Here is a 118,618-nt window from a genome sequence, read left to right as displayed (position 1 = left end):
TAGTGATAGACACCCACCTAAAAAGACTGGATGCTGTCATGAAGTCAGAGTACAGAGCAAACATGCATATAACTGGATGAAAGAATGCTGTGGAGTGAATGACTTCCCATCTGACAGCGATCTTGCTGAACTTTAGTCACTAACCATAAAATCTGGAAACCCTGCCTTGGGCATCAAGAGAACTTGTACTGGCCCTGTTCTGCACACCAATGTGCCCCTAGAAGTAATACTTGTCCATGATAGGGCATAACATGGAACATGTACATTTTTTTCATATTGAATTTCTGAGAACCTCTCCCTGTGTGTGCCTCCATTAGTGTTGAGCGAACTGAACCAGTAGAACTCTATTTTGGGTAGAACTTTGCTAAAAATTCGGTTTGGGTAGCCCAAACCGAATTTTTAGCAAAGTTCTACCCAAAATAGAGTTCTACTGGTTCAGTTCGCTCAACACTAGTCCAGAACACTGGTGTATAACACTGTCCAGGAGCCATAAAAGACCTCTAAGAGTGTTATATATGTTTTTTTGGCTATTAGACAGCACTGTACACCAGGATTAGGGGTTTTGGTGAACTTCCGCTTTGATCAGAACTACACTTTTTTGCAAAAGTCTAGTGAGCCAGCAGAAGTTTCCTCATCACTAGCCTCCATACATAAGATCAGATGCACAGCAAGGCATAGGAGACGATAGGAGAGACTATGAGTGTATATTACCGCATCCCTCTCAGAATCCACACTATCTAACAATAGGCTGAAATGACTGAAAACATGAGTTTCATTATTTCAGGTACTAAGCAAAATCTCCCAGGATAAAAACCGCAAAGTATCCTTATGAAGGTAAAATGAGAGATAAAGTACAAGTACATTGCATATATGCCCTCTCTTATTTACAGTACATTATAGTATATTTGCATCTCAGAAATACATTTACCTTCTATTTGTATGTTCTGCCTGTATTTGCGTGGGTTCCCTCCAGGCACTCCAAAAATATACAGATAAATTGTGAGCTCCAATGGGGACAGAGCCCAATATCTAGTGATATAAAGTGCTGCGTGTGCTATAGAAATAAAGGTGATTCTTCTTCGTATCATTATTATTACTGTTCTAGTGGCGGCTAAATCCTTATAATCCCCCAGGAAATGGATTTATGACAACTTCATAAAGAACATCAGTTGGATGCTAGAAGATAGCTGCTGTGAATTGTAGCTCCATAGCATAGGTTGTGTATTATGGTAAATGTAGCTGATATACAGTATATTCAGAAGGCTCTATTCCGGGTTGTGCCTGGGAATCTTGGGCATAACTTGCATCAGACAGCGCACTGATACCTGTCCATGTGCTGTACAGTTTGTGTGACCAGTGCACATTGCATGTCCTGTTCTTGTCGGTGATACAGGCGAAAATTGGATATCCAGCGTGTTTTTTTTCCACACAGGCCTCATAGGGCCTACAGATGAGCATATGTGCAAATACGCTCGCCTCAGCACAACGTAATTGCGTAGTGAATGGAACTTGTTTGCAGACGTGCGTGCGCAAAACAGTACAGTTCTATGTATGTCCTGATTGAAAAAGTTGATTAACCTAAAGTGGTCCAAATGAGCACTTGAAAGCCGCACTGTATGATCACTACTTCTCTGAACTGATGGGATTAGTTTTTGACGCAAAACCGCCTCACGTCCGTGGGATCATCGCACATTCCCGAGCGAGATATCGGGCCAAGTTTCACAGCCTGATATTGCGCCCGCCAATGTGAAATTAGCCTTAGGCCTCTTTCACACAAGCGTCATTTTTAAGCTAAGCTAGGCGCGTCAAAAAATCGCGACCATCAGAGCAGTAAATCGCAAAAATGAAGAATAGCCATGACCAAGCCACTGCTATTATTCACGATTTTTCCGTCCATTTACACTGCAGGGAAATAATGCCACAGCCCTGAAATCCCTCGGTTGGCAGAACTACTATTTAAATACTTTAAATTCCTCACTAGAGGTAGTGGTCATTGTTTAGTAGCACTAGCCGCTGCTAAACTCCCTCCCCCTTCCTTTTTTTGATGGCTCCCATGGGAGTCTATGGAGCTCCCAGCATTTAGCGGTCCAAAAATAGGACAAGATCAATCTTTTAGAGCAGCAAGAAAATTCGAGCATTGAAAACCACACTTATGTTCTATCTTTTGCCGTCTGATTTTTTGGCGCATCAAAAAAGAAAAAAACGTCTGAAAAAAATCCATAGGAAACCATTGGTTCTAATGGTCGCGATTTTTTGATGCGCCTACTTAGTGTCAAAATAATGCTTGTGTGAAGACCTTAAAGTCTATATCTTAGCGCCACTAATCTGTATTCAGTCATATGAAATAGTCATAACAAGGCTGTCGTTACATTGACGTATTTACGCACGCAAAATTTCCATACGCAATAAGCAGAGAATAGAAGCTACTGTATTCATTGGGTTCATTCACATGTCCATATTTTTCCTGCACATTTTGGTCACACACAAAAAAAGCTGCATGCTCTATTTTCCAGCACATTTCTACACCAAAACTGCCCATAGAAGTCAATGGGGATGCGCGCACAATATGCTAGGAGATGCATGAAACACTGCATAACTGCGCAGGAAAAAGAACACTTCTGGAATTCATTAGACTAATTAGCCATTTCATTCGCTGTCTATTTTTTGGATGTACCCAAAAGTACATGCCTTGCATGTGGAAAAAGTACAGTAAAATACGTTGATGTGTGCAGAAAAAAGCATAGTGAATCCTGCGAAAATGCTGAGCTCATGTGTGCGCAAATATGCTTATGTGACGCTAGCCTAACTGGACAGTTGTATCTTTGTGGACCATCACATAAACCCATCCGTGCACGCATGTGTGTGCCCACACATATATAAATATATACATTGCTATACACAAACATAAACTGCATACATAAATACATGCACATCTACACACTTGGATACATTATATACAGTACACACACTCAGGGCTCCTGTCCACGGGCGAATTTTCACTGCATTCCCCTCGGCGATAATCCGGCCACGGGGAACGCAGTGAACACTTTCCACAGCGTTGCTGTGGAAAGCACAGCCCCCCTATCCACGGGCAGAGAATCATAGCGATTCTCCGGTCGCAGCCGGCAAATCGCAGCATGCTGCGAATTGCTGCGATACTCCACGATGAGCCTATCTGTCAGTACTCTCACATACACTACATAAAAGCCAGATCCAGCGCTATCTCTTAGTATTGTTGTCCTATATTGAAATAACATTAGCATATTTGAACAGGAAAGCATGGATGTGTTACACCATGGTATGGTGCATGGGCTCCTGGGAGTGGATTTCAACTTTGTGGCCCCTGTAAGCCATAGAAAGTAGAACCCAATTGCAAAGTTGACGAGTAGCATGTGGGAAGCAGAAATCCATTTTCTGCATATCTCTAAGACCGCTTTCACACGGCCGAGAAAATCGCTCAAGTTTGTGTGTTGCGAGTCACATAAATCTCCCGCAAATATAAACTCCATTCCTTTGAATGAGGTCATATACATGAGTGATTTTTTTTCCTGCATCGCATCGTGGTGTGGGAAAAAAAACCACAGCATGTCCTATCTTTGGGCGTTCACTCGGAACGCATCGCCAATTGTTTTCAATGGGGCTGGAAAAAACATTGCACGATGTGAAAGTTGCACGCAAGTGTGATGTGATGTTTCCCATTGTGACACAAAACTACCTTGCATCCGTGGGGACATCGCATATTATCGAGAGTGATATCAGGCCGAGCTTGACGGCCAAATATTGGGCTTGCCCATGAGAAATTAGACTTTGTCCTGTGGGACTGCTGCTATGACTGAAGTAAGGAAAGCGTACTGTAAGAGTTTACTCAGATATGCGCGCGATAGCGCGACCTTCACAATGCAAAAGGTTGCACTTTTGGGACTCTTTCTGCACTTACGCTCATCTGAAGGAACCCTAAGTGGACTCCTTCTGCTTCAATAAGGTCAGATCATCCAGGAAGTCATCCACCTGCAGGCGATTCATGTACGGACCTGCACTGAGAGTCCACTGAATGACGGCTCCGTGCATATAACGTAGCAGGAGGAGGCCACTTTGAGTACACTTTCCTGACTTCAATCATAGCAGCTTTCTTACTGAACGTAGATAGATGTGAAAAGTGGATTTTTTGCTTCTCATAGCCTTTAACTTTGTAATTGGGTTTTACTCTCTGTCTCTTACAGGGGCCACAAGACAAAATTGAAATCCATGTTCCATTGCTCCAACGAAGCCATCCACCAAACCATCATGTAGCGTATACATGCTTTACTATTCAAGTACACCAGTATTGAGATATAGCTTGGTTCAATCTTCTTGACTACACCCTATATATGTATGTTAATACATAAATACATGCATACACACCACATACAAACATAATTACATACAAAAAAACCCCATTCACTGTAAATACACAAACAGATCACATACACATCCTAAGCCTGGGTTCACACAGTACAGATTTGCCGCGGATTGCCGTTGCATTTCCGCACTGCGGCAAATCCGCTGCGTTTGCAGTGCAATGCAGCACAAATGACATTTGCCAAAAAGCTGTTCTCACAGGACGGATTTTTTCCGCACAACCGCAGTGCGGAAATGCAACTGCGGCGCGGTTTTCAAAGATGCAGCATGTTCATTCTACGGTCTTTTCCGCAGCGCTTTTTTGTCCATAGACCTCTATGGACGCAGCCAAATCCGCGGCAAAAAGTAAAAAAGCGCTGCAGAAAAAAACGCTTGCGGATTTTTCTGCATGAAAATCTGCAAGCCCAAATTAACCTTTGAAGCGGTTTTGCCGCAGAAGCAGTTCTTCTGCGGCAAAACCGCAACGGAAAAAATGCAACAAAACCGCGGCAAATCTGCCCTGTGTGAACCCAGCCTAAAACAATCTTATAGACGAGCTGATTCTCATTTGAACGAGCAACTGATGTCACCTCCAACTCATTCGCACTGCAAATGCGAATAAGAATCATTCAGTCCCTGTATAAGCGAATACAGAGATTGAACGATTGCCGTTTAAACCAAACGATAAGCGAGATGATAACTTTTATATCTGCAAAGAATGAAAAGCATACAATTTGTTTTTCATTGTTGTCCAGTGTTTAGACCTAATGATTTTGTTCACTTTCACTCGTTTGAACCATATAGATAAGTCTAAAAGCACCCTTCCACATACATAACACACCCTATACGCTCTCTACATGTACAGACCAACAGATGCCCACACAACACACCCTTCTGTCACTAAAATAAACACTGGAACACAAACATTCATACAAAGAAAATATACTTTGTTACTCCCTTCTATATGTGCTTGTTTCCAGAGTAATGGATGCACTGCACAACTTGTCACTTTAGTCCCAAACTTGCCATATATGGCGGCAGGCCACATTTTCAAGTACTAATATAGGAGAAACTACAGGTACAGATATATTTATGCAGCTTTAGTCTTTTGCAGCTGAGTGATATAAACATAGTGAAGATGCATCATCCAGCACATGTGTGATTTAAGGCAGGGTCAGGCACTGAGTATAATGACATAAGAGAAGTTCGTGTCTCCAGTGCATTGTAATCACATTGTTTTATTGTTCTCTATAAAGCCAAAGATCCCTGACTACTCGCAAGTGTCCTCCTCCCACAGCCCAGTGCGTTCTACCTTACAGGGAGACTTAGTATTACCATGGGACAGCAGAAGAGCCATTAGCATCTTGAACCTTGCACCACATCCATTAGCTGCAGTCACTGCTAAAAAGGGAGATGGGAGCAAAGCATTTAACAGCCACAATCATCATCCTCAGCATCATCATCCTATAAAATATAATTCCTTGAAAGCAAGAACACACATTGCACTTTATGCACACAGCTCAATCCATAGTGTGTACAGCATCTTCTGAGGACTTGCTGATGCCTGGGACTTATTACAAGTGCATCTGTTTGCAAATAATGAAATATAATTAATAATGTAAAGTGTAAAATCGACCGTGGAATATGTTTCATAAGAGTTTTCAAGATATTGATCTGTAGAAAAAATTATCCCGAACTAAAGTCTTATCAGTGCTAGTCTTCATCAGAAGCAGAGGTGCTGTTAGGGAGAGCATGGAGGTTACCTTCTATAGTGCTGGATCCCTGTGGTAAGGAGGAGCAGGAGATCTGAGTATGTTGGATGAGACCTGCTGATGGTGAGAGAGGGGACATGGAGAAGAGAAGGTCTTGCTGAAGAGGGGGACTCTGAGCTCTGCGAGGAGCTAAGCTTGGATGAGGTGCCATAGACGTCTGCTCACTTGATCACTTGCATTTGCAAAGTTTAAAAGTCCAGCCAGTGCACCACCAGCTGTGAGCTCCACCTGAACCCCAGGCATTTTAGGCTTCTGATTGGATGACAGACAGCTTGCGACCACCTCTCCACAAAGGGCAATATTTACTTCCTTCCTCAGCAATGATACAAGTCCAGAAGACAAGCTCAGGTGAAGCTCCAAGTGCTTAGTGAAGTCACCACTCACCAACCTAAGGACTATAACTGCTCCATAAAGGACTTTAACTGAAATGAATTCATATTTGGATTATACTGGGGATGTTATAGCTTTCTCACCCAAATTCTGCCGCAGTGACCAGAGAAATGCTCCTTTACAATCCTACCCTGGACCTGGCCCTGACAATCAGCACATGGGGAATTTACCACTTGGTGTCCACGCGACATCTACTCATCATCAGCCTCCACCCCAAGCTCCTGCACTTTATGCCCCATGCAGTCTGGATGTTTCCTATGAGACGGCTGTATCTGCAGATTATAACTACCTACCTGTCAGTTCTGAATATGACTATTCTTATGGATCTACACATCCGATGGAGGATACAGGAGGTCACATCCAATACACCAGCTCTGTCTTTTCAGGAAATGGACCTTTCCTTCTCAATGGGCAGCTGTCCTACAAAACCATTGCAGAAGACAATCAGTTGGTTCCACGTAAGGAGCAACTAGACAGATATTCGGGAAATTTTCAGAACTTCTCACCTTCTTCTGGATCTTATCCCAAACCAAACTCTCCAATATCTGAGACCCAGACTGCACTAAACACTTTTGACTGGATGAAAGTGAAACGAAATGCTCCAAAGAAAAGTAAGTCTATCTATCTATCTATCTATCTATCTATCTATCTATCTATCTATCTATCTATCTATCTATCTATCTATCTATCTATCTATCTATCGAGTAATTAGATTACAATATGTTACATTTCTGTTTACAGTAGTGAAATACTTATGTAATACAAGATAGCTAAATATTTATTTCCTTATTTCTGCAAAACTGAAGCAAATTGTAACCATTTGTATCATCGGATTTGCAGCAATTCCTTCAGAGTGTGGAGTCGCCATCTCTTCCAGCACAATGAGGACAAATTTTACAACCAAACAACTAACAGAACTGGAAAAAGAATTCCATTTTAACAAGTATCTAACTAGAGCCAGACGTATAGAAATTGCAACCTCTCTTCAACTGAATGACACTCAAGTCAAGATCTGGTTCCAGAACCGGAGGATGAAACAGAAGAAAAGGGAAAGGGAAGGGGCTCTGCCAAGTTCTCCATCTTCAGGACCTTCTAGTGTCTGTGTAGATCTTAAGCAGAAGTCCATACATAAGACAGAACCCCATTCGCCTTCCTGTGGGGTCTCACCTTAGAGGACCGTTCTACAACTCAAGGTTGAAATCAAGTGGAAACTTTGCACTATGCAGTGACTTTTGAAATATGAATTGCATTTAACACATCATGTACATATAATAATGGTGTTTCTTTTCTTCTATAATATGCCTAGTGCAGTATGCACTATATGCAAATCATATCGCATGCGACAGAATAGATTATTACTGATGTACTTTGTTTGTTTATACTGGCCTTAATTCTTACGTAGTTTACCACTGGGGGTCATGCCATGTATGTACCCCTGCATTAGCCCAATGTACTGGCATATCTGCAGCTTTTGACCAAAGACCGAATATTCACATAACTTCCTATTTGCACTATTACATGTGAAATGGCTTTTCCCTGTGCCTGAATGATTATATGCAATTGTCAAGAAACCAAAGAGGGAACTTAGAGAACTTCAGGTATTATTTGGCCCTAGAGCCGAAATTACAATATTGCATTTGTTGTATATATTTATATATTTTAATACAAAATAAAAGTTGTGATACTTATAAATAAACAGAATGCAATTTCGTGTCATTAAGGACTTGTGTAAAACCATGATGAGTTTATAGGACGTTTTTAAGGGTACAACATAGTGAACTGTACTCCTTTATCTACAAGTGTAGTTTGGAGATAAATAGGTCACCGGGAGTGGAGCCTGGGAACATGAACATTGTCTACTTTGTAATCCAAATGAAAACCAAGTATATGTGTAAAAGGTTGGTAGTTCTTCATGCATATAAAAAGACTGATACACTTCAAACGGGGATCTCACTGGGAGAATTACAGATTCTCACTTTCAAAGTGAGAATGACAAAAGCCTGATCAAATCAAAGACACACGTGTCAACAAGTTCAGGGGGTCACTAGAGGTGTCAGTGTGCAAGTATATATATATATATATATATATATATATATATATATATATATATATATACACACTTGCACACACACACACACACACATATATATATACATATAGATACTTCATGCTTTCTGATATCAATCTATCTATCTATCTATCTCATGTCTATCTATCTATCTATCTATCTATCTATCTATCTATCTATCTATCTATCTATCTATCTATCTATCTATCTATCTATCTATCTATCTATCTATCCACCCATCATCTACCATCTCTAAGCCAAAACTGGGAGAGGAATATACAGAGAGAAAGTATAATGGAAAGATTTGCATTTCTTCCCTCTTTTGGACACACTCCTGGTTTTGGCTTACAAAGTACTGTTGAAAAATAATAACAAGTGAATAAGCCAGGTGCACACTTGCATTAAAAAAAAGTCCATGTTCTGTCCACAAAACCTTGACTTTTTTCATACATGTGCAGCTCCATGTGGCCTCCGTATTCGGTCCGTGTGCCAAGTATTGTTTTCTGCATGCTATGCGTTTTTCATGTCTGCAAACCCAACCCTGAAACAAGTGCAATTTTTATTTTTCTGCATATAAAAAAAGACAGACAGCACTCACAATGAACACAGATAGCATCTGTGTGCCATCCATTTTTTCCCTCTCCACACTGGTTTGTATGGGCGAGTCTCATCCGGAAAATGGATTAAAATAGTGCTTGTGATGAGTTTCTTTCCCGCAGTCCGTGTCATGTTTTTTTAACGCACTACACACAGATGATATAAGACTAGTGTGCTGGAAGCCTTGGGCTGGTTTCAGTTGAGAGTATAAAAATACATCCATAATACGGATCCGTATTCGGGCGACTTCCCACAGATGTATTTGCGCACGGAATTCGCAGAGAACACAACCCATTGATTTTGCAACAAACCCACAGCATGCTCTATTTTAGTGCGCATTTGTGCACCAAAGGCCCCAATGCGCACATAAATGCTCATTCACACAAGCGCTGTTTGTGCGCATTAGAGGCGCGCACAGAAAACGCTTCTATAAAAAACAATGGTTTCCTATAGAATAGAGATGAGCGAACGTACTCGGATAAGCACTACTCGTCCAAGTAATGTGCCTTATCTGAGTACCGCTGTACTCGTGCTGAAAGATTCGGGACGCGCTGCGGAGCGGGGAGCTGCAGGGGAGAGCGGGGAGGAACGGAGGGGAGATCTTTCTCTCCTTCTCTCCCACCCGCTCTGCCCCGCTCCCCGCTGCGACTCACCTGTCAGCAGCGGAGCGCCCCGAATCTTTCAGCACGAGTACCCGGGTGGAGGCCTGTCCCGTACGTATAGGAACAGACTTGGTGTGCGCAAAAACATACAGCACTGCAGGCACACGCACAAATCAACCTTGTTCACTGTGCAAATACGTTGCACTGAAGCGAGCATATTTGCGCATATGCCTGTCTGAAGCTCCCCTTAAAATGTGGAATATACAATGCGTTGTGTAGTGTGTGTGATTTATGGTGTGTATGTGCAGTATTTTTCCTGCACTCTGCGTGTCATAGAGAGGGAGATAAGGGATCATTTCCAAATTCCTTTAATCTGCTACCCAATACTCCATAACCCGACAATTGCTCATAGCTGCATATTTTTCAGTGTATGAAGTATGGCAAGCATTGCATTGGGGAACATATCACCTCATTGGGGCTTTATTTGTTTAATATTCATATCGATACAAATGGATCTCTAGTTTGATGACTTTATTTCTCACCATCTGCCTTCAGCAATCTCATGTAAATGACCGGTTGACTACAAGAGATTTTCTGACTGGTGGGTGACATCAAAGCAAGTCACCTCAGTCATGACCCCTTGTTCCCCAGGTGGCCTTTGATATTGCAATGTCTCTGTCTTTGATAAGCATCAAAATCCACTCCCTCCAAAATAAGACACATTTAGGAAACAAGACTTGTCTTTGGTATATTGGGACACAAAGTGCAACAATGTATACAGGTTTTGTGAAACTTTCGAGTGACCCATGCTAGAGAAAAGAGGCTGTCTACTTGTGAATGTCATCTCAGGTGTCCTTTGTGGAGATCAAATGTGTCAAGAGACAAAAGTGTATTTGGCAAAGGAAGTTTCAGTGTACACGCTGCCATTTAAATGTTTATTTCTGTAGAAAACTGAGTCCACCCTATCTTTGACACTTTGTGACAACAGGATGGCATCTTCCCACCCACAGACCTTGCAGGACTCCAGGGTCACACAAAGTTCCCTGAAGGCAACTGGAGGCAATACCTGGGATAGAAGTGTGAAGAGCTGGAACCTTCCCAGGATAGGATCAGTATATATGTATGTGACTAATCAAATCCAAACCAGTTCATATTTATGATATATAGGGAGTATCTATTGATGTAAAGTTATCTATCGATATATCCTATATCCTTTACATTATATATAGAAAAATATCTATATATCCCATCCCTGTTATACTATATACGGGGAAATCATCTATCATCTAACTATCCGATATTTATTATCCTACATTTATTATATAGTATTATATTCTATAAATATATTATGCACGTTTCTTTCTCCCCTCCTCCATCTGTCTATCACACATTACACTATTTGTTAAGCTGGGTTCACATACATGTGCTGTGTTTAGCCACTTGTTGTATCCCTGTACTGTACCTAAGGGCTGCTTCAGACGAGCATATGCGCAAATACGCTTGTATAAGCGCAACGCATTTGCGCAGTAAACTAGGTTGATTTGCGTGCATATTGGTACATTGTATCATACTTTTTTGGTCACACAGGGCTTGCTCACATGCGCACACGATACCCCCTACTCTGGTTTAAAAGGCTAATGAGGTCCAGATGTGTTCTATTTTTCCTGAAAGTCCCACAGACCTTTTGCTGCGCAAATACACATTTACATGCGCACGTAAAAGAAACGTTAATGAGAACGTACACATTAACATCAATGTGTTCTATTCTCTGCGTATTGCGTGCGTATATTTTATACTCGTAAATAAGTCAGTCTGAAGAAGCCCTCAGTGATGATATATTTGCGCACTTTGTGCGCTGCTCTGGTATCCACAGGCTAAAATAGCCAGAAAAAACAACAGTCTACAACTTCTGATTCAGTTGTGATAAGAGACGTGCCCGATGACAGAAATAATCCCTAAATAATGGGATCAGTTTTCGTCTGTCATTTCACAACCACACGGGCGCTCAAATGAAATATTCACATTTATAAAGAAGATTAAATCAGTACACTAAGGGCCCTTTTACACAGAACGATTAGAGTTTAGAATCATTCAGATTCCCGCGGGATTTTGATCCATAAACGTTTTGTGTAAGTGCATGCAGCAACTGAATAAGTTGCTCAGTCTTTCAGTTTCTGCATGCAGAGAACTAAACAACACGCCGTTCAGTGTAAACAGCAGTCATTCACTTCGAACGACTGATTGCTTACCGTGAATGGAGGCGGGCAATACTCGCTCCCATGTATATGAGGCATTAAACATGTTGTCTTAATGATAGGTTATCAATAGTTAATTTGCAAGATGGCCAGTCAGCTGTTCTGCCAGCAGCTGTTAGGCAGCATATATATAAAGAAAAGTGTATAGAAAAGCTCACCTGTCCTGTGAACCTGCACTTTCACCGCATTGCAGTAGCACCCTTTCAGTCCAATCCACCTGCCCAGTCCTGGCGGTTCTTAGCATAAGCAATTCGTAGAAGAAACAAGTTTGATTGACTTTAAAAAGAGCGTGTCCTGCTTTATTTAATAAGTGCCACAAAAATCAGGATACAGAGAACGCGTTTCGAACTCAGACTGAGTTCTTGTTCACCTCTCTGTATCCTGATTTTTGTGGCACTTACTAAATAAAGCAGGACACGCTTTTTTTAAAGTCAATCAAGCTTGCTTCTTTTATGGATTGGTTAGGCAGCATGCACACAGGTGGGTCGTATTCCGCATGCGGAATCCAGCCGTGGCAGCAGCGGCATCCGCGCGTACCTGGTTTCTTTTTGCTTCATCTGTACTGTGGATAGTCCACATAGCGAGCCATCAGAGATGTGCAGTACAGATTAAAAAAAAAAAGAACTTGCGTCTTTGCCTAGCGATGCAGTGCGTCGGAGTCGACTGCGCCTGTTAGGTGATGCATTATTATTTTTTGTAACGCAGCCAGCTTATTTTCGGGTAGGGCTTATATTTCAAGCTACCCTTAAAATACCGGCAAAAGAGCACTACAAAGTTGTGTGACTTTGTAGCAACACAAAATTATGACCTCCCTGCGAGAAAACGCTGCAATATCGCTGCGATTGTCTTGTGGCGATATCCCTGTTGCCCGTGTGAAAGAGGCCTCATTTGGATCCACTTCTGCGTTTGACTCAAGAAACTAACATAAAACCTACCTGTGTGGTTTCAGCCTTACATACGTATTTGTCTACTAGAGACTGAAGGAAGCAGAAGAAATTTAGTTTTACTGTACCTGAAATAGGCCGTTTCGACAAGAAAAGCTGCTAACAGCATGTTAAAAGAGTTCTGTAAGCAAGAATGTTACACAAATCCCCCAAACAAATAGCCAATTTACATTGTCTGAAGTTCTGAAATCAATGTGAAAACATCAGTTTGCTGAAGTTACTGTGGCTGTAGCAGGTATTTACCAATATATAACTTGGAAAACATGGTTCAGAACCTAGGGTCCTATACTGGAATCTAACTTCTACTTTGAAGTTCTTTGGCTCTTCCTCTGATATCCATTCTCTCCTCCATCCACGGCTTAAGGTAGGTTCAAATATGCATTTAGAGCCACCCAAGATGGGAACAAAAGATGCCAGAAGCTGGATGGGTTGTACCTGTCATACCCACTGGTTTTCCATAGGCTGAACTGGAATTATGGACACCAGACCTGTCAACTAGATCAAAGAGTGCTGCAGGGAATGCTTTCTGAGTCAGTGCAGCCACGATGGAGGGAAACTATGCCGAATCGCTGAATATATGTGAATGGACACATAGATGTTGCAGATTTTTTAGTGCAAACTCCAAAGTGAAAATCCATAAACAAAAGTACAATACAAGGCAGTGATTGGCATTTTAGAAAGCTTAGAAATTTAGAGACAATTAATGCATGCCCAATTGCGGTTTCTGTTTGTGGATGAAAAATCCCCACATGCCGCATTTTTGCACAGATTCCGCACGAACGGCTTCTATTGATGTCAATAGAAGCCATCCGATCCATGGCCCTTCCGCAGTTCACGCCGCCCTTCTTCGTATTGAATTACTGTGATTGGTTTATCGAGCACTGCAGTCATTGGCTGAGCCATGGAGCTTGAGAACCAAACAGAGCCAGTGCTTCCCAGAGGCCAGGTTTTTGAACCTTTGACCAGGAAGCTCTGGCTGAAAACTACAAGCAAGTATGTTGGAGCTGTGGAGAAGAAGTGCGGTGAAGTAGAATACACCTGTTAGGTAATGTATTTTTTTAAAGGCAGATAGCGCTTACTTTAGGGCTCAAACAGTAGGAATTCCTACTGTAAATGTTGCATTGCTCCGCACGAAAAACGCGGTTTCATGCAAAGCGATGCAACACAAAGGAAGGCTCAATAGGAAAACATGGGTTACAAAACATTGCAAATCGTGGCTGTATAGAGCATGCCGTGATATTGTAATCTCACAATGTAGTAGCCTACAAAACATTGCTAATGTGAATGAACCTATTGGAAAGCACGGGCTTCACATACACGCGATTTGTAGCACTGTCGCATCGTGAGAAAATCGCGCGATTTTGTTGCCTGTGTGAAATCGGCCTGAAAGAAAGGTACTGTCACATCGTAATAGTTTGTGCTCCTGGTTCTTGTTGTACTATGTACTTCCAGTAGTACTTCGCTGCAGGTGTGTTGATTTGGCTGACTGATTGGGTGGATTGCTCTAGTCAGCCAATCACCTGCATTGTGCACATAACCTCGGCATGTTCTATCTTTGGGCGGTCCCTCGGAACACAATCTCCCATTATTTTCAAAAACATCTCGCATCCATGGGGAAATCGCATGTTCCCGAGCATTTTATCGAGTCGTGTTTCACGGCCCCCTATCGAGCTTGTCCGTGTAAAATTAACCTTAAGCTACACGTACAGGAGTGAGAAACTCGTGCAAGTTTTTTGTGTTGCGATATGCGCAAAACTCGCATGAATATATAGTCCATTCTTTTGAATGGAGTCATACACGTGAGCAATGTTTTCTTTCACAGCGGTGCCCATTGTTTTCAATGGAACCTTAAAGATATCACATGGCATTTGCATACCATGCGATGTGCATGTGAGTGCAATGGTTTCCATTGAAGTCAATGGGAAACACTTGTGATGCTCTATCGCGTGTGAAGATTGGAATTTAATAGAAGTGATGCAAGCATCCTTGGGTAAAATGAATGCTGACAAGCACATTATTGGGCCATGTTTCTCAGCCCAATACTATGCTCTCCCATGTGAATGTACCCTTACTTCTTCATCTCCTTGCAGAACCTTGGTATTTGCATGCATGGTGTTCTGTTTGATATCCTTTCCATCTGTAAGTGTGCCGACACCTGGTATGAACTATGTTCTGTTTTGCGTACCCCTTCCATCCTTAGATGTGAGGATGCCCGATTTCCCCTTCCGTCTGTAGGTGTGTAGATGCCTTGTATGAACTATGTCCTGTCTATGGTTTGCTGTGTCTGAAATTGCTTTGACTCTGTCTGGGGTTCCCTGCCTCTTTCCCTGTTCCAGCCTAGGGTGTGTCAGGTTTACTCAGGTTTACTGTGTGGGGCCGTCCTTATTGGGACGATAGCCCCGCTTTTAGGCAGGGTTCCCTGTCTCCTGTGGTGTAGAGTCAGACTTTCCCTTTCACTTAGCTTTTTTTCACATTTGGTCTGTTTGGTGAGCTCTGTGTCAAGTCTTTAGTGTATATTCTTACCTTTAGCTTCTCTGTTTCTTGTCTTGAGTGTATATTCTTACCTTTACCTTTAAATAAATTATAATCGTGTAGGTCGCTGTTCACACCTCCTGTACATATGTAACAGGTAGAAAAGGAAAACCGATATGTCCGTTTTAAAAACAATCTACCACAAAAAACTGCATGTGTGATTCTATTTTAAGGCCATTTTCAGACTAGTATATTTTAAAAGGGTTTTTCAAATTGTCTTTCAATATGGCCGCCTGTACTAAAATAATAAACTGAGCAGTACTTACCTTTCCACTGCTACCAGGATCCAGCGGTGCAGCCCTGGCATTCATTTTGACAGCTGACATCACTGCAAGTCAGGTGACCACTGCAGCCAATCAGAGGCTGAAGTGTCATGTTCCTGAACTTATGGGATCATGGCGCTCAGCATGTGAGTACTGATGCGGGAAGAATAAGCATGGCGCTGCAGCCTCTGATTGTCAGCTGTGACCACCTGACCTCTTGGGTTGTGAATTGTCACAAACTACAGGACCACAACAGGGCTGCAGCACTGGATCCCAGTGGTGTTAGAGAGGTAAGTACTGCTCTGTTATCTTACCCCTTTAACTTTGTATTTGTTCCGTATTTTGTGTATTTATTCACATGGCTGTCTTTTTCACAGGCATTTTTTTAACATAGCATGACCAGTTTTTTTCCGGTTTTGCCTCCGTATTAATACTTTTTATTGGAAAAATGCAGATCAGTATTTGTCCAGTAGAATTAAAGCAGTGATAGTAAATATGGAGGTAAATACTTATGGCTTACGGTTGCAATGTCATCTGTAACATGTCCATAATCTGCATCCATATTTAAGGACGTGTATAATATTCTCATCTGAAACTGGCCTTAAGGTTGTTATGTGCTACATTCACTACCTTGAGGAGCTACGGGGCTCTTTAAACACCCGCTCTCCCCCCCTACCCAGGCCAGTGCTTCCAATCTGCCTCACCCAATATCTTAGAGTTGTGATTCTGGAAATCACTATTTATAAGGGTAGTGTATACACTAACTCACCTCCGGGACCTGCACATGTCATGAAAACAAGGCTCATCTCCTTTGTTGATCCAATCCAGCTGTGGAGGCGGCCATTCGTTTATGGCACTCTCTTTTGAAGGCTTGACTGTTTCCGCATCGCCTATAAAATTGGCTGTGATAGGGGGTTCAGGCGAGGTCTGGGTCCCAATGGTGTCGAATGTTGTAGAGGTATGCAGAATTCTTAATTACATAAATGATGGCAATGTATTCTAGTCTTGTGACAAAAAAAGCAGGTGGACGGTATAGTAACGCCACCAACATGTTTGATTTTTAGTATGCTCAAAAAGAGATTTAGGGCTTTTTTTAAGCACAATAAATTTTATTTAATCTAAAAAGTTCCTCTTTTGACTTAATATTTAAAAATTTTCTTTCTCATCCTGGGGATTATCAATAAACGTTACACAGTGCAGCAATGTTCTTGATTGGAGAGAGGTTTTTTAATTGGATGACTGATTACTGCTGTACCACCAAATGGTGATCACATTTCCTCATTTGATCATTATCTACTTCCACCTATGGAGCAGAGCCAACTTTCTATTCTATAGGCATGATCAAGGCATGGAACACGTTGGGAAAACCTCCGTGGGTTAATGTGTGATGTGTGTCACAATTGTTTTGCTGAGTTTTTTCCTTTTTAGACAATTTTTTTGTGCAGATTAGAAACTGTATCAATATTACCTCAAGAGAAGGATAGCTTGATCAGGTTCTGTGTAGCTTGATGAGATATAAGTATTATTTTTCATAAGAGTTCAATAGTTCAGATCTTCTCTAGCCATAATCTCTGTGTGTGACTTACCTGCAGTGATCACTTTCAATCAATGGCAATTGCCACCATAATATGTTTTTATGCAGTTTTTTAGAGTCTTTCAGAGACTACAGCTCGTTTTCCTGGCATCAGCGCTCACTTCCTGGGTGCCATGATGTCATTAGTTCAGGAACGTAGCGTTGCAGCCTCTGATTGACTGCAGTGGTCACCTGACTTCCGGTGATGTCAGCTGTCACACCAAACGCTGGGACCACAGTGCCTGATCTTGGTGGTGGCAATGGAGGGGTAAGTAATGCTCAGTTTATTTTACTATAGTCAGCCCTGTAGAAGGGATGTTGTCTGGTAACAAGACAATCCTTGTAAACCATAATTTGGAGTAGATAAACAATACTTCCTCTTGTTTTATGATCCACTGCTGACATTGGTATCAAAAATGAAATATCTGAAAGCATCCTTAAATATGTAAGTAGTCAAGCAAGCTTTACTCTTAGGATCACCAAGTCATTTTATAGGGAACTTGTGAGGTCATATAAGCACCATAAAATAAGTTTATGGGCTCAAAGTACAGGGACGTTGAGTTTGGGTGTGTGCTTATTGTAATTACCTGCCTCCTCTGCTCCTTCTTTGTCGGTCTAGGAAACCATCACTCGGTCCATGCATCAGACTCCACTCTTCATTCAGTGTATAAATACACACCATTCTCTATGTGTGTATGCGCATTGAATGAACAGATGAGTCTGGTACACAGACCGAGCAGTGGCTTCCTGGGTAAATAGTAAAAGAACAGGGTGATAATTCTGATCACTGCGAGCCTCCTGATCTCTAGAATTGGGGTTCAAAGTCCCCTAATCATCCTCATGGCATTTAGCGGTCTTGTCATTCTTATAGACTGTGAATGGAGTGGCAGCACAATCTCAATCACCATTTCAGGTTCCAGTTAGGGGGTATCATTTATACATTTATGTCCTATCCAATGAGTAAAACCCATCAAAGAGGACATCTGAGGAAAACATTTTTTTTTCCCAAAAAGTGCTTACCAATATAAAAGAAGCAGTACTCCCCTCCCCTGTGCTTCTGTCACTCCCTTTCCTGTCCCCAGTCCCTCACTGGTCTTCACATCCAGTTGTAGAGTGATGACGTTCCGACAATGGGACACATTTTCACTGCTAGCTAATCCCTGGCTGAAGTGAGCTGGTGATTGGTTGCAATCGTCACATATCCCTGGTGTCATTGCTGGCTTCCTGTACTCTCTCAGAAGTAGAGACTAGTGGTAGACCATGCACTAGCGGAATGGGAGTGGTGGGGAGCAGGGGAGGTGAGTATGGCTTCTTTTATTTTGATACAGCATGGTGAGCACCAGCACCTTTTAAAAGAAATTGTGCCCGTATAACCCCTTTAGTACAAATAACACAAATTATGGAGCTATAAAATGTGTTTTGGGGGCTGCAGAGTCCAGAGAATAGTAACAATAATGGTCAAAAATTTTGGTAGTTTGCTATATATACAAACCCCATGATATGTTTAATTTCTAGGTCTAGTTAATAAATTATAAATTTTAGAAATGCATTTTTCCAATGTTTGTGGCCATCACAACTGCTGCACAGTAAGTATAAAACAAGAATTTCTTTGAGAGAATGTATCTAGGCCAAGTGAATAACCGCAAGACCTAGCCAGGGGGAATGATGGAGAAAATGTTAAGTGAGATGTTGCAAAGTAAACTTCATGTGATGAATGGGAAGTGTATGCACTAATATAATGTAATACGTGTAAGTGTGGGTGGAACAACACAGGATTGATGTAATGATCGCCTTGGGAGGCATAAGATAACAAAGCTAGCTGTCAGTGCAGTAGGAGTAGGTGAAAAGTGAAATTGCCTGGACAACAGTGGAGTTCAAACAGCTTATCACAATGTAATGGAAACCAGGCAAAGAAAGGACTATATGAACTTCCATCTGCAAACTTTTTTTTTTTTACTAGAGTAGATGGAAATAGATATAGCAAAGTTGTACTGGGTTAGCCAATTGCAATGGCAACAAATTTGGGATAAGACTAGGCTGACCAGAAATGGGGTAAAGTTTTTAGAGTATTTTTTTAAAGTCAAATCCATGGCTGGATCATAAAGGGGAGAAAACATTGTGGTAATGGGTTTCTACTTAGATCACAATTTCTGGGGCAATTTTATTATGGCACTTTGTTTTTTTCATTTCATACCATGTGTAAACAAGGCCCTAATCTGATACCCTATCAATCATAATGAGACTGGAGAATACAAAGGGGGGCAACTAGCAGATACCTCTGCCCATACCCAGTGAATAACATCGGTGGCAACAATTACTTCCTTTAAACATGACTAATACTGATCAAATTCAGATTGGCAGGGGCCCACCTTCCGGAAGATGTGCTGATCTGTTGCTTGAGTATATAGCATCCTTCTAGTGAGAACTGTAGCCTCTTCATTGTGTACCAGGCACAGTGACAAACTTTTTACAGCAGCAGTGCCTGGTATTGCAGCGCAAGCCCATTCACTTGAATGGGACTAAGCTGTACATAACTCGTGCGAACGTGATGTCACGGGCCAAGGCAGGGACCACAGCACTCATCTGAGCACCGCATATTCTTTCCCGCTGATTGGCAGTGGTGCCAAGAGACCTCCCTCACCAATCTGATATTGATAATCTATCCTAAGGATAGGTCATCAATATTTACATCTCAGAAAATCCCTTTAAGCATGAGTTGTGACATCACTGTGCACATCATCCGTTAACTATGACTATGTTTATTAGCCCTGTACTGCAAACTTGGGCATAATTACTTTATAGGGATAACACTGTGTACATGATGTGTTGTGCTACCATTGTACGGATTATTCTCGTAATGTAACATCATGTATAGGTTATCCATGTGTTGTCATTGTGTTTATTAGGCTTGTTCTATGACATCACAGATCTATAGCAAGTTAAGGAAAGAGAAGAAAATTAACATGGGAAGTGCAGAAGTCAGTTATGAGTTACTGGCTGATTGCAGAATGGTGTCCAGTAGATCACAATGCCAGGCCACCATTTATCTAATATACCAGTATGGCTGTAGGATATAGCCTCAGCACTGTGAAGCATTGCACAGGCATAACAGAAAGTAGTAGATGCAATATATCTGTACCATACTGTCTAAGTACAGTCTGCCAGGGGCGTAACTATACAGGGTGCAGGGGATGCGGTTGCACCCGGGCCCAGGAGCTTTAGGGGGCCCATAAGGCCTCTCTTCTCCATATAGGTAGCCAAGTTCTTTGAATAAAGCATTATAGTTGGGGGCCCTGTTACAGGTTTTGCATTGGGGCCCAGAAGCTTCAAGTTATGCCTTTGTGCAGCATGGTTTAGGTATGGGTACGGGTACAGATACAGATAGAGGGGGGGGCCCAGCTCACGTTTTGCATCAGGGCCCCTGAGCCTTTAGTTACGCCCCTGCAGTCTGCAGGTTTTTGTAAAGAAGGCCCCAGTTCAATTTATGTTCAGGGCTCTATATTCTAATACCGTCTCTGCTGTTGTTGCATCCTTTACTTAACCTTCATATAGGTTTCGCTTAATTAAAAAAAACAAAACTGAAAATACAAATCTTAGTTTGCCTCGATGTGATCTTCAAAAGTTATACAAGTTCCAGCTCCTAAAATGTCCCTAGATTTGCAGAAAATGAAATAATTAACCATTGTTGTTTATAGCACAAGTTCGCTTCTCTCTACACATCCTACAGAACAGTCTCTGGAGAACGGAGTAATGCGTCTTATGACGAGAGTTATTAATAATTGAATGGACGGTGGGTATACGGATACACTTAAATGTGTTCATTCAACATTCAGGTATTAGTAATGCTGAATATAATGTATGGGTTTCACATTCAAAAACTGTCTTGCTGCAGGATTTGACCTTAATGTCTTCTCGTTGTTGTTAGTGCATGGATACTATGTATTGTCAAAAATAATCAGTTTATCACCAATTTCTTATAGTGGATGTGACAGCTTATAGATTCAAGAGGAGGGTGCAATCCCACCCTTATACACACTGCAGTTTAGCAATAACCATCCTGAGGGGCTGGAGGAGACGGAGGACTACTCTCCTCCTTAATACATGGGACTCATAAACTATGTGTCTGGTATATTCTTTCAGTGCCCATCAGTAGCCAATTGGCACAATTTTGTTTCCTAGTAGTTTGGATCTGTAGCGGTAATCTGCTTCTCTGCTATTGAGATGACAGATCCCCTTTAGTCCTCTTACATATGGATGATTTTAAGGTGGCACGCAATATTTTTGGGTGCAACTCACATCGGACAGCACACAGACATCCAGTCAATGTGCTGTCTCATGTATAGGACCTCGCATGTGTACATGTGCTATGTTCGTCCAAGAATCAGACAAGAATAGTAAATGATGTGGTTTTCTGTACTCTGACTTTCCATCTGAGTTTTTAAAAAAAGCCCACGTTCATACAGTCATTCAAATGAATGGGGGCTTTTTCTGTTCGATTTTCGGTCCGAAAATTGGACAGAAATAGTGTGTCCATGCAATTAGACTTTTAAAAACGTCTTGTTTCTACAGTTCCAAGTTGTTTTAGAGACTAAACCTGAATCTTGTATTATCTACATTTTATATGAAAATGTGAAGACCAATCCCAAGGACCCCACAATCAGCAGAACAAAGGGGCCGTGGTGTTCTCAGGAGCACAGCGCCCTCTATGTTTTTTTAATCAGACACATCAATGTCCATACAAATGTAGCCATGGTTGATTCTGCATCTTAGCTCATTCAAGAGAATAGGACTGACCTATAGAACTAGGCACACTTGTATGGACTATACTAATGGTAGGCCATCAATTGAAGGGCTTAGAAACCCCCTTCAAAGATTAGATTACAGAATTTCATTTATAGCGATACAGTAATGACATATATGGTGAAAGGCAAAATCACATTCACCTTTAATTTTTTCACTAGCACCATATGGACTACCATTTATTGGCAGCTCATATTCCCTTGCTGTGCTATGCTGTTTCTGTAACTTTCTTTGACTTCTATGGGAGTTATGAAAACAAAGTAGTGATGCCAACTCGGCCGTTCCTGTTAGTCCCAACCACCCGTCTGCCACATTCTGCCATGACGGTGGTAGTGGGGGCAGAGTTAGAGATAGGCACAGCACCTAGAGGTGAGATCCGCATCTATTAAACTTTCATAACAAATCCTGTGGATATGCCATGAAAGTCTCAGATTGGAATACCCTTTTAATTTAGCAAATTATTTTTAGAATTGAAAGCAGATGATAGACCGAGTGTCATTTCAAATCTAATTATCATAAAACAAAGATTATAAATGATGGATTACATAAGGTGAAAAGCCTTGACATTCGATACCTGTACATCAAAAACTATAGATACAAAAGATCAAGCTTCAGACCATAAATCACTCCCCATTGTCATGCTCTAGATAAAATCTCATGGTCCACCTGAATGTCGATCTTAGTGGAATAAAGTTATGACTGCAGAGCTGAAAATACACATGTTGGTAGTTGTTCAAACCTTGGAAAGAGACATTTATGGATTTCTTTCATGTTATATCCATGCAGGCCATGGAAACAACGACCTATCTGAACACAACCTAAATAATGGCTGGAGGGAACAAAGGGGAGTAGGGACATGCATACATCACAGAACTCAACAACAAACATAAACCGAACATGCATGCATGCAACCACAAAGATGCCCAAATACTTACCAATAGTACCAACACACATAAAAAGATGGAATTGCTAATAAGGACGTACAAGGTATTGGTTTGTATTTTGGACAGAAAACGTAAGTTCCCCAGCCCACGTCAAGGTTCCTCGTTGTCTTGTGAGTCTCTATGTTGGGACTCGAACCCGGAACCTCCTGTGCTCTGGCTCTCCCAGTGAGCTATCCAGGCTCTTGGATAGCTTTCTTGTTGAGCCTTGTCCCTGTTCCTCTCCTGTCTTCCTGATTAGCTCCACCCTGCTTCCTGACTAGATACCGTATATAACCTGGCATGATTATTGAGCTTCCAGACTGTAGTCAAGCTCCTCTTCTTCCTGCTCCTCCTTGTACAAATAGCTGCTTCTGTGTACTGACCTCTACCTTCCTCCGACTCTGCTATGTGCCTGCTCATTTGTACAGTAACCAAAATTATGTGTGTACCGACCTCTGGCTTCCCCGACTCCTCTACTGGCCCACACAAGTTGCAATAAGAGACTCCGAACCGGCACCTGATCGTTACACTTTACTCTAACAAGACAACTAAAACCCTGAAAAGGGAACCCTATCTACTGTTACGGTATACTACCCTTGATACGCCAGTCCGGGTGCCCTAGATCTCACCCACAACCCTTGTCCATGCCTGCTTGCCTCTACTCCTGGCTAACCCCAGGCGGGCAACTGGGCGGCGGTCCCTACTCTCACTAGGGACCGAAAAGGGACTCTGGCATACCTGGATGGAAAGGGTAGAACACCAACAGAAAAGGCAGATGTAAATAACCAACATGAACAATACTAAGCAGAATAGATTCAGATAGAAAAACCTGGCAGAAAATAGCAAAGTATAGCAGACAAGCTGACAGAGGCAGGAGACCAACAGAGGCAGACTATCTAGCACACTGAGGGAAACCAATAACTGGCAGTGATTGCCAGTCTCTTCCTGACCTTTAACCAAAAGCCTCCGCCCAGGGGTGGAAAAAGGGAGGCAGCCAACTCCCAACGGAAAATACTAAAAGGGAGCTCGTGCACGGCAGCTGCACTCACAGGTGCGCGCCCGCCACCAGCACCACGCCACCCATGCCGGCCAGGCACCCACGCCCACAGCAGACGGACAACAAGCCGGGGGGACGGGCCCCGACCGCGGGACCCCACACACGGCCGCCCCGGGAGGACCAGCAACCGCTGCATGGTAACATCTACAAACGGGTGATCGTCTTAATAGGGACAACTGTCCGCTGGAACCTAGGAGCCTTTCTCATCTAAGATGGTAACAGGAAGGAACACCAAATAACGGAAATACAACATACACATCAAACAGGACAGTTTACACCTAATGCCTAAACACCTGTAAACAAACACTGAACACATCATTGTTCAATCAACATACAGACAAGGGAATCCCTCCCAGAACCTCATGCATACAACTTACACTGAAACAGAACATGCATGACTCAAAGCACCAGGGTTCTGAGAGGTAAATGGCAAAATGGATAAATGACCAGCACCCTCTAGCAATAGGAGCTAGTATTTATGTGCACAAGACCAATGGTGATTGGCTGGCTGTAAAACCCCACACCATCAGCCATCCAATTCAACCACACCTGCAGTGGGGTGCTACTGGAAACCCAACTACAAGTCCCAGAAGCACAACGTGACATGATAATTCAGATCAGTGTCACATTATGAATAGAAGATGTTCTTTTCCTAGGTACCACATGACACTTCACCTCTAGGTTTCAGCAGAACAATACCACATGAATGGAATTTGGTTGCAAAGATAGCCAAGGTCATAATGATTTCTTTAAAAGGGGTTTCCTTTCAAAAAATGTATCGCCTATCATGTGGATAGGTAGTAAATTGTATAATCGCTGGGGATCTGAGCTTTGGGAACCGTAAGAACCATGAGAACAATACACTGTGCGTCTATCCAGTGAATGGAGCAGCAGTGTGCATGTGTGACTACTAATTCACTTCTATGGGACTGAGGGAGATGGCTGAGGGAAAGTAAAGAAAACTAACACATGAAACTATGTATAAATTATTTTGTGACCCATTAAAAAATTATCCTAAAGCATCAGACCTCATTTTTGGCATCTAGGTTCGATACCAGACTCACAAAGCCATATAGCAGTAACAACGAGCGGAGGTATATGGCACTACAGAAAGGAACAAATTGTAACACAGGGTAACCAAATGATGAATGGGGATAGTTGGTAAGAGCTACAATGAATATTAGTTATGCTGAACATGCTAGCCTGGAGCTAGCAAAAATGAAGTAAAATGAAGAACAATGTGATTACACAAATCCTCAAATGTACTGATCAATAAAGCCAAATAAAATTATTTCGGTAATATCTAGAACCAGGATCTTGAAAGGTAAAGTAGAGTTTAAAATTAAAGAGTAATTGTTCTTAACAGAAAACAGTGGTTGAGGTTATATGTATGTTTCTGTATCATTGTGACTAAGCATGTCCTCTCATTTTTTACAGTTTATGCATTTATGAGTCAAGGTATAACATAGGTGAGAAAGTTAGCAGATACATAAAGGAAATCCGGACAATTTGTTTAAAAAGAAGCAGGTAAAAAGAAATAACCTGGTTATTGACAGTGCAGGACTGGGTTTCCTTGGGGTCGCCAGATGAAATGATTCATAGGGGCCACCCTTCATTATACAGAACATGCGCAAATCCCGTTTTAATTTCATTGTGAACTTTGCTGTTATGATCGCACACACAGATCAAACCCTCAATAATGTTTTTTGTGAATAGGCCAATAATAAATAGACCCTAGTGACAAGAGATCGTCTCAAAAGTTATCGCCAAATGGATTTGTCATCTGCTGGAACTTTGGGTCCATTATAGGGTCAGGGCCTGGGCTCATCAGAGGATGCTCTGGTGAGTCTGTCCAACCCTACTTCATATATATATATTGGTATATTGATGACAATATCTTCCACCGGCCTCAACATTTATTAAACAAAAATTTGGTGTTTCCATTGGAAAAGTATTCAAATCATATTAAAATGTATTTTCACATATACCACAATAAGGGTGGCTTCAGACGGATTTAATTGTGCGCGTTTTTGCGCACTCAACAATTGCATGCGCAAAACACAGTAAATAGGACCCATTCGATTCATTGAATTCAATGGGTTCATTCTCATTTCTTTTATGCACATACCAAACATTCCTCATGTGTGCAAAAAAAAAAAAATTCCTGCGTATTTATGCACCTATAGAAGTCTAGGGCCCTAATAGAAGTCTATGGGAAGTATGCATTTGTGTGTGCATTGAGCACAATTTCGTGGAAAAAAGGACACATCTGTACCACATGTGAATTGGCCCTGCGTTCGCAAAAAAAATACAGTTCTACGCGCAGACATATGCGTAAATCAACCTTATTCACTGCGCAAATATGTTGCACTAAGGCAAGCATATTTGCACATCCGCTCAATCTGAAACCGCCTTGGATCAATGTTCTGATCAATATCGAACTATTTGTCTGATGGGGAGTGCTCTTAAGAATAATCTGTGTTGGTCAAACCACAGGACAGAAAAACACGCTGTGTTAAGGCTCATGCCCACGGCCGTATGCCTAAAATACTGCGGTTCTTCCCGCAGCGACTGCATATTGCACTGCGCATGCCTGCGAATCACATGCTCACGGACATGGCAGTGTGATTTTTTAAAATTTCTTTTTAAAATTCCCTGCTCTATTTAGAGCGAGGATGCGCAGGGAAATGCTGCCCATACGCAATTTATTACGTATGGACAGCATATCATAAGCTTCCCATAGGAGTGTACAGGGCTCACGCTGCGTACGTAGGCAGAGCAATAGAGCATGCTGCAATTTATTTCTCTTGCGTATCAATGTGCAGTGTTTACACGCTGCTGTGCATGGATCAATGAAAGTCCATTGACTTTCAATGACTCCATTCACCGCGTATCACGTATGCATGCAACACATGCGTGATACACGGTGAAAGCACAGTCTTGGGCATGTGCCCTTACTATTAGATTTTAATGAAGGCTAAACTGGTAGAAGAGTCTAAGGGAATTTGTAATAAGCACCCTAAAAGACTGCATGGACTTTGCACAGGGAATCCCCAGTTCAGGTCTCTAGAGCAGTATTCCCCAACTCCAGTCCTCAGGGACCGCCAACAGGTCATGTTTTCAGGATTTCCTCAGTATTGCACAGGTGATGTAATTATTGTCGGTGCCTCAGACATTGCCACAGGTGTTCTTACCATAGGATACCCTGAAAACATGACCTGTTGGTGGTCCCTGAGGACTGGAGTTGGGGACCCCTGCTATAATGTATAACTGACAAATGGTGGGGCGGAATTTTTAAAAACTTGAGACAAGTTTAGGGCTGGGGACCCCTGCTCTAGAGTAATCTCTTATAGAAACCACATGGCTTGTTGATGGAATTCCCAAAGTGTGGTACCAGACTGGTTGGCAGAGTTGACAAGGTTCATGCAATATAATAAAACAGATACAGGTCAGGACAGACATTAATCAAAAGGCTGAGTCAGGAAACAGTCTGCTTCTTAAGTGTTTGCCACAATTACCTTGGAGAAGATGCTGATGTTGGGGAAAGTGGAAGGCAAAAAGAAGAGGGGCCGACCAAGGGCAAGATGGATGGATGATATCCTCCAGGTGACGGACTGGACCTTGGTGGAGTTGGGGGTGATGACAGCTGACAGAAAGCTCTGGCGTGGGCTGGTCCACGAGGTCACGAAGAGTCGGAAGCGATTGAATGAATAAACAACAAAAACAGGGGCTTTTGTACTCCCCTGTGCAGAGTCTCTGTGGAACAGTCCACGCAAACTTAGCAGATAGTAGGTTCTGTGACACATACTTAATTAAAAAAAAAAGGTCTGTCACCAAAGCCATTTTCAGACTATTGCTGTGCAACAACCGCAAAGTCATATCTAGAAACAGAAGCAGCAAAAGAAAGAACAGTCTGACAGATGGAATTCCTTAATGCAACACATGGGAAACTTCAGTTTTGTTTGGAGTTTCCCTTTAACTTTATATTTAGAGCCCCATGGCAGACTTTTAACCCTTTCCCTGTTTAGAACTTTGCGACAGGGAAGCACTTAAGTGGATAAGGACACATCTGATACATCCTTTCCAGCTCAGTCTAGATCATGCTTTTAACATAAAACAAGGATTGTGACTCTAGGTGCAATCTAACCTAAGCTAGAGTAGGTTGAAGTAGGACCTGCATATACGTGTAGCTTTTACTACAGCCTGTGTAAAAGAGGGGGATGGGGGACCAGACTGGGACATATGAACAGCAAGCAGGGAAAAAAAGAGAATCTGTGATGCTATTCCTGTGCCTGTATGGCTTCAGATGACCTTAGGGGATGGGGTAACAGACTTATGTTCATGTTATCACCCCTCCTTACCAATCAGACAGCATTCTTGATCTCTGATTGTTGCATATGTTGGTCTTTTTATTTTTTATTCCAGAAAAAGAGTGAGAAGATGGGCAGTTGTTCATCTAATCACACTTCAGCAAATAAATAGACCATTTACTGACTCCATAATCCAGATGTTTGCAAGTGTCTGGATCACAGACTCAAACAGGTTGCACCAAGCCCACACACCACACACATACGTCAATAAAGGTTACACATTCTTACTGTTAGGTTGTGCTGCTGGGGCCTGTAGTACTATGGTTTCTAGCAGCACAGTCCACAGGTGTGGCATGATTGTGCTGGCTGGGTATGGTGATCTCCTGCTAGCCAATCCTCTGGGTCTTTGCTCACATATAAACCCAGCTCCTGTCAGTGTCTGTCTGGTATCCAGAGTGAGCAGTCATGTATCCTTGTCCATTGCAGCTTGTAGTATGTTTGGTGTGTTGTTTGTTCGTGTCCGTTTGTATGTTTATTTTCTGTCAGTTTTGTGTCAGTTTGTTCTGCTGAGTTTGTTTGCTATTTCTGCGCTAGGGTGGCCCTTAGGGTCCTCTAGTATATGTGTCTTGCTACTGTAGGGGCCGCAAGACACGAGGAGCCTTGTCGTGGCTTTGCAGCTTAGGTTCATTGGCCAATGTAACGAACCATTACCTCGTACTTTTATAGCTATATCATCTGCTTCTGTGTACAAGTATGCAAGGTGAGTGTTTTGGTCATTTGTCAGTCCCTATGTTTTGTCTGTCTGTCAGTCCAGTCCACAATGTGCAGTTCTCTGTCCAATTTGTGTTTCCGTCAGCACTTCCTGTCTGAAATCCGTCTTAGGTTCCCTTGTTTGTGTTATACCCAGCCTGTTTTGGGTATGTTCGTGTGGGCCCGATGCTTATTTGCCCACAGGAACGTAACACTTACACTGTCTATATCCAATCTATACCAGATCCTTAGCATACAATCTATTCACTGGTTGTGTAGCAATACCTGTTACATGCTAAAGTCATAGTGAAAACAAGTATTAGTAGGTAAGGGTGGTTAAACATCTACATTGGAACCAATGGTCGGAGGTTCCATCACTGACCCGACACAAAATACTGCAGCCTTTTTCCTTTCAGTAAAAAGCCGGGTAGCTGAGCAGAAAGCGAACGGACTCCAGTATAGTCAATGGAGTTTGTTCGGCGCTGTTCAGTTCTATCATAAGAAGCAGGAAACCAGAACCCCCACGGCATATGTGAAACCACCCTAAGAATGTCTAATGTATTTCTGATAGATGGAACAGATTTACATCAGTTTGAAAAGATACTTTCACCCATTGACTGTCATGATAAACAATCATTTCCAATTAGTTCAACAGAGAAAATCAGCATCAGTTAATTCAGTAGATTGGAGTTAGTTTGTATAGGGAGACAGAAAATGACATATTATACATATAGGAATCCCAATTTAATTTGCATGCAAAACTTAGCTGGTGCATTCCTGTGGTTCTGGCATTACTTCAACACACAAAGCAGTGAATGTAGCCATGTGTGGTATGTATATACCTACACCTCACATTTTACAGTTTTTTGCTTGCATAAGGGATCTGCTGGAGTGAGCAAACAAATTGCAACAAATTGAGTTTTACTGCAATTTTTACTCGTAATCACTGTTTGATGCAAAGTTATGTGAATGCGGTTGTGTGCAGAAATTATTAAACTGTAGTTTTATACATGGTATGCTCTGTGCTTTCTCCAAAATGTTGATTATTGTAGAAAAGTAGCATTTATAGGGTGCACTAAATATTTTTAACGCATTGTGGAGGACAGCCAAATATTGCATACCTCTCAGTGTTTATGAGAGCACACGCTCTTACTGATGTAGATGCTTGCAGCATAGATAAACTTTACATCCCTTTAACTATTATTTTTGCAATGTGTCTGTGTGTAAACCTCTGATTGTATGGAAGTTTTAAGCATAAGGCCGGCTGCACACGAGCAGGTCAGATTTCGCATGCGGGAGCCCACAGCGGAATCCGACCCTGTGCCTAGCTGGCTTCTGCACATACATGCTTCTTGTCTTCTTTTACAGTACTGTGGATGGTCTGCACAGCTCGCCATTGGACATGCGCAGTACTGTTTTTTTATTTTTAAAATCCCTGTTTTTCCCGTTCTGTCACTAGGCGATGACACGAAATCTGCGACTTTTCCGCAATGTCAATTGTGGAAAGGCTGTGGGTCAGATGCCTTCTATAGACTTCAATGAAAACCATCCACACAGAATCCACGCAAAAATCAAACATGCTGTGATTTTTCCTCCGCGAGCGGAAATCGCATTGATTTCCGCTCGCGTGCAGGAAGAAGCACTTTTTCATAGCATGTTACGAATGGCATTTGCTGCGGATCCACAGTACAGACACCCGCCGGTGATTCAGCAATGCAAATCTGTTCATGTGCATCTGGCCTAAATGTATGTTTTAATGTATCAAACTGCTAACGACCACTTGTTCGTCCGTGCGCGAGTTACCTGCTCTGTCCCTGATCACATGACGGTGACGGTATTATTGTATCTTGACGGTGGAGCCAAGATTGACAGCAGGGTGACGACCCCTCATGCTGATTGGTTGATGAGTTGCCTTGGCTGCAAGTCCTTGCAGCCTACAAAGGTAATCCTGCTGCTCCATAGCTTCCCATCACCAGCCCCCGCTGCAGCGATGCGTTCACTGACCTGAAAGGGGTTCCCCGTCGGCACCCCAGAAGCTACCAGCCCCCTCTGTGTTTCAGCGCAGAGCAAGGTCGGCATGACAGAGGCTACACTGCCGTGAAGCGGCTTTGCAGGTGCCGCAGCACAAGGCAACCCCCCCTCCCACATGTGTGTTTCAGAGCACTGTCGGAACCAGGGAGGACACCGCGGCGACGACACACTGACTGACAGATGCCGCCCGCACAGTGCAGGAGAACAGCAGCAAGTCGGCAGCGGTGCGGGACACTCCATTACATGCGTCCCCCAATGTCGACTGAGTGATCGGTAGCCGGTGCCGACACCAGGGAGGGCACAGTGCAAGGCCTGGGGGACAGGCGGGTACGCCGGCCCCTATGGACAGGCTGGTAGCTTTGGTAACAGTGGTACAGAACAGCGCCGCGTAACACACAGGGAAAGAGGCCACAGTAGCTAGTTGTAGGATCTTCTGCTATTGACCCTATCGGGAGCTGGGGGTTTGAAAGGGGCGTTCCTCCCATCAAACCCCTAACTTCCAGTGGCGTCAAGATACAATAATACCGACGGTGACATCATCAAAGTTTCTTCATCCCAAGTCACTGAGTTACATGCTCCGCCCCTGATCACATGACAGTGACGTCATAACAGGTCCTATTCCATAGCAAATGAGGCCGCAGGGGTTTGTAGGGGATGCATAACTCAGTCACTCAAGATGACCTCCGGATGTAGGGCCTATGATGATGTCACCGTCATGTGATTAGGAGCGGAGCATGTAACTCACTCCGGATGATCAGGGGCAGAGCAAGACTGAGTGAGTTACATGCTCCGCCCCATATCACATGATGGTGACTTCATCAAAGGTCTTTCATCCCAAGTGAGTGAGTTTCATGATCCACCCCCAATCACATGACGGTAACATCATCAAAGGTTCTGTAAGCACATGGCTGCTGTCTGGCTAGGTGTTTGTTAGTATTCTATAGCAACTGAGGCCACAGGGGTTTGTAGGGGATTGAATATTCATGAACGCCTACAGCAGCAATGTGCTTACAGGACCTGTCATGATCTCACTGTCCTGTTATCAGTCACCTGTGTAGGAGCAGTCTGGGGTCACATGACCAGGGGGTGATCAATGTGTGCAGGACTCGGTTGTGCTGCTTTTGATCCCTGTTGTATGAAGAATGTATGTAGCAGAGCTGTATGTGATGTACATGTAGCAGAGCTGTAATTGCGCCACCAGAAACAGTGGTACTATATAATTTCCTAATAATTATTAATTTTTATAAAAATGATGTTTGTCACAATATTACATAAAGGGTAAGGATGGGCAAATGAATTGCCCAAAAGTGTTTAGCCCTAACTGATCACTAAAACTATACGGGTATTGTGTATAGCCGATGGCAAATTTCTTAAAGTTATTTAAAGTTCTACGCTACACTATCACTTTAATAAAAAATAACTTAAAGGGGTTGTCCCGCGCCGAAACGTTATTTTTTTTTTTCAAACCCCCCCCCCCGTTCGGCACGAGACAACCCCGATGCAGGGACTGAAAAAAAGAACAGCACAGCGCTTACCTGAATCCCGGCGCTCCGGTGACTTCTATACTTACCGGTGAAGATGGCCGCCGGGATCCTCTACCTCCGTGGACCGCAGCTCTTCTGTGCGGTCCATTGCCGATTCCAGCCTCCTGATTGGCTGGAATCGGCACGTGATGGGGCGGAGCTACACGGAGCTACACGGAGCCCCATAGAGAACAGGAGAAGACCCGGACTGCGCAAGCGCGGCTAATTTGGCCGTCGGAGGGCGAAAATTAGTCGGCACCATGGAGACGAGGACGCCAGCAACGGAGCAGGTAAGTATAAAACTTTTTATAACTTCTGTATGGCTCATAATTAATGCACAATGTATATTACAAAGTGCATTATTATGGCCATACAGAAGTGTATAGACCCACTTGCTGCCGCGGGACAACCCCTTTAACAACATGTAATGGCACACAGTATGGCAGGGCAGCTGCGTATGTTGGAAGCATGCCTGTGTATGTAAATGGAGCCTTAAAGAGACTCTGTCACCATCTTTTTGCACCCCTTTCTGAGGGCAGCCCAATGATATGACTGCTATGTGGATCTGTGCAGTAGTTTTGGAGAAACGTACACTTTATTAGTAGCAGAACATGCATAGAGGACTACTTGATGTGATCCTAGTCACTCCTACCCACCTTCCAGCCACTGATTTGTATCTGTCTGCCCATTACTATGTATTGTCAGAGAGCTGCCAATCATTGGCTGCAGGGCAGAGTGGGTGTGGCTACTCTGCAGCTCATGAATATGCAGAACTAGCTCTATGTCTGGCTGCTACTTATAAATACAAGTTTCTCCTAAACTACTGCACAGATACACACAGCAAACATATCACTGTAATCAGTTTGACTGTCACTATCCTATGCTGCTCTCACTGAGGGCTGAAAAAAGATGGTGATAATCTTTTTATGTAGTGAGTTCTTGCACAGAAAGAGAGAATGATGATGACATAAGTGACTCCAGCACGGCTGCACAGTATAGGTGGCATGAGGCACGGAGGAGCTGAGTTGTGTGCTCCCATGGATGCTGAGTTGAGAAAGATGTTGCTGAGACTTAAGTGATATGTATGAACTCTTCACATTTTTAAGTTGTATTTTTAGGTGCTGTGGATCTAATTTTTTCTTGGGCCAGACTTTTATTCACAAATAAGATAGTTATACTTTTTCTTTTTTTATTACACTTTCACACAAAAATGGATGAAGGTACCCAAGAACATTTTGACAATGCACCAGGTGTCTACTCTCAATTTACACAAGTACACAGGATGCAACATTCCAATTCATTCTAAAGATGTTCAGTAGGGTTCAGGTCGGTCCAATTGTGGAACATCCATATCCTCAAACCAACGTAAAACAGCGCTGGATTTGTGTCTTGTTAGAAGTATTGCTAACCATTCCCAGAGTAGTGACACATTATCAGAAGCAATCAACGGACAGAGACCACGTCACGTAAAACATCTCAACACTATAACGGAACCTCCAGGTTCAGGTAAGAGGTGTTCTCCAGGCATCTAACTGATGTGAAGATGAAGTAACGTGATTTGTCGCTCCATGGAACATTTTTGCATTGCTCAACTCTCCATAGACAATAATTGTGCTTGTGATAGACAGCTTATGTGCAGCAGCATAACCCATGTATCCAATAGTGTTCAGTTTCCATTGTAGTGCTGACACTGACTTGGCTTGCATTCTCAGTAAGCTCCTGGATAGTGGAAAAGCGAGCTCTGCAAACAATCCTTCCCAGCTATCGTTTGTCCCTTTCAGTTAAAGGGGTTTTGTTATTTAAAAAAAAAACAATCAATACTTACCTATTCCTCCCCAGGCAGCCTTCTTCAAGCATCTTCACCTTGCGGCCAGATCCTCTTCTTGTTGGTAGGATGAGTCCATTCTCTGCATTCTTCTTCCTGCAGGTCAATGTAGGATACGTCACTAGTGATGTAATGTTCACCGCATAGGAAGTAATGCTGATCTATTGCCGAGAGTGCGCACATGCTGCGAGAGCTCATATACTATTGCAGAGGGACAGCGCCCATGCGCAGTCTCTGCAATAGCTCGGCACTCCCTGCTAGGCTATGAATGCTACATCGCTGGTGAAGTATCGTACATTGCCCTGCAGGAAGGGGACTGTAGAGAATGGACGTTTCGTCACTGGAAGACGAAGAATCGGCGGTGAGGTGGGCTGGGGGTCTGCAGGAGCCAGGAAAAGATCGGCGGAGAGAAGATGCAGTAAGTAGACTGACGGGGGAGGAAAAGGTAAGTATTGAATGTTTGTTTTCTAATGACAGAACCCCTTTAATATTTTGAGTTGTCTGGTTCTTGCTTTAGGGGTGGTCACATTGTGATCACATAACTCTCAATTGATCTGACGACCTTGGTTTTACCTGAAATGTCATTAGTCCATTAATGTGACAACCATCAACGATACCACATGTAAACTCTATGTTCCTTGGAATGAGGCATGTTAAGGCCTCATGTCCACGGGGAAAATCAGATCCGCTGCAGATTCTCAATGGAGAATCTGCAGCGGGTCCCTCCTGCCCCGCGGACATGAGCGCCGAAAATAGCAATTTAAAAGCATTTACCTATCCGTAGCGGGCGGGGACGCTCTGCTCTTCCTCACGGCCGGATCTTCATTTTCGGCCGGCGGATGAATTCCTGACGCCGGCGGCACGTCGCCGACGTGCCGCGCGCATGCGCCGGGCACATCCGCCGAGCCGAAGCAAGGGAGATGCGGCCGTGAGGAAGAGAAGAGCTTCCCGGTCCGCTGCGGGTGAGTAAATGCTTTAAATTCCTATTTTAGGTCACCCGCGGATCCGGACAACATCCATAGGCTTCAATAGAAGCCCGCGGGAGCCGTCCCCGCGGGAGACCCGCATGAAAATGCAGCATGGTCCAGATTTTTTCATGCTCCATTTTTAAAAAAATCACTTTTATTGACGATCCGCGGGTATTTATGTACCCGCGGGTGGTCAATGCATCCCTATGGGGTGCGGATCCGCGTGCAGGTAATCCGCTGCGGATCCTAAATCATATTTTCCCCGTGGACATGAGCCCTAAGTGAAACAAGGCAAAACAAACTATGGCTCACACCTCCAAGGGTCTGCACCCTATGTTTAGGACACGTGACATGCTAATAAGACATAATCCATTCTACTGATGGAGGTGTCCAAATATTTTTGGTAGGACAGTGTATGTATAACTATATCAGGAGACAATACAGAAATCTCTCCCATGATCTGTTTATACCCAGGACTGTGACTGTAACAAGGAGGCACCCTCTACATCTAGAGGAAAGAAGGTTTCTACGTCAACATAGAAAGGGGTTCTTTACTGTAAGAGCAGTGAGACTATGCCTGAAGACGTAGGGATGGCGTTCAAGAGAGGCCTGGACACCCTCCTTGAGTGTAACAATATTACATGTTATAGTCAATGATTACTTCACAAGGGATATTGATACAGACATTATTCTGACTACCAGATTTGGAGGCTAGAAGGAATTTTTGCCCTAAAATGAAAAATTTTTGCCTTCTGCAACATGGATTTCCTCCCCTTTCTCTGTATCAACACTATAGGATAATAAGATGGATGGATAATTGTCTTTTATCAGCCTTACAAACCATGTTAGCAGAGGTGCAAAATGTCCAAAAATCCGTGGTTTAAGAGTTATTGCAGCAGTCAGTCTGCAATCTGCAATTTCAAAAATAGGTCAAACATTAATATAAAACATTAACAAAGGCAATGTGCTTTTAATTGAACTCTTTGCACAAACATTGTAGGGCTGGCTGATATAATATGAGGCAGTTGATAAGAGAAATGTATCCTGTATTATGCAATAGTTATACAATTACCAAGAAGGCACAAGGTGTATGGTAGTGTTATCTGATGAAAGACATTAATAGAGATGAGAGAGCATACTCGTTAAGGGACAATACTCGAGCGAGTATCGTCCTTTTCGAGTACCTGCCTGCTTGCCAAAAAAGATTTGGGTGCCAGCGGGGGTGGACCGGGGGGGGGGGGGGAGATCTTTCTCTCTCTCTCCCCCCCCACTCCACCCTGCTCACTCCCGCAACCCACCACTCACCCCCGTCGGCACCCAAATCTTTTCTGACGAGCAGGCAGGTACTCGAAAAGGCCGATACTCGCTCGAGTATTGTCCCTTAACGAGTATGCTTGCTCATCTCTAGACATTAAGTTTACTCATACCCTGATTTGTATCTGCTAGACTACTTCATAATACTATTAAATGCATTGTTGACATCTTCTTTCCAGCATAGCACTGTACACATAAAGGGTGGGCTCGGAATATTACTTTATAATAGAAAGTGTCAATCTCCCCTTTTCTTATATCATAACTATTCTAATTTTGCCTTTGCTAATCACATTCTTCCACGAGTTATAACCTTGCATTGGCTCCTTATGAATTATGCATGAAACCCTGAACATGGCAGGAATATACTAAACATATTTTGTGATACACTTGAAGAAAACTTGATAAGCAGTTATTCATAGGCTACCTGGCATATAAGAGAAAGTTATTGACTCACAGGGATGGCAGCGAACGCAATATTGCAAAGTGGAGGTTAAGAGGATATTGCACCTTGAAATAATATCGATAAATAAGATAGAAATACATTACGTTTCCATGATACGAGGTTCATAACATACTCTGCAATAACCAAGGTAAAGTTACCACAAGTATCTGCAATCACTAGAGTTTCTTTTCTTGAGATTCCAAAGTACATGGGTTCTGGCACCTAGTGTGGGATAGGGGTGCAACATCCGGATGTCCAGCAACAAAAGCATCCCCGATGTCTGAAATACATGACAGAACCTGGTCATTTGTTCTACTAGCAAAAATAGAGACTGTAAGACTATGATGACACTGCCATTGGAGGCTCTGTTCAGAATATCTACCGAACAATTGTAAGCAGCACTAGCCATACAGGGTGTAGGGTCAAAAAGACATATCCAGCGCTATATCTCAATACTGGTGAACTATGTTAAAACACCAATAGCCTACTTGAATAGGAAGGCATAGATGCACTACATGATGGTATAGTGCATGGGCCCCTGGGGACCTCAGGACATGAATTTCAATTTTGTGTTGTGGCCTCTTTTAGAGGCAGAGAGTAAAACCCAATTGCAAAGTTGAAGAGCAGCATGTGAGAAGCACAAATCCACGTTCCTCACCCCTCAAAGTCCGGTGGGACCACTCCATGATTAAAGTAAGAAAAGCCTACTTGACGTGGCCTCCTTTTGCTACAATAGATGCAGATCATCTAGTAGGTCATCCACCATTGTCTGCAGGAGATTCAGGTACCGATCTGCATTGAGAGTCCCTGGAATGAACACAGGTCCAATGATGGCTCCATGCATGTATCGTAAGAGAAGGAGGCCACTTTAAGTACGCTTACCTTACTTCAGTCATAGCAGTGGTTACAGGATCATTCCACAGTAATGGGGACACTAATATCAGATACGTAACACTGATGCATTTAAAAAAAAATAAGTTTTACGTATTGATATTAAAAAAAAAAAAGCTTAATAAATAATAGTGTCCACATTACTGTGTAATGACCCCCATAAGACTTAAAGAGATGTGGAATGCGGATTTCTGGTTCTCATATGCTACTCTTCAACTTTGCAATTGGAGTTTATGCTCAATCTCTTACAGGGGCCTTCTTCAGGCTTAATGGAATACATACACACATACATATGACAAGGCAAAGACATAGTGTGATTCATTTGCACTTAAAACAATACAAGAACAAGATGAGCAGAGGAGTAAATACCATATTTTTCGCTTTATAAGACGCACTTTCCCCCCCCCAAAGTGCGTGTGTGTGGGGGTGGGAAGTCAGTGCATTGTATAAATAAATCTTGTTATTTGTATAGCACTAACTTATTACACAGCGCTTTCAGGTAATTTTTTTTGTTTGTTTATTATCCCCCACCAAGCTGTGTGCTCATTTTACCAACCTTGGAAGGATGGAAGGCTAAGTCGACCTTGAGCCGGCTACCTGAGCCATTCGGGGATTGAACTCACAACCTTCAGCTTACACTCTGCGCCACTCAAGGCTCATTGTATAAAGCAAACATGCCAGCCAGCAGCTGTGTGAAAAGGATTGTATGTCCTTATGACACAGCTGACGGCCAGGACTGCATCCATAGCAGGGGGGGAGAGCTGTCCGTATGAGCTGCTGCTACTCCCCGGTCCCACCAATCAGCTGTACGTACGGGCGCCTCTCCTCCCCTTCTTACCACAAAGCTGCCGGTTCCATAGCAGGGGAGGAGAGCAGCCCGTAGGTACAGCTGATTAGTGCCTAGTTGTGCTGAAATGTATACTGCATACCTCCCCATAGTGATACATGCCATTCAGGATTCCTGAAAAGCTAGGTAACAACTAATGGAATCATCATTACATTGTCCACCAGCTCTTCCTGGATTCTAAATGCCAATTGCAGAGTTATGCAAGCATTTATACCACATACATCACTATAACTAGTCAAATATGGCATTCAGGGCTTCTGGAAAGCTGGATGACAAGTAATAAGATCACCATTACATTTACACTCAGCTGTCCCTGAAACCTGAATGGTAGGTTGACCATTATATACTTCATTCTGAGGTGGTACTACTGCTCTTTATTCCTTCTGTAATACCTCCCTGCCTGGTCTGGGGAAGTTCAAAATATTTTTTTCCTATTTTCCTCCTCTAAGAAAACCTAGGTGTGTCTTATTTAAAACAGTGGTTCTCAACCTTTTTCAGCCCAGCGCCCCCTTTAGGTATTGGGTTGGTGGCCAGCGCCCCCCCAAGCCTTACTAGTTTAAATTCAGTCAAAGTTTACCTTGTTTACAAAGTTAAAAGTACAAATTAAAATACTGAATACTGTTTTTGGAAAGTTTGATAGTGTTTACCAGATTAGCAATAATTGTGAAAACATGTCTCTAAGAATTACCAAAGAAGTGTTTTATTAGTCAGCTAAATTTTATCTGCTAAAATGTAGGTGCTAAATATTTAAAAACAAGTTAATTGTGGATACGATGATAAATAGGTTTTATTGCAGAAGATAATTTTTGGGTGATGCAAGCAATAAATAATACCATCTTTAATTATCATTTGATAGAAATATACAATGTATAAAGAAAATGCAAGATACACCTTAATCCTTAATGGTCAGAAGACTAATTAAGATGCAAGAACAATGAAATTCAACTAATAATAAAAATAATGTTTGCCACAATCAATTTGTGCCAATTTCGCGATATCTGGTTCTATCTTCGTCAACCGCAGTCTCAAATCGCCCCTTACACCGATGTGAAGTTTGTTTCTTGCTTTTGTCAGGAGCTGCTGAATCGCGCTGAAGCCCCTCTTCACTAAGTACATAGATGGAAAAGCTAACACGAGCAACTTAACTTCCTGCCACAGGATAGGATAGGAATTCTTCACTTTCATCCAAAAACATTCGTAGCCACATTGTTGGAAAAGTGCTTGGGCTTCACTATCGTGTTTCAAGTAGATCAACTGCGATGAAATTCTCCTGCATCTGCTGAAAATGGATTGAGTACCCCTGTTTGTATTTCAAGGGCACATAGATTATGAAACCTAGTTTGCATGTCTTCTTTGTCTTGTTTGAGGTGTGAGCAAAAAACGTCCAAGTCTGCATCTTGAAGTTTGTCTCCATCTTCGTGTGCAATTTCTTGAAGACTCAGAAACTCACAGAGCTCGTGTCGACTCAGATAGTATGAAAGTCCAGTCTGGCAATGAAAGAAGAGATTATACCTGTAGTCTTAATGAAATTCATTTTGTCTCCTTGTAACTTTGTGTTAACTTTGTTGAGTTTGTCAAATATGTCTGCGAGATAGGCAGCGTCAAGATGTCGTAGTTTGATTGAATCACTAAGGCTTGGGTCAATCGTCCTAAGAAACTCGACTACTGTGTCAAAAAGTTCGTAGAAGCATTGTAAGCACTTTTCTCTTGACAGTCACATCCCTTTGGTGTGTAGGAGTAGACGTTCAAATTCTTTGTCATGGTCTTGACACAAATTGCGGAAAAGACGGTCATTCAAAGAGTGCGTTTTGATCTTGTTAACAGCACTAATTACATAGCGCAGAGAATCATTCAATCTCACATAAGTGTTTGGAAACAAGGTGCTGCTGATGGATCACACAGTGGACTGCCATTATGCCAGGTATAGCAGATTTTAAATGGGTTATAAATCTGCGATATCGATCAATCATGGATGCAGTTCTGTCGGTTGCACAAGCAAGTACATTTGTTGAAGAGATGTTTTTTTTTTATTTCTTCCACTCTTTTGTATATAGAGGAGACTTTTGTGTCGGTGGTTAAAATTCTGGTAAACAACAGTTCCTCCACTACCTCTTCATTCCGATTAATGAAATGAACGTAAGCTAGCAGCAATGCTTCTTTGTCTCTAACCATTGACTCGTCAATTTGCATTACAAATTCTGTGTTCTTTAACACGTCCAAAAGCGTTTCTTCCACAACAGCAGCCATCTCGTCAATTCTTCTGGAAACTGTGTCATTACGCAAAAGAATCGATTTCACCATGGCACACGCGTCAGGCCCCAGCATAGTACAGACCATCTCTTTAACTGCGGGTAACACAAGTGTTTCCCCAATAGTATGTGATTTGCCACATTGCGCTATTAATAAAGAGACTTTATAGGAAGCAAGGAGGCCTTTGTCAGCATTGAGAGCAGATTTTCCAAATAGCTTGCCTACAGTGCTGCGGCTCTCAAACTTTGACTTTAAACATTGAAAAAATGAAATAGGCTTACCCAATTTGTCAGAATGCATTTTTGCAAGCTGATCATTCAGTCTCGAAGGCTTCATAGCTTCATTCAAAAATGCCTTTTCACAAACGAGGCACAAAGGAAGCTGTCTGTTTGTAGGAGAAGGGATGAATCCGTATTTCAAGTATTCATTTGAATATTGACGACATTTCTTCTCCATTTTATACAGTATGCTTCAAGAATGCACTGCTTATGACTCCGCTGCAGATCAATCACACTGGATAACCAAAAGAACAACCTAACCCGCTGTATTCCATAATGCCGCTGATTGGCTGGAACTTTCAATTGTGTGGGTCTCTGGGAGTTGTACTTTATATGAGTGTTCTGAAAAGAGACTTGGCGTCCACTAAGACTACAACTCCAGGGACCCACAGAAGTGAAAGTTTGAAGCGGTTCCTGCCAATCAGCGGCATTATGGAATACAGCAGGTTAGGTGGTGCTGTAGGTTGTCCAGTTTTATGGAGTGTGATTGATCTGAGTCATGGAGTTATAAAAGTCATATATTATATGATAGAGGCGCACAGGTTGCACAGAACTCCCATTACATGTAAGTGATTCATATGGAAATAATTGCCTCGGTTTCGTCGGTTTTGGATTTCACCGATTATTTTCAGATGGATTATCGACGAAAACTGAGGCATTACTACTAATTTAAAAAAAATGTAGTTACTAGCCAGAAAAAAATCAAGAAAGCGAACACAGAACGCCCTTCACCACACCTCTTTGTTCCACAGCACCCTTGAGAAGTAAAAACGCCCCCCCCCCCCAGGGGGCTATAACGCCCATGTCGAGAACCACTGATCTAAAACACCACGCCAAACTTTTTTCTTTTAAAAAAATGTCTTTATTCTTCCATCCTAGCTGCAAAGTTTATCAATCGCATAAAGCAGTGTATACATGGCACGTATACCATCAAATTAATCCCAGCTAATCAATGGTTAACCTTTTTTACCCTAGTGCATAAACAGCAGGTAAATCAGCAAATAATTATTGATTAATATTGTGATGCACAAATACGTTTGTGTTAATCCGGACTAACTAACATTACGCGTTTGTTCACCTGTGGGGTAAGCCATGCTAGTCTCTGCAGTGGAACTGCCTGTGGAAAATCTGCAGCGTTTTACAGTACAAGCAATGTGGTTCGGATTTGTAGAAGTCTCATCCGCGGGCTGTGGAGAAAATCCGCTGCATAAATCGCAGCAGACATGCAGGAAAACCGCGGTGACCAAATCCACACCGAAATGGTGCAAATTTGGCTGCAGTTTTTATAGCCTTTTAGCCACTCTTAGGAGTTATTCCCATGTCGTAGGCGTTTTTACGTGCGCCTGCCGGCATCGTAAAAGCATGTGAATGGGCGCAAAAATCTAACGTTTGTGCACCCATTTAGACGGCACAGGTCCGGCGCATATATGCTGAGCCCGCATTGCCGTCGGGCGACAGTTTAGCTCTGCTAAACTGTCTCCCCCTTCCCTCCCCTTCACCGGCTCTCTGCAAGGGGAGGAGGTGGGACAGGGCGGGAACTAGTGTGCTAAGCTCCCGCCCCCTCTCTGTCCCTTGTCAGCAGCCAGCAATACGAGGGGGCGGGAGCTTAGCAACTAGCTCTGCCCCATCCCATTGCAAACAGCCGTCAAGGGGCGGAGAGAAGGGGGAGGGAGTTTAGCAGTCATGCTGCTAAACTCTCTCCCACCTCCCTTTTCTGGCAGCTGTCATTGGCTCCCATATTCCAGCTGGAAAAGTTCCAGGACTTTCCTGCCTGGCATAAAAGCTCCTGGCGCTATATTGCCTGTCTGGGTGCTTTTGCGCTGCGGGAATACGCCTGTGTGATCTGATGCATTGGAATTCAAAGCATCAGATGGTAGCGTATATCGGCTGGCCGTGAAAACGGCGGCCGATATACGCTCGTGTGAATAAAGCCTAACACATGGTCCCAGCAAAGCGCCGCAATTTTACTTTCGTTTGATGACGTGCACTAAACGCAGAAAATATAGCAGGCAGTGCTAGAAAATCATGGCGCTGCTAAGTGCTGCATTTGAGAACGTCTGCGAGGCTCCATTGTAATCCCTGCGGATTCGTTGTGGAAATTTTTTTGATTTTTGAAATCCCCTCCACACGGCTTGTACCGTGAACGCTGTAGAATTTCCGGCCCGAGTGAAGGCGACCTAAATACACAGCAAGTCACTTCAAGGTTCTATCCACACCGGCGGGTTTCACGCATGCGTTCTGTTCGACAGCAATATGGGCGCAACTTGCTTGTGAAAATAACACATTGACTTCAGCGCGTTTATTCTTGGTAGCGATTTTGCTCTTGCAGAGATGCTGCGAAACTGGAAAATTGCTGACTGTCCTATTTTTGGGCGATTCCTTGTAAGGAACCACCTTATATAAAATGCGTTTTTTGTTAAAGTACTCCGGTACAGCTTTCAGGAAATTGTTTTCAATGGGAAACCTCACATCGCACGCTGGAAAATATATCGCACTTGCGCCCAGAAATGTAAGAGTGCGATATCGGACAGTTATCACACTTTAGCATGTGAATACACTCCAAGATGTAGATTTTACAGCGGGTTTCACCCTTTCAACCCCTCTATTATCCAGTTGTTGCGTGCATAATACACTGTAGCAAAATCCCATAGGCTTTAAATATGCTGCTGACAATGCGCACAAAAACAATGGCGGCATGCATTATCTTGGAACGTATTACATGCACCTACGCGCCACAATAATACAGCATATGGTGATTGGCGCCATGCATGTCATTGCGTACTTGCTGTATGCTCACGCTCCGCACACCAGCAAATCTGTTTGTGTGAACCCGGCCATAAATCTGTATAAACTTCCACATGTAATGCATGAAAATAGTTGTTACAAAACAAGTACAACTTCAAGCATCTGTAAACTGCAACAAACTGGGTTGAATTAACTAAACAGCATGGCTTTACTTTTAATAACTCCTATTTATTAGAGTCGAACCCGATAACTGAAAAATGCCGCCAAAAATCTCCTCCTCTTTCCCACAGTAATCCACTGCAGCAGACTGCTTTGCCCAAAACAAAAATGGCGACGCGATTTCTCCAGCCTTGTCAGTCAGCCTTGTCACGTGACCCACCCGCCTTCTCGGCATAGTATTCAAACGGGTTGCCTTTTTTTTTTTTAAATAAACTTTATTTAGTAGCCAGCAACTAGCATTCTGTTACCTTGGATACGTACGGAAGTAGTCCCGGGTCGTGCTGTCACCCGTTGATAGACTTCCTGTTATTCTGACCTTAACCTTGCATGTGGCGCGGAGGGTTCCTGACGATGTCTCTGGTCACAGACGCCTTCGTGTCGCAGATAGCAGGTAACCGGCAATGACATGATGCGTGAGCACTTCCATGGCTGCAGTCCCTGTCATCACACCTTCCTCCTGTGGGATGCCAGGAAGTCTGACTGTGCTTGCTGGGACCTGTAGTACCACAGAAGAGGCAGATATAATGCAGCCTGCAGCTGACCACAGTGCATCAGATTTGCTCTTGTTAGGGGGGTGCGCTCCCCCTGTTATATCGGGGTACGTCTGCTGTATGGTTTCCATTGCGACTTGTCTGCGCGGTTCATGACATCCCAGAATAAATCTGCGGCGTAAATCGGCCTAGAGCGCGGGGGATACATCTGTAGCGCGTCAATTCGTGGTTTGCATTTTCACAGCGGATTTCATGCATTCAAATGAAGATGTGACATCCATACGGAATCCGCGCAGACTTTCATGAGCATCCGCCGCTAAATTACGCCCCATTTGGACATAACCCGAGGCCACGTACCAATCCGCATCAACTAAATCTCACTGATTCAATTGAAATCTGCGCCAAAGATTTTTTTGCCTCAAGGCCGCTTTTACAGGAACTGGAAATTGCGCCGAATTTCCACTGGTGGACTTGCTATGGAAATCCTGCAGCAGAAGCGGAAACGACAGTTCCTGCGTCACGAGGTGACACGCCTCTTCTGATTGCAGAAATGCGTTTTTTTTCTGCATTGGAATTCCACGCGCAGATTTTGCCCGTTACCAGGACAAATTCCGTGTGCGGATCAGTGCCAAAAATGCTGCAGCTTTTGATGTGACTTTTAAAGGCGCAATTCCGCCGTGTTCATGCGGAGTGGGATTTACTGCAGTGTCCCCCTCAGACGTGCCGCGGCAGATCGGCAGTGCAAAATCCATACCATTTAGTGCGGAATTCACCCCACGTTTGAAGAGGTGGAATTCGCACGGGCTGTCGATTTAGCCTGGGTTCCCACGGGACGGAGGTCTCACGGAATGTACGCAGCAAGACCGCACAGAAATTCAGCGAGATTTCCACAGCCCGAAGGCCGCTTCAAAACCCGCGCACGGGTTAGAAGCTGTTTTTTTTTGCCTGTATTCCGCTGCAGAAATCTCTCCCCATAGAAAAAAGAGAGCCCTCAGCGGAAATGGCGATAGTATCGGCGTGTTGTGGATTTGAATTCCACGCCGGTGAGTTCGCACGGAAATTCTATGGCCATTCCGCCCGTGTGAACCCAGCCTTCTATTCCGCACTGCAGGTTTCTCCCGCAACGTGTGGACGAGATTTTGAAAGTCTCATCTACATTGCTGCTACTGTAAATGCCGCAAATATTCCGCGCAAGGATTCTGGAGGGAAAATCCCCGTCTGCGCAGAGCCGCAGCGTGCGGTCACACATAGCGCAATTGCTGCGGATTTACTGCATTCTGCTGCGGAAAATCCACACCAAAATCTGCAATGTAATCCGAAGAATTTTGCGCAAATGCTGACGTGGATTTTGGCGTGGCTCAACAACGGGCTTCATCTGAAAGGGTGAAGCCTGCTGTGGCTCCACATTATGATCCGCACCGGATGATGCCGATTATGATGTGGATTTAGGTGCAGATCCGCGCCAAAATCCTTTATATGCGAATGTACCCTAAAAGGAACACGAATGCAAAACTGATGCGCTGGATGATGTGTGGAACGCCACGGGCGCTGCATGGAATTGTGTCTTCGGAACCTTTAGATCATGTGCCGCCGCTCAGGCTCCTGCACAATACTGCCCAGTGGTGAGCTGACTTGTCACAGTGGGATATACGCCATTGTCACACATGAGGCCCCAGGCTCAGTTTGGGTTGGTTATCATAAATTTGGAGCTTTTTGCAATATTTTTAGCCCGGTTTCCCACTTGAGAGAAATGTTTTATGTATGTCGATTTAGAGATGAGCGAGCACCAAAATGCTCGAGTGCTCGTTACTCGAGTTGAACTTTCAGTGATGCTCGAGAGTTCGTTTCGAGTAACGAACCCCATTGAAGTCAATGGGCGACTCGAGCATTTTTGTATATGACTGGTGCTCCGCTAAGGTTTTCATTTGTGAAAATCTTAGCAAATCACCAAAGTCATGTAAAAAACACAAAAATGGATAGGGCAGGCGAGGAGCAACATGCAGGGCTGCATTTCGGGCTCCGAGGTTTCACTATTAAGCCACAATAGTGGCAAGAGTGAGACCCTCCCCCGCACTGTCAGCATAAAGATCGTTCTCCTCTGCCACAGCTGTGGCAGGGAAGAACGATGTTAGCCCATTGAATTCAATGGAGCCGGCAATACAATGGGCTGCCGGCGAGCGCGGGATGAATTTTCAGGAAGGGCTTAAAAATATAAGCCCTTACCTGAAAATCATCCTAAAATGTGTAAAAAAAAAAAAAAAAAAAAGAAAAGGATACCCACCTTTCCGCTGCAGCCGGAGTTCAGCCGCGTCTGGCCGGCAGTTCTGAACTGCTTTCTGTAGTATTCAGCAGGTGGGGATTTAAAATCCCCGCCTGCTGAATGAGCTGCCTCTGATTTGTCCCTGCGCTGAGCCAATCAGAGGCAGCACTCACCCATTCATGAATTCATGAATGGGTGCGAGTGAGAGCTGCCTCTGATTGGTGAGGCTGTGACCAATCAGAGGCAGCTCATTTAGCAGGCGGGGATTTTAAATCCCCGGTTGCTGAATACTACTCACAGCAGTTCAGGAGAACTGCCAGCCGGCCGCGGCTGAACTCCGTCTGCCGGGACAAGGTGAGTATATTTTTTTTTTTATTTTTACACATTTCTGGATGAATTTCAGGGAAGGGCTTATATTTTTAAGCCCTTCCCGAAAATTCATCCCGCGCTCGCCGGCAGCACATTGCTTTCAATGGAGCCGGCTGTATTGCTGGCTCCATTGAATTCAATGGTCAGTGCTCGTTTAATCGAGACGAGTACCGCGTGGTGCTCGTCTCGCGTAACGAGCATCTCGAGCACCCTAATACTCGAACGAGCATCAAGCTCTGACGAGTATGCTCGCTCATCTCTAATGTCGATGTTTCACATTACAAAATCTGTAGCAAAGTCCAATACAGTACAAGCGATACAGGGCTCCTTCACATGGGCGTACGTGTAATTGCATGCAATTTTTTTTTTGCGGGCGTATGTTACTATACCTTATGCATCCGCAGGGCGTGTCTTTTTGTGCATTTAGCCTAATTAGTGCCAGATTGGTTCTTTTTCTTGGAGAATTGCGCCGCGTACTTCACATCCCGTTGTGCACTGGGGACCTTTGATGCACCAAACTAGAGCAATCAGCGTTTTTTTGTGCGCATAAAACAAAGAAAAGAGAAAGAACCCATTTAAATCAATGGGTATTATTACGCCCGCGTACGAACCCTCAGGTTTACCAACCCCATTCCATATTATCACAGTCCCGGTGGGAAGTAGGATATAACGTGATATCACCGGACCGTGTGGTTGCGGGCACAGAAGTCTATGAGCCCAGCTGCGGGATGGTGGCTATGGTTGACAGCAAGGCTCCCCTGGGTACTTGGATCCTGGCTGTTTAATAACAACAGGGTTACGGACTATGTTGGCGGTAGATTCTCTTGGCATAGCATGGAGAATGGGCCAGTAGCTGGTGATGTGGCATGTGAACAGGATTGTCGTGAACAGCAGAATAAGCAGATTTGGTTATTTCTGGTAATTCTAGTTATGTCAGCGGAGAAGGAAGGAGTACGCTTGTCCTGCTGTCAGACTAAGAACAGGGATTTGGTGGCCCGTCCTACTGGACAACGGTGGGGGTTCCTGGACGGTGGAAGTCCATCTGACATACTTGTATAACCTGTTTAATTGACGAGTTATAACAGTAAATAAGGGGTTGTCATTGGGAAACCCGTATAGTTCAGATCCCTTTTTGCAGGGATTGTCCGAACTGATATTTTTTCACTTTACTCCAGCCCCTACAGATGGGGGTACATATATTAGTATGGTGGCTGTCATTAGTGGAAGTTTTTTTTTTTTGCGTAGCATCATGCAGTTCAGCCAGGTTCACACATCTCACGGATCACTACTACCATGTTTCCCTGAAAATAAGACCCTTTCTAATATTAATTTTTGCCCCAAAAGAGGCACAAGGTCTTATTTTCGGTAGATGTCTTATTGTACTTGCCTAACAGGCTTGGTTCGCGGCGCCTCTTTCCCCCTCCGCTGTTCTCTGGAGCTCCAGTGCGCCCTGCAGTCCTCAGCCGCCCACAGAAGATCGCTTCCTGGTTACGGGATTTATAAATTCCGCCTCCAAGAAGCGATGGCTCTGATTGGCTGAGCAGTGCCTGAGAAACAATCAGTGCAGCGCTCGATGAGTCAATGCAATGGCTGTGATTGGTTTATCCAGCGCTGCATTGATTGGTTCTCGAGCGCTGCTCAGCCAATCAGAGCTGTCGCTTTCTGGAGGCGGGATTTATGAACCAGGAAGCGATCATCTGTGGGCGGCTGAGAACTGCAGGAAGCATGCTGGAGCTCCGAAGAGCAGCAGCAGGGACAAGGACCGAGTCTGCTATGTAATGTATAGCTTTTTTTGTTATGTAATGCAGCTAGGGCTTATTTTCAGGGCAGGGCTTATATTTCAAGCCTCCCTGAAAATGCCCCCAAAAAACAGGGTGGGGCTTATTTTTGGGGAAACGGGGTAGCAACCAGTCAGTCACATTCTATTCTTTCAGCAGCATGTAAAATAAATACCAATCTTTGGTTGTCATGAACCACAAAACTGCAGTTTCTTTGAGCCTAGTCGTGGTTTACATGGGTTAATTTTTTTTACATTTTTATTAGTCAAGCTTTTTAGCTATAATATAAACTATGCTACCAAAAGTGATTGGACACCTGAGCAAGACTCAAAAATAGTATTTATTTACATATGTTACTATTCAGGAATTTCCTTTGGCCGTGATGACATTGGATACTCTATGTGGCATACTTTCTACTAATATGTGATACACTTCATCTGGTATTTCCCTCTATTCATCCTGTAAATGTCTGGCGAGTTCTCTCAGAGAAGATGCATTGGCCAGTTCTATGATAATGCAAGCAGCATCTGTGTTGGCAAGTTAAAGGGGTTGTCTCATGAAATCAAGTGGGGGTATACACTTCTGTATGGCCATATTAATGCACTTTGTAATGTACATCGTGCATTAAATATGAGCCATACAGAAGTTATTCACTTACCTGCTCCGTTGCTAGTGTCCCCGTTTAAATTCGCCGTCTTCTGGCGATTTTAGACGCGCTTGCGCTGTGCGGTCTTCTCCGTGGTGAATGGGGCCACTCGTGCCGAAGAGCTGGTCCTCGTAGCTCCGCCCCGTCACGTGTGCCGATTCCAGCCAATCAGGAGGCTGGAATCGGCAATGGACCGCACAGAGCCCACGGTGCACCATGGGAGAAGACCCGCGGTGCATCGTGGGTGAAGATCCCGGCGGCCATCTTGGTAAGGTAAGTAAGAAGTCGCCGCAGAGCGGGGATTCGGGTAAGTACTAAACGTTTTTTTTTTTATCCCATCCCTTGTGTTTGTCTCGCGCCGAACGGGGGGGCCTATTGAAAAAAAAAAAAAAAACAAGTTTCGGCGTGAGACAACCCCTTTAAGCAATGGAAGAACGTTTTATGCAGTGATGAATCGCGCTACTCCATCTTCACATAATATAGGGTGTGGAGGGCGCCTGGAGAGCGCCTTCTGCCTGAATGTGTTGTGCCAACCGTTAAGAGGTTCTGTTATGGTCTGGGAATGTTTTACATGGCATGGTCTCGGTCTGATGGTTGTAGTGGCAAGAACACGAAGGTGTACCCTGACATTCTACACAATAATGTGCTGCCGATAATGTGCCACTACATTGGGAATGGTCAGCAGTACTTCCAACAAGGCAGTGAACCGTGTCACACATTCAATGCTGTTTATGTAGGTTTGAGGATATGGATATTCCCAACCTGAAGCTATTGAACATCTCTGGGTTGAACTAGAATGTCTGGTCAGTAAACATGAACAGCGTCAATCTTCTTTGAGAGAACTTTCCAGATGTTTGCAGGATGAATGGAGGGAAATACCAGCTGAAGTGTATCAGATGTCAGTAGATAGTGTACCACAGAGAGTATCCAATATCATTAGGGACAAAGGAGCCCCACTAAGTAATAACATATGGAAATTAATACTCGTTTTGATTCTTGCTCCAGTGTCCAAATACTTTTGCTAGGATAGCATATAACATTGTTATAAAATATTTCCCCACTTCTCTGGATGCAGCTGATCAGGGTACACAGTAGATATTTTCACTGTTGTCTTTGGTCCATCCAGGATTTAGCATTTCTTACAAGCTTCATGCGTTTGGCGTGCTGTAGATCCTCGTTGTTGGGATCTATAATAGGGCGCCCATAGAAGTCCGTGGGCTCACTCTGTACCTCCCAATGCCTTCTATTTCTTATGTAGGAAAGCGGAATATTTCTCAGCATTCGAGATAAGAAAACACTGTTGCCTGCACCGTCACATGCTGTATTGTCAAGGTGTTCTTCCATAGAAGTATTGACTTTTAGGGAGCATATGGTGCAATACAGCGGAACGCAAAGTGTCTGCCAACGTGCTGTGGAGGTGCGACTGGTCCCTCGCTGTCTGAAACTATCGGCACTAAGTAAAAAGTAGGAACGCTCTCGGAATTGTAATGCCCAGTTTTGAGCTTTTACAAAGGAATTACAGAGAAAAGCACAATCTCGAGTTTTAAGAAAGGATGTTCCAATATTGATATGTTGTACTTCCCACATCACACCCGTCGGGAGATGCTCTTCCCTCCATGACATCACTACTAGTATTGGAAATATTTAACATTGATTGTGTGTTCTTGTAAATAGTTAACCTTCTTGGCTTGGTCTTGATGCCTGGCATAGTTTGAGAATCAGCGAAGGAAATTGAGATTTGGAGTAATGAAATGGGGAGCAGTGAATCAGTCCGTTAAGCTTGTGCGCTATGAAACTCGTTGGCATGTCCAGGCTAGCAAGTCAGCCAATCAAAACACTCCTAATTGTGTTCTTTCTGGCTGCACGGTCTTATAATTTTAATGAGATATGGCTTTCTGGAGCCACTGAGTTCTCGACTGTGCGATCTGCTTTCTTGCTATTGATATTTTGCAAGAGCCCATGCAGTAGTTAATCATCTCAGGGAAATTTCTCACAGTTTTACACATGGAGAAACAGAAATTTATGCTCAGGGAATAAAATGCCCACCTCTGAAATTATCAACGTGTTCCTAACCCCCCCCATTAACGATTCCTGCTCCGGATGAGAATATTTGAAAGTGCTTCTACACCTAAATCGTATTAATAATGTGTTTTCGAGATGGAAAATGACAGTATGACTGTTGCCAAGCAGTTTTTCACGGTGGCTATTGGCACATAGTGCCAGTCTAGCTTTGAGCAAAATGGGCAAGGTATTTGAGACAAATTGGCCTTATTGTTATGTATCATACCAGAATAGTGGGGGCTCTCTATACCATGATCAGATTGACAACAGAGTAAACCGTGGGTACTTGTACATGGGCCGATAGTCACCTAAGTAATCGCATAAAAGAGTGACGCAAATGCCGTTCCATGTAAACAAGTGAGGTCAAGTAAGTTAGAATTGCTGACTTGTTCGAGTCACTTGGTTTTTTAGTTTGCCTAAAACCCAAACTGTTGGGTGCTTGTTTGACTGCCAGCTATCTTGCCTGACACCCCTGAGCATGTATGTATTCTGGATGCAGAGATGGGAGTAAAGCCCTGTTTATACACAACGATTATCGCTCAAAATTCATTCAAGCGATAGCTTTTAAATGATCGTTGCATGTAAATGCTTCCGTCTTTCACTCTGAGGCTGAACAATGATTTTTAGGTGTGTATAAAATTCATCGTTCAGCCAGAGAGAGATAGTGGGGACCGCACGCTGTGTTCTCCAATGCAGCAGCTGATTACTTTGTATTCAGCTGACTGCCTGAGGCAGCCCATGCTAATACCATGTAACTGAGTGCAAAGTCCAGACCACATGCTGGGATTTGCAAACAGCTGCTAGATGCTCATTTACATGCAAACGAAACTGACAAAGTGCTAATGGTCATTAGTGCCTATTAGTACTTTATACAAAATGATTGCTAGAACTATCAATCTTACAATCGTTTGAAAGGTTGTCTTTGCACATAAATGAGCCTTTAGCCTTTAGATTCTAATCTTCCTTGCCATCTGCAATCGGGGGAGTGTTTAGCAACCACAATGTACATTAGATGATCTTTTAGACCCGTTGAAATTAGCGAGTTCGGTCACTCAAAAACTAATGTGTTTGGCCAGTCCTGATCTTTACTCTTGAACCCCCCCCCCCCCTTCCTGCAAGAAATTTGGGACTTTGTTGCCAGAAATTCCCAGATTCACATCCCTCAACCAATTTATGATTGGTGGCAGCTATACAGTCAATGGACTGAAAGTAAGAAGTCGTAGTTGGAACAAAATAAATATTCTTAGCTGAGAAAGCAATTGGGAACATTTCCTGAAGTTTAGTAGTTCGAGTCTACGAGCAGGGCCAAGGAATTAAACCAAGTGTTGAAGAGATAACCATATGTCCTAACCTGGGATGAAGCAGAAACCAAAGTATTAACTGAAAGCATCCAACAGAAAGCTGCAAGTTCTCGGAACACTAGAGTCAGAAACGAGTAGCAACTTAGGCAGTAGAGGAAGGACTAGTCGGGAGCATATATAGGGCTTTATGAAGTAGTTAGTATGAGTAACATTGCCACAGCAAGGTGACACTGACCATCACGAATGGGTCATGTAAGGAGGTGAGAAGGGTGCCATACAGTCTGACAAATAATGTTGACCAGTAGAACTTCCCTAGCAATCAATATGGCTTAGTTTTAATGGAGTGGCTGCGGATATTTTTGTATCTTGACGCCACCAGGAACAACTGGTAGAGTCAAGATTGACAGGGAGGTGACGCCCCCTGTACCTGATTGGCTGGACATCTGGCTTGGCAGCAGGTCCTGGCAGCCCAGTAAGGTCATGGTGCAGCTGCAATCCAGGGTGGCCTGCACCTCCGTTGCCTCCTGGCCGCAGCTCCAGGTGTGCATTGGGACAGTTGAAACCCCTTCCCTGCTGGGCTTCGTGCAGAAGCCGGCACCCTGCTCTGTGTTGAAGCACACCAGGGTCACCAAGAGGGAGGCCACAGGGCCGTGAAGCGGGTTTGCCGGCGGCGCCGCTGAAGGTACCCCCCCTCCCAGCCGTGTTTGCGGTCGGCAGCAGGGAGGACACAAACTCACAGATGCCGTCCATCCATAGCAGCACAACAGCAGGGAGTCGGCAGCGGCGCCCTACACTTTCTGACATTAGGAGAGCAGGGAGGCTACAGCGGCGGGGGAATCACAGTTATAGGCATCGGGCCGCAGACAGCAGAAGGAGGAGGACAGCTTGGAGGCCGGGGGACAGTTGGTTAGCTACTGTAACAGCGCTGCAGCAGAGCGCCGGCTAACACACACGGAGGCAGTTTACCTACTTCCAGGGCCATCACCTCTTGAGCCAATCAGGAGCTAGGCGTCTGATAGCAGCGTTCCTCCTGTCAAACCCCTAGCTTCCGGTGGCGTCAAGATACAATAATACTGTGGCTGCGCACATGCTCGACTCAGTGCCCTTGTCCTAGTGGTTGGTGGGGGTCCTACCAGTGGCACCCACATTGATCATACAAGTATCGCCTATCCTTTGGTTTTGCTAAGTATGAGCTACCATAGCAGCGACTGTCCTTTATAGCTAATAGAGGGGTGTACCGTGCTGCGGACCGCCCTCTATGTCGTCGGGTATGTGGTCAGAGGTTGTCCTGAATAAGCAACCCTATGAAGGAACTTCAGGTGATCTAATATTGTACCCCTGATGCAAAACCAAAAACCACTGTGTGCCTATTCTACAGTATCTCTGAGTCATGAGAATATATTACGTACTTAGTAATTTCTTCTTCACCCTCTTCAGGAGATTGCCTTCTTTTCAGATGTTTATTTTAGAAGCTATCCAATTCTTCTTCTGATTAATTAGGAAAGCATTAAGATGTAATAGATTCTGCTATAAAATTGTCTGCCCGACTTTTCCTCTCGGTTGGCAAGTGAACATTTAATCATCAATATATCTAACAAACATTTTTACTTTGAAACTTCTATTAAAATTGCTTAAGACTAATTTTCTTGGTCTTGTAAATCAATTTAATAAGACCAAAAATGCAATACAGACTGTAAGTTATTAGAAAATGTCTTCTACTTAGTCGGGTGAAGTATATAATGAATTTTCTATCTGTTAAATATCTAGGAACATGTATATTACTATCAATATGATAAATTGTCTTCGTCTTGGAAAAACAAATATTATCCTTAGGGGTTTTTAGCTCCTCACAAAGCCGCTTTGTATTTCTGTCTAGTGTTGGAAAACCTTGACAGATCTTCAAGTAATTCAAACCACAGAACAACTTTACTTAACAAAGCGGTGGTAATTTAGTTTTTTTTTGTTGCTGCGCCAATGGGTCATCACTGCCATCCATCTCCATGTGTTGACCTCTAGTATTGCTGATGTTTTAGTCCATTGATTTTTGGTATTTCTTAGAAAATTGATCTGCCCTTTCACAAATGTGGGTGGAATTAGACAGTATATAATTACCGTCTTACCATATACTTCCGTTATTGATTACGATTAATAAAGACATTTTATAACTGTTCTGCCTGATTAGAATACAGAAACAGGTAGCTGTCTTACCAGTTCACTGAGATACATTAAAGGGGCTCCCTTCCTTAGGGGGCCTTTACACTGGCGAGAAAATCGCGCAATATGCACAAATCTTGCGCAATTATGAACCCCATTCTTTTGAGTGGAATCATACACACGAGCGATGTTTCGCAGTGTGGATAGAAATCGTGGCATGCTCTAACTTTTCGCGTTTCTCGGAGTGCATCGCCCATTGATTTCAATTGGACCTTTTAATGCTTTGTGATGTGCATGTGAGTGCGATGCAAGGTTTCCCATTGAAATCAATGGGAAATGTTTTGGATCCTGTACCGTGAGTGAAACTTGTGTGCGAGGATCAGAACTTCATAGATGGGAGGCGGTTTTGCCTGAAAATCGCCTTACATCCATGGGTAAATCACACATGCACGAGCGAGATATCAGGCCGAGTTTCAACGCATGATATTGTGCTAGCCCTTGTGCAAGTAGCCTGAGGGTGTATTAACATGTTGTTGTGTGTTTTTTTTTTTTTATTTTTTTAAAAAATTTTTAAAATCCCGTGCGAGTTCTGTCCGATCTCGAAACAGACAGAACTTTCCTTGGAAAAGAACATATTAATTTGAATGGGGTTGTCATGGAATATAAAGTGTTAAGTTTAAGAATGCTATAAGTGTATGTTTCTTACCTTGTATTGGACTATTGGCCCTTAAATAGAAGACTAAAACCTATGCCTATTTTGTAGTGTCAGTAACTAAGATTTTAAGATAAGAAGTCAAATTAAATAAGGCTAAGCTATGTTAACAGAGAAGACACACAACTATAGCAGAAATATTGTCTAATGCAACAGCAATATCCTGACTGCAGTGATTTCCATGTCTAGATGAGCCTTAAGAGCTTTGAGACTATTTGGTAGATGTCAATAAGCCTTATGATCAATAAGCTTTGTCACCTATGTAACACTAATCTTTGTACCAAGTAACTCTTGAATACGCCCTCGTCTTTCTGTATAAGTGTTGGTAATGTTGATGATAAAGTAGAATTCATTGAGTTCTCATGGAGAAGTGTCTTGACATAACATGGAGTAATTTCATGCTGTTGATAGATAGTTGCTAGCAAATCTTCTCATCACGGGCTTCCATATCTACCAGTTTGGCACCTGGCAATGAGGTCATCAGATCGGTGTGGTCCGATTAACAGGTTCATTCACATGAGCGATTTTTCTCTAGGGCCAATAGTTAGAAAAATTGTTAGATGTCCTATTCTTGTCCGATTCTCTGATGAGAATCGCACAAAGACCAATGCAAGTTGTGCCCGAAGATCTGTGTCAAAGGCATGAATACTACCTAAAGTAATTTGGATCCACTCGTTTGTGAGTGATCATAACATAGTTGGTCAGCATGAGTGAAGAAGAACCATTATCAACCATACAGCTCTTGTATATCTTATGGTGCTTGTAGTCATACTTACCAAAGGCATTGCTGCTGATCGCATGATTCATACAGGAGCTATGGCTCGGAGACAACAAGGAGGCTTCTCGCCTATCAGATCAAACAACTTTGCAAATTGTTGTTGCCACAGTAGTTTCAAGAGTTCTGGCATGTAAGTGCAGTTTAAATTTATTTTTGGAAAATTCTCTTTAGCGGGGAGGGATAAGCACATTGCAGTGTAGCTAAAACCTTTCATCCCTTCTCAGCCCCAAGGTACATGCCCAGCTTGACTTTGAACTGAAGACCAGAGTAATCGGCGATACATTGGTTATTATGGGATTTGTCTAGAAACCACACCATGCGCCATGTGGAGCCTAAACAGCCAGGCTCTAGTAGCAAGCACACTACCAGTCTACAAAAAATGCTTAACTGAGTTGTCTAATATTATGGAAGCATTTCTAGACCGTATTGAAGCTAATAAAGGTAGCCCCAAAAAGCAAAGAGCTCTGGATCACCGTTGCCCATTCCACCTTATGCAGTTGTTTAAAATCCAACAATTTCAGCTCAATGGGGGTATAACTCTGCACCCTTGCTGATCAACTGATTGGAGAGGCCACAGTGATTCACTGGGACAACACTGTTTTGAATTGTAGTGCCGGGTACGGTCGGTACTAAAAGTTTGGAACTGGGCCAGGTAAAAAATAATGAGGGTGCCGCACTTGCCAGAGCACCATGGCCCATTCAGACTGCTCATTGGCAGGGTGCCAGTTAGCTAATATCCTATCCCTAAGCTATCCATTTTAAAGGACAGACTGACCCCTTTAGAGGGTCACTCCGGTAATTTACATTTTTTTTTTAAATTCATTATGTAACTAGTCCCCCAGGTTATATAAGTTAGCTAGTATTACTTTGGTTAGTTATTCCTCTCTATCTGAAACTTCTGGCCTCTTTCTCCTTAGGTGGTCATATGATTTACTTGGGTTTATTTGTTTTCAAATTAATCAGTTTTCCAGTCGTCATAACTCCTGTGATGGGCTCTACCATACAAACTCTTAAGAGGGGGCCCCAGTTACTCCTATCACAGTTACTGGTGATGATCACACAGCTCCTAACACACAGTTATAATAGAGGAGATCACAGCTCATCGTCCTGACTGTATTCTTATGATCTGTAGCTTATTTAAGTGAATATAGAGTACAGATAATGGCTGTGTCCTCCCGGCAGGTGGAGGTGGCACTGGCTCTAGCCTCTAATGTGATGTTGTGCTGATGCATCATGGTAGTGTTGGAGTATAGAGAAAGTGAGCAGGAAGAAATCTCAGTATCAAGATGGTGCCTGATAAGCATCAGACAGGAGTCTGCACTGTATGGAAGTGACTTCAATATACGTATGAGACCTTCAGAGTGTGATAGGCAATCAGGTGAGGGGTGCAAGGATTGAAAAATGTGTTTTCGCTTGAGTAGCCCTTTAATGGACAGCCTTATAATGCATCATGTCACAGCATTACACACTTAAGGCCACTCTTACCAACCAGATTTGAATTGCGGAATTTGCGTTTGTGACCTGCGCAAACGATCTGCAGTATTCCGCACACATTACAAGAATAGAACATTTGCATATGCGCTCATATGAGCGGATAGCGCTTTCCACAAGCGGGAATAAAATCGCAGCATGTTCTGTTTTTGTGCGAATTTCCCACGGACTGCTTCCATTGAAGTCAATGGAAGCCGTCCGACCCACGGCTCATCTACAATTTACATTGCGGATAGGTCGTGGGTACCCACAATGTCATCGCTTCGCGACGGCCCGGGAAAAACAAAAAAATGAAAAAAGAATCCATAATACACAAAATACAAGGAATGTGCGGCTGCCGGACGGGGACAGGGCCGGATTCCTCTGCGGGCTACTGCGTGCGAAATCGGACCCATCCGAGACCAGCCTTAGGGACTTTTTGACTATTGAAAATGGGTTATCCAAATTGCACAACCCCTTTTTGTTCTGTCAGCAGTGCCCTCTGGAAGTATAGTTATAGTCTACAGAGATCCCTTTGCACGCTCTCGAATTTGTAACAATGTGCTTTTCATGATTGCCGGACTGCTAATAGGCAACGGATCACGGGGGATTTCACTAAGGAGTTTTAGCTGCAAGAAATCTGCCATATATATTATATAATAGTAATAATCTTTATCTGTATAGCTCCAACTTATTCTGCAGCACATTTAATGCATGGGGGGGGCTCAATCGAGAGACGGTGGGTAGTATAGGAGGTATGGAGGCAGGGAGTGTACATGATGGTTGTAAGTTGAGGGCGGAGAACTAAAATCAGTAGATTTAGTATGCTGCTTTGAAGAGGTGAGTCTTTAGGGCACGTCTGAAATTCCATGCATCAGTGATTGTCTGAGTAGAGTGTTCCATAGGGTTGGTGCCGCTCTGGTGAAGTCTGGAGGCGAGCATGCGAGGTTCGTATAAGGGGGACATCTAGTCTGACCGTGTTGGCAGATCGGAGCGTGCGGGATGGGTGATGTATGGACAGGAGGGAGGTGATGTAAGGTGGTGCGGTGCCATGGAGAGCTCTATGAGTGAGGGTGATGAGTTTAAATTGAGTTCTGTAGTACGTGGGCAGCCAATGCAGCGACCAGCGTTGGTCATTGTATACTTCATTTGCATATTTAAAAGATAAAGGTACAACAATATTGATCTTGCGTATTTTACTAGGGATAATAAATCACAGTTTAATGGCTCAACACTTTCCCCAGTCTCTCAAGTTCGCTATCTTGTGGTAACTGGATTTTGTCCTGTCCTTGAAGTGGCACATTTAAGCCCTCATCGCCTCAAAAACCTCTCTCAAACCCGCTCTTACCTCAACCTCAAGTCAACAAAAATGCTAGTGCATGCCCACATCATCTCCCACCTTGACTACTGCAATATTCTTTCATGTGGCCTCCAATCTAATACTCCTGCGCCCCACCAATCCACCTTCAGCTCTGCTGTTCGGCTAATGCACCTCTCTCCTCATTAGGGCCTTTCACTCGAATTCATAATCCTTCAAAAAACCTGTTGGGTTGTGCGAAGCTGAACGATAATCTTTCTTATGTAGGTATAAAAATCTTTGGTCAGTCATTTACAAGTCCTTATGTATAAAAGGTGAATGTTAAGTCCTTCCCATTTCCTGGAAGACCAACGATTGACTGATTGAGTTAACGATGAAAAAATTGAAACCATTACCCTTGCATATAAATGGATGACATATTAAAGCAAATGACTGTCATTGTTTGCTTGTTTCAAAAATGTCTTGCTTTTTGTAAAAGGACCCTTTTCCTTTATATCTTACCCCTGCTAATCCTTTCACTGGCTACCCGTTGTCCAACAACCTGTCCACTCCATACCTCTCTGACCTAATCTCTAGATACCTCCCCACGTATAACCTCTGGTCCTCAAAGACTTCCTTGTCTGCTCCTCACACAGTTGTCTACAAGACTTCTCCCATGTAGTCCCCTTTATTCTTGGACTCGTTACCCCCAAACAATCAGTTTTCACTGTCCTTGAAACCCTGAAAACCCATCTCTTCCAAAAACCTAAAGTAACCCTACTTCCATCATACTCCCATATTGACAACTTCTACGCCTCACCTACTGCCTCCTTCCCTTGCAGATTGTTGGCCTTTGTGGGCAGGGTCCTCCCTACCGCTCATTTAGGCATGTTTCTTGTTCTTGGCTTTTTCTTTATGTAGTGAACCCCAAGTTTTCATATTTACGGCACAATGGAATTAATGGCGCTTAAAAGATTTAAAAAAAAAAAAAAAGAGACTATCGGGAGTTGAGGGACGAAACGGAGAGAACACTTTAGATATACCAATTCGCTCTACATGACAATCCTATGTTGTTAACCCTTGCTAACTCTAAGTAATGGTCCGCTCTATAAATGTAGGGGGGTCTTTTAAGCCCCTAATATCTATTAATTGAATGCACAGGATGCTTGAAAACATGGCCGTTCTTTTATTTACCTGTTCGGATGCCTAAAGGAGTTTAGTAGTCCAAGAATAAAGCAGGGGTTGACATCATTACAGCGTGAATGATAAGTTTATATGGAGTTATTATAACATTAATCAAGTTGATGGATTGGAAATATGACAGAGCTGTAGCAATGTGTAATTTCCATGCCTACTGTTCTGCAAATGTTGTTCACCTCTGCGCACACAATTCAGAAGAGTGATGCTGCATGTTTTCTAGGCCGCGCGTAACCCTCGCTGTGCCAGTCAATAACTAATTTTAAGGCTGTATTTTTATTTCACGGGTGGGGGCACGGGGAGGGGGAGTCTGTATGTTTCTTACCTTAAAGTAGGAGCCATACCCAGCAGATCAGATATCTTGCGCTGGAAGGATAAGCCCTCCTTTTTGGCAAGCAATTCGCAGAACATACAACAACTGAAAATATCACCTTGAATACAGCCGGGCTGATATATATGATTTTTACCTGGAAGAATGTGGAAAGTCTTCAGTTCTCATGATGGTAATGGCTAATACCGATAGTTCGGCAAAGTCTCACTCGTACTAAGGGAACTGTGCCAATACAACCATATTGCTTCAGTTGCATCAACTGCCAATCTTGGCTTGTGTGCATGGAGCCTATATGGTGGCATACGTACTTCTCGTCTACACCTTGTTCTCCCGTAGAATCAATGGCAGCATGCTTGCGTATTTTTATGCGCACAACCTGCATGCGCAAGAGATGTAGTAAAACACGAACAGGTGTAATTAAAAAATGCAGCGCCCAATGTTACCTTGTCTTTCATCAATCATGTCTTCCACCTAGATTGTAAGTACTTCTGCACAATACCATATGTATGCTTTATGGCCATGGATACATTGACAACCAATTTAATTAACTTGAAATGGTGGTGAAACTTTGTGTACTTAGGGGCAGCTTCATGAAATTGACCTTACTTTCTGTTTCTTTCACAGCTGTAGAACCTTGGCCAGAAAATGCTACTATTTACCAGCCACTGAAAAGTAAGTACTTGTCTCGGTCATCAATGTGTAATTAGTAGTCTACTTGTAAAATACAGCAATGGGATGTATTCATGGTCATACGTCCCATGGAGGCCTATCGTCTGCTACAGCGCTCTTGGGAAGAAGGGGGCCTAACCCTAATTGTTAGCAAAAAATGGGGTGGTGAATTGGCACAAGGGCTATGGAAAAGGAATAGGTGGGAAAACAAACTCTAGGCCCTCCTGTTTGTGGTATAATGGGGTGCATTAGGATCTTTGTACAGTGTCCTGGAAATACCGGCACTTTAAAATAGATAATAATCTTTGCTAGGAAGCCCACTCTTTGCTTTGTATGCCCCTTTGTTTATTATACACTACCGTTCAAAAGTTTGGGGTCACCCAAACAATTTTGTGTTTTCCATAAAAAGTCGCACTTATTCACCACCATGCGTTGTGAAATGAATAGAAAATAGAGTCAAGACATTGACAAGGTTAGAAATAATGATTTGTATTTGAAATAACATTGTTTTTACATCAAACTTTGCTTTCGTCAAAGAATCCTCCTTTTGCAGCAATTACAGCATTGCACACCTTTGACATTCTAGCTGTTAATTTGTTGAGGTAAGGTTGTGAAATTGCACCCCACGCTTCTAGAAGCATCTCCCACAAGCTGGATTGGTTGGATGGGCACTTCTGGTGTACCATACGGTCAAGCTGCTCCCACAACAGCTCAATGGGGTTCAGATCTGGTGACTGCGCTGGCCACTCCATTACCGATAGAATACCAGCTGCCTGCTTCTGCTGTAAATAGTTCTTGCACAATTTGGAGGTGTGTTTAGGGTCATTGTCCTGTTGTAGGATGAAATTGGTTCCAATCAAGCGCTGTCCACTGGGTATGGCATGGCGTTGCAAAATGGAGTGATAGCCTTCCTTATTCAGAATCCCTTTTACCCTGTACAAATCTCCCACCTTACCAGCACCAAAGCAACCCCAGACCATCGCATTACCTCCACCATGCTTAACAGATGGCGTCAGGCATTCTTCCAGCATCTTTTCATTTGTTCTGCGTCTCACAAACGTTCTTCTTTGTGATCCAAACACCTCAAACTTGGATTCATCCGTCCACAACACTTTTTTCCAGTCTTCCTCTGTCCAATGTCTGTGTTCTTTTGCCCATCTTAATCTTTTTCTTTTATTGGCCAGTCTCAGATATGGCTTTTTCTTTGCCACTCTGCCCTGAAGCCCAAAATCCCGCAGCCGCCTCTTCACTGTAGATGTTGACACTGGTGTTTTGCTGGTACTATTTAATGAAGATGCCAGTTGGGTACCTGTGAGGCGTCTGTTTCTCAAACTAGAGACTCTAATGTGCTTATCTTCTTGCTTAGTTGTGCAACGCGGCCTCCCACTTCTTTTTCTACTCTGGTTAGAGCCTGTTTGTGCTGTCCTCTGAAGGGAGTAGTACACACCGTTGTAGGAAATCTTCAATTTCTTAGCAATTTCTCGCATGGAATAGCCTTCATTTCTAAGAACAAGAATAGACTGTCGAGTTTCAGATGAAAGTTCTCTTTTTCTGGCCATTTTGAGCGTTTAATTGACCCCACAAATGTGATGCTCCAGAAACTCAATCTGCTCACAGGAAGGTCAGTTTTGTAGCTTCTGTAACGAGCTAGACTGTTTTCAGATGTGTGAACATGATTGCACAAGGGTTTTCTAATCATCAATTAGCCTTCTGAGCCAATGAGCAAACACATTGTACCATTAGAACACTGGAGTGATAGTTGCTGGAAATGGGCCTCTATTCACCTTTGTAGATTTTGCACAAAAAAACAGGCATTTGCAGCTAGAATAGTCATTTACCACATTAGCAATGTATAGAGTGCATTTGTTTAAAGTTAGGACTAGTTTAAAGTTATCTTCATTGAAAAGTACAGTGCTTTTCCTTCAAAAATAAGGACATTTCAATGTGACCCCAAACTTTTGAACGGTAGTGTATGCAATATGTGGGGTTTTTGGTTTGTAGGGGTTATTGTAGTTTGGTCTTTCAGTCATCCTCTTCGGTCAAGTTGTTAAAGTGGTAGGACTCCTGGCACCTCTGTTTAAAAGGGCCATGATGCATGGGTGAGTACTGCAGCCTTTTCATTGTAGACCAGGCACAGTGCTGCAGAATTTATGGTGGCTGTGCCTAGTATTGCATTTCAGTGACAATCACATTTGCATCAATAGGACTGAGCTACAGGAAGGCCAAGTGATGAATAAATGTGGCATCACAGGCCAAAGAAGAGGCCATAGCAGTCGCCTGAACACTGCTGCAACTTCAAACTGCTGACCAGTGAGGGTAATGGAAGCTGGACCCCCAACCAATCTGCTATTGATGACCTTTCCTAAGAATAGATCATCAAAGGCTCCTCCGACAAAAACGCATTTTTCTACCCTTGACTCTCTCGCCTGATTGCCTGTCACACTCTGGAAGTCCCCTCTGTATTGCAGCCATTTCCATGCAGTGCAGCCTCTTGTCTGATGCCTATCAGGCACCATCTTGATGCCGAGATTTTTTTTTTTGCTCTCACTTTCAGATCAATCCCATGATAGTCAAGGCTATACCATTTCTGCCTGCTGGGGGCAAACAGTTTAATTATTACCTATTTATATTCACCTAAATAAGCTACGAACCATAAGTATACAGTCAGGAGGATGAGCTGTGATCTCCTCTATTATAACAGAGCTGTGTGATCACCATCAGTAACTGTGTCCCCTTCTAGGCAATTTTGCAAGGTTCATTCCTTGGACTCCTGAATCGTAGTCTTAGTTGTGTAATGTCCGCATATCTTTGCCTTTTAGGCATTTGTTATATGTGTCTGAAACCCCTATAAAAACTGTTATAACGGACGCCTCAGTGCTCTATTGGCTGCATTTAACAACGGATAGCACCAATGATCGCTGACCCCCTTTGACTATGGGGTCCATCGGGATTCCACAGTGGGGTCTGTTTTGATAGGAAGGATTGCTCTGCATGCAGCGCCATTCCTCTTGTAAAATATCCAATTACATACATGACAGCAAATGTGATCAGAGCCTAAAGGGTTCCCTGCTTATTTTATAACCGCATTGAAGTGATACCGATATATATGCATTTACTTTCTATCCCCCCCTATACTGGGGCTATTACTAAATCCCAGCTGAATTTTAAAAAGCAATATTTGCCATAAGTAATAATATAATCCACTTTCACATTATTGTATCGCCGGCTGTTCCTAAAACAGTTAATAGCAAACACAATATGGTGCGGAAATGAGTCCTGGTGCGGAGAGCTCTGCGTAAGCCGGTTAATTATCAATATATGGAGTTATGTCGGAGCACCGCCTTGCAAAAATAATCTTCCCCCAAACAGGCAACAGTCTGTTACTGACTTGGTAATGTGGCTGCCGATGGCTATATAAAATAATACGGAGGCAGGTACAGTTGGCATGGTTACTGCAGAAAAAAAAGCTGAGCCAGCATATATTGGAAGTGGCATGGTTAATGGGAAAAGGGTGGGGTGGGGGCTGGAGAAGAAGGAGCTGCTGGAATACACAGGCTGGAGTGGTCCTTGCTCCCTTCAGCAGCTTTTCATATATCATCAGATTACATTATTGCCCACATTTGGTGAACTGCAGCCCGCTACAATTGTCAAAGGCTGCCAAGTAATGAAGACTAATACATGGCAGCCTATAGTCTTTTAGGCATGGGATTTTTATTGCAATGATCCTGTCATCCTTCTTTTGTCTGCGGGGCTCGGACTGCTATGTGCAATACCGGCTGCAGGGATGCTGTCAGATCACTATAGAATAGCATGCACATTACACTATATAGTGGACTGGCATGGACAGGAGTGTGTGTGTGTGTATGTATGTATGTATGTATGTATGTATGTATGTATGTATGTATGTATGTATATATATTAGGACAATCTGCTTTTTTTTTTTTTTGCCCCACTTTTTTTCATCCCGTCTCCTCTGCACCTCAGTGGAGATCAGCTGGAAAACGTTCTCTGCTATTGTGTGCCGCAGAGAAGCTCATTTGCATAATCTCTCGCTTGTCATGGGAGGGGCTACCATGCTAATTCTGCTGTAACCATTTGTACGGAATAGATATAAAGAGCAAAAAAATCTATGAAAAAATAAAGCTACACAGGCTTTTTGTATATTGGCTTGAAATCTTAAGTGCATTTTTAGAAATCGAAGACCGGGGTGATGCCATCATCTGTCATGGGCTTCTTTGTGTGAGTGCTGCCGATGGGCTAGACTGCATGGGTCCGTGCTGGAGGTCTGGACTCTTTCTGAGTGTTCAGTGCCTGTGCAGTGCTATTAGAACGTGTCTGGGTTGTCTGCTTGCTCTGCTCATTCCAGTCCTGCAACAAGCGCTATATTTGTTGCAAAGGTTCCAGTGGGGTGCTTCAGCCTAGGAGATTCCAGTGCATGTTGGTCATGATCAGCTGTGCCAGACAGGCATTCTGCGCTGGTCATTGTGGGAATCAATAGGGTGGCATCACATAAAAAAATAACATTAAGTGTGCTGTATTGTTTGAAGGGATACTTTTTTTTTGTTCATGATGGCTACGTGCACCTTCGCAACCAATTTTGTTTTGTGTATACAGCAGCTATGCAGACCTATGTGTCTCCATGGTGACAGATTGCAAGCAAACCCAGCGTCTCTTGTTTCCTCTGTCATAGGCCTCCTGCAGACGGCCGGGTCGTATCCGGCTGCGAGAATTCTCGCAGCGGGACCCGACCCAAGCGTCTGCAGAGAGCAGCGTGACACTCACCTGCTCCTGCGGTCCCGACTCTTTCATGTGCATGAGCGGAGCCGACGGCATGCCGCGATTTGTTTGCCGCGCGAGATTTCGCTCAGCCAAATCGCGTCCGTCTGCATAGGATTGCATTTGTTAACGCAATCCTATGGCAGCTTCCAGGGGCGGAAATTCTGCGGGAAATCCTGCCGCGGAATTTCCGCCCGTCTGCTGGCAGCCTTACTCCCTTCCATTTCTCACTTACAATTGGCAGGTTAGCAAGAAATATGGGACTGGTGTAAGGGTTTGTTCACACCAGAATCGGAAGGTCTGTTCAATCTCTATTGCTGATTTCTGATAGAAAACAGGACAAAATAGGGCTGCAGGCAGTGTTATTTCGTCTTGTAAATTCCGGCAAGATGCTGGACTGCTGACCGGAAATCGAACGGATCCCCCATTATACTCAGTGCGGAGCTGTTAGATTCCATCTTATGATGAAACCAATAGGCCAAGGGGTGCTGTTTTCCTGCGGCCAGACCGAAGCAGGCGAATGGAATCCCATAACGCTAATGTGAACAAGGCCTAAGTAAGGCCCACTTAGACGCAATGGTTATTGCTCAAAAGATGTCTTTTGAGCGACTTTTGAGCGATAATCGTTGTGTGCATTCAGCGCAAGCTGATCACTCAAACGTTGAGCGATCAGTTTGCACTCTGAACGGGGGATGCAGAAGACAAGCGGGGCTGTTATACAGCTGAGCGCTCCGAGCGGGATATGTAGAACACAGCTGTACAGCTCTGTTCTTCATCCCCAGCCTGTGGTCATGGGCGGGATACCGCTGAAACAATAGTATCATCGGTGTCCCGCTGTGAATTCCTGATAAGGCTTGAGCACACTGAAAGACAATGATCAGCGACAGCTTAACGAAAACTGCACAATGTCAGTGCAGTTAGACACAACGATTATCGCTGAAAACGCGGCTTTTGAGCGAATTTTGAGCGATAATCGTTGTCTAAATGGGCCTTAAGTATGACTGCAGAGAATTTTTGTATTCTGTTACCTGAGAGACACATAGTCTGCTTAAGTGCTGTATACTTAAAAGCTGTTTGCACATTTTGTCTTAATTTATTTTTTTTTAATGAATATGTTTTTGGAAATTTAAGACTTTTTGTAATTGGCTTTCTTTTAAAGTTTCTGATTGTTTGTTTGAGTTCTATGTTTGTATTGTTTTCTAAGCCGCTGCAGACTGGAGGACTGAAATATTAGTCAGTTTACTTTGACTAACCGAATTTGCTGATTCCTCCCCTAGCCTGCTCCCCTGCTGTGAGTGTTCTGTGCATTCACTGCCTTTTCCCTGAGCTATTACAGAGGGCTGTATGACAGTGTTGGGGGATGATGGAGGATAGTTCATCGGAGAAGGCTACTATTACAGAGGGCAGTAAGTCACGACAGGTGAATCATCTCTCTGTACTGCTTGAGTAGGTGTGATTATGCTACACAGCCTCTGAATGAGGATAGGGTAGGGGGAGTTGTGCTGGTGTGCATTCATGAGAAAGCTCAGTTAGGCCTCCTGCACACAGGCGGAAATTCAGCAGCGGGATTTCCCTCAGAATTTCCGCCCGTGGCCGCTGCCATAGGATTGGATTCGAAAACGCAATCCTAGGCAGACTACTGTGATTTGTCCGCGTGAAATCACACGTGGAAAACAAATCACGGTATGCTCTATTTCTGTGCAGGTCTCGCAGAGGCCCGCACAGAAATGTCAGTAGTGCCGGGCTGACTCCACTCTGCGCATGCGCCAGCTGGCTGGCAGCCGGCACATCACAGAGCCGGAGCCGCGGAAGCAGGTGAGACCCGCACTGGTCCCCCCCCCCCCCCCCCCCCGAACCAGAAACTTGAATGTAGGAAAGCCTGCAAACCAAGTATGAGACTTTCTAAATGTCTGAAAAGGAAAACACAATGCAAAAAAACAGATGGGTGCATCATATTTTTTTCTGCTAGGACTTAGTAAGGTGTATTGAGTCTTCATACGCAAAGCTTTCCATAGCCTTTTAAAATGGTAGGATATTTTTAATCAAGAGTACAGCATTTGCGAAGTAGCTTTATGTTTCTTTTGCTCTGCAGCAGCCACTGAAAAGGTAATATACTGTAGTATTACATAACTATGTAATATATGGACATGCTGGTTCGACTAGCATGGGAACCACTCTTGCTTAAAGGGCTTTTCCTCTAATAACATTTATCCCCTATCCACGATATGGGACAAATATTTCTGATTCCTAGGGGTCTGATCACTGAGAGTACCCAGCAATCCTGCTATCTCCTTATCCCGTATTCTTCATGTGAATGGAAAGGTGGTGTGCATGCCTGACCAATGCTCTATTCAGATTTATATGATGGAGGGAGATTGATGCACTCAGCAATCTTCCTCAGTCCCATAGAAGAGAATAGAACGATTGTCACACACATGGCTCACGGCTCCATTCATATGGGGAACTCAGGACGCACAGATGATGGGATTGCTGGATATCTACATAATGCAAGATTAATGCCATTCGCGGGGAAACTGCTTTAAACGGTTATTTCTATCTGATGAAGAGATTACGTTTGACTTATTTCTAGCATATGCCATTCCTTTGTGATCGATATCGGTCCAACCTCCTGGACCCCCAACTAATCTGAGAATTAAGTGTCTGCTTGTCCTCTTTTCCTATACAGTGTACTCCTGTCCACCCACTGTACAGGGAGCTTCACTATGGCCCTATATACCTAAAGGCTATGAAAACCTTTGTGCATGAAAAAATGAATACACTCCTATCTTACTAAGTCCTTGCAGAAAAAAAATGATGCACTTATCTGATTTTTTTTTTTTTTTGCGTTGAGTTTTCATATCTTTAGAAAGCCTCATACTTGGTTGTTCTACATTCAAATTTCTGGCTTTGGGTATCCTGAGATGGTCTCTTTAATGAATGAGCAGGAGCTCAGCTTTTTCTCCCTTCTTCTCTTTCAGAGACTATGTAATATAGCCAACCCTGCTTAATACTACACAGCTATCTCTCATCCTCTCTCTGAGTAGCTACTGGTCTGTTCCCCCTTACTGCAAGAGCAGAAAATGTACCCACATAGCGTTACAGCCCTCTGTAATAGTAGCTTTCTCTGCTCTCTGTCTCCTGATCTCTTCGACCATCCTCCAGCACTGTCGTACAGCCTTCTGTAAAAGCTCAGTGGGGCCGCCTGCACACGAGCGGAAATTCCGCGGCGGGATTTCCCGTGGAATTTCCGCCACTGGAAGCCTGCATAGGATTGCGTTAACAAACGCAATCCTATGCAGACGGCCGCGATTTGGCCGCGCGAAATATAGCGCAGCAAACAAACCACGGCATGCTCTATTTCTCTGCGAGCCCCGCACAGAAATGTCACTCACCCGCCGCCAGCTCCGGTCTGCGCATGCCCCGGCTGCGCGGCAAGCTGGCGCATCAAACAGCCGGAGCCGGCGGGCGATTACTCGCTGGTCCCTGCAGGCGCTCGGGTCGGGTCCCGCGGCGAGAATCCTCGCCGCCGGATCCGACTCGCCTGTCTGCAGGCGGCCGAAAGGCAGTGAAATATGCGTTCACTGCAGGAAAACGGGCTAGGGGATGAGCTGTCAGTTTACTGTGACTGACAGAATTTGCTAAGATGTCAGTCCTCCAGTCTGCAGAGCCCTGGAAAACAGTACAAGCATAGAAATCAAGCAATCATGAATGTTAAATGAAAACTAATTGCAAAATGTCTTTATTTCCAAAAACACATTGATAAAAAAAAAATTGAAGTGCAAACTGTACATTGTCCTCAAATAGGACTGTGCTGCAGTTCCTTGCATAGTTGGTGATACAGATGCTGCTGTGCAAGTAATAATAGTGAACGGGCTGCGGCAATGCTGTAGAATTGTAGCCATTTCCAGGAATGGTGGAGATCCAGGAGGTTGGCATTAATCAATCGTAAAGTGATGGCATATATTAGCAATATACCATCACTGTATCTGGGAGGAATAACCTTTCTAAATGGCTCTCTGCTCCAGCTCATAGAGTATGGTCCTGAGTGCGGAACCTATGTACTCTATGATGTCTTGTATCCTAATAGCTAATTTTGCATCATCATTTGGTCCTTAAAGGGGCACTCTTATGAAGACAAAACCGCCATCAAAATTCTCCCTGAAAACATAAATTTATATAAAAATGTAAAGTCTCTTTTCAATATTCATTGATGGGTACAGACACATTTTCTGTCCATTTTATCTGTGAAAACTTGAAACATTGAGTGTAAGTTTATCATTTTTAGATAGAAGAAGCAGTGGACATGTGAAATACATCAAATTTCCTAAATCGACAAAAAAAAAAAAAAGTCCTCCCAGTTGTAAATTTTCCTACTGTTCCATGATATCCGAGCATGTTCCCATTGTTTAATACCGGTGTGTTTTTGCTCTTCCTCAGGTGAACAGGTTCTGCTGTCTGACAATGCATCTTGTCTCGCTGTCCAGGTAATGATTTATTCTTGAAATCAAAGTTCCTCTACACTACCTTGTTAAAAATCTGCAGCTGTGATCTTCAGCTTCCCCTTGTTTCGGGTTTGCAGCCAAATCCCAACCCCTCACCTCATGAGCTCCACAAAGACCATTTCATCTTCTAACCTAGGTCATCTGCTGGGGTGAAACCATTCACTGGCGCTGACCCGACTGCAGACGTCTCATCATCCTAGGCCTATGCCTTATTTCTAGAGATAGGCAAGTCTAAAATCATCCATATTTAATATGAGAACATTTAACTATTTATCGGATGTAGCATCTGCTGCGTATCCAGACCTCATCCGTTGTTTGCTGCTGAGCTGTCAGTGGTGTTTTCATCAACTTCGACTCAATCAAAACTTCGAGGCTTAATGGTCTTCAGTCCTCTAAAACTCTTGGGATGGCCATTAACCTAACATTCTCCAGTGTTCGGGGCCTTATTTAGTTTAGTCTGAGTTCATTCCATCTTGAGGTCATCCTTTAACTGAGACAGCAGTGAGCAGGCAAAATCCATATAAGTGTATTTTAAGGTTAGGCATCGAGTCCTTCCTTGTGATCTTCTTTGCCGTGAAGAGGATTATCAATATTTCAGAAGTGTCTATAACAATAAAACCACAGACTCTAGAGATATTGCTATTAAACCATGTCTGCTGTGCACCGAGGCTGTTGTCCGTAGGTCTGTGTAATACTCACCTGTTAGGGCTCATTTAGAAGTAGTAATTATTGAATATGAATGAAAACAACCATCGTTATTGAGTAAATAGGGCGAATGTCTGAAGGTAAGTGACCGAATGATTGACTGACAAATTTAATTTGTGAAATAGATTGTAAAGTTTACGCAAAACTCTTCCTTGATCAACTTCCTGACTTGTTACCACTGAAATGTATTATTCCTAAAGCTGTCCATGGACATAAGGTAGAAGTTGGTTGGGATAGGACAACGATGTTATGTGTATGGGGGCTTCTTCAGAGATCGGATGTCGATGGAAAGAGGGATCTGCATGTTAAGTTACATGCAACATGCTCAATCCTTTGTTCCTACAGGAGATAAGCTTCTGCCTGAGGTGAGGCATGTTCTCCTCGCTTCATTGAGATAAACATTCACATTCAGCCGAACCATCAGCTATTTTATATATATGCTGGAAAACAAGCCTCATCCATGGCGTCCTCACCTTACCGGGGTTGTACCAACATTTTAAATCGCCCCTTATTAAGAATGGGGACAACTTTGATGATCGGTGAAGGACCATCACCAATCTCCAGAACGGGAATCTCTTGTCCAGTTTTGCCTGTCACTGCAGGGGTCGCTTCTTTCCACACAGTGACGTTGGCATGAAAGTCACTTTGGCCAAGAATGCGCAATCAGCGCTCCATTCATTTCAATAGGGCTGACAGAAATCCTTGAGCGGGTGCCACTTGAGATTGAAAGTGAATGGAACACTGGTGCACTTGCGTGACCAGAGCTCCATTCAGTCTCCTCCTTACTGGGGGGGGGGGGGGTGTAGTAACCACACAGTGAGGAGGAGGATGGGGGACATGGGACCCCCAATCTTGAGATTGGCAAGGGTCTTAGCGGTGACGTCCCTATTAATCAGCAAGCTGTCCCCTATGCTTGCAATATTGGTACAACCCCTTTTAACCCTTTCCAATCTACTGTCTGACGTCTGAAGACATTATAATTTAAGGCTGTACAGCTCCGATGTTGGTAGACATCCGTCGGGGGTTCTCTTACTGTATATTGCCAGCCTCTCTGCTGTCGGAGCCTATCCAACGTGTCACCTCATGCAGTACTGGCTTTAGCCAGCAGATAGCGCCGTTGTATAACGGCAGAAAAAGATTAGGCCCCCTAGGAAAACCAGGATACAAATTGGACTGAAAAGGGTTAAAGGATTTGCTGCCAAATAAGTCACCCAAGCAAGTTCAGTCTCATGCGTAGCAATGCTCAGGAGACTGAATTCAAAGCCTGCAGAAGCCTTTGCACTAATGACTCTTGTAGAGGTGATATAAGAGCCACTGAGCGCATACTATAGTAACAAAGGAATGAAAACAGGTTTTATGGAAGTTAATGACTCTCATAAAGTATTGCTACAAGTAAATATGACATTATGTAGGGCACACGATCTCCGATTCACACCCGTTGATGACTTTGGTGTAACATGAGGGGAGCAGTCAGTATTTAGAGTAAATTGTTAAAAATACCTGCCATGTTGGGTTTTTCATAAGTATCTGCCGTTCATAAGCTGTTTTATGAACGGCAGCAGTTGGAAATATACTGGTAAGGAGCAGAAATGCAGTTTGCATCTGGTTTTCTTTTGAGTCTATGGCTTGGTTCAGGTTCTCGGTAAGGACCCATTTACACTTGCGTTGGGGTTTTCAGTTCCAATTTTGTTTCTCTATTCCATTTTTGGAGACGAAGAACTGAATTAAAATGTAAATAAACTGTTCTAGGTATACTTATTGATTTAAGTGGTTTTTCAAGAAATAGAAAAACTTTCAGCTTGCTTCCATTCCACTTTTTTTTTTTAAACACATTGAAATGAATGTGAAGAAAAAAACTGGAACAGTTTGGTTCCGTTTTAATTCCATTTTTTTTTTTGCTTCAAGAATGGAACAGAGAAACTGAATTGTGGCTTAAACCCTAGAGAGGGTTGTGAATGAGTCTTAAAGGGGTTGTCTCGCGAAAGCAAGTGGGGTTAAGTACTTCTGTATGGCCATATTAATGCACTTTGTAATGTACATCGTGCATTAAATATGAGCCATACAGAAGTTATTCACTTACCTGCTCCGTTGCTAGCGTCCACGTCTCCATGGCTCCGTCTAATTTCGGTGTCTTCTTGCTTTTTTAGATGCGCTTGCGCAGATGGGTCTTTTCCCTTCGGCTCGGCACCATCGGCGTTTTGGCTCCGCCCCCTTGTACTCGTCATCGCGTAACTCCGCCCCCGTCACATGTGCCGATTCCAGCCAATCAGGAGGCTGGAATCGGCGCATGTGATGGGGCGGAGCTACGCGATGTCGCGTACAAGGGGGCGGAGCCAAAACGCTGATGGAGCCGAGCCGAGCCGAAGGGAGAAGACCCATCTGCGCAAGCGCGTCTAAAAAAGCAAGAAGACACCGAAATTAGACGGAGCCATGGAGACGGGGACGCCAGCAATGCAGCAGGTAAGTGAATAACTTCTGTATGGCTCATATTTAATGCACGATGTACATTACAAAGTGCATTAACATGGCCATACAGAAGTACTTAACCCCACTTGCTTTCGCGAGACAACCCCTTTAAGGCTTTGTTCCCACAGTGGTTTTAGAGATTCGGTCTTGGGGTTCCGTCACAGATGCCAAAGCCGCCATTGAGACTGAACCTCTGGAAGGTCCACTCGCTGTCATTAGTGTCCACATTTGGTGTCCTTTTGACAGTTATTTCATATTTTTCTGCTGTAATTGTATTGTAGATTAGTGCAGTCGACTATGCTATTCTATACGACAAATATAGTGGAACGAACAGAACAAACAGACCCCAAAGTGATGTCCACTTGACTAATGACAGTAAAGGAATCCTTTTGGTGGTTCTGTCTCCATGCCGTTTTCAGCCCCTGTGACAGAACCCCAAGCCTGAATCCCATAAGTGCCTCCCAATAGGCAAGAATTTGTGGTGCTGTAAGATTACAGCTTGCAAGACAATAAAAAGCCCCCAAAATATGTAGGAACAAGAAAGGTAGTTACATGCAAATGACCGACCTCTAATGTGACTTCAGCATCTTGCATAGCTCTTAGAGGGCTCCTGTGGGGTGGTTCTTCTTCTCTGTAGACTTTCTGGAAGCAGGAAGTTTACACCATTCTATGCTTCAGATTGGTTGGGAGGGTTAAAGAGGTGAATACATTTTTTGTATAACTGCAGAAAATGCTTAAATATAATTAACTAGGGTATACTGAGCCATTTGAGCCCCCCAGCTGCTCTAGTTCCGTGTTACTTTCGGGTAGCAAATTACGTGCCATGTAACTATCTGATTGCTGCAGCAAATCACTGGTGTCAATATTACTAACGCCAAGGCCAATCATTGGCCGCTGCAGTCACATGATTTGATATCACATGATCAGCTGTCCAAAAATTAGTGGGTACTGGAGCGTTGGGGGATTCACAGGCTTGAGTATAGCCTATTTAGTAAGTTATTAAATGCACTCCCTGGACAACCCCTTTAATTAATACAGTATGCAGTACTCTATTTGCATGCCTTGCAGAAGGCACCATTTCTCTGTGTGAAGATACAGTGACTTTAGGGCAATGCTACAAGTTGTCCCCATTATTGGGCATACACTATTAGGACACCTTACGGATGACCTAAGATAAAGGGGTCTCTTCTGCTCGGAAATGTCCTTTTTCTCCTCCCTTTTTTGTTTTCTATAAGCTATATCCATGCAGGTACTCTCTGTAGTAACCTGATCTAGTTTCTCCAACTACAGCTCTGCTCCTTTATCTGTCAGTTCAATGATAAATTAAACCGTGTGCGTATTGAATCGGCATTCTTTCGTTTAATAAGCCTCGCTGACAGCTGATAGTAGCCATGGTTATATGTGGTCACTTTATGAAAATATCAGATTCAAATAGCCTCAAAGGATTTTTATAGGAAGTTCATTAAATACAGATTCAGCCTGTGGATTGTGCATATTCCTGATCTATAAAGATATCTAACAAATGACAGTAGCGCAGAGATATCCGTTTATAGTGCGGCTCGCTGTAGAATACCAAACAACTCCGTCTTATCGGAGGCTGAAGCTTCCCAACTTTCAGTATAAAGAACACGTCTGGAATACAGTGGCCGGCTTTCTTTTACTTTTATCTTGATTTTCCGAGATTTATAAAGTACCTTAAAAGACACCAGTCACGGGAGTCGTGTTATGGACTGAGCATTTAATGTGTATGACAATGTTGCCTAGTATGTAACATGTCATCAAAAAGTATTGGTAACGTTATTTCATAGAGAATCAATAAACTGCATATGGTATGATGGTGAGGAGGCCAACAGTCTTAAAGACTAATACAGCTAATGTAAGAAAATGAATTAATATTCATGGATGGAGTGCCAGGATACTGCATAGTTTTAAGACCAAGATACATGGGTCTATTATGAGCTGTTGGGGAGTTTAGCTTGGTTGCTGGAGGGATCGTCCGATGAAGAGTTTTCGACTTAGTTTTGAAATATATTGGTAACATGGTTTTCTTTGTAGAGAATCTATAATCTGCTTACAGGATATTGGTTACATTGGTGGCGAGGCCTAGCAGATACCAGTAGGACATCTTCTCATGATTGAGTCCCAGTCACATGAGTCGCATTGTATTCCCAGCTGGTGGAAAATTGTCAAAACCATTAGGCAAAAACTGCAATGGATAATGGGGAAAGACAAATTAACAGCTATTATTAATGACAAACAAGGCCAATAATGAAAAAACTGATGGAGTGCATGGATTGAGTGAAAGAGACCGTATTGTTTTAAGACCATGTGCACATGGGTGTATTATGAGCTGTTCTGGAGTTTAGCTTGGTTGCCGGAGGGATCGTCTGATGTTCAGTTGTACCACAATTGACTGTTGGACTGTTGTAAAGGAGTTGTACCACAACCGATTTTTAGGGGATAAAAGTCTGATTTATAGGAGTCTCACCACCTAGACTCCCACTAATTTCAAAAGAGGGGGGCTCGTGTCTCCCTCTTCTTGTCACTGTGAGCTCACTGCACCCATCCACAGTGTCGCGCATGTTCAGTGCTCTTCCATGCGTTTCAGTGGAGCTGACAGAAATATCCGAGCACAAGACTAAGCTATCTCCAGCTTTCACATTGAAAATGTATGGAGCAGCACCGCGCAGGTGCGGCCACCACTCCATTTACTCTTTTTCCTCACCGTGGGAGGTGCAGTGAGCCTGCAATTAAAAAGAAAAGCGGGACACAGGACCCTGTTGTTGTGATCGGTGGGGGTCTTAGCTGTGAGATCCCCACAGATCAGACTTTTATCACCTATCCTGTGGATAAGTAATAGGCGTCAATTGTGGTAAAACTCCTTTGATGTAAATTGGGACGTCCTGAACACAAGTCACATTTATGTTTCTAGCAAGTGGAACATTGGTGAAGCCATTAGGTAAAAACCAGAATTGATCATTGTGAACGACAAGGCCAATTAAAAAAAAAAAATGATGAGGTCCATGGATTAAGTGCCAGAAAAATGCCTAGTTTTAAGACCACATGCACATGGGTGTATTATGAGCTGTTAGGGAGTTGAGGTTGGTTGCTGGAGGGATCATCGGGTGATTAGATTTTGCAGAAGGTTTGTACATAGCCATATTTTGCAGTCCGTGTAAGAAATACTTGATGATAAACAGTACCTTGCTCTTGGCTGAAAAGCACTTTTTAGATCTGGGTAGAAGAACCTTCACATCTATGTCTGAATATAATTAAGTCAACTTGTGTTTTCGGTTTCATGGCTCATCAATCACAAATCTGTCCTTTAAAAAAAAAAAAAAGTCACAGATGCTTAAAAAAACTCCTGATTTCCCACATTAATCCGGGCGTATGTATAATTTAGAACTCGGTAACCCAGTATAATTGACTGTGAATCACACCTTGGCTGGTATAGGACACGCTCTGTACCTGCGGTAGATTTCCAGATAAGCAGTTTTACTCTGTGAGGGCGACCATCTCTCATAGAAGCCTCAGATGAAATTACAGCTAAATGAATAGAATCTTCATTTATCTTCTGCACCTCCCCTGTGCTACAAGTGAATTTACTCTTTCTAAATCCTGCACCAATTATATTATATCATTACTGAAGTGTTCAGCGGTGGCACAAAATAAATTGTTTCTCAAACTTAACTTGACTTTCTATAAATTCAATTCACAGGTATAAAAGATTTGCTGAAAATCGACACAAACCTAATTAGGACCCCTCTTTGTGGTAAACTATAGATGCCACAATTACCTTAATTGAATTAAAGGCTTTGCATACCTCAGGGAAAATAGGATTTTTATATGTATTTACAAGGTCTGACATCAAGTCATCTCATTACCATGATCTAGAGGTATGTGTATATATTTATTGTATTTCCGTGCAAGCCATAATTGTAGTACAATTATAGTGGATCTGGCATGATCATACTTGACTGGCACAGCCCAAGTGTCCTACAAGCCTCCCACTCCTGGTTGATCATTTCACTTTGGGAAAAATGTAGTGTTATATGGGAATGGATGATCATGTAATACGTGGACAGCGGCACTTCTATAATGTCTATATGCCTCATTAAAGGGGTTGTCCAGTTTTAAACTATTGATGGCCTATCATCAAGATGGATTCCCACCAATCTACTTTTGATGGCCTATTGATCAGGACCCCTGCTGATTAGCTGATCACCAGGCTGGTGCACTTGTGTATTGAGCTAATTTTTGCAGGAAGCAGACAGCTCTGTTATTGCTACAGAGGCCAAGCTTGGTATTGCAGGTTAAGTTCCCATTGAAATTGATGGGAACTATGCCTGCAATACCAAACCTGGCCACTGCAGTAAGAACAGAGCTGTCTGTTTCCTGTAGAAATTGGCTCCGTGCATAAGCACACTGACCTGGCAAACAGCTGATCTGTGGGGGTTACGACCTGAGGATAGGCAATCAATAGTTTACAACTGGACAACCCTTTTAAGGCATGTGGGCAACGATTCTCATAATAACTTGGATAGGGGATAACGTTATAATCGATGGGGTTCCTACCGCTGTGTCCCCCACTGATCACAGTAATGGGGAGCCCGGATGGTGCCCAAGTGAATAGAGTAGAGGTCATGCAGACTCGCAACCGCTCCATTCACTTCAATGACAGCGGTGAAGATTAGTGAGTTCAAGCTCTTCAGCAATCTCTGGCGCTGTCACTGAAGTGAATAGAACAGTGGCACGCCTGCATGACCTCCACTCCATTCACTCAGGGACCAACCGGATCCCGGGTTCGGGATCGTTGGGGGGTACCAACGATCAGACCTCCACTGATCATAATGTTAACCCCTATCCTGTGTATAGGGTATAACTTGGCACACCCACTTTAATGGTCTATACTTATTCTTGGAAACTCTTACTTCTGTTTCTGTCTTCATGCCATAGACTACTCAGCCATTGTTGCATACAACTCTTGGACACTATTACATTTGTATGTAATATAGGATGGAATTATTTAGACTACTAGTGTACGTAGGGATTAGATGCATTATCCAGAAACTTCTTTGAAATATTTAATAACTGCTGCTACTTGGGGATCTCTGTTCATAGCTATAACTTTATATATAAAATTTGACTGTTCATTTTCAATATTGCCACACATAATGAGTGCCAGGAGCCAGTTACATCAATTCTGGAGGCATCTGATTAGGTGATGAAATGGTAACTGTAGGACATTACCGGAGGCTTCCTCCATCAGATTCATGGCACTTCTAGGGCTTTTGTCTTGGACACTGATGACTTTCATACCATAGTTCTAACTTCCTTATTCTCTATACATTTCGTATTTTGTCACATCATTACCAGTTCTGTACATTGACTATTCCAACTCCCCATCTGTTGGTGATGAAGTGTTGTAAGTGAACCCAAACAAGGCGGCAATTAACATTGAATGTGTATGCATTGGCATGAGTTCCTAATGTCTGGAGTAATTTAAAGTAACACATTTAGAATTGTTCCTCTAGTTGGGATCTGGTCCAAATTTCAAGGATCCTTGCAGCTGTTTCAATATGGTATTAAGCAATGGATGAAGGATACTGATGCGGCAACTTTGTTTGTTTTTTCTTTTTTTTTTTAAATACTTTTTTATGCACCTTCTGTTTTATCTTAGTTAACTTAGGTTATTGCATGTTTACAATGGCTTGGGCATGCTACGGTGACAACCATTAATGGTTGCTCTTACAGTGCCCATACCAGAGAGCACTTTTAAGGGGTTGTCTGGTTACTGGACAACATTCCCATTATAGAGCTCACTGCACTACCATAACGAAAGGAGCAATACTTACCCATCCTCCGCTGCCACATTCCAGCACTGCCGCTCCACTGTGTTCCTGGTGGTTGGTGGGGCAGATGTTACCAGAAGTCACCCGACTGCTGCAAGATCACCGTTCCGAACTCCATGCATCAGGATATGAGCGCTGATGCCAAGAAAATGGGTGATGCTGCAGCTTGACAGGTGACTTTTGGTGACATCATCTGCCACAACAAACACCGGATCCATGATGGTGCTGCAGCTCTCAATTACGGGTATGTAGCGCACCTTTTTGTTTTAGCACAGTGGACCAATAGGGGGAATGTTGTCCGGTAAACAGACAACCCCTTAAACTCTACAGTAAATGTTGCAGCTGCAGTACACACCCTGGCATTGTGTCACTTGACGATGACGTCACCCAAGATGTGTGTCAAGGCCGTATAAAGAAGTTCAAGAGGTAAGTGTGGGTGGATTCCGGTGAACATCTGTAGCACATATGGGGGTATTTGAGGCATTTGTGGGAGCTTCTACATAAGTTGTAGATCCCCAACTCCTCCTCATTATGTGCCATTATTATTATTTTATTCTTGTAGTTGTGGCACCATTAATTAAAGTAGTTTAAAAAAGATCTAATTTTATTCAAATGTATTCATCACCCCATTCTTTTGTAGAAGACTTCAAGGCAGTTTTTGCAGGCAGCATTTCTTGCAGCACACACCGTGTTGCCTCTTTAGCAATCACTACCTTCTGTTCTCCTGATGTTTGTTGATGACTAGACATTTCCATCAGTAACATTATCAGAGTTAAATCTAGTGTCAACACACCATCTTCTCAGTATGGAAACAGCAGGAAGCTTATTTTTTGGGGGAAAACCTGTTGAGAGATAGTTTCCACAATGTCAGATGCGGCACTTAATGATTCATAAGGCCTCGGTCAAGGTCATGGAGGTAAAACGATCACGTAAAAGACACTCGAAGGGTACGAAGGGTACTTTTCCAATTAGCCTGACATCTCAATCCAAGAGCATCTGTCTGCATCTAGTACAAGTTCCACCACTTCCACATGTACTATATATCTCTGACGTTTATATAGAATGCCATTGTCTTTGATCACCAATATCATAATTCTTTACGGATGATGAAATAAACTCAAATACTGTCAACGCTTGACTAGAATATAGGTTACACTTTAAAGGCTTTTTTTTTTTTTTAAGGGGTTATGCCAAGATTTACAGTTATCCTCCATCCTTTTACACACGATTATCGCTCAAAATTTGTTCAAGTGAGTGAAAGTAAGCGATAATCGTTGTGTTCGCGCGCGGCTGCCTTGCACTTTTTGTTCACTTGTTGCTTATCGACGAGTTTCAGCCTGCATAAAAATAGTTGTTAGTTTGTTTGCTTTTTGTGAAGTTTAAATGGCATTTGTTCAGTTTTTGAAAGAGTTGAGAGGGAGGGGTGATTGTTTGCCGTGCTAAAACACAATGACTACTTTTTTACTCACACAGGCAGAAGACAATGACTTTTTTTCACACTAATTAAAGTCCTGCTGGCCAGAGGCATCCTCGCATAAACACACTCCAACCTGAGCAACCAACGTATATAGTGTTTACTTTAGCTAAAGATGGAAATAGAGAGGATTTCAAGTGATTTATCTGCACGTTTTAATGTTCAGCATTTTATGCAAAAAAGTCATTAATTCTTTCAGTCGTTTGGTCGTTCAAATGATAACTTTGCATGTAAAAGGGCCTTTAGGACAAGATCAGTCATGTACAGTATATGCAAAGTTATTCAATGTAGACTCTTGAAAGCTTTAAAAACGACCTGTTGCTATTTACTAAAACTGACATTTCGGAAGGACTGACAGGTCAATTGTGTCAACTGTTTGGCCAAAAAAAACATCAAAAACTTCCAAATCAAAATTATTATTTTATCTCGTCTCATTTCCTCTGTTTTATGAATATCCTTGTGGACTCTGTTTCAGATTCTTTGACATTAAAACTGTGAGAGCAAATGTAAAATAACTAATGGTCATTGAGACATAGTGTTAAATCTGTTCCCTGGAAGCTATTTTGCTTCACTTCCTTTTGGCTGCACAAGCAGAGTTTTGTCATTTCTATGCTGTCTGACTCTATTATCCATTGTTTGATAAGTAGAAGTCTGAAAGCCCTTAGATCATCCGCACAGACCCCACTGTAATGCAGACACAGTGTCTCCTGAGCCATCTCTAAAACGCCACGTGATGCATATAAAATAATTCGGACACAGGCTAGACTTCATTTATAGGCCATGTATTAATTTTCCATTAATCATACCATGCAAGTCAAAGAGGAAGATTTGATTTGAAAGTGTGCGATTCAACTGTTCATCTAGATAGTAAAAGGGAAGTAAGTGCAATCTGGTATTTCGCATGGTTCAATAACATGTAAAAGTCTGGATTTTTATTATAAAATTATATTGATTTTTTTTTTTTTTTTCTCTCTCTCTAAAGGACTAAAAAAAGCTCAGCAGTAATGGTGTGTGATGGCCATGTCTGTGTTACAGTATTTTACATGTATCAGTAATATTTGGAGGTTTAAAGGGGCTACCGTAGTACAGTTTGACTCTCAATCTAACCAGCATTCTGATACTTTTTAGTATTTGGATGATGGTTGTTTAATTTTCACCTTAGATAGTTTAAAGGGAACCTATCGAGGACACTTAGGAGTCAAGTGGGTGGTCCTAATTAGCAATTCAGCAGGACCGCCCACTGGACTCCTAATCTTAGAAAGAGCAGGGATTTACATAAATGAAAGAGAAGTTATACTGAATCTTTTCCTACTAAGCAATATATCAATCTGTTGAGCATCTTCTGCTCTGTACTACGCTCACCACAGTGTGGACTGAAGGTTCAACGTGACAGGTTCCCGTTTATAGCTAAACATATGTTGCCATTATAGTATTTAACAAGTAAGAATCAATAAAAAAATGAAAAACAACATGATCGCTTAGCTGACAATTGTTCAAGATTCCTGCGATCCAGCGAGAATCTGCACGATTATTGTTCAGTGTCTACGCATGCACCAATGGAACAACAAGCAAGAACTCATTTACTTATCATTCAACGTTCAGTTTATGCATTCGTAAAAACTGAACTATGATCGCCCCGTGTAAACAGGCAGTTGGCCCTCTATGAATGACTGCCTGTTTACAGTGAATGGAGGCGGTATGATCTCCGGCCCGCTCCGCCTCCATTCACTGAGTGATGATTGGTTCTGTTAAATGCACAGGAATGACCACCGCTGGGACGACTATCGGGAGCGCTGTGTCTGACAGCTCGTACCGCGTAAAAAGGCACTTAGTTATCAAGATTGTTGCCTTGCAGTCTTGTGTTCAAATATCACCCTGATTAGCATCGGTATGGAGTTTATACATTGTCCAGGCTCTCCGGTTTCCTCCTAGACTAAACTAATATTATTTGTATTGCTGTGAAATCGGCCCTAGTGTTTGTCTGTAATGGGGGACACATTGTGAGCTCCATTGGAAAGAGGAATTGATTTGAGTGATGCCGATCTCAGTGCAGCGCTGTAAAATATGTCTGATGTGTTGCAACCGGTGAAGCAATTTTTTTTAGAAACCTAAATGTTTTAGCAACATAGCTAGGATCTTGACTAAAACAAACAGTATGGAGGAGAAAAGGACTTGATCCGAGTATTTAATCGTGACTGCTTTTATTATTGTAGTGCCAAAGAAACAGCAAGGAAGACGCGTTTCAGTTCACAGGACCTTGATCACTTCATAGCTAGGATCTGTTGTCATTGTCTGATAAATGGGGCCAATGTCTGTATCTACTGATCACTAGAACAAACTGGTAGCATTGCTAGGCAAATGGGTGCTAGCTGTCATGTCTTTTGGAAAACCTCAGGGTTAGCCCACTATTGTCAATGGCTGTCCATTTGGAGAGAGTAGAAGGGGCCTGACGTCTACCTGGTACTGCTATCACTTCATTCTAGTTGGAGTCACATTGATCAGACCCCCATCAATATTGGATATTGATGACGGACTCTAGCCATGTACAACTATTGACTTCACATACATCAGTCCCTATTGATAGTGCAGCTCACAAATTAGGACCAATTTCATATATCAGTATTTGGAGTATGCAGCATTAGAGCCGCTAGTAGAAACCGCATAATGCTGTAACTGAAGCCTATATTAGAAGTACCTTTGGTTGTGGAGTTGCATCCTCAAATTCTGGAGAATCATGCTATGTCTTATTTTCAGGGAACCAGGGTACTACTTAGTATATACATGAGCCATTATGAGGGAGTTGGAAAAATAGAAGAATCAGAAGTTTTTGTTCTACCGACTTCACAGCCCTGAAAAAGTGCAACTCCTAAATCGCTTATTGAGAATCTTGAAACAACTTGGCATTTCCTTCCTTATTCCAACTGCAGTCCAATTTCCCCCAAATTAACAGCTTCCACTCTGTAGACTCCAATCCTCTTGAGGACATTGTACAAACAGATTTGAATGTGTACGTATGTCTTCCATGTCCCTCCAGTGCGGGCAGACTTGTCTATCAGGCTTTTACATTATGTGCTTATGGTACAAATCTAGCAAGAGCTCGAAATCTTCGTAAACATGGTTAATGATCCGCTGAATATTGTCTTTTGATATCTCTTTTTTGCCATCAGCCAACAAATGGTTTATTTCTGTTTTCAATGTCTTTCAGGCCTTCCTACAAATGTGCAATCTGCCAGTCCAGGTGGTTTGTAGGGCAAACGCTGAATATATGTCTCCATCTGGTAAGCATGGTATTCATTGAAGGCGCTGTATGTGAAATGGGGCTCGGGCTCCATAGTAACATCACGCAGGCCTTCCAGTCATAAATATATCCGCATTACTGTGCACACTTATTTTTCTTCCCACAACTTGTAATTCTTGCTGCTTGAAAGGGCTATAAAAATGATAAATCTAAGCATATTATTTTCACCTGTAAGAGCTGCAAATTTCTGTACGCTACGAGAGGAGCAAAGTTGTGTTTTTTTTTCTTTTTTTTCCTACCTTGCTGCATAAGTCACAGTCAGGAGCTCCTGTGTATAGAAAGCCTGCGGGCCATTCACATGTGGTGTGAGACAGCGGTAAAGTCACCTTCCCTAACTAATGTTTCAAATGATCATATTATGGTTCAAGCAGATTGAAAATATTCCATTTCTGTTGGAAAAAGCCTGCACGTCATGTACTGTTAGAAAATAATCATTGCTGGGAACACGAAACCTTTCAAGACCGGGAATGATTTGTATGTGTGCATGTATAATTATAATACATATATATTGCACTACAGATCAAAACACCTCAATTTTTTCCAGTTTCTACTGATATAGATATATATATATATATATATATATATATATATATATATATATATATATCTATATATATCTATATGATATTTATAAATTATACACTACTGATCAAAACACCTCAATGTTTCCGTTCTTTTAATTGATATTCACACCGTTTAATGTATCAAGCATACTTTAAAATGAAGGCATAGAACAAACAAACAAGTTAGGCTGAATGCACACAGGCGGAAATTCCGCTGCGAAATCTTGCCCAGAATTTCCGCCATTGTACGCTGCTATAGAATTGCATTAGTTTATGCAATTCTATGCAGACAGCTGTGATTTGACCACCTGAAAACTCGCGCGGTAACAAAATCGTTGCATGCCTTATTTCTGTCACAGAAACGTCACGGCTGACACGCTGGCTCTGCTCTGCACATGTGCGGCTGTGCGCCAAACCGCACTTCGCAGAGCAGAGAGAAGACTGAGGAGGTAAGCCACGGATCAGTGCAGGGGCACGGGTCGCTTCCCGCTGTGAGAATTCTCACAGTCAGAATCTGACCCGGCCGTCTGCATTCACCCTTAAGATGAATAAAAAATAGTGGATTAACTGTGTTTCACCAAATTAAATCTAGATTCTTGACTCTTCAAAGTAGCCCCCTCTAGCTGATGTAACAGCTTTATACAATTGAGACCTTCTTTCTACAACTGCATTCAGATATTGTTCAGAAATTTCTTCCCAACATTGTTGCAGAAGTTCCCACAAATGTGCTGCTTTCACCCTTCTGTCCAAACGAGCTTAGTGGTGTTTCAGTGTGAAAATTGTGCAAGCCATTGCATTTTTTTGAGGCCTAACGGCTTCTTCTTAAGTTCTTAAGTAGTTCTGATATAACCTAGAACTATGTTTTAGAATATTGTCTTGCTGTAATATAACCCCTGACTAGTGTAATGTCCCAGAGTGGCAGGTTGGGAACACAATGGCCTTTTGAAGTTTCTGGAACATGGCAACGATTTACGTAAATTTAGCTTTTCCCATCAACTTAATACTAATTGCTGAGGGAATGAACGTAGTCATTGGGCTGTTCTATCGCTTCTAAACTAAATTTCTCAGGTATATGGTCTGAGTGTTGGTGGGGTCTCAAATACCTTTTTTGCAAAGTAGACTGGCTCGCCTGGGTGGAGGTTATGCCAGCAATCAGGCAGGTGGAACTATTTTACAAACCACCTATTTACAAAACACTCATTACCCCCCCCCCCCCCCTTCATCCTCTCTAATGTATCAGATCACCATAACCTTATGGAACCAGATGATGGTTCCCTTTACTTTTTCGTGGAGGTCCTCCTGTGTGGCTGCGTACCGATGCAAGAGGACCTCCCTCTTCTCAACAAGTTTTCTGTCATCCCATGTGCTGTAGCTCCTCTGGATTGATGACGGGGTCTAAAGGTGGAAACGGCCTCTATGGCCAATCCTCTGCAGGTGGGCTCGATCTCTGGATTCAGCACATACAGTGCAGGTCTTGGCACAGGCAATAGCATCGGTGGTAGCGCTAGTGCTGGTTCGTCTTGTAATTCATCAGGTATTTCCATGGTTGGTGTGGCCTGTAAGATGGGCATTCCTGATGGCTTGTTCTAAATGAGGGGAGGAATCCGCAGCCTCCATCGAGGAGCCGGTATTTGAGTTATTCCAACAGCGTGCCGTTTTTCGTATTCTGGCAGAACCAGTTACCTTGGCCGGAGCATGGGTAATTGTATACATTTGTGATCAGAGATTCCGGCCACTCCACCTATGCCATCTGATCTGGCGACATAACGTACAGTGGAGAACTTGGTCTCTCCTGATGGTCTGCAACAGTTTCGGACATCTGTTAGAGGAAAGTCTCAGGGTTCTTCCTCTGGCAGGTCGCCCTGCTCTCTTCCACCTTCAGCCATTTTTACTGCAGGGATACACAGTGTAGCAGCAGCTTTATACACTCCAAATTCTCTTTCACTGTTACTTGCTTCCTGGCGCAAAGACCCTTAAACATGCTCTCAGGTAGAGTGATTCCTCCAATCACAAACTAGTCTTGTAAAGGCTAACACCGCCTCCTCTTTTTGATCGGCGATGACTCCGTTACAATTCCATAGACTGCTCAGTGCCATCCCGTGAGACTTTTGCGCAGTTGAAATTTGTAAATGAACTGTTTGGGCATTTCTGATACAGTAAAACTGTCCCAACGGTCTCTGGGCGACATAACAGCGGTAGCGGTGTTTTGTTTTTTCAAAATAGTCATTCTGTATTATTGCATAAATCACTTCTTTTCCCGTATAAATGTACCATAAACGTCTCTTCAATAAAGGTTTCCATAGTTATACAGTCTTTTATTTTTTTTTCACTGAAACTTATCAATGAATCCTTTCAAGTTTCAGTCCTCTTCTGTGTCAGTATATACTTCGCTGTAATTCCATTCTTAAAACACACAGAGCCACAATTCTTTTCTCCAATTAACAAGCTAACCTCTTGCAGCACGGTCTCTAGCTAAGGCACAGAGGAACATCTTGTTTCTGACATCATTTATATAACTAGATTGACGCGATCTTCGCTACACGAATATAAAATGGGTTAATTCACATTTGCGATGTTTCTCTGCATGACACTGCGTTGCGGTGCTATGCAGGGGAAAAAAATTGCAGCATGTCCTTTCTTTTGGCGATATTGCCCATTGTTTTCAATGGGGAGAACATCGCAATCCCCTGCCGCGGCTGTCAAAGCCACGCCGGGGATTCCTTCAGACCCGCAGGGATGCAAGGCTGTTTCAATGTGAAACCGCCTCACACCCAGGGGTTTCCACTTGGATTGCGAGGGCGATATCTGGTTGTGATTCACGACCCGCTATCGTCCTCGCCAGTGTGAAGGAACCTTGACTCTCCCTGGCTGAAGCACAACAGCACCGCTAGACTTAGCATAAGAACTTTGATGCATTGAGTGACCTGTCAGGCAAGGTCAAACTCAAATTTTATGATTCTCTGGGGGGTGGTGATTATGTAACAAATCTAGTGACACCAAAATCATCTACCAAAGGTCACGCAAAGGGGTCAAAGTGTGGTGCAAAAAAAAAAAAAAAGCCTGTAGGCTTTTTTTTATATTAGGTTTCCCAGAATGGGTGGTTGGGAACACAGTGGTTGTTATGAATCTTACCAAACCACCAACTTCATAGCTCGGCATAAACGTGCATAACGCAATGAAATTGAAACCATTACAATATATGCGTTGACCATTTTGGGGCATTACACTAGGCGTACACCAGAGGGTATGGCATGGTGTATCAAAATGTTGTGGTAGCTCTTTTTGTCCAGTGTGCCAGTCACCATTGGCAAGTTGCTAACTCTGGATCCAGCAAAAGAGCCCCATGCATTCACGCTTCCTCCTTCATGTTTGACAGTTGGTGTCGTACGCTTAAGAATAATCCGTTCACCTTTCGATGACGTACAAAAACCCTGCGTGATATACCAAGCATGTCAAATTTTGATCCATCAGTCCATAAGACATTATTCCACTTCTCAGTAGTCCAGTGGAGGTGCCGTTTGGCCCAGGCAAGTTGTTGCCTTTTTTTTTTTTTTTCTTCGAATTTTGTAATCTTAGCAGTGACTTTCTTAAAGTCCATTTACACAAACAGATATCTTTCAAAAGATTGAAAGATCAACAATCGTTTTGCATAAAGTATTAATGGGCACTAATTTCTATTAGTACTTTATTAGCTTCATTTGCATGCAAATGAGCTTCTGGGTGCTGTTACAGAACTCAGCAGGAGGTCTGAGCTTTGTAATTAGCTCCATTGTTCAGCCAGGGGCTCCCCATGCACAATTCAGCACCATGGACAGCAGACACAGCATGCGGTCCTGCTTATCGGCTGTTCCGCTGAACAACAGTTCAGAGCAGAACTGAAAACAGTCAATCGGCCGAACAGTCAAAGATAGACACATTTAGACACAACGATTGTCCCTCAAAAGACGGCTTTTGAGCAATAATCGTTGTCTAAATAGGCCTTTACTGACCCGTCTGTCAAACCTGTAGATGGAAGTCTTCTCTTCACAGTTGAAATGGAAACTTGTTTATTGTTTGCTGCGTTGAGCTGTGCTTGAAGATTTAGTGCTGTGAGGCGCCGATCGCTTAAACCGTTGACTCAAAAAACATGTCATTTGATTTTTGTAGTGGCCTTTGGTCTGTGAGACCTCTTGCTGTCAGAGTTTCCTTAAGTTTCACAAGTGCCTTTTGATGGTATAGGAAACTGTACTGACTCACTTTGGCGTTCTTGACAATTTTTCTGTAGGGCAGACCTACACTTCTAAGGGCTCACGCACGTGGGCGTATTTAGCCTGCATATTACGTAGTGCTAAAAGCCCATTGATTTACATTGGGCCATTCAGACTCATATTATGTGTTGTTAAAAAAAAAAAAAAAAATCCTCTACTATTTTGTCACATATTATGCTCCATTATCGTAGTCTGGTCATTAAAATATGCAGTAAATTGTCTTCATAAATTATATGTGTGTAATACTCGGGCTAAATACACAGGTCTGAATGAGCCTTAGGCCCAGTGTCCACAGGCGGATTTTATTTATTGAATCCACGCAGGTCTCCCACAGCTCTAGCCGCCTATAGAGAAACATTGGGCATCTGAATTCCGCAGAAATGTCCGCCCATAGACATGCTGTTGTAAATGATTCTCCCGTGCCCACTAGCGGAAATCCACAGCGGGTTTTTTTTTTCTCGCCCCTTCTGCTCACGGGGGAGAATCACAGCATTTTCTATTCTATGCAGAAAATCGTGCGGATGGCTTCCATTGTAGCCAATGGAAGCCGTCCGTCCCACGATACAGCGAGAATCCACGTTGCAGCCTGGCGCTTCATGCGCATGCACACCGGCATGCCGGGCGAGACATTCGTGCCGGATCTGGAGAGGTAAGTATAGGGTCTCTGGAGCGCGCCGGGTCTGGCTCCATTCATCTCTATGGGAGCTTAGGATCTGCAGCGCATCTGCAAATACATATAAATGCATTTGCGGATCCGCTGCGGATTTTAAGCTTAGAAGCAATTAGGGAGCTGGGGAAAAGGCTGGGAGGTGGGGTTGCGTACATCTACGTGGGAAAAAAAACCCTGCAATCCGTGATCTCCCACAAGCAATAAAAAAATCAATTTTAAGATAACCTGCAGTGCATCTGCTGCGGACATCTGCATAAGATATCTGCGCGTGCCATAGACATGAGGTGGTTGGAGTGCTACACAGATTTTAGGGGGACCGTGTGGAGGACAGTAATGCAGGTGACCGCTAACACTGTGGTGCCTACACAGCATATTAGTCGGAGCACTCCGACTACTCCATAAAACTAGCGGGATAGAGTATCTTTTGCTTTTGGTGAATCACCATGTGTGCCTATAATTCATGACTATGGAAGCTGCTTGAACATCTACCAGTAGTTAGTCTCCTCTGAGCATCCAAGCAGGACGAAACATGTTGGTAGAGGGACAGAAGATTTTACCTGTTATGAGGGACCAATGTGGGCATCTTGGGGTCTCTTTTTTAGGAAATGTGCGGAGCCACTCTTTTCAAGGCTATTGCCTCAGCTAATTTTTTTTCATAGGGTTTTGCAGTCAAGCCAGGACATCCAGGGACATATTGAATTTGGTCTGGTCTCCTACTGCAGATATCAAAATACTGTGCCGGCTGTACAGGAAATGGACATTGAGATCTACAGGGGCACTGTATTAAGGCCCATTTACACAGAACAATCATCGCTCAAAATTCGCTCAAACAACAGTTTGAGTGACGGTTTTGAGCGATCATCTTTGCATAACTCTAAGTAGCTAATTAGCTACTTAAGAGTTAATGCCGGTGGAGCGGGATATTGCCGCGATGGCTACGAGAACAAAGCAGCTGTTTTGTATATGCAAACAGCTGCATTGTTCTCAGAGCTTTCAACTGGTGTCCCACTGAGAACTGCCAGTGGGATACTAGCTGAGAGAATACTATCAGTGCCGCCCGCTGAGAAAATCAGCTTGCGGCGCTGATAAGTCATCGGTGATTTGGCAGTGCGTTTAGACGCAACGATTATTGCTCAAAAGACGGCCTTGGAGATAATCGTTGTGTCGATTGACATGCTGCAGCTTTGTATCCTGCGCAGTATGTCCGTTTCAGCGCGGCTTGGCCGCAACAGACTGTCTACAGCGTGTGGACAAGATTGCAAATCTCATCCACTTTGCTGCTTAGTCTCGGGTTTAAGATTGCAGGTGGAAATTCGGCGCCGTGTGAACCCTGTCTAAAAGTTATGTTTTAAATAGTATAATCGCCCTTTCTCATACAGTGGTATATTCTGGTGGTTTTGGATAGGGGAGATGGCACAGACGCTCCAATATTTCCTTTCTTGTTCCATTTACCTCCAAAATTGGAGGTACTGTCTGCAACCACCTGCTTCTGTCATTGCTACTTTTTGTCTTGCAGTGAACAGATGCAATCTGGTTGTGCAGCCCTTTCTCCGTCTTAGCTTTTGGGCGAGGTACTGGGCACATGAGTCATTTTTGATCATCCTAATCTTATCCGATTTTTTTTTTTTTTTTTATATATTTTTTTTGTTTTTGCAGTTTTTCCAGGTTGGTTGCAACTTTCTTTCTCTCAGGGAACCATTGAAAGTGGCCATGAATCTTGGATAGCTCTGTCACGGTGCAGCCCTGGCTTTCTTTCTACCCCACAAGTACTGAGGGGATGGCAGGATGTAACATCCAGGCCCGATCTGAGCTCTGCTGAGCTGCGCACTACTGCTCCGAGCAGAGACGCATTAGAAATAGAGTTTTGATGGCTCTGCATATCAAGAAAATATCTAAAAATAATAACCACTCTCCGGCTATTGTAGGTGTTACAATAAAGAGAATATTGATCTCCAGGGGAAGGTGCTGAGCTGACTTTTCTCTAAGCATCAATTGATAGAGAAACTAATGGAAAGCTTGAGCTAGAAAACAGAGGAAGAGTTATTAAGGCTGCTAAGGCCAAATGCTTCAAATATAGTATTGGAAAGCAGTTAGTACAGCGGAGAGGCATTGGCCTTTGTGCCAATATAACGCAGCACAAACAGATTGGGAAAAACATACAAATGGTCACTTTCACACCGGCTATTTATTTCAATCTCTGATCTCGATTGCATACGCTGTTTTTCTGTTAATGTACATAATTCACACTGCTATAAACCGCCATGTATATAATCCTATAACAGTGTTATTAGGGAACTCACAACGGACAATGAGTCTCATTTTGTCAGTCTTTATAAATATTTAAGTTGTACCGAAAAAGTTGCTGTTTGATTTCTGATTCAAAGTAGAGAACAGCTCAAGTCCTTACACTTAGTGATGAGAAATTTTTTGTCATTTTTAAAGTGACTCTCTGGTTTTAAGGCAATTTTCAGACTACCTAATCCCCACAGTGCATTGATAGTGTAGTGTTGGGCCACCATTTTTCAAAGCTGCGTTTACTGCAGATTCCGCACGGTTTCAGCAGCACTGGCATGTGTTATGCCAGCGTTATGACTGCGTTGACAGCACAGCTGAAAGAGCAGCCAAGGATGCTGATAAAAAGGAAAAAATCAATACTCACCTAGTTGGTGAAGTCGCTGTCCACGGCGCTGCTGTCGGGAACTGTTAAGCCGGTCGCTTGCTCTGATTGGCTAAGCGCCGTTGAATGACAGCTGGCTGAGCCAATCGAGCCAGCAATGGATGCGTCCAATCACAGCCATTCAATGAATGAATGACTGTGATTGGCTGAGTGGGCTGTCACTCAGCGGCGCTTAGCCAATCAGAGCAATCTCTCGTTGGAGGTGGGGATTTCAAATCCCCATCATCAGAGAAAAAATCCCCCTGCTGGCCGACAAGTCTCGGGAGCCCCGCCGGTGACAGCGATCTCACCGGCAAGGTGAGGATTGATTTTTTTTTTTTTTTTAAACTCAAGCAGTGAAGCTAGGGCGTTTAGCACTGCAAAAAGCACGGTACCAAGTTGGGCCGCGTTTTCAGCCCTGTGTTGCCCATTGAAATGAATGGGAGCCATGTACAGCATTTAGCGCAGCGCTAAACGCTGTACAAAACCGCCTGTGTGAGGGAGGCCTAAGACTACTAATGCACTATACCTGCTCTATAATCAGTGCTGACCAATCAGAGAGCAGTACACAGTGTGCATTAGGTAGTTAGAAAATTGCTGCAGCCATGTAAGAGGGCCAAAACAGGACCCAAAACCAGTGGATTGAAGGGTCGACAGAGAAGAACAACTGCAGGTAAATATACCTTCTGCCCCTCCTGTCCCGGGACAGAACTTTATCCTAAAACTTGAGCATCGCTTTAATTTGCTTTTCAGCAGCTGATGAACAACCGCTACATTACCAAAATGTACTATGAATTAGGCTCATTAATGTTAGGCTGTTTCAATAGAAAAAGCGTAATGAATGATAACCGAGGTTTTTGGCTTGGAATATCCTTTTCTGTCCTATTGGAACTAACTGATATGAATAATATAAGGGGTATTCCTTCGGGACAACCCCTGTCTATACACCTTATGTCTTATTGGTGCATATTGGCATTCTAGTGGATGGGTTTGGGATTTCCTCCTCTGTGAACCAAAGGAATTTGCTCTGGTAGACTTCGACTGGCATTTAGGTGACTAAATTATAACTGGTGGAGCATTCAGTTTAACATACACATTGTATGAAGCCACCGATTTTGGCGAGTCCAGACAAACTTCTAATGTATACAGTGGCCTCCCAATTCTCCAAGGGTGATAAGGATCAAGCAACTGAATTTCGGCTACCCGAGGCTTTTGTTCCTGGGAGAAAACCGCTGCCAGAAGAGTTTGACAGCATCTCCCCCCACTTTCTGCATTCAGAAGACATACATGCTTAACCGAGTGAGCATGCCTGTGTATGGGGGTGTCAGGTAAGATAAGGGTTGGCCTAATGAGCAGCTATCTTAATGTGTATTGGGGGTGTTATGTATGTGGGGGTGTCAGGTAAGATATCGGTTGGCCTAATGAGCAGCTATCCTAATGTGTATTGGGGGTGTTATGTATATGGGGTTGTCAAATAAGATAACTGTTGGGCTAAAGAGCAGCTATCCTAATGTGTATGGGTAGCCTTCCCTTGGCAAAATCATCTGTTTGCTGGGGGTTTCATTAGCCAATTTCATGGCGCGTTTCAAATTAAGCCAATTATCTGTGATGAGACAACGCCAACCTGTGGCTGCTCCTCTGTTGCAAAGCTGAGTCTCCCAGCATGCCACAATAGCCACAAGAATTGCTTAGAATATAATTTAGTGTGACTCCAACCAGGAGCTTAACTAGACGTGCAAAAGGGAAGGCATGACGTGTGTTGGATATAAATCTGCCAGCTCCGTGCCGACTCACAAGTCATGCATTTTGGTTGGGGTTGGGAATAGTTGTGCCTCTCTCTAAAAAGCAAGACCATTAATAATATTGACTCCACTTTGGTTGTCACAATTTTAGTTCCCCGGAAAACCCAACACCTAACTCCTTCATCATTTCTCAGTAGCACAGTCATTATGTATCTCTGCAAAGTTCTCTGTCCACATGGACATCGCCACTACATGAGTAGAGCTGATCGGTTCATTAGCTACTCATGTCCTTCCTGAGGCATGCGGCACAAAGTACCCCGTTGCCCACACTGATGTCACTAGCCCATCAGTAACTGATGTCCGGCAGTAAGATAAATGTTTTCTTCAGCCATGAAGCTGTGTTTTCATCATGCATGTTGGAGCTTTCCCATTGATCACGTTGAGTTTGTATATATCGCCTTCGCACAAGTGGATTTCTTTGCTTCCCGTCTTGTTTATTTTTTGGGGGGTTTTCAGCATCGCATGACGAAGGCGAGCAAATTAGATTGACAAAATAAAATGCCGCTGATTGTCACCCACTTCGCTGGGCTACACAATGTATTTTAGATACGCTATGCTTCTTCCCTCGAGTAGAAGAATGTATGGGCGGTTTCAAATGTTGAATATGGATGCCAGAATATGAAAAGATCTGTCCAGCAGCAACATGGCAGTACAGTGTGAATGAAACCTTTGACTCCTCGCAGTTCAAAAAGCCCTTCATTCCTTTTGTACCACGCTTAGAGTATGGATGCAGATGAGGTCTTTGTTGGTGCCTTGCACCTCATCCATTACCCTTAGGCTGACTGTGAGCAAGAGAAGAGGGAATCTGTTGAAAAGGACCATGACAGAGCCTGCTGTTAGCATGAACTTTGTGTGAACCAGGGCTAACAGCAGGTTTTCTGCATGTGCTTGGGGGGAACATTTGGTGAAGAACAGTCGAAAAACTCTAAATATCATGTGAAGCCACAGGGAACTACACATTTTTCTACCAGCTTCCTATGGTAATCTTTCCTCCACTGGCTGTGAAGTCCCTGCACTCCTCTAGCAGGGTGGGGGCAGAAAACTTAGCACCAAGTGAGTTTTTTTTCTCACATGAACCTCAGTATCCTCCTATTACTATTATGGCATATATAATATATCATAGACATTGCATGTGGTTGTTATCTGGATCTGCTAGGGATGAAGTCTTCGTGAAGTCTGCTTGTTCTTCCGTGTCCACATGGTCTTCCTATTTGTTCTTCAGATTGCAAACGTCTGCTAAGCTCCCATGTTTAGGGCTAGAATAATAAGCAGTTTGCCTAAAATTGTAATTCAGCTGTCCTTATTGGAGAGCATCTTCTCAAAATGAAGCAGCTGATCAATGTAAGTTTGGATGTTTTCATTCTTGCCGATCAGCTGATATTACTTGCGTAGTATTTACATGGCTTCCACTGTCACGGATCGCTGGCAGTGTTTGATTGGGACCGGGGTGACGACATAGCATCAGGCCCGGCCCACGTGGTCTGCATGCTCTATGTCATTCTGGAGTAGGATGCCGACATGAGCACTTCTCTGCTGGTGTGTGGATGGATTGGTCCACTGAGGGGCATCAACACTTAACTGTATACATTTATTCTGGCTCATGCAGGACGCTGGTTATACTTTTAGTCTGAAGGTATTTCTGGTCTAGACGGCGACTCCTGTCCCGTTCTACTGTTAGATAAGTTTGTTTGGTGTAAGGAGCATTAGGGGTGTTGTAACCTCTATCTCCTTATTGCTTGTTTTGCATTGGCATTACATCTGGTTATGTGCTTGTTTAGCATCTATATAGTACATATTGTTATCTAATCTCTGTCCCTGTTTTCTAACTAGGGCGAGTCAGGGTTTCCCCAGGTTCCTGACGTGGGGTTGCCCTCATCAGGGCGAGTGCTCCACTTTTAGGTAGGAGCTCATCGCATTAGCTGGTTAGGGTCCGATTTCCTGTTCAAGCACTCCTGGGTTCATTATTATTATATTTTGTCTTCTCAGTGTTAGTATATTGTGTGTATATCCATTCTTTTACGACAACATATTATGTTTGAACCGGATGAGGTGTTTTACGGCCAGTTCAGACAAAGCACCCATTCAAATAAATGGGTGCCAGACAATACATTGTTAAATCAAGACTGCCGCTGTAGGAGCTACTATATCTATTCGCTTTATACTGCAGTACATATTCCCAAATTGTGGACCAACTTCTCTTATGTCCATTTTCCATTATAGGACCGGCTGTACACATTAGATATTTGTGAATGGATCCCGCTTTTGATGACTGCTACACTATAGGCAGAGCTGTGAAGGCAGAAACCAAACGTCTGACTCCCATTACCTCAATTTTGCCAGATTCTGACTCCCTGTTAAAGGGTTCATATATAATAATTGGTCCTAACAAATTTACTGTAGTAAAAGGATAACCTCTGGCTTATTATATATTTCACACTAATGTATAATAATTCATGATTATTTTGAAGCTGGTGTTTGGAATCTGTACGTTTCTACCAACTCCACTTAAAACGGACTTCAACTTCACAGCACTTATTGTAGGATATTATGGGGGAGACGCATACTCAATAGATGGATTTCAGCAGGCCTGTCTGAGGGCCTCCCGACTCTGATGTCGGGAAATATGGATCAGGCAGTTGGATTTAAACTGCCTGATCATTTTTGTTCTCAGAGATAAGATGCTGCCACAGGAGTCAGCCAGTGAGTGGCTTTCTACCTCTCTGTATGCAGAACATATGCACACTCAGCTGAGCCATGCACACATGTGTATGGGGGTGTTAGGTGAGATGGCTGTTGGACAAACGAGTGGTCAGCAGACGGCTGTCTGCTGTGCATGGGTTGCCATAACTTAACCCATTCCCCCTCTGTGACATACACATACGTCACAGAGGTGTGGGGTAAGTATGAGGTCTTTGCCGGAACAGTCTGCTACATACCCAGCGGGTGCCGGCTGATTTTTACATCCACCACAAACGGCTGACTGTGGCATGTAAACTTTCAGCCTCCCCCTTAATGTGATTGTGGGGTGCTGATGGTTGCCATGTTGCCATGTCTTGCAATAAAAGTTGAATAAAAAGTGATGTTTGCCTATTTAGCCCATTGAAATGAATGGAGAGGCAGCGCACATATACGGCTAGCACTTGATTCACCCCGGGCCGGTGCAGAGATGCAGCAGTGAGCAGAACTTGAGCATACGGGAACCCCACTCTCTGGATTGATGGGGGTTTCGGTGTTCGGATCCCCACCGATCTATCAGGTTTCACCCGTCCAAAAAAGCCACATTGGTGGAATACCCCTTTAAAATTTTTAAAAAGTTTTCTAATTCATTTCATGATACATTAAATGGTATTAAAAAATACTCGTCAAGCAAAAAACAAGCCATATTAACAGAAAAATAAAAAAGGGAGGAAAAAAGAAATCCTGAAAAATGGCTGGTAATTAGGGGTTAGCACGGCTTCAAGCTTAGTTTACACTTGTATCATGGCCTACGTTTATTTACAGATGCCAAACAGTCACCAGTGAATCCCACTGACGTATAACGGTGTCCTTCGGGGTTCTATCAAGGGTTTGTGATGAGAGTAGAACAATGCCTCTTATTTGTAAAGCTGCGTCATTTCTGTTAGGAGTCCTGAATAGTAAACCTCTCTAGTTAACTAAAGTAGTGATACTTTCCTCTCTTCCATATTGCTACATTAGTAAGCAGATTATTAAGGATGGGTGACACTACTTATTGGAGATGTAATGGTAGTCCATAGTAGATGTCCTCCAACTCTCTCAGAAGCACATATGACATAAATAGGCACTAATTAGTAAAAAAAAATTATATATCAAGTATCTAGAAGGAGTTGTTGGAATCAAATGAAAGTTTTTAAGTGTGATTGCAATATTGATACAAGTTAGTGATTACAATATTGGAGCAGAAGAAGATAATTTATTGCTTAAAACTGAACATGTGAATGGAGGTTCTAGTACCCTGTTGTACCGCCTCTAGCTTGGATGCAAAATGTGATACGGACGGGCATGGAGGCTCTAGTACCCTGTTGTACCGCCTCTAGCTTGGATGCAAGATGTGATATGGGCGGGCATGGAGGCTCTAGTACCCTGTTGTACCGCCTCTAGCTTGGATGCAAGATGTGATATGGGCAGGTGTGGAGGCTCTAGTACCCTGTTGTACCGCCTCTAGCTTGAATGCAAGATGTGATACGGGGCGGGGCATGGAGGCTCCTGTGGCATATTGCTCCACATTTGCTGTAACCAAGCCTCTTGATAGTGCAAACTCGTCGCAGATGATTCTGTACATGTTCTATTGGTGATAAATTTGATGACCAGGCAGCCACGGAAGTGTGACAATGCTGTGACACCCTTGCTGTGCGCGGCCGAGCAGTATCCTGCTGGAAAATGCCGCTTGGTAGCCACCATGAGAGGAACACTTGTATCTGCAGGATGTCCTGAACATAACGCTGAGCTGTCATTGTCCTTCGTACCACTAGTAGGGGTGCCGGACAGCTGTGCACGATGGGCCCCCCCAGACCATCATACCAGCATTTGGGGCAGTATGCCACTCCACATTAAAGACTGGATTGAGGCACTTATTATTAGATCTCCAGACATGAACATGGCTGTTATCCGTGCCCAAACTAAACCTGTGTTCACTACTGAAGACAACCCACTTCGTAGCAGTCCAGTCTCGTCATTCACAAGACCATTGCAAATGGAGGCGACGGTGGGTGTCAAAGGCAGTACACTTAATGGGCATCGTGAGAGTCTGTGAAGGGTGTCCTCAGCCCAGTCACTGCTCTCAAGCAGCCACTGGTCCCAACACCTCCTAATAGTCTGGTCAGAACGGCCCAGGTGAGGGGCAAATCATCAATGCCATCATCCAGCTTCTCGCTTTCCCCCTCAAACTCATTCTGTTAACTGGGCGAAATCTCTTCTCTGCGTCGTAGAGGCTTCTATTGATCAACAAGCAGAAGAAGAGGTCACTACACACAAGGAGCCTCTGAGAGTCTTTTTAAGGGTGGAACCACTTTTAGGGCCTCGGGTGACAAGACCGTTCATCTAATCACACCACAACTCTGATCAATTACATAGCTGCCTGAGATGTTACTGCATGCTGAGTTTTGCAGCAGAATGATAACTCCTTCTAGGGGCCTGGTTTATTTATTTTTTGATATAGTGTACATGAGTAAAAGAAGAACCGGACAGAAGAGAATCTGTATTACCTACAATACTATATTTCTTTGATTTTAAAATAAATTTGTTGCCTAATTGTAGCCCTATGAGCTAAGATTATGGGCTGAAGGTAGGCGACCTAATGAGTTCGAGGATGTAAGTGTAATGCTTGCCTTCCCCATCATTCCCCTGGACTAATGGCTTCCAGTACTCAAACTGGAAGGACTCGGTACTTGACCTATGTTTAGCCTATAAGCTTGGCTTTGGGCTAAAAGTAGGTGACAGAGTCCCTTTAAATGTTTTTGCATGTCATTTATATCTCTCTTCTGTTTACTGTATTTAGTGATGACACTTATTACATCCCTTTGTGTCCTACAGGTAAAGTTCCTTTTATTCATGTTGGGAATCAAGTAATATCTGAACTGGGACCAGTAGTTCAATTTGTAAAAGCCAAGGTAAGAAATACAACATAAGATGTGGACTTGAAAAAAATGGATCCGGATTCTTGCAATTGTTTAATGGACGTTAGACTTTAGGTTTAAGTGAGAAGCGTGGAAGTGGCTTGTCTCCCTAACTGTACTGAAACCATTCTACACATTTGGCCAGTCCGAGCGAGTGTGCTTATGATGGCATTGAGAGGAATGGCTGTGTTTGGCTGTCTCATGTTTTATGTATATATGTTTGTTTTTAGTATAGTGTTACATTGGAACCACTTAAAGAGTAACTTCACTTATATATATATTTTAAATGTACAGAAAAGGCAATAATAAGCAATGTTGCTATATATTTTATCAGCTAGGAGGGGATGGTGATGAGAAATCAGTCTTCAGCTGGCTAACTGCATAGCTGAACAGGGAGCTCCAGCTGTGCCTGCACACTTAGGCCTCATGTCCACGGGGAAAATCGGGCCCGCTACGGATTCTACATGTAGAATCTGCAGCGGGTCCCTCCTGCCCCGCGGACATGAGCGCTGAAAATACAAATAAATAAGAATTTACCTATCCGTAGCGGGCGGGGAAGCTCTGCTCTTCCTCACGGCCGGATCTTCTTTTTCGGCCGGCGGATGAATTCCTGACGCCGGCGGCACGTCGCCGGGCACATCCGCCGAGCCGAAGCAAGGGAGATGCGGCCGTGAGGAAGAGAAGAGCTTCCCGGCCCGCTGCGGGTGAGTAAATGCTTTAAATTCCTATTTTAGGTCTCCCGCGGATCCGGACGGCTTCCATAGGCTTCAATAGAAGCCCGCGGGAGCCGTCCCCGCGGGAGCCCCGCACGAAAATGGAGCATGGTCCAGATTTTTTCATGCTCCATTTTTTTTTTAATCCATTTTATTGATGATCCGCGGGTATTTATCTACCCGCGGGTGGTCAATGCATCCCTATGGGGTGCGGATCCGCGTGCAGGTAATCCGCTGCGGATCCTAAATCATATTTTCCCCGTGGACATGAGCCCTTAGGCCTCCTGCACACGGGCGGGTCGGACCCCACATACAGGATTCCCGCAGCGGAGTTCGACCCTATGCCCGGCCGCTGACCCCGGCTTACCTGTCCGGCGGCTTCTACACACGCTGCGGATGTGCCAGCTGGCACTCCGTCACGCATGCGCAGTAGCCGCTGGCGCTGGGGGGGTGAAGCGTATCCCGCGATAGTTCCGCAGTGCTCACTGAGAGAGTGCCGTGTGACAGACAGCTTCCATTGACTTCAATGGAAGCCGGACGTGCGTGACCTGCACAAAATCGCAGCATGCTGCAATATATTCTCCGCGAGCAGAAAATTGCAATCGAGATGAAATGGCGTTTTGCCATTGAATACTATGGGCTGTATTTGCTGTGGAGTCTTTTTTTTTTTTTTTTTTTTATATAACGCTCCTGCCTTTTTTCCATGGGGAATTGAAGAGAAGAAGCCATTCAAAGCCGTCCATTGCAGACAACTTCTTCACAGCACGTTTGTTTCCCCTCGGACCCCATGCACATGCATTATGTACGTTTTGTCACAACCCGATGCACTGTGACCCCGACGGTGCATAGAGTCCGATGGAGAATGCGTGCGCGGTAAAGAGGAGAAGCTGTCTGTAACAAGAGTACGGCTTCTTCATTTCTCAGTGCCGGGGGACTGTGGCAGGAGCAATATGTAAAAAGGATATCAGGAGAGGACGCTAGGCAGGAAATGTGTATATATAAATGTAAAGGCAGACATTTTATTATTATACTGTGCTGTTCAGTTATGCAGTTCGCCAGCTGAAGACTGATTTCTCAGCACCGTCTTCTCCTAGCTGCATAGCTCAATACGGGTTTTCTCAAAAAAATTAACAGAATAGGCTGGTAAAACATATTGCCAAGACAAATGCTGGTAAGAAAAATGCGTAGAATTGCCTTTTCTGTACATTTTTGTAAAAAAAGATAGTTACTCTTTAAATTGGGCAAATGTTTCAGCAACAATTCTCTGATACACAGTTGTTGGTGGATTCTCTTCTTTTACCAACAGCGATTGCAGCTGAGCAGAGCTCTCAAGAGAGTTTCTACCGTGTTTCCCCAAAAATAAGACCTACCCCTACAATATATCCTACCCTGATTTTCAGGGGGGCATAAAATATAAGCCCTAGCTTACACTACATTAAAAAAGCACTACATTACCTAACAGGCGCCGTCGGGTCCCTCACGCTGGTCTCCGCAGCGCCGTTGTGCTTGCTTACAATCCTCAGCCACCGACAGAAGATCGCTTGCTGGTAACGGGGCTCATAATCCCCACCTTCAGCAAGTGAAGGCTTTGATAGGCTCAACCGCAGCGCTTGAGTGCCAATCAATATAGCGCTCGATGAACTAATACGATGGCTGCGATTGATTCTTCGAGCGCTGCATTGATTGGCTGAGCCACGGCGCTCCAGAACTAATCAGTGCCATCACTTGCTTGAGGTAGGGTTTCCGCACCCTGTCACAAGCAAGCAATCTTCTGTCGGTGGCTGAGGACTGCAAGCAAGCACTCCGGAGACCAGCGGTAGAGACCCGGGCGGCGCGTGCTAGGCAAGTATAATAAGACGGGACCTGAAAAAAAGACCCAGTGCCTCTTTTGAGGCAAAAACTAATATAAAACGGGGTCTTATTTTTGGAGAAACACAGTATTTCTCGCTCGTGTCATTGGGGTACACAGCAAAGACCGTGGGATATAGCTTCTGCCACTAGGAGGCGACACTAAGCACAAAAAGTTAGCTCCGCCCTCTGGCTATATCCCTCCTGCCGACAGCAGGCTAATTAGTTTTTAGCTTAGTGTCTCGTAGGAGGACGGTCGTGCCTGTTAGGGCTGCTTTAAGGGCCAGGGTTAGACGGAGAGGCAGGACGCTCCCCATCAAACCCGAACGGAGAGGAGGGCGAACAACCTCGGGTTTGTCCAGGTTGCTTCTTGCCCGGCCCGCCTCAGAAGAAAAGGTGGCATCCGGATCATATATATCTGCATGTGGACCGCCAGCGAGAGCCCCCGCATGTTTGGTGCAGAGGTCCGCATCCCCTTCCCATGGGCAGGCGATGTTATAGGGGTAGGCTGCTGGAACTGGGGAGCCGCTTTTTCTTCCAGCAAGGACGCAGGAGGTGAGTATGCGCTTGCGACCCCCCCCCCCCCTCCTCTCCCTCCCCCCTTCCTGGCTCGCCCAGTATGTCGCTTTTTGCACGCGTACCTTGTGGGCTGCAGCGAGGCGCAGGGATTGGCGCAGGCGGACAGGCTCCTTTTCGTCGGGAGTAGTATACTCTATGTATGGCTGCGGCAGCGGAGGGCATTATTCGCTGGGGCATTCCTGCATTCGGCTCCCCTTGAGCTTTCAGGTGGGGTGGGGGAGGGCCGGTGAGTTCACTGTGGAGGAATGGGCTCACCTAATATTCAGGGCGCTGGTTCCAGGCACAAGCCGGCGGGGGGGGCGTGGCCTCGCGGGCATGGTACTTCAGGGCAACAACTTTCAGTATGCCCTGGTCTTCTGGCTCCCTGCAGGGGCTCCCAGCAGGAGTTCCTGCGATGTGGGGGCTCAATTGAGAGGGCTGCACTGCAGCCCCGGGTGCGGCAACGCCGGAATCGGAGGGGGCGTGGCCTTGGCGTGTGTCCACGCCCCCGTGTGCCGCGGGGGTGTGGATTCGCGGCAATACCTCCGTGGATTGGTGTGGTCACGCCCCCATTTGACTCCATGCAGGGGGCGTGGCCTCACAGCAATGCACGCCGCCTTGCCCCTCCCCCTTCCTCCCTCAGCACAGGTGAAGGGGGATGACATCAGAGAAGCAGCCTATTGGGGACAGCGCGCCAGGACTTAAAAACCGCCCTGCTGCTCCACTCCTTGCTGCCCTTTTCTGCTCAGCTTATACGCTGTACAGCTCAATCTCCAGGAAAGAAATCCCTTCAGCACCTGCAGTCTCCCAACCCAGCGGCTCCCCGGACCTCTTCGGACCTCGGCAAGGACCTGGGTAAGCTCTGCCTGGCGGCTAGCTCCCCTCTTTCGCTGCGTATCCCTCCTGCCGGCGGTTGGCATAGCAGAGGATAGCTCGCAGTTTTCTTTGCCCGGTGAAATCCCAGCACCATGTCCGACCCCAGAGCCCTGGAGGCTGGACCAGGGACAGCAAGAGTAACGCACTTTGCTTGCTCACGCTGTAACCTAAAGTTCGCATGCGGACAGGCTGAGCCCTTTTGTAGAGATTGTTCCCCTGCGAAACAGGCGGCTGTGCAGGGCACCCATCCCCCCATTCAGCCCCCAGCTATGGCCGAGCCGGAGTGGGCCCGCTCCTTGTCACTGGCAGTGTCTGACCTCTCTCGGGCATCTGGCGCAATTTTGGAAAAATTAGCGCAGGACGCCTCCAGTTCACGTGAGGAGTGCGGCCGTAGACGAAAACAGGTCAGGCCTTCGGACTCCCGGCGGCCCTCCCGGTCACCATCCTCCTCGTCACTTTTGCGTTCTTCTGGTACTTGGTCACGGCGCTTGTTGGCAGAAGATGGTTCGGACGAGGAATGGTCTGAATCCTCTTCAGACTCTGTCGTGGAGGAGGATCAGGTCCCAAAATTTTCGGGAATGGTGGAGAGCTTAGTGGTTGCGGTGCGTGACACTTTTCAGCTCACTGAACAGGAACCACAGGCATCTGGGATATCATTTTCTTTCAGGCAGCCTAGACGCTCTCCAAAAACCTTTCCTCCTCATGAGGACTTTGACAAGGTCCTATCTAAGGAGTGGAAGGCACCGAATAAGCGTCTTTCCAAGATGGGTTACTTGGATGGGAAATACCCCTTCCCACAGGACTTAGTGGAGAAGTGGTAGGTCCCACCGCTAGTGGATCCACCCATTTTGCGCCTGGCTAAGCATACCGTGCTACCCACGGCAGAGTCCTCCTCCCTCAGGGATCCCAAGGATCGAGGAGTCGAGGCCTTGGCAAAGACCGTTTTTGAGGCGGCAGGGTCAGCTTTTAGGCCTGTGTTTGCCTCGTCCTGGGTCAGTAAGGCTGTTACTGACTGGGCAAAGCGGTTACAGGAAGGAATCCTCGAAGGGGCGGCAACCGAGGATCTGGTGGGCATTACACACCAGATTGAACAAGCAGGCATGTTTCTCTGTGAGGCCTCTATGGATACAGCCAGGCTGGCAGCCCGAGCCTCCGCGGCATCGGCGGCGACTTGCCGGACCCTATTGTTTAAATTGTGGGATGCGGATGCTTCCTCCAAGGGGTCGTGAATCAGTATGCCCTTTGTAGGATCTCGTCTTTTCGGCGCCAAGCTAGACGAGCTCATCTCAGAGGCTACGGGTGGAAAGAGCTCACTTTTGCCACAGAACCGTCCAAAGCGGTCATCTCCGCAGCACAGACGTTTTCGTTCCTATCGCCGGATGAGTCCTCATAGGGTGGAGAGAGAGAGGGTCCACAGGAGCGGGAGCAAAGGAAGGTTCCTTCCTTTAAACCAAGCTCCTCTTGGCGGGGGCCCCTGCCCACAAAGGGTACCGAAGGCAAGACCCCCGCATGAGGGACTGCCCCCACCTGTTTCGGACAAGGTGGGGGGGATGGCTTCTCCAATTCAGCCAGGTCTGGTCGTCTCAGGTCACAGACACCTAGGTACAGGAGGTCGTGTCCAGGGGCTATGCGATGGAGTTCCACTCACAACCGCATGACCGCTTCTTTCGGTCCAGAACCCCAAAAAAGGACGGCTCCGTCCGTCCGGTTCTGGACCTAAAGAAGCTGATGGTATCGTCTTTCGAGGCAATTCCTTCTGCCCTGTTCCACTCCCGCCCCTTGCAGTGGGCGATACTCTCAAGGTGGGACAGGTTAGCGCGATCCCTCGAGGGGAAGATAAGGTTTCCACCAGGAGTTCAGCTGTCACTCCAGTGGTGGTTGGACTTGCCACGCATCCAGCAGGGCAGGTCGTTCCTGCCCCTGCAGTGGCAGGTGCTGGCTACAGTCGCCAGCATGAGGGGCTGGGGCTGCACCAATTCCTTTCTTTCCTCGGATGCTCAGGAGGATCAGGAAGGAAGGGCTACCAATGATTCTCATAACGAAGATTGGCCGCGAAGAACGCAGAACGCTGAGCTCATGGACATGTTAGCAGACGCGTCCTGGCGATTACTCCTACGAAAGGATCTACTCTCTCAGGGTCCCCTCTACCACCAAAGTTGGGCTGCACTGCGTTTGGCGGCGTGGCAGTTGAGACCGCGGTACTAAGAGCAAAGGGCTTCTCAGACCCGGTTATCCAGACAATGATTAGGGCTAGGAAGCCGTCGTCATTGAAAGTATGTCACCGGATGTAGAGGACATTTTTTTGCTGGTGCGAACAGAAAGGGACGCACCCGATGCTTTTTTGTTGGCCCATCTCCTGTCGTTTCTCCAAGACTGGTTGGACTTGGGCCTGAGCCTCAGCTCCCTTAAGGGACAGTTTTCAGCTTTGTCAGTTTTGTTTCAGCGATCTTTAGCTTCAAGGTCGGCGGTGCGCACCTTTTTACAGGGAGTTGCTCATACGGCACCCCCTTTCCGGTCTCCGGTGCCACCTTGGGACCTTAACCTGGTTCTGGACGCCTTGCAGGCCCATCCGTTTGAACCATTAGCGGAAGTACTGTGGCACTTGCTGTCCTGGAAGGTCGCTTTCCTGGTGGCGGTTACCTCCCTTCGTAGGGTTTCGGAGATTGCGGCGCTGTCGGCAAAACCACCCTTTACGGTTTTTTTCACCAGGATAAGGTGGTGTTGCGACCGGTGCGGTCTTTTCTAAATTTGATCAAATACATACGTTCGCGTCAGCCGACGCTTCGCTGGGTCGAAAGGTTTTACAGACGGCTGTAAACTGACCGCATGCGCTTATGATTTATTTGTACCCACCCTTGGGGACGGCTGTGGGACGTCCCACGGTCTTTGCTGTGTACCCCAATGACATGAGCGAGAAAAGAGGATTTTTTACTCACCGTAAAATCTCTTTCTCGTCTCGTCATTGGGGGACACAGCACCTACCCCTCTTTCTTTCTTTCTATGACGGTTGGTGGTCCTGGTCGGACTCCGGATTCTGTAAATCGCACATGGTGCTGCGTGTTTTTCATTACAGTGAAATTTTTTGTTAACGTGTCATATGACTAACTATTGTTGTCTCTCTGTTCCTGCATGGCTACTCCAACTGCTGGCATGACAAACTAATTAGCCTGGTGTCGGCAGGAGGGATATAGCCAGAGGGCGGAGCTAACTTTTTTGTGCTTAGTGTCGCCTCCTAGTGGCAGAAGCTATATCCCACGGTCTTTGCTGTGTCCCCCAATGACGAGACGAGAAAGAGATTTTACGGTGAGTAAAAAATCCTCTTTTCTCCCTGCAGCTGCTGTTTTATGATGGCCTGTGTCCTTTGAATGTGCTGCTAACAGAAGCTGTTGTAGTAGCAAATGAAGACTGCACCAGTAGTCCCCTATTCCAGCTTCAATGGCAATGCAACGCATCATCTAACCTGGATGATCCAGTAGAAGAAAATGTGACGATGTCAGCATATCCTTGTGATTTTATTTTACATCCCATACAACATTAAATAAAATCTCAACGAGAACCTGCTGATGTCGTCACCCGAGGCTATCATGATGCCCCCGGGCACACTGCAGCAGCGGATAGTCTGAGACGTTCTTTCACGAAAAACAGGTTGCCATAAACAGCACTAGTAGTTTTTTGATTGCACCCGCAAGCAGGCTGGGATTAATTTGCATTTTTGCAGCCTTGAAGGATTATTATAATCTAATTAAAGGAGCAATATATGGGTAATCATCCTAGTATATTATTAAGAATGACGTCTTAGCATAATCTTCTAAGCGGCTTTAAACTGAAGCTCCCGTTTAAGAAGTCTTACCGGGCTAGCTTTAGGAATGGATGCAGAATAGAGGAACGTGCTGACCAGCTCTTTGTTCATAAGACATTATTTACGTGCCCCGTGTGGTATGGAATAATAATCATTGATCTGCTTGTTTACATGTTTTGTTTGGCTTTGATCACTTGTAACAATGTTCTGGTTTGGATTTCATCATCCTCCTCTTCTGTTTGCAGAAATGATACAAAATCGCCTCCATACAAGACTTGGCACTAACACTTGCTTGTTTTTCCCCCACATAGGGCCATTCACTTAGTAACGGCTTAGATGAAGTCCAGAAGGCAGAGATGAAAGCGTACATGGAGCTAGTTAACAATATGCTGCTGACGGCAGAGGTACGGTATGTTGTGGTATTGTAGTAAGTCGCTGTATAGTTTTGTCTCAAATCCTACAGATATCATAACTTCTGCTTTCCTAACGCACAATTTTAGGTAAAAAAAAAATGTTCTTAAATAGAAGTCAGACAGTGTTTGATTTCTGCATTAATCGTGAAAACATCAATTAAGAACTTCGTAAGCATCTGTATTGTTAGAAAAGGAGAAGGGAGGGGTGAGGGGAGTTCAGGAGGAGGAACGCATAGTTCTAGCTGACTTAGTCATTTGGTGTGGGACGTTAAAATCTAGTGATAGCTCCTTCCTTCTCATTCCCTTCACCTCGACTGCGCTTGGGGTACGCGCTGAGGGGACTTGGCGCGTTCCCTGTCTGAATTGTGACGGGTGGTTCTCCCTTCAGATATGTAGAACTTAAACAATTTTACGCAATGGGGGGGGGGGGACTGGGGAAGGAAAGGTGTGTGTGTGTGGGGGGGGGAACGAGAGGATCGGATGGTTAGGTCCCCCGGGTACTCTGCTATATGGCTACTTGGTGTAGAGTCTCTTCTGTTTATCCAGTGACCTGATGTCTAAGTAGGTGAGCCTTGGTCTACCCATCTTTTAAGGTTATCTGAGTCTCTAAATGCTACCCAGGGTTGCCAGGTCTTATGGGTGGTTTCCCATGTTTTGGGGTCATCAGCTCCCAAGTTGTCGTATCTCATGAGGGTGTGGAGTTCCTCCACCCACATGCCTCTAGTGGGGGTGGTAGGGGAGCGCCAGAGCCTCGGGATCAGTCTTCTCACTGCTATTATGAAGTATCTTAATAGACTAGTTTTACTAGATCCTGGGAATAGTGAGAGTAAAGCCAGTTTTGGAGTTATCGACACCCCTGTGTGGTTGATGTAGTTGAAGAGGGTTGTCACCTCGTTCCAGAGGGAGGCCACTGGTTGGCAGTCCCACCAGATATGGATCATTGTGCCTCTACTTCTGCAACACTTCCAACACAGGGATGAGGACTGAGGGAAGATCTTCTGAAGCTGACCAGGGGCCCTGTACCACCTTGAGACTATCTTGTAGTTAAGGTCTTGGATCCTGCCTGCTGAGGAGAGTTTGTGTGAGGGCCCACACTTTAGACCAGTCTTCCTCTGTGAGGTTAGTGCCTAGTTCCCGTTCCCAAACCTCCTTGTATCCCAGAGGCTCGTCCTCCATCTCACGATCCAGCAATATCTTGTATAATCTAGAAATCATGTGTCTCTGGGGTGTGTTTGATAGGCAGACTTGCTCAAACGCCGTGAGTGGTGCCGTCAAGTACTCTTTCGTTATCAGCGAGCTCACGAAACCCCTTAGTTGCAGGTATTGAAGCCAGGATCCTGGCTGTAAGGGGTTCTGTCCCAGGATTTCTGTCATGGGTTTTAGGCCTTCCTGCGTCAGGACATCTCTTAGGCCTCATGTCCACGGGGAAAATCAGATCCGCTGCAGATTCTACATGTAGAATCTGCAGCGGGTCCCTCCTGCCCCGCGGACATGAGCGCCGAAAATAGCAATTTAAAAGTATTTACCTATCCGGCGCGGGCGGGGAATGTCAGCTGTTCCTCACGGCCGGATCTTCATTTTCGGCCGGCGGATGAATTCCTGACGCCGGCGGCACGTCGCCGGCACGTCGTCGACGTGCCGCGCGCATGCGCCGGGCACATCCGCCGAGCCGAAGCAAGGAAGATGCGGCCGTGAGGAACAGCTGACATTCCGCGCCCGCCCCGGATAGGTAAATACTTTAAATTCCTATTTTAGGTCTCCCGCGGATCCGGACGGCTTCCATAGGCTTCAATAGAAGCCCGCGGGAGCCGTCCCCGCGGGAGACCCGCATGAAAATGGAGCATGGTCCAGATTTTTTCATGCTCCATTTTTTTTTAAATCACTTTTATTGACGATCCGCGGGTATTTATGTACCCGCGGGTGGTCAATGCATCCCTATGGGGTGCGGATCCGCGTGCAGGTAATCCGCTGCGGATTTTAAATGTCATTTTGCCCGTGGACATGAGCCCTTAGTCTAGGGGTCGGTTCGGTAGGGAGGGATAATAACCTCTGATGGCGTAGGGTGATTTCAAATAGGGCTAACGCACAATTTTAATGGAACACACACTTTTTTAATAAGTTCTCTGCAGCCATCAATATAAATTGTGTAAAAAAAAAAAAAAAAAAACTCTGCGTTGCCTATAGCAACTGATCAGATTCAGCAGGATGTTTAGCAGAAATCTGATTGGCTGCTTCGTTTTGGAACAGTCTTTTTACGTGTCCATTATTAATTCAGTCATTAATAGTATTTTGTAGTAAGCTTCGTTCAAATTTCTTGGTTGTTTCCGTAACGCCTGTTGCTATAATGGAGAGAACTGCACATACATGTTCATCTCTCCCCAGCATGTCCTACTCGGCTTCTACTGCACATCTGGGGCATTGGACCCCATTCTCCTGAAAGGCAGGGATCTCGGAGGTGTGACCCGTCCATGGTACATATTTAAAGGGGTTATCTAAATTATAATAAAAAATAAAAATAAAACCCCCTGCAAATACTATAAAACAGAAAAAAGGTACTCACTTCTTCCTTATACCCCAGCGAAGCAGCGCAGAAGTTCTGGTGGTCCTCCTAACGCTGAGCGGTGATGCCAATAGTTCAGCATGTGACCGTTGCTGCAGTCATGTGCTATTCACTTTTCAACAAAGACCTGGGGGGTTGTTGGCACATCTGTGCTGGATTACCATAGAGGATGGGTGAGAATGCTCTGCTTTTCTTGCTTTATAACATTTGCATTTTTTCCCCCCTTTTAAAGTTTGATTACCCCTTTAAGACATGTCCTATAGATATACCATAAAAGCTTGATGTCAAAATACTTCTTTGAAGGGGGTTATTCATGGTTAGTAAAAAGAGTGTTGATTTTGTTTTTTCGGTTTTGTCCCATTAAATATGTTTAATATTGCAGTTATTTTTCAGATTCTGGACAATCCCTTTAACTTGTTTAACCCTGTTCACTCCAATGCCTAATCTGTCCCGACATCATGAGCTTCCTCTATAGCTCCAATGTTGGAACAGACCCGCCACTGCAGTGCAGGAGTGCATCTACACCCGCTCATCAGACACATTGGGTGCAAATGCACTCCTGCAATAGTCCTCATCAAGGACCCCTAAGGAGAAGGCAGAAAGGGTTTTTAACCCCTTCTGCCTTCTCCTTTACACATTACATAGCGCTCAGTTAGCGCTATGTAATGCAGAGAGAATGCGGAAGTAACACTTCCGCATTCCGAATTGCGAGCATGTCGGGAGCCTCCTGACCTCAGCTGTCACTCACAGCCTAGGTCGGAAGGATGAAGAGAGAATGCGGAAGTGTTACTTCCGCATTCCGCCTGGCAATCATGTGACCGCTGGCACCCTCCTGATCTTAGCTATCAGTCACAGCCGAGATCAGAATGGTGAAGAGAGAATACGGAAGTATTACTTCCGCATTCCCCTGGCGATCATGGGTTCTCCAACCGGGGCAAAGAGACATAGATAATACTAGCTCTTATTGGCGCTCTTGGGTATCCGTGCAATAATCCAACTGGGAGATAAGCAAGCTATATTCTTGTGTTATAGATCTATTACATAGCTCGATATCTCCCTGCGATCTGTTGGATTATTACATCGATACCTAAGCAGCACTAATAACTGGCATTTTCTGTTAATGTCAGTGGAAAATTCTTATTGATGGGCCACCAAAGAGTCCATCAACAGTGTAGTATTGTGTTGGGTAATGAAACGTTTTCATAAAGAGTGTTATCTGTATTAGACACATCTAGTAAGTTAGATCCCGGCAGACTTGTGTTTGCCTATACTGTGTAGACAGCGACAGAATACAATCCTCTTCCTCCAGTCATGGAGGGACGGCATATTTTGTATCCATCAATCGTCAATATGCATACAGAATTCTCCGACTTGTTTGTATACACTTGGACCTCTGTGCGGGTCTCATTCTCCGTTGAGTAACTATATGTACTTACGTATGTACACTTGCTGTAATTGTCTCACACTTCACCCCGCTGTGCTCAAGATTAGTGTAATTCATAAAACTAACAGTTCTCCAATCCTGAAGCCGATCATAGACCATGCATGAAGCAATTTCACGTGTTCCAACTCTGCTGGAAATGACTAAACGCTCGTCCTTTACACCTCACTCAACTATCAGAACCGAAGAGACTCGCCCTGCAGGGGAGCATTAACGCAATTCAAGATGCAATGCAGTATTATCTGTAGTGTGTGATTTAGGTGCGGTGTGAAGTAATTCGTCTTCATCTCCAACCACCATTATGAATTGCATGATTATTATTTAACGTCATTATATAACATCACTATAATGTTGCAGTTGCTCAAGAAGTAGCTGACTCCTACATGAGGCAAACTAAGGCATCCAATGTGCCAAACTAAGTATCAGCAGAATGTTTTCTTAAGAACTTGTGACCCCCTTGACCCCAAAGTACTACCATATACTTCTCAGGTTTAATAGTAATATTCGTAATTGACACTCATCGATCCATGAGCTAACATCCAATAGTTTAGGAATTCCAGCATTCATTTATCTATATATATATATATATATATATATATATATATATATATATTTATATTTATATTTATATTTCCCGGAAGGACCTGGGTAAGTATGTTTCACACTTGTCTAGTGCATGTGTTAGTTGGAGACTTGCCATAGATTTTGGTGTGCATTCACTTCAGATTCCACTCTGTGCATTGCGAAGGGTATAATCCACAACCTTAATCCTCCATATACAATAACATTGCAGATTTGAGGTCTGCACTGCAGGTGATTTTATGCTGCAGTTTTTTTTTCTCAGCACGTCAATGAGATTTCCTACAATCTCATCCACTATGTTGTTGTTGTAAATGCTGCAGGTTTTCTCCACGCAGTTCTGCCGTGGGAATATCCATGTCATGGTACCCCTTATTCAGGTCTTTTTTTTTTTTAATTGGTTCTTTAAGCTTTGGGAAGAAAAAAGACCCTTGTTCATACGTGAAGATAAAATCCATGACTTTATTTATACAAACACAGATCCAAGTCGACAGCCAAGAAGCACAGTTTAGACTTTGCACTTGGTCCTACCCACTCTTAAATTGCCAATGCACCCACTGCAAAACCGCAGGGCTTGCCATAGAATTAAAGCGGCCCACCGCTCCTGGACAATCAAAGATGGCCACACTGCTTCTCCGACTACCTGATGCACACAGCGCACTAGTATGCATCAGTAGTCTATGACACTACATGCTGCTCTGACTCGTCACATAGGCAACACTGGCCAATCAAAGCATTTTGTGTTGTCATAGACTAATGTTGCATATTCGTGCACGGTATGTATCACGTAGTCAAAGAAGCTATGCGGCCATTGTCCAGAACCACTAGATCACTTTGATCCCTCAACCTGAACACATAGGAAAGCTTGGATGACCGCAATCTTGCTGTGAGGAATTCGTCTTCCTCTGGCGTTCAGTCCGTACTCCAAGCAAGCCGGGCCGATGTGTAATTGTCTGGCTGCTCAATTACCTGGAATTCCAGACCATTGAGTTCTGGAATATCGGACTTTCACAAACCATAAACAGCATCACAAACATACAACACATGCAGAAAATGTAACAAGAAACTTCACGGATGTGTGTATACTGTGAAACACGTGAAGAACAAAGAGCAGCTCTAACCAGGAGTTGTGCAAACAGGCATGCATTATGTATGTGGAGGGGTTTCTTTAATTGGTTAGTCTTTGGAAGACAAAGAAAAGCTCATGTAAATGCGGATGCCCCCTCTTGCTTTGGATCTTTCTACATTCTCCTTTTTTATATCATTTATTTCCTTGCAGTTGTATATTCAGTGGTGTGATGAAGCTACACTAGAGGAGGTGAGTGACTCCGAAGCATTTATCTTGGTTAAATTTTAATGAGAAAACACTTTTGCTCACAATTGTCGGTCCCTTCTCATAAATGAAACATTGAGGTTTTCTACCATTAGTTGATACAATGTATTTTTTTTTTCTGCTGGCACCTACATTTTGCAATACATCTGGCAAATTTTAATATAGCTGTTAGCTATTTTCTGTGTATCTATAAGAAGTCATGTTAAAAGAGAGAGACTTCCCGCTGCAAGCTACGCACTTCTATGGGTAAATGTTTGCTTGTGACAATACAGACCCTGTTGTAGAAGTCTTTTCAGCCTTTGTGGCTTCTCTCTCGCTCTCTCTCCAGATAACGCAGCCTCGGTATAGCTCGCCGTACTCCTGGCCTCTCAGCAGTATTTTAGTGCTAAAAAAGAAATTGGAAATTAAGAGAAAAATGAAGGCTATTGGATGGGCTGGAAAGAAGCTGGAACAGGTCAGTATGTCTTTGTATATTTTACATACATTTTACGGGGAAAAAAATTGTTTTTGACCACTTTTTATTATTCCAGACCAAAGATGTGCTTCAAATGATGTTTTACCAGTTCCCATAGGGACGTTATTTTACCTTCATTTAGTAAATTCCAAATAAAGTGACACACAACCTTTCCAGCCTTAGTGGAGCCACCTTTAGACCTAATGACATCAGATACTCTCCGTTGCATACGTTCTACTACTAACGTCTGATACACTTCAGCTGGAATTTCCCTCCATTCCTCCTGCAAACTGGAAAGTTCTCTCAAAGAAGATGGATACTGTTCATATTTCCTGTATGCTTCAGATTGGGCAAGTCAAATCGTCGAACATGTCTATCCTCAAACCAATGTACTGGATTTGTGACCAGATTTGTGCATTGTTTAGTTGGAAGTATTGTTGACCATTTCCAGAATATTGCCGCGCTGTTGACAACACTTTGTGTATACCATGTTTCCCTGAAAATAAGACGGGGTCTTATATAAATTTTTGCTCCCAAATATTTCTTTTTTACATGTATAGCTGCTTGGACATTATTTAAAAATCATGCTAGGCCTTATTTATGGGGTGGGTCTTATTTTCAAGGAGAAGGGGTAATTCTTGCCATTAAAGCCAACAGACCGAGACCATGTCACATGCATAAAACATCCCCAGCCATAACAGAACCTCCACCTTACTTAACTGTCGGCACAACACACTCAGACAAGGCGTTCCCCAGGCATCCTCCACATCTTTGTACGTCCATCTGATTTATAGATTGAGTAGCAGGGTTATCCATTCCATTCTGTCCAATGGTGACGCTTTTTGAACCATTGTAGTTGGGCTGATGGATTTTCTTTGAGAACTCACTAGACATTTGCAGGATGAATGGGGGGAAGGAAATTCCAGCTGAAGTATATTAGACATTAGTAGAAAGTATGGCAGTGAGAGTATCCCATGTCATTAAGGCCAAAGGAGGTCCCACTCAGTATTAACATATATAAATAACTACTAGTTTTGATTCTTGCTCAGATGTCCAATTACTTGCCATAGGATAGTGGATCTATAGGCTTTGCTTTCAAAAATATCCGTCTCTCTCTCATCCCTACTAAGGGTTTTCCCATGCATAGAAGTTATCCTACATCCACAGATAGGGCATACGTACCTGATTGATAGGGGTCCATCCACTTGGATCCCCACTGAACATCGGACTCCGGGTCCTGAACATCACTGAATAAAATGGTCAGTGGTCATACATGCGCACTACCACTCCACTTATTTCACTGTGACTGCCATAGATGGCCAATTACAGCTGCTGCTTTTTGTGGAACAGCTTCAAATGTAACTTCCTTATCCATTTTGGCATATAAAAGTAAATATTTCATTTAGCGCTTCGAGCTGTGGAGCTTTTAGTGATAGCACAGATCTATGGATACGTCAGACTTTGACCATGGATATACTGTAGGTATATAATGAGCTGCAGAGAATCTGCATGGCATTTGATTTGCACAGCGCATTATACTATTAGGCTTCATTCACACTGCAGAATTACACTTAAGATTTGGATGTGGATTCTGCACCTAAATACACAGCGAAAGCCGCACCATTTCAGCATTCTATTAACTGCTATGGGAATCTGCACCATATAGATCATACAGCATAGACTTGTCTGCGCATGGATTTTGAAATTTGTGTTGCAGAAAAAAAAGGAATTGACATATCAATTCTTGGCATGGTTTCCTGGCAAAATCCACATCAGACGTGCATGGATCTACAACATTGATTGGAGCTAAATCTGTGCTCAACTTCGCAGGTCTGTGCAGACTAAAATGTCAGATTTGTGTCAACGATGATCTGACAGTTTAAAGTCTGTGCGAATGAGGTCTCAGGCAATCATGTACAGTTTTAATGGTGAGACTTAGACGTTAGAGATGGCAGTTCACTTTTTAAATACAAGCCGATCCCGTGATCAACTGATCACCACGGGACTAGCTTATAAAGCCAATTGAGTTCATACATTTAACAGTGTGGCAATGTAGTATTACATGCTGGTCATACTTTTAGAGCAGCTCTTTGTGCTGGCTCATAGAGGCGCTCTCCCTGTATAGAACATGTCCTAACCGCGTATGGAAAGGGGTGGTAGTGTCAATTCATTACTGTAGAGTCATGTAAACATGCCAAGTTATCATCCTCTAAATCTTAGAGCTTATCCTTCATTGCAGAAACTGGTCATACATCGCTAGTTCAGTACATCTATTGGAGATATTCGACACACAAAATAACTCCAAATGCAGTATTACTAACATTTCCTAATAGGAAGCTGCTCCCTTTTTTATCACTGGTGTCTGTATCCCACGAAATACACCCCTGTTCTCATTATTGGTTTTATTTATGGCAGTCTGTATTCTGCCTATGGAGCACTGAATACAGACTGTTATAAAATATCTGACAAGCTGCAGGACTTTCTGGGAAATTTAATAGTGAAGCTTCCCACTGTACTGTTATACATTGCACCCCTTGGGGAAAAAGTTAAGTTAAGAATATCCAAATATATGAATACAGTACAATTCATGTAGTGTGGAGCCTACAGTTGAAGGCATGAAGTACTGGATTTCTGTATCTTAAAAGGCCACTTTGATTAAAAAAAAAAAATTCCATCCCAGCTCCCCTCACCTGATTGGATGTCCCACTCTGAAAGTCTCCTCTGTGTATTGCATCCACTTCCATGCAGTGTAGCCCTCTGTTTGATGCTTATCAGGCACCATTTTGAGATGTTTTTTTATTGACTTTCAAATCCATCCCATGATGCATTAGTACAGCATTAGTTAAACACTATACCATTTCTGCCTGCTGTTGGGAACTTTAATTATAATTTCTTTTTACCTAGACCTAGATAAGGTACAGACTAGAGATGAGCGAGCATGCTTGGATAAGTCAGTTACTCGAGCGAGCCTCGCTCTTCTCGAGTAACTGCATTCTTGTCCGAGCGTGCTCGGGCGGTCGTGGGGGGGAGGGGGAGTGGGAGAGAGCGCGCTGTCTCACTCTCTCCCCCACCGCCTCCCTGAGCATGCTCGGACAAGAATGCAGTTACTCGAGAAGAGCGAGGCTCACTCGAGTAACTGACTTATCCGAGCATGTTCGCTCATCTCTAGTACAGGCCATAAATTTACAGTTAGAAGGATGAGCTGTAATCTCCTCTATTATAACTGTGTGACAGGAGCTGTGTGATCATCATCAGTAACTTTGATAGTTGTGTCTGTATTTCCCTCTAGGCAGTTTCTGTAGTAGCTTTCTTGTACAGCATCACACTGAAAAAATTGACA

The 118,618-nt window shown here is 43.9% G+C and overlaps 2 protein-coding genes across 2 annotated transcripts; both read left to right on the top strand.

The window, feature by feature from the left end:
• Nucleotides 1-6,099: 6,099 nt before the first annotated feature.
• Nucleotides 6,100-8,131, top strand: HOXD1 (homeobox D1). The gene is made up of 2 exons (XM_066577401.1): nt 6,100-7,150; nt 7,380-8,131. The coding sequence occupies exons 1-2, from the start codon at nt 6,577-6,579 to the stop codon at nt 7,709-7,711; spliced, it is 906 nt and encodes a 301-aa protein (XP_066433498.1). The 5' UTR covers nt 6,100-6,576; the 3' UTR covers nt 7,712-8,131.
• A 36,678-nt stretch (nt 8,132-44,809) lies between these two features.
• Nucleotides 44,810-115,350, top strand: MTX2 (metaxin 2). Its single transcript, XM_066575791.1, has 8 exons — nt 44,810-44,937; nt 62,016-62,063; nt 71,274-71,320; nt 85,041-85,113; nt 100,622-100,698; nt 108,810-108,902; nt 114,771-114,809; nt 115,153-115,350. The coding sequence occupies exons 1-8, from the start codon at nt 44,874-44,876 to the stop codon at nt 115,333-115,335; spliced, it is 624 nt and encodes a 207-aa protein (XP_066431888.1). The 5' UTR covers nt 44,810-44,873; the 3' UTR covers nt 115,336-115,350.
• The last annotated feature ends 3,268 nt before the right edge of the window (nt 115,351-118,618 follow it).

Source organism: Eleutherodactylus coqui, chromosome 8, assembly GCF_035609145.1.
Source record: "Eleutherodactylus coqui strain aEleCoq1 chromosome 8, aEleCoq1.hap1, whole genome shotgun sequence".
Classification (NCBI taxonomy): Eukaryota; Metazoa; Chordata; class Amphibia; order Anura; family Eleutherodactylidae; genus Eleutherodactylus; species Eleutherodactylus coqui.
Note: the sequence above shows the minus strand (reverse complement) of the source record. Positions and strands in the feature narration are given on the sequence as shown.

Coding starts and splice junctions, on each gene's coding strand:
- HOXD1 (XM_066577401.1), top strand. CDS start 6,577: ATGAATTCATATTTGGATTATACTGGGGATGTTATAGCTTTCTCACCC. Junction 7,151..7,379: donor ACGAAATGCTCCAAAGAAAA/GTAAGTCTATCT, acceptor TCGGATTTGCAG/CAATTCCTTCAGAGTGTGGA.
- MTX2 (XM_066575791.1), top strand. CDS start 44,874: ATGTGGCGCGGAGGGTTCCTGACGATGTCTCTGGTCACAGACGCCTTC. Junction 44,938..62,015: donor CTTCGTGTCGCAGATAGCAG/GTAACCGGCAAT, acceptor TTTCTTTCACAG/CTGTAGAACCTTGGCCAGAA. Junction 62,064..71,273: donor TATTTACCAGCCACTGAAAA/GTAAGTACTTGT, acceptor GCTCTTCCTCAG/GTGAACAGGTTCTGCTGTCT.